The 107,294-nt window shown below is 36.0% G+C and overlaps 4 protein-coding genes across 8 annotated transcripts in view; 1 reads left to right on the top strand and 3 right to left on the bottom strand.

Annotated features, from left to right (window-relative positions):
* The window catches only part of LOC129257372 (lysophosphatidic acid phosphatase type 6-like), a 15,055-nt gene extending 2,255 nt beyond the window's left edge, over positions 1 to 12,800 (bottom strand). The window contains exons 1-8 of the mRNA XM_054895679.2: positions 12,405 to 12,800; positions 8,606 to 8,737; positions 7,656 to 7,786; positions 6,492 to 6,580; positions 5,427 to 5,653; positions 4,753 to 4,940; positions 2,713 to 2,881; positions 1 to 633 (exon numbers count right to left, since the gene is read on the bottom strand). The exon at positions 1 to 633 is cut by the window's left edge and continues 2,255 nt beyond it. Of these exons, the coding sequence (XP_054751654.2) occupies positions 514 to 633; positions 2,713 to 2,881; positions 4,753 to 4,940; positions 5,427 to 5,653; positions 6,492 to 6,580; positions 7,656 to 7,786; positions 8,606 to 8,737; positions 12,405 to 12,686 (1,338 nt within the window). The 5' untranslated portion in view covers positions 12,687 to 12,800 and the 3' untranslated portion in view covers positions 1 to 513. The remainder of the gene's footprint in view (positions 634 to 2,712; positions 2,882 to 4,752; positions 4,941 to 5,426; positions 5,654 to 6,491; positions 6,581 to 7,655; positions 7,787 to 8,605; positions 8,738 to 12,404) is intronic.
* A 536-nt stretch (positions 12,801 to 13,336) lies between these two features.
* LOC129257373 (vacuolar protein sorting-associated protein 72 homolog) lies at positions 13,337 to 22,006 on the top strand. Of its 3 annotated transcripts, none has more exons than XM_054895680.2 (7): positions 13,337 to 13,628; positions 15,071 to 15,215; positions 16,032 to 16,184; positions 16,727 to 16,853; positions 19,250 to 19,444; positions 19,948 to 20,107; positions 20,503 to 22,006. In XM_054895680.2, exons 2-7 carry the CDS (start codon positions 15,099 to 15,101, stop codon positions 20,816 to 20,818), a joined length of 1,068 nt encoding a protein of 355 aa, XP_054751655.2. In that variant the 5' UTR covers positions 13,337 to 13,628; positions 15,071 to 15,098; the 3' UTR covers positions 20,819 to 22,006. The 3 variants fall into 3 exon arrangements, with proteins under 3 accessions (XP_054751655.2, XP_063952977.1, XP_063952978.1); XM_064096907.1 differs by having other exon boundaries at positions 13,341 to 13,628; positions 15,079 to 15,215; XM_064096908.1 differs by lacking the exon at positions 13,337 to 13,628 and adding an exon at positions 13,813 to 13,917.
* Positions 22,007 to 24,452: 2,446 nt separating this feature from the next.
* LOC129257371 (ATP-binding cassette sub-family C member 9-like) lies at positions 24,453 to 60,562 on the bottom strand. Of its 3 annotated transcripts, none has more exons than XM_064096904.1 (32): positions 60,477 to 60,562; positions 51,760 to 52,439; positions 51,140 to 51,376; positions 49,785 to 49,976; positions 49,179 to 49,337; positions 48,113 to 48,268; positions 46,325 to 46,459; positions 45,485 to 45,647; positions 45,161 to 45,201; positions 43,943 to 44,212; positions 41,654 to 41,839; positions 40,401 to 40,479; positions 39,411 to 39,516; positions 38,549 to 38,647; positions 38,160 to 38,325; positions 37,391 to 37,528; positions 36,367 to 36,574; positions 35,016 to 35,242; positions 34,333 to 34,502; positions 33,667 to 33,736; positions 33,131 to 33,288; positions 32,406 to 32,498; positions 31,921 to 32,023; positions 31,500 to 31,619; positions 30,014 to 30,125; positions 29,358 to 29,488; positions 28,990 to 29,068; positions 28,491 to 28,599; positions 27,512 to 27,615; positions 27,070 to 27,203; positions 26,502 to 26,564; positions 24,453 to 25,835 (listed from the first exon to the last, which is right to left on the bottom strand). In XM_064096904.1, the coding sequence occupies exons 2-32, from the start codon at positions 52,387 to 52,389 to the stop codon at positions 25,698 to 25,700; spliced, it is 4,776 nt and encodes a 1,591-aa protein (XP_063952974.1). In that variant the 5' UTR covers positions 52,390 to 52,439; positions 60,477 to 60,562; the 3' UTR covers positions 24,453 to 25,697. The 3 variants fall into 3 exon arrangements, with proteins under 3 accessions (XP_063952974.1, XP_063952975.1, XP_063952976.1); XM_064096905.1 differs by having other exon boundaries at positions 60,462 to 60,552; XM_064096906.1 differs by lacking the exon at positions 60,477 to 60,562 and adding an exon at positions 53,891 to 54,095.
* Positions 60,563 to 61,500: 938 nt separating this feature from the next.
* LOC129255669 (dol-P-Man:Man(7)GlcNAc(2)-PP-Dol alpha-1,6-mannosyltransferase-like) lies at positions 61,501 to 91,799 on the bottom strand. Its single transcript, XM_064096909.1, has 11 exons — positions 91,604 to 91,799; positions 74,672 to 75,373; positions 72,561 to 72,698; positions 71,622 to 71,760; positions 70,539 to 70,712; positions 68,617 to 68,811; positions 67,818 to 67,921; positions 67,047 to 67,273; positions 66,323 to 66,492; positions 65,267 to 65,345; positions 61,501 to 64,794 (listed from the first exon to the last, which is right to left on the bottom strand). Exons 1-11 carry the CDS (start codon positions 91,715 to 91,717, stop codon positions 64,527 to 64,529), a joined length of 2,310 nt encoding a protein of 769 aa, XP_063952979.1. The 5' UTR covers positions 91,718 to 91,799; the 3' UTR covers positions 61,501 to 64,526.
* Between the last annotated feature and the right edge of the window lie 15,495 nt (positions 91,800 to 107,294).

Below are 107,294 nucleotides of genomic sequence, written 5' to 3' on the forward strand. Positions count from 1 at the left end.
TTTTTCTAAATTTTCAAGGGGGGTCCACGCTTTTAATACAAGAATTGCATTTAATTGACCCCCCTCAATTCCATTTAAACATGCTCTATTTTATACTGCTTTTCTTTAAAATGTCAGTCTGTTAATTTCTATCTGATTAATATTACTTTGTGTTGTTTGAATGGGAATGAAATAAAGAATTGAATTTTCAAACTTGATAGGTACAGAAAATATATCAAATTAGTCTGAATCAAACAATGTTTAATAGTGACATGGCTAATTATTTTCCATCTCCACTGGGAGCACTTTCAAGAGTAGTAGAGTTTTATTTTATCTTATTTATTTTTTATGATAAAACCTTGTTTTTAGTTGGACTTATCATGCGCATAGGGTCTAATGGCTTAAAAACAAAATTATCTACCAATTTTAAGAGGATTTAATTTCATTGCTTGCAGAAAGGTTCCTCTGCCTCATGGTGTTAACTGTCTAGTAAATAAAAACTCACCTCTTCATATTCCTAGTATAGAGTAATCATTAACTGGTTATTTTGCAGGCATCTACATAGTCTTGGGCAGTGTAGGATACAGGGGCAATCAGCTGCTTGAACTTCTCAAAGGGAAGAAGGGTCTCTTTACTTTGACATATCCTTTGCTCCTGCATGTAAAACATTATGGTAAGTGAAGCAAGATGTTTGAATCTACAGTATTGAATACACAATGGAATCTCTTGACTGGCTAATGGAAATCTATTAAGCAAAGAATGGACTTTGTTGTGAATACACAATAGAATCTGTTTGATAGAAAATGAAATTTAAAGATTACATGATGGGATCTATTGATGATATTTGAGGTTAGGTATAACTTTTAGGTTTACAATATACCATGCACAATTTTTGCGTGTGTTTTCTATTGAATCTATACCTACATGTACACAACAAAAGATAATGTAAATAATCACAAAAAAGGAAAACAACATAAAAAATATATCCAACAACATGAATGTGTATGATTCTTTAAGATTCTTTAAAGTGTTTGTGTTTCTAGCTGAACAAAGTCTGTTCTAATCTAAATCAAATTTCCCATGATGACCAGAAATTGAGTGAGTGCCACCAACTCATATAAAATTAACAGGTATTGATATATTATTCTTTTGAATTGTGACAAAAAATGTATATTTTTCACAAAGCATTCTGTTCAATCTATTCAAACTAAATATTCTCTCGAAAAATGTTACTTGTTCAGAGAGAATGCCCCCCCTCCCAAAGAATATGACATGAAACTCAGTTGTAATAGTCACAAGGTGGCGCTATTTCAAAACAAATTTTTTGCCTATTGGATTTCTTCATGCATGATGGGTGTTGAACAAATTTAGCAAAACTGAAATCATCCTTCTTATATGTAGTTTTACATTGCTTTATTAATATAAGATTAAAAAAACCACAGGTGTGCAGATATATCACATTATTTTTGCAAGTAAAAGTATTACAAAGGGGTTGAAGTTCTACACATGAAAAAGAAATCATTTTTATGGCTATTAAAACAATGGAAAGAGCATCAGGACAAATTAAACATATACATGTATCTTTGTGATTACTGATAGCAAAATGTGATTACATTGTACAACAGTTTGACAACAATAACAACTTCTAATGTTTGAACTCTAGTCTATCAATGGCAAAATCAAATCAGGAAGTTTACAGTGGATGCTACTTACGGTTATGATCATTTCATCTCACATGTCTTTGAACAATTGACAAAAAAGGTGAAATTGATGCTATGGGTCAAAATAACTCCCAATACACATTGGGGAGGGATTAATCCTCAAAAAGGTACATGTGGGACAAATTTATAACATGCCCATGGTGATAGTACTCATGCCTGAATTTTTTACACAATAATAATGTAGATCTTGAATCTCAACTTATTACACCAGGAAGGTTAATTCAATAGCTGTCAATGGTGGAACTAATAGTGACAGTGTGTGCACTTACATTCTGCAAGCAAAAATCAGACATTTGTATAGGAAAAAGAAAGGCTCAAATTTTGAACAGGAGGGCACTTGGTGATAAATGTTGGCTTCAAAGCTTCCCTTCTCACAGGGTGTTGTTAACTGATAAACTTTGACAAAATTAACTAAATTCATAATTATTTACTTATAAACAGTCATCACACGTATTATGTGAAATTGGGCATGAGCAGGGCATGAGGAAAAATAAAAGGGTTGTCATGTATACTCTCTCAACTGATCATTTGAGAAGAACATACTTCACCATTTAATAACAAATAGTCAAATTAATTGCTCACAGATGGCAAGTAATTTTGAGCAGTGGTGGTACCAATGTGTCTTAATATCTTAATAGAGGTGTGTGTGGGGGGAGGGGACAAGATGACATAAACATGACATTTTTCTCAACTGAGTTTTAAACAAAAGACATGTCTTTTTTATACCCTTTTTTCCTTATATTTTTTTTCACTACTTGAAAAATCAAATGCCTGCCCCTATCCCTTTTCCTGTAACATTGATCTCTGATTAGGAGGTGAATTGGACAAGTCAAAGTAAAGCAATGCGATATAACAAAGTGCAGCATTATTTGAATGCACTGACAAGTTGAGCTCTGCATGTCATAACAATAATATGGTCCTGAATGCGATTACTATGTGTAATGTTGACAGACGGCAATGGTGATGAAGGTGAGAAAACATCAAAAGTACACGAAAATTGGGAATTTCCTACCTTGTTTTTATAAAGGATTCTCACAAATGCATTCCCAGCCTTGTCTTCATACAGTTCAAATATGATTGAAGCAGTAAGAGGCGGCCATATATCATCAAATACTTCTAAAGCTAGTAGGACAGTCATCAGTGTTGTGTCATGGCAGGAATTCAGATGAAGCTTGTAAGGACTGAAAAATAATCATCAATTCAAGAATCAATTCAATCATCTTTTCACTCAATTTCAATGACAGAGATATATCCTCTTTACCTGTAGTTCTTGATATATACGAGCCAATATTTTCCCTATTTTAGACAACTTAAAGTATACTCATGTGGCATTTGTGATTTGGTTTTATGCCATGTAGTATTAATGTTATTCATGGTATAGTTTTGATTTTTTGGGGTGTAAAATGTAATTTCAATTCTATAGGCCTATATTTTTTAATCGAAATTCTTGATGCAAATTTAAATCTAAAGAAAAGTTTTGGTATATAAGAATATCACTTCATAAATATTTTTGGTAATCCTACATAACCTTTCGTGTTGCAGTAACAAAAGAGATTTGTTTAAATTGTATAAAGGTAGCAGGTAAATCATGCCATGTGCTTGAGGTTTATCTGTACTTTCCCTTTCCCTTTTAATATTGTTTGGTTTATCTCGATCATCAGGAAGTACTCTGTGAGTGCCAGGTAATTGTTCACTTCTTTCGTTTCCTGTCATTTTTCACAGAAGAATTTGTGAATGAACAAGTACTACATTGTATGTGTTATGTTGATCTTCAATTTGAAAGCTATCACCATATGTTCAATGTTTTTTTAATAATTACAATTATATAATATTGACTGGCATAGAATGAGATACAAACCTATATTGCCCGATGTGAATCCAATATTGCCCAAGCCGAAGGCGCGGGCAATATTGGATTCAGAGAGGGAAATATAGGTTTGTGTCTCATTCTATGCCAGTTAAAATTATTATTATTACCTATATAGTAAATTGATTAAAAAGATTTCCCCAAAATCTGTGTTGATAAATTTCCCTAAAATCTGACACATAAAATTTCCCCAAAATCTTTCCAAGGGTCTCTTTATCCAGTGTCTCGAAATCGCCCAGAAGAGATTTTTCAAGCAGATATTCACGGATTACAGCAATGACCTGTTTCGTAGACTTTTTGGTATTTTCAGCATCTTTGTTTGTCATTATATTTTCAAAATCGTCAGCACCATAACTAGCAAATCTCTTAGAAGTAGCCATTTTCTCACGTCACATACCGGTACACACTGCGCATACACATAGTTATTGGTCTATGTGCATGGCATGCATCGCACTATGCGCTGCGCTGTATACAGAGCCGCGCTACAACTGCGGTCTCTTCACAAACTGGTTCCAACCGGATTTCGCGAATATTGCCCGGTGTTAAATTTACACACAAAGTCAATGGGAAAACCCGGAAGAGAGAAAATACGGCACGATATTGACCGCTGCGAAATCAGAGAAAGCAAAATATGGATAATGATTGCCACGGAGAAACACTTCGTATAGGTAATAATAAATAATATTATGAAAAAATATAATGAATACTATAAATATGTAAGATTATTTTTGGGGTCTAATTCTCTTTAGAGTTCTAATTATTCATATCTTTAAAAGAAAACACAAGTGTCATTGAAACCTAACTTTTATCAAATAATTTCAATTTTCACATTTCAAATATGTAATTGATATTGTTTGGTCTCGGGGGGGGGGGGGGGGGGTTGTCAGAAAATTATTTTATGTTGACTACTGGATTTGTATACAAACAAATTGGAAGTAATATTGTATATCATTCAAATATGTATAACTTAAAAATTTACAACATAAACATAATGTATACTATTATAGAATAAATGTCCAATAAACAACTATCATATACTGCTAAATTTGGATTTTAATATAAGAATGTTTGGTTCATGAGATTGAACAGTTTTTGGAGGTGCTATTTTCAACATGATAGGTGGAGCAAGCTTGCAGTCTGTCGCTACTTGGTGACAAAGGTCACAAGGAGAATGTGGGTACTCACATCTCCTTCTTGTTGGCAGCGTCTATTGTTTCAGCAATGTAATGCATTGTGGGTCCAGCTGAGAATCTGATGAGATTCCTCTCAGATGGATTGCCGCCTTCAATCGCAAACTTCATAAAAATGGTGGCATTTTTCTCAATCACATCAACAACATTCATAACAAAGTCAGGCACTTCCTTGCAATGTTCCTATTAAAAAGCAAAGGAAAAGAGGGTAAGAAACTTTCTGTATACACAAGAAAAAGATTTTAGTAGGTAAATTTGCTGAAATTGAATCTCTTATAAAAGACAATAGACTTAAAAGACGAAAATGACATGCATTGCATAATCTGGTTTGAAAAACGGTTTAGTTTTTGATATACATGTATTTGTACACTTAACAAGTTTTACACACACTGAATACTAATCATTTTGAATTTCTTTGACTCAATTACATTCAATCTTATTCCTAAACCTTGTCAATATATCTATGTTTCATAGGGTGTTAAGCCTTCTTCATATCCTATTTCTCCCCTTTGTTTAATATTCACTTTATATGGGACAAATTCATAGAATCTACAGTACTACTGTACATCTACCTTGTTGTTTAGAAAACATTGACAAGTGTTTCACGTTTTTCTTCACCACGTAAGAACGGTTAGTGTAAAACATAACAAAATTATTGAAGCAACTTACTAATCTAGCAGTGACCTCATCTCTCAAATTGACGAAGTCTAATTTCTTTTTCTCCTCATCACTCAAATCAAGGATTGTGGCAACTTGATCGAATGTCTGACCCATTTCTGGAACCCAAAACATATCCGTGAAGACAGATTTGTGATGATGGGACAGCTGACCACAACGCTGTCTGTTTGGGTACAGGATCTCTTCCATGCCTTCATCCACATAAAACGTCACTGGTACTGTTAGAAAAGGATAAAAGTAACATCTTGCACTCCCTTCAGCATTATGTGCTGCATATAATGATTCAAGGCCTATGACTGATCAAACACGTATTTGATATTCTGAACTGACAAACGATGAGGTTCTGTACTCATTTATTGGGAATAATACTGCCATATCACATCAGTAGAATGCAAAGTTGCGATAGAAAATGGATGCTCACACCCCTTGTTCTTTTTTACATGTATCATATGTATCATCTTGTTACTCATTTGAAATAGGCTCTCTTTTCATTTGTTCTTGTATATTACTTGGTTTTAATTGTTTGTATCTTTGGTGGCAGCATTTCGTAAGACTTCAATGTTCTTCCAAGCTGTCTCCACATTCTATTTTATTGTATATATATTTTTACCTTGTAATTATTTTTAATTTTAAGAAAAATAAATTGAAATTGAATTGACAGATTTGTAGAAATGAGTTTTGAATGAGACACTGGTAGTGTGTGCATACTTGCATGTCTTTCTTATGACAATCATTAACTAGATTTAAGATATTTTACATCAAGTGACAATATGCTATATGTTAATTGCTGTTACACCAGTAAAAGTCATATACCTGTACAGTGCTAAACATGATATTATCTCTATTTCTTCTTGAATCAACTTTTGAAATATCACAATCTAATATTGACGGATTATTGATGAAATGAGAGGGATGCAAAAGACAGAATTATCTGTAACTTTAGTGTTTGCAAAGATTAAATCAAATTATCTTTCAATGTCTAATATCATCCTAATATAATAAACAAGCATTTCATGAATTAATGAAAAATTTTCATGAATTAATGATAAATCTTACACTCTTTGGCTGAAATAGTATCACCGTATAAACCACCAAGCAAACATCCAAGTGACTGCAATGTTCTATTAATATTGGTAGATCTGGTACTGTAGTCAAAATAAGAGAATTTTAAACCAAAGTTAAAACAATGTAAATGATACGATTCTCCTCACCACACATGGAAAAGAAATAAAAACAAGAAAAGGTATATTATTGTCCTAATTTTGTGAAAAATATAATAATAACTTACTGAGTTATTTACCTCAGATGACCTTTGAACTTAAATTTATGCTATTTAGTTCATACAAGTTTCTTTAAATATGATAAAAAATATTTAAAATATAATCATTTTTTAATATGAATATTCATCATAGTGCAATGAACTGAATGACCTCTGACCTTGAACTAATAACCGGTCATTCTAGTTGTGCGATTGGCCATACTTGATAACCATTACGTCTGTATTCTAGGACTTCCCTAAGATCTCGGCTGCTCATGATAATAAATTGGATGGTAGAAAATTATGTAATCTATGGGGTTGCATAGCTAAATTTCACTATTCATGCAGCATGAAAGTCAAATTTGGCTGTCAATCAATGATTGATACAACTGAACTGCTAATTTTTGTTTAGAGACTAATTGGGCAATTCTCATAAAGTGTGTTTAAATTTTGTGTATTTCATTGGTTTTATTTGATATTTTGTATTTATTTTATTTCATTTTTAACTCTTTGTTCTTATCTGTTTCTTCCATGGAAATTGTTCGATATACTATTCTGATTATAGACAACATGAAATTAATTGATTTCAATCAGTAATTTAAGTAAATATAGGCCTAATGATCGATTTTAGAATTTTGGCTAGAAACAGAATTTGCATTAGATAGTTATGTGAAATCATGCTTGCTGCGTTTCAGAGTCTGACATTAACTTACAAAATGTTGTTTGACATTGAAACTTCGAACACAGGCATCAGAAATCAGTTCCATATGTTGCATAAGACTTAAAATAAAAAAAAGTAATGACACATTTCAGTGCAAGCTTTTCATGTTACAGTTTTATCTTGCAAAAGGTTGAGGCGAACCACAATGCACCCCCTGGGTTACTACAATCTATACTTGATAAACAGGCACTTCATTATTATATTTGACCATCATGAAACTTTGGTTCTACTAAACACTTACTATACCAGTTGTGGATTGAATTCCTTGGGTAGGAATCCAAGTTTCTCCATGTAATGTCTTCTCAATTCCTTTCCAAGATCATTGGCTTGTTTCATACCTTTGGCTGTAAGTTGACCTTTAAAAGATCCACCCTGAGTATTACAGACACAAGGAAAATATGTTTACATGTAAACTTGTTTGTTTGCTGGTTTCAGTGAAATGCAGTGCAGTTTGTCCTATCATCAATATTGTTTGAAAAATAATGTAACACTGTAATCTAAACATATCATTTGGCAAATGCATAACAGTTGGCAAATAAAAAAATGACAAAACACAAATCTATGAAATGCTGTTTCCAGTTTAATATAAAGAAATTCAAAATTTCAAAAATCAACAAGAATTTTAATAAAAATACTATGAATAGTTCTGGTTTGCTGGAACTGAATTTTCCTATCTACATTAAAACTTTCATATACTGATTTCAAATCTGTAATCAACCAACCAGCGCTATGGAAATAAGATTACACAGTGGGATCATTTCTGCATGCTTGAATCTATTTGCCTGTAGTGCTATAAAAGTACATTAAAAAATATGGTTGCACATATGTACATGTACACAGAATTAAACAATTGTATTTAAGCCCCCCCCCCCAAAAAAAAAAAAAATCCTGCACAGTAATCTCATTTTTAGAGTCCAACCTGGTTGATTGAAATCCAATATCATGAAATTCTTATTAAATTTTGTTCTAATGAAGCTGGTTAACTGTGACACTTTGATTTAAATTTATTTATTCTATTGGTCTGCCTACATGTATGTGCAAAAGATTGCATCTCCTGCACACTGGTGACTGGCTTGAATAAAGCACAGGAAGCCTGTATTGCATTTGTATGTTATTTGAAACTTGAAATTTTGTTACCACATGATTTATGAAATTCATCCAAACATGTGAATATACTTGTAACAAACATACCTTTAGTGGAGCCTTTCTGTAGTACTGCTCAATTTTCCATTCAGGCTGTGGTCTTCCATCTAAAGCCCTAACTTTGTAATCAATGCATAGATCAGCTTCTCCTTGGAATAAAGTATCTTTATCCCAAACGCTCTGTAATAGTGACAAAAAAAGAAATGTTTGATTAATAATCTTGCATTCTTCAAGTTCATTTGAAATGACACAGCGTAATTCACTTCATTTTCCACTATTTCCAAATCAATCTGCGAAGGTTAAAAAAAATGATTTTAGTTCACGAACCTCTTGAAATATAACAAGTACACTGTTGACCAGTGAACAGATTAATTTTTGTACACATACTGTAAGCTCAATACAGTGATTGTCAGGTGTCTGATCAATGATTTAAGTAGTCCAATGTAGCATTTGTTTTCTTTCAACATCCTTTATGCAAGCCTACTTGTAAATAGTGCTGCTCTCTTGTTGTTGCATTTTATTTTGCATTTAAGAATTCATAACATTACTTCTCTGTTCATCAGAGATATTGTATTTCAAATCAAATTAAATTAGAAAAGGCATAACAAAATCACCTTTAAGTGTGTTCACTGTGCAATCTCATTTATGATAAAAAAACACTATATATATCTTGATGGTGAGTATGATGATGAGCAAAGTGATAGTGATGAGTTTACTTAGTGATGACAGCACTATGACTGGCCTAGATATATAAGACAAGAAAGGAATATGATTTCTGATGAACTATATTATAATACAATTATAATAAAACAAGTGGAACGCCTCTGGCAGTCTCGCCTGCATTACGCGATTTTAGCAGCAGTGCTAACTTTGAAAACTACTATAAAATAATCATTCACAAAAACATCATTCATATAATGACATAATACCGTTCATTGACCATAAATGACATTTGAACGGTGACTTAAGACTTGTCAACTACACCCATGTCCACATTTCATTCACTCTATCTATAAACTTTCAAAGTTATGATGGCAATTCAACAATTACCCCAATTGACCTTAACTGACCTTGGTTTTGTGACCTGAAACTCACAGGGGATGTTCAGTGATACTTGATTACTCTTATATTCCAAGTTTTATGAACTAGATCCATAAGCTTTCAGAGTTAGGATGGTAATTCAACAAATACCCCCAACACGGCCAAAGTTCATTGACCTTTGACCATGGTCATGTGACCTGAAACTCGTACAGGATGTTCAGTGATACTTGATTACTCTTATGTCCAAGTTTTATGAACTAGATCCGTAAACTTTCAGAGTTAGGATGGTAATTTAACAAATACCCCCAACACGGCCAAAGTTCATTGACCTTAAATGACCATTGACCTTGGTCATGTGACCTGAAACTCGCACAGGATATTCAGTGGTACTTGATTAACCTAATGTCCAAGTTGCATGAACTAGATCCATAAATTTTCAAAGTTATGATGGTAATTCAACAAATACCCCCAACTTGGCCAAAGTTCATTGACCCTAAATGACCTTTGACATTGGTCATGTGACCTGAAACTCAGACAGGATGTTCACTAATACTTGATTAACCTTATCTCCAAGTTGCATGAACTAGATCCGTAAACTTTCAGAGTTAGGATGGTAATTTAACAAATACCCCCAACACGGCCAAAGTTCATTGACCTTAAATGACCATTGACCATGGTCATGTGACCTGAAACTCGCACATGATATTCAGTGGTACTTGATTAACCTAATGTCCAAGTTGCATGAACTAGATCCATAAATTTTCAAAGTTATGATAGTAATTCAACAAATACCCCCAACTTGACCAAAGTTCATTGACCCTAAATTACCTTTGACCTTGGTCACGTGACCTGAAACTCGAGCAGGATGTTCACTGACACTTGATTAACCTTATGCCCAAGTTTCATGAACTAGGTCCATATACTTTTTAAGTTATGATGTCATTTCAAAAACTTAACCTTCGGTTAAGATTTTGAAAATAATTCTCCCAACATGGTCAAAGTTCATTGACCCTAAATGACCTTTGACCTTAATCATGTGACCTGAAACTCAGGCAGGATGTTTAGTAATACTTGATTAACCTTTTGTTCAAGTTTCATGAACTAGGTCCATATACTTTCTAAGTTATGATGTCATTTCAAAAACTTAACCTTAGGTTAAGATTTGATGTTGACGCCGCCGTCGGAAAAGCGGCGCCTATAGTCTCGCTCTGCTATGCAGGCGAGACAAAAATAAATTGGTTTGACCCCATCCATCAAAGTAGCAACCACATCTACCATAAACCTAATTGATATTTTTTTTTGCTGGTATACAAACAAAGATGACTTCTGCTCACTATAATCATGCATCTACTAGATATACTGTAATCAAAGTCACCAACACCTTTGCTACATATAGTTTTAGGGATGTCAGTATATGGGAATATATACTAGTATAGTAGTAATAAAGACTTGCTTTGCAAATTGATCAAAGAAAGAAATAATATTGAAAACAAGGCATTATTTTTTTCAAACCAAGGATTTATCAAGGTCAGAACCCAAGTTGTTTTGTCTGTGGATGTCTGGATGAAAAAAAAAAGAAACTACAGTAGAAGGCTACAATTAACAAATATATCAGGCTTTGAAAAAGTATAGTGGAATTTATCTGAGGTTGGTCTGGCAATTACTATTTTTCCCGAGGGGCGAAACCCCGAGAGAAATATATTAGTTTTGCCAGTCCAACCGAGGACTAATAATTCCCACTATGCTTTCAAATGAAATGCCTGATATATTTTGTTTTATATCCTACTTTTAATAATTTATAACCAAAATCTATGCGCTGAGCTTGCAAAGTCTGGTTACTTGCGTTGAATTACCTACTTTTCTCCGAGCCACCGCGCTCAGCGAAACGCAGATTAGTGCCTGCGCCAACGCATCAAGGGACTTGCCCGGCCCGGGAGAGAGAGCTCGCTGGCCGGTGCGCCCGAGAGTTTAGCTAAATATCCAGTTTTCTGAAATAATGACGTCAGAATATTGGTATAGCGAAAAATATATCGAGGTCTGACGTCACAAACATTATAGTTGAAATATATTTGGTCACATGATGCTATTTGAACCAATCACTATACAGGATTCAATCTATGTAGGATTTATCAAATTTGCTTATAATTCATATCCCTATTTTGAAAAATCATATGTGGCAGATCGCCTCTCATACAGTTGGATTGGACTCATGGGAGAATCTCTCCCAAATTAACCTAAGACGGCTGTAGAAATCACATAACATTGATAACAACATAAACGATGATCACATCATTTCACATGAGAGTTTCTTTCATAGATCTTCCTTTCATTCTTTCTTTCCTACTTTCTTCCATCGTCCTTTCTTCCCCACTCCCAGCTCATTCAGCCTTCATTTATTTCATTTTCTCTGTCCTTTCCTTTCTTTCTCCTTTCATCTCTTCCCATTAAAGAATCTTTTCTATCTTCCATTCTTTTTCTTTCTTCCTTCCTTTCATAATACTTCTTTCTTTCTTTGGTTTAAATTGTCTTTTCTCTCTTTTTTTCCTTCCTTCCTTTTGATTCTTTCTTTCTTGATTCCTTCTTTTCTTGCTATTATCTTTCTTCTTTTTTATTGTTCTTTTTCTGTGTTTATTTCTTACTTTTCCCCCTTCCTTCCTCTCCCCCCCCCCCCCCCCCCCCCCCCGCAACAAGAGCAAGTGCAAATTGTTGGCTGGTCACTTCACTTGCACTTGAATTCTGAAATGTGAAGAGTGAAAATAAAATGTAAGAAGCTGTGACTGTGAGATGGCCAATTTAAACACCCTACCTGCTCAGACTTTGGGATACATCCAGATCCTAGTGGCGTTCTAGCACCATGTCTAAACAAAATCTGCACAAACTTAAGCTCCAAATCATCACGTGTAACCAGCGGAATAGAGGCATCCTTGCAAGCCGAAGCTCTGGGGGTCTCTCCAGCTCCATTTCCGCTTGATGCTGAGACTGAGAAGGGCGAAAGAGACATCATAAATGGTATTACAGTCCCGACACTGCCCATCGTAGCTCCTAATATGGCAGCTCCGAGGTGTGGGGTTTTGTTGAAAAATGGCATTTCTTTATCTTTATTGATTATTAGTTTGTTTGAAGAAAAAATTTAACACAAATCCCAGGACCCAGTCAACTTGCACTTGCGTGATGAATGCACTAGTGTTATTTTTCGTAGTACGGGCCGGGGACGGATACGCATACGGATAAGGTACCGTATATACCGGTATACGGTAACCGGTACTTATCGGTATATAATGGGTGATTTCAAGTTTGGTGTTCGGTGTTGGTGTTGGTGTTGAGAGCATAAAAAGGCCGCTGAACCGAGCTCCAACACCGAGCTGGGTTCAGAGGAATGATACCGATTGCGTTATCGATAGCACATGACGTCACGCCTCTGCGCTGCGCTGCTAAATCATCTCAACTTCACGCGAGAAGTCTCGACGACGAAAATGAAATCTGAGAGAAATGCATTAAATGCTCATCGTTCAGAATACAAATGTTTTAATTAATTCAAGAATTCAAAAGAGTGAACATTATTCTTCATCAAAATATATACAGCTCAAATGATTTGTACTTAGCTAAACTGTAAAAGCTAATTTTACGGGGATGTTTCATCGTGTTCGCCGCCTGTTCAAGAGCTTGAGATTGCCAACACCAACACCAACACCGAACTTGAAATCATGATTTTCCCAATCCCTGGGGGTTGGTGTTGGTGAATGGGGAAATTGCACGTAGATCGTCAACACCAGCCGCAGTGCTGGGTTCAGCAGACGACATTCAACACCAGCATTCAACACGAACTGCCGGAAATAAGTCATATTTTCCGAGGTCAATCCCAACACCATCCTGATTTCAAGTACGGTGTTGTGGCTAGTGTTGGTGTTGTCACAACACCAACACCAGATTTCAACACCGTACTTGAAATCACCCAATGACGCAATTATCCTGCAGGAAAAAAATCTTTGCACAAGTCGGCGTTTAGTTTCTTCATTTTTTCACTCTTCTGGTAATATTTTCATAAGTTTTTAGTGAATCAAAATGCATATGACATTCTTTTACAATTATTCAAACTGAAGTATTACTTAGAGAGTGTGCGAAATAGAATTTATAGCACACCTAACGTTTGAAAGTTGCAGCCGGGCTAGGGACGTAGCAGGTCGTAGGCTAGGCCGCCGCGGTCCACGTACGCGGTTCGGCGGGAAGTTTCTCCCCAGCCTGGTCCGGCCATTCCGCGCCGCGCCTGTTTGTCGAGCCTCAGCGGTTCAAGTTTGGATGAATTTTTTGGTGTTGAGAAAGTGAGAAAAGCAACTGAACCAAGCTACATTGACATTCTAATCGTTGCCTTATCGTGAAATTCTGTTTTCGATCTTGTGTGTGTGTTGCCTGTTGGTATGATTATGAATACAGTGAAGTGAATAGGGTGACAGGCGCAGGCATAATTTGCAATTTGCGCACTTTTCAACTTCAAGAACTAACTTTAGATCAAGTCAATCTTGACGTTCATATGCCATAATAATCAATATAATGATTGTGGGCATTAACGGAAAGACAAGAAGACAAGATCTAACGTTAGCTTGCCTTTAGAAAAGAATAAGGCAGACAAGTCAAAGGTAAAATAATTGTATCAGATGGAGGTTGAAATGCCATGGGATTTGTTTTTATCCCAATTAACTATAGGGACATGTGCGTGTAAAAATGGCGTTTGCTTGAAAGTTGATGCTTGTCTAGACAACTGGCAGCCGTCTGTTTCGAAGAGTTTTTTTAAACATTTTATTTTTTTTATATATTTCTCCTCGTACACAGACGGCTCGCTATCGTGCAGCCACCATTAGGGGGTTAAAAATGCAAAATCCCCCTGACGGGGCTCATCGATTTTTGTCTTTATTTCATAAAAATATATAAAAAGAACTGTACCAAAATAAAGATTATCATTCCGTTTTGGCCTGAAATGCACCGAAACGGGGAAAAATAAACTTAAAAGGGGAAAAAACAGTGACTTCGGCTGTCGCGCAACTTCACTTCCCTGTTTTATCCGAACTTAATACATAAACAAATGGCCATTGAGTCCCCTGTACAGATCGAGCTAGAACTTCTGTCTCTGTATTCGGTGAGTGGAGCCAACGGAGTTCAGCGGAACAACCAACATAACAGAGACCAAAGCTTTTGGTCTAATGCTTGTCTACTGTCTAGAAGTTCAGATTTTCTTGGAACAATTTGTAAAATAAAACAGGTTCAAAGATGATAACCAGCAGGGATGGATCCAGGATTTTCCAAAAGGGGGCACATTTTCCTGAGGAAAATTTTGACAAGCATAAAAAAAGGTTTTTAACTATTAACAATTAAGGGTATTTCGTCCATGAAAAAAATTGACAAGCAAAAAAAAGGGTCTTCAGTTTCAACCAGCACTGGTACTTTTCTATTTTTTTCTTCTCATTTCTTATACCACAGTCCATTAGAGAATCACACTATTATAATCATGTCACTGGTCCAGACAAGAGAAAAGCGTGCCAATGCTGGCAGCAAGATGCACAGACTCCTTGCTGAAGAACAAGAGGATGAATTCTATAAAACAACATATGGAGGTTTCCAGGAGGTGAGGATTACTTTAAGTAAACAGTATAGATGACTAATTTGAGACTATTAAAGCTTGCATTTGCAGGCTGGTAACTATGGAAATGTATGCTTTAAGCATAATCAGTCTGCAAAATAATAACTTTGTATGAGTCTGCTCTCCATAAGACAAAAAGTTGTAAGAATTTAAAGTAACTACTGATAAAATTGTATTATTTGCTTATGTGGCATAAAGAGTTTGACTTACACAGAGTCACATATGTATAGGCCTATATGCCAGTTCATGTGAAAACTAGTTATTTATTGAATAAGATCATTCTATTGCAAAGAGTGTAGACCAAATACACATTTTTTTTATAATATCTAGGTTGTGTATTAATTTGTTCAGTGATATATGCTGATATCAGGCTGAAATGTAAATCCTACATATGGATTGGAATTAAAATTACTTTTATTTTTCCACCTAAAAGGGGGAAAATCACCTCATTCTGTTAAACTGATTCCTATATAAAATAATAATTAGAAAGTCAAAAAGGGGCCTAAGTTTTCGATCCTAGTAGAATCTTCGTCGGAGGCAAAATGACAAACATATAAAGTGGAACAACCATAATATAGACCACAAACAAGCTACAGCAACACTAGAAACCTAAAAAGTTATAATTAAAAGATTCAGAACAGGATCATTATCAACTCAAGTAACTTATACAAAAACTTTAGAGTCGCAAATTTCCCCATAGTTCAAATGCAGATAGACTACTGTTTTAAACCATCTTGAGGACCCATTTCTGAATAATACCCGATTGGTGTTGATAGATTCTGTTATATGTGATTACTCCAGGAATCTGGTGATGAGGAATATTCTAGTGAGGAGAGTGAAGCGGATTCATCATCTGATAGTGATATTGATGCCCCAGAGGATGATGAACCAATCAGTGATAGTGATGATGATGGACCAAAGAGAAAACGAAGAGTGATTACTAAATCCTACAAGGTTAGACCCTCTCTTATCCCTTGTCAAAGTTATAGTTTCACCACCTTTTCTTTGTAAAACCTTACTTTTTCATTTTTATTTTCAATCATTGTACTCTGTTACCTTATAATTTTTTCAAGGTATATATAGATAGTCAAAATTGCTCTTGCGATCATCTACTGAAGAATCACACGTTCGGTGTCCCTCATGTTATTTCCCCTATGTAAACATGTATGGATAATTAGATTTTAAAAATAACAAAGGTAAGGTACAGTTTATTTAATGTATTTTTACAACACTTCTGTGCATGTCATCACTTAAATAAGAGGGAGTTGATGTCATATACTTGCTTTTCTTTTTGTATTTTATTAAATGAAATTGCAATTCAGATTTACTTCACCAAGAATGTAAAAGTATGAGATTGCTGAAATAATGCTAGGAAATTGTCAGTAGTAGAAGTAGTCAGAAGTACTGTACAATCTGCTATTGCAAATCCCTCTCTAAATGATTTCTTGTTGCAACTTCTCGAGTTTGATTTTACTATAAATATCTTCCTATTCCAGGAGCCTGCCAAGAAGCCTGTCATGAAAAAATCTCCCACAAGTCACACCCCAAGGGAAAAGAAAGCGAAAATTACCACACCGAGCAGTAAGAAGAAGAAACATTACTCCAAGGAAGATTCCAGTTCAGGTATGTGCCATTTTCAGGATAGAACAAAGTCTTTAGTCCAAATGAGATCTCTGAAACCTTAAAGCTTGAGATTAAATGTTTTGTCAACCTTGATGGGACTGGCTGAATGAACTTCCTCAGTAAGGTTTTAAAGGTCAAGTCCACCCCAGAAAAATGTAGATTTGAATAAAAAAAGAAAAAATCAAACGAGCATAACACCAAAAATTTCATCGAAATCGGACATAAAATAAGAAAGTTGTGAAATTTTAAAGTTTCGCTTATTTTTCACAAAACAGTGATATGCACAACTCAGTGACATGCAAATGAGACAGTCGATGATGTCCCTCAGTCACTATTTCTTTTGTTTTTATTGTTTGAATTATACAATATTTCATTGTTTACAGATTTGGCAATAAGGACCAACTTGATTGAACCATATAGTATTAACCCTCAAGCTCCCGGGGTATTTTGATTCTTGTCATTCCCGGGGGGGGGGGGCCATTATGGCCCCCCCTTAAGATCTCGGCCGCCGATCGCGCGAGCGACACAAAAATTTGCACGCTGGTAGTGTGTGATGTAATCTACAAGGCTGTATGGTAAAATTTTCCAAAATATTGAGATTTTATTTTATATGAATTAATTATGCTAATTTATGCATAAATCATACTTTTTGCTCTAATTCACTAAATAAAGCTCCTAGAATGCTAATTTTTGGTAAAAATATTCTTTGTAGCATTCTTAACAATCGCAATAAAAAAAAACTTCGGTTTGGAAATCAATTTCTTATGTATTTTATTGTTTTATGAATTTCTTATGTATTTCTTTGTTTTTTTACTTTTGGTTTTTTATTGTTTTTTCTATGGAAATCGTTCCAGACTTAATTCTGATCATAAACAAGGCAAAATTAATTAAGTTTAATCAGTAAAAGTAGAAATAATGATACATTTATGAATTTTGGCTAAATACACTATTTGCATTGGATTTGTACATGAAATCACGTTTATGAGCAATTTTGGGTCTGACATGCACTTATATAATGTTGCGTAATGTCGTAACCGCGTACCCGGGCGTCACAAATTTGGTCTCAAAATTTGCGCGAGACTTGAAAGTAAAAAGTCAGTGAGCGGCGAGGTAAAAAAAATTCGCGAAGCAGATATATCGCGAAAATTGTCGAGGGGGGGGCCATTATGGCCCCCCCCGGGAGAATTAGGGTTAAACAATGCTAATTCCACATGTTCAGGGAGGAATTAATGTTGTTTCACTTGATAAGAAGAAAATTAGAATATTCCATATTTTATATAATAAAATACAAAAGAAATAGTGAGTGGATGACGTCATCAGTCTCCTCATTTGCATACCTACCAGGATGTGCATATAACTATTTTGTGAAATGAAGCAAAACTTTAAAATGTCATAACTTTCTTATTTTACATCCGATTTCGATGTAATTTTCAGTGTTGTGCTTGTTGGATTTTTCTCTTTTTATTAAAATATACTTTATGTTGGGGTGGACTTGTCCTTTAACTTTCAAATCTATGAATCCTTGAGCTGGGATGTTATGTTACTAAGCTGTAGATGTATGTTGCCTCTATGCCTTATGTAACTTCTTGAAACTCTATTTGGCTGACCAAAATGATTTTCGGCTAGCTGAAAATGAAGCGTCGTGGTGTAGCAGTTCTGACTCTTGCCTTGCAATCAGAGGGTCGTGTGTTTGAATCCCACCGCGGCCTAGCGCCCTTTGGCAAGGCCTCAATCCACAATTTGCCACTCTCCACCCAGGTGTTAAGTGGATATCTGGTAGGATGCGAAAACCTATGTCATATGCCTAGCAATTGAGTCTTTGAACTCTTGTTGGAATGCTCCCCAAGGAGTGGAGAAAGTGCATACATTGTGTGCGGGCATGATAGGATCCGATGATCGGGGTAATGATATTTACAATGTAAAGTGCTTAGAAACAAAGTGTAATAAGCGCTTTATAAATGTAACAATTATTATAGTCAGTGCATTGACCTTGATGGGAATGGGGTATCTGATACCAACCCAATCTGCGCATATAGCATGCATGGCATAAAGCCTTGATGGCATGGATGGACATATATTCAAGGATCTCCATTATATTACAAGATTTCATTTAGGGCATGAGTCGGGTGTTTAATATAATTATTCAATGTTGATATAAATTGTGAACATTTTTCCAGCATTATTTTTCTAATATGTTTGAAGAAGCACGTTTTAAGTAGTCAAACTTACATCCTATTTTTTAATATGAGTCCCAAATATGTAGGATGAAATCAGTGGGCTCAATTCTTTTCAAGAACAATTATGGGAGATTGTTTTAATGAAGCCAGGAAGTATTTTGTAGTGTTAATGAGAAGTCTTCATAGAATAAAATATTGTTGAAATTCTTGTCTTCTCAGTTCGCAAGTCAAGCCGACGGTCAACCATCCAACGGGTGAATGAGTTTGAGATTCGGATCAAAGAGCGTGAGACCAAAGCACAGATCATCAAACAACAGAAGACAAAGAAGAACGTTCCAGAGATGAGACGACTCACTCAAGAGGAGCTCCTTGCCGAGGCTAAGATCACAGAGAAGAAAAATCTTCACTCTTTATGTGAGTTCTTGATTATTTTTAGACCAACTCTCTTATCAGTAATTTTTGTGTTACAACTTACAATTGATTGAAAAATAAATTTTTGGAGAGGGGGGGGGGGCAGTTTGTGGATTAAAAACAAAGATAAAAAAAATAAATAAGTGCACATATGTGGATGTTTATAATAATAATACTAGTACATGTGACTTAGAAATTGCCAAATCCACTCTGTAGATTGCCCAAGCGACATAAAGAATTAGGAAATGAACAGAAAGCTTTGAAGAACGCATGGGTGTGAGTGTGACAAAATATTGTGGTCTTCATTCTGAAGATGACAAGAAAACACTTGTCAAAATGTCGAGTTTGGATGGTCCTTTTCCGGACCATCAGTTGCCCAAGAAATATACATGGTTTACTGTGAAACGCACTACACATCTTCTTTGCCATGGAAACCTTCAGAAGTTAATTTCTCTATAATATTTTATAATTTTGATTTTTTTCTATATGTTTTATCTCTTTTGTAGACCTTTTCCAACAGCTAGAAGAACAGAAGAAAAAGACGAAAGTGTTCAAGAAAGGATTCACAGGTCCATTTATTCGCTTTCATTCCACAACAATGCCGGTTGAACCAAAGATCCAGGAAATAGATGTTAATGTTGACAAGTTGGAGCAAACGCAAACAGGGTATGTAATTACACTTCTCTGCTACCTAACAAAAAAAACAAATTCTAATTCATTTCTTTATATCGTAAAATTTTGAAATTTGTAGCACAGATGTGCTCAAAAGTTAGTGAACCCCATCACAAAATGCGCTCCTTCATGCTGAGTATCAAATTTAGACAACACTTCAATGTTTGTTGAGCCCAGAGAAACAAAAACTTTATTGAATGTAATATTTTATCACCTGACTTTAAAATTAAATATCTAAAACACGGCAGAACTTGAACACTTTAAATATGTTCATTTTCTGGTGGGGTTCACTAACTTTTGAATGTTCTATAGAGAACAAAAATAGTTGTACAATGTAAATGCATTTTTTTTATTTTCAAGCATTCCTATTTCATTTTTAATTTTATCAGGTTGACACATCCAGCAACAAGGGGAAAGACAAAATCAGGGGAAAAGTGCTGTAGGAACTTCATAACATACAGTGAACCGCACCTGTTCAAGGAGAGTTTTCCTCGTGGTCGAAAGAGGGCTCCCCCTAAACAGCTGTGCCCTATCACAAGGTATCCTGCCAGATATGTAGATCCAGTTACAGGTATCGCCTTTGCCACCAAGCAGGCATTCAAGATTATACGAGAGACTTACGCTACCGAGATAGAGGCTGCCATGTCTGGAGAGGTCAAACCCAGGAAATCAAAAGGTTCGTCCAGTTTGAAAGAAGGATCATGAAAAGACATGAAGGTTTCGTAATCACAGAAACTGATGCGAGACTACATAAAATTATTGATAATATGCAACTTTTATATAGCGCTTATTCCAATGTTTCTAAGTGCTTACCCTGGCTACTCTATTCAGTTGGTCAAGCATTCAAGGAATTTCTTCCTACCTGGTACCAAGTGGCATATGTAGAACACAACACTTTGCCAAAGGACACGAGTGCTACGGTGGGTTTTGAACCCTTTTGAAACCTTGTGGTTCAAAGTTCAGAGATGTATCCACTCAGCCACAACACCTCTACCTGTATATTGAGGAATTTGTCATCATTCAGGCATTTTCATACTATCTGCCTTGGTTGGAATTTAAAGTGCCATGTTCTATTTGTATAGTCCATTTTGCACAGGTCAACCTTCCAGAAGTCAAATATATTGCAGAAATTGCAGTAGTTTTCAGACCAGATTATTCTAAATGGCTGTTATTTGCCCCGAAAGCCAATTTCTCAAAAGTCTAACAGATTTCTATGTTCCCAAGATATTTGATCTGTATGCAAGATCTGATGTGAGGCAAGCAGAAAGTGCCAATAGACTTCAGAGAAGTTACTTGATGCCAAGTTAGATTATCCAATATAGAGGCTTCAAAATCATCCCTACCCTCAACAAGAGGGGGCATGTTCATGAAGTGAGATGTCGGTGATTTTTACTGGAAAGTATTCCAAGCTACTGAAACCTTACATCTGATTAGCTGAGAGAAAAAAACTGACATGACACTTCATGAAATGTTATCCATGTGATAACATGATTTTGTTTCTTATTGTACCAAGTGTTGGCTGCTTCCTACATAGATTAGAGTGACAATAAATTAATGCATTAGTGCCAATGGGCATATGATATCCAACACGATGAATTGACTACACTGTTGACCATATTATGGGAACTTGACTTGACCGGTGCAGGTATAAGTTATACTTGGCATTCAACTAGGAATGAAGTGCAACTCTAATTCAAACTTGACTCTTTGTGAAACAGACCCCAAATTTTCACTTTAAACCTTTCTCCATCCCACAATGTGTTACAACTAAAAAATGTTGTACACAAATGATGAATACTTTCTCACATGAGAATTATGGTTTGTAATTTATTTATGACTTTTTTTTAATTTGAAATTGCATTATTTCCATTAAATGAATGTTTATAAAAATGAGATATGTTATGGATATCATACTTTTATGTGTTTGTGCATTATGATAATCTGATTTGATATCAAAGAAAGATGATAAATGTAAAATCACAAAATATTTCCCAATGCTTTGTTTAAAGGGAATACAATCTTGGTAGTTGAGAAAATATTAAACCACCGAATGGTACGAATTTGAAAGAAATCAAACAATGAATAAGAAATTTCAAATACTGAGATCATTTAGATAATGTTTCATAGCAACTTGTTGAGTAGATTGTGTCGAGAATATTACATAAAGCACAGTTCCATCTTACGGATGCAATTTTGTGTGATGTTGCATGAATGACAAACTTGTTGGAGTGTGTTTATATTCCCTCATGCACAGAGGCATTGTCACCTGTATTTGTATTGTTCCCTTCATTACAATCTTCAATGCTACCATCCTGGGTCTTGTTGCATAAAAGTTATTTCAATGTTAAATTTGCCATCCAATGGAGGTAACTATGGAAACCATGCTCAAGAGCCAATCAAAATTTAATTTATATTGGAAAATAGTATATATATTTAAAACCTACAATGTGTTGCCCAAATCGTCTAAGTTTTTTTTTTTTTTTTTTCACTACATATGTATAATTAATTTTGTTTGCAACGGATACAAATATTTATGTTTTATATATGGTATACAATTTGTTTTTGTTTGATGGAAGTGAAATAAATAAATGAAATGAAATGAAATGAAAATCAAGGATTCCAGGGAAGTTACCATTGGATGGTAAAATTATGAAATACCTTGAAACTCTTATGCAATGGGAGCACTGGAACAAATAAACTCAGTGAAATGATTTGGTAGGTAAAGTCAAACATTCTTACTTGTTCTTCACACACATACAAAGACAACACAATAGCAATTTTCTGACAAAGAATAGAATGTATTTTACTGCAAAATTGTACATATATTTTCAAGAATATGATTAACATCCAAACATACATTGTAATAACAATCATGGGAATGTTTATCTGCACTGCAGGAAAAACTATGAAAATAATGATGGTTATTTTATTATAAATTAAGAGTTAATTTGTTTTTACTAGATATTACTTAATTGCACAGTCTAAATAGAAAAGTTCAGTTAGCCATAGAACCATTGGGTGTTTCATAAAGCTACTAAGCTATCCTTGAATATATGAATGTGACTGGTGAACACTTCTTGTACCCAATGAGATACTGAAACTAAAAATTTCCCGGATGTTTTTTTTTACAGAGGCTGAATTGCCTATAACCTCAATGATTTCGACAAATAATTAATTTTGCATTCAGACGCTTGTAGACAACATTGTTTATTTACATCCACTGGATTTAAACTTTAGCTGAAAATAGAATCTGTGGATAATCTCATTTCGTACCAAAAAATCATGTTCCAGTCATGAATAAATTAGCATGCAACTTGTTAACATCGCCATGACAAAGACTTTCGGTTGGTGTTTCATAAAGATGTTTGTAAAATTACACATAAGTCCATGAATTCCTATTTCTGAAAAGAAAATACTGAATAGTTCCATTTTGTGGAAATTTCTTAGTAATTTCTACCTATTTTTTGGCTGTCAGGGTTGGCAGGTATGTGACTGGAACGCAATCTTAGGTTATAAGTCAGGTAATATACAAATATACCAGGCTTTGAGTAAGTATAGCGATGAATATACTTTCTATACTTAAGAAATAAGGGCCTGGCATATTTGTTTTATATCCTATTTCTTGTCATAGTTCATCCTTTTTTTAATCTGACCGTTGCGCCCAAAAGATTGCATGGTCTGTGTCAACGATATGTGAAGTCAATGATGGAATAGTGCACTGTTCTATCATAGTCAATTTTCTTCGGTGGGCATTTCATTTTCAACATAACTGCAAAATAGTGAGAATTTGTTTGGTCACATGATGCTATTTCAACCAACCAGCATCCAGGATTTAATTTATGTAGGATATAAATAGAATTATAATCATAATCATATTATGAAAAATAAATCTTTATGCATATTTACACAAATCATGAAATTACAAATATATCAAGGTATATTCCATTACATATTCCACAAGCAACAATGAAGTGATTTGAAATAATTTTATATGGCACAACTTGTACTCTTTCTGAAAGATAATTTGCATAAGTTCATCTAATTTAATAAATGTACTCTAATTTGCTCTACATGAGATATATATACACACAAATATACACAATGACATAGAAGCAGTTTTGTAAACTACATACAGTACACACATACATTTCATGTCAACTTTGCATGAGCCAAGTTTTCATAGACTGAAGCAATACTTTTGATCATGGACATATGACAGATGAAGTTTGTGATTCTTTAGTTCATCCATGATCTCTTTCACCCTGTGCTTACTTTCATTTTAATGAGTTCTTATTTCAACAAGTACAATTGCAGATGTAGAAATAATTTTTTTCTTATGGGTTTGTCTTTTGTAAGAATATTTCTCGAATGTAGACACTGTCTATGAAGAGAAAAGTTAACACTCAATTACCAAACTGCAATGTCCAATCTAGAGTCTCAAAACCATTGTTAGAAACACATTTTTTCCTAGATATTTTCAAGGAACCAACCAGAATAACTTACATATTTTGTTATCCAACGCACACCTTTGTTTTACTGGTCCCAGGTTGTTAATGCACTCTGCCTTGAGCTTTCATGGAAAGTGGATTACAACTTGTTGATACCTATCTTTTGTGAAAACACTAGGAAAATACAATATTGAAATAAAGCTACCTATCTTTGGGACACGCCAGTCCCGTCAGTGACACTACAAATATACAAAGCAATGTATGAAATCTATTGGTACAAAGTTTCATGAATTAAAATTGAAGCCCCCCCCAAAAAAAAAAAATAATATATATATATATGTATATATATATATTGATCATAAAACTTGATTCCACTCTGGGTGATGGAAAACATCTGTTACAAAGGAATAAATTCCTGTGAATGGAAAAAAGTAGAAACACTTGACATCATTTTCATTACATGAGATGTCATTAGTATTAGATCAATATAATAATTTAAAATTCCACAAATATGCCAAATGAATGCAGCATAAACATATAGATTTTTTTAACCTACTTTCAAATCTTGTTCACATAAATATGTACTAACTTTCATTTTAAATACAAGAATGATGCCTTTAACTCTGCAGTAGACCTACGTTGACACCTGTCTTATTGTTACGTTATTATACATCTATTTTATGTGTTCAGAACACATGGTATTACTTTATAACCGAAATGGAATATCACTAAATAAGTAACAACAAAGCCCCACAATCAATCAAATCATCAATTCAACATCAGATTCACATATTACACCTAACCTACATTCTAAAGATTGTTTAACAATCCATATAGAATGATTTAAAGCAACAAAGTCACAAGAATGGTTAATCATGATGACAAAGATCTACGTTATGGTATATTCTATACGAGAGCGTCGCAAAAAACTTTCGATTGTAAGTCATGTCTTTTCAATTACTCAAAATTAGCAATTGAATGCTGGTCTGCTTCTTACAACAGTAAGTATTCATTGAATTTTTAATGACACATTAATCACAATTATGTGATTGATATTTGCAATCAATTACAATAAAATTTTTTAGCAATACATTTTTTGCAACACCCCCTTTGAATGAAAGCTATATGTATTGGGATTATTTGCCACTTTGGACCAGGGAAGCAAAGATTCCGTTTTCCTTGGCTAGTAATGCCTCTGGCGTTCCATACTCTTCAATTACACCATCTGCTAGGACCAGGATCCTATCAGCATCCATAATGGTTGCAACTCGATGCTATAGGAATAAGTGAAAAGAGAAGGATACAATTTAGTGTGTGTACAAAAACATTTTCACCAAACAACCAAGGTTTTCATAGATGTTTAGTTTAACACATTGAAAACAACTTGATTTCAGTATAACCCATATTCTCTACAGACCCTATCCTAAAGGATCTTTGGGATAGGTTTCAATGGATAAAACAAGTGCAATTATCCTTTTTTTTTGTTAGCATAAATATAAACACACTTTAAATGCAAACATGAAAAGCTGAAAAATATGTGATTTGAAAGTAATTCTGAAGAACCTAGGTTGATCTTTTATGACGAAATCTGTCAAATGAAGTCCACTTCAAATCTTGGCTCTTGATCTCGAAGTAATGCAGCCAGTATCCCATTGGATACAGTGTTATGGCAAACATGTTTCCCCACTTTAATAAATTACTCTTTCGAGACATAAAAATGTAGCATCCAAGGTCTACTACTTGAAGAAATATGAACATGCATGTAATCCAACAAGCGCTTACTATTACCTCATGTAAATGTTTATAACAGATAACAAAATCTGGATACCATTACTTGAAATGGATTCTAATTTGTAAGAACAAAAAGAGCAGTGGTAGAGGTAACAGGAGAAACAAGGCAGAGAAGGGTAGAGTAGAAATAATCAACAAAGTTTACTTACTGCTATTGTAAGAACGGTTCTGTCTTGGAAAGCAGTTGCTACAACTTCCTGCAGAATGCGATCCTATTCAGAACAACAAAAAAAATGAAAAATTTGTTGCATTGCACAAATACATGGCAATAAAGATGTAGTTAGTCATCTGGTTAAAACAAAACAAAAATCCTTTGACTTCTATAATTTTACTTTCAATATTTCTATATTAAAAATAAAAGGCAATCCATTACATTTTTCCTCAATTGTAATCTACAATTAAGGTTGACAAGATTACCTAATAACCCTATTTTTCTGTAAAGTCTGAAGTATTTAGTGAAATAATACCAATGAAACTTGGGACATTAGACAGTTTAACTGACAAATGACATGTGAATGAACCATATCATTATATTCAAATACAACAGGCAACCAATATACAGTGTAGCATGGTTAACAATTATTATTACATTAATAATGTAGATCATGGTGAAGAGAGTAAGAGAGGTAAACATACCTACGCAACCACTGAAAACATTACAAGAGATAAATGGAATTTAAAATAACTTTGGAGAGGGTTGACAGAATGACTACTCACTGTTTCAAAGTCAATGGAAGCAGTAGCTTCATCCATCACTAGAATCTTTGTCTTACGAAGGAAAGCTCTCGCTAGGCAGAAAAGCTGTCTTTGACCGACGCTGAAGTTCTCACCTCCTTCGGAGATGTTAGAGTCTAATGAAAATATGATTAAAACACTGTTACATACTGATAGTCTATTCCCATTATCTAGATAAATTAAGAAGCTTTATTAAAATTTTCTTTCACTCATTTAAACTTGCCCTGCAAATGAAATATACAATTTGCTTATTATTCATTGGAGAAACAACATTTAAATGATTGAGCATAGATGCAAAGTTTTAATCATTGATATACTTGTTTTCTGTCCAAGTACTTAATCTATCTCATCATTACCCTCAGCTGTCATCAGCAAAATTCTCATGAACTTTATATTATTTTGACCCATAAGTGTTTTTACTTACCAAGCCCTAAGTTGAGTTCTGTCACAACACCTTTGAGTTGAGCAATCTCGAGAGATTGCCAGACCTCATCATCCGTTCTATCTCCCATTGGATCTAAGTTGAATCTGATTCAAATAAAAACATTACAAATGCAGTTTTGAATGTCAGGTAATTAATTCAGTAAGTTACTTGGAAGATTTTCAGTATTTCTCCACATAAAGACAAAGTCATGGATTTCATTAACAAGTGGATCGCCTCTGGCAGTCTCGCCTGCATTACGCGATTCAATATAGCAGCAGTGCTGACTTTGAAAATTACTATAAAGTAATTATTCACAAAAAACACTTTTAATATCATAATATAATACTACTGTAATTGACCCAAAATGACATTTGACCTTGATCATGTGATCTAAGACTTGTCAGTGATACTTGATTACTCCTTTGTCCACATTTAATAAACTATATCCATAAACTTTCAAAGTTATGATGGTAATTCAACAATTACCCCAAACTTGGCCAAAGTTCATTGACTCTAAATGACCTGACCTTGGTCATGTGCCTGAAATTCAGGCAAGAAATTCAGTAATACTTCATCACCCATATGTCAAAGTTTCATTAACTAGGTTCATATACTATACTTTCTAAGTTATAATGACATTTCAAAAACTTAACCTTGGGTTAAGATTTTGATGTTGATTCCCCCAACATGCTCTAAGTTCATTGACCCTAAATGACCTTTGCATGTGATCTGAAACTCAGGCAGGATGTTCGATAATACTTATTGACCTTATGTCCAAGTTTCATAAACTAGGTCCACATACTTTCCGGGATACATTCTAAGTCATGATGTCACCAAATAAAAGTGGACAGAGATCAGAGCAACAAGCATTTATTTTATTGCTGTGTGACAAAACCATGCATTCATTGTAAAACCCCTTTTCAATTTCTCTCGATGTGCATACACCATTGTTTCATACCTCATATGTATATGGTCTTACCTAATAGTACCAGTGAATAAAACTGGGTCTTGAGGAATGATGGCCAAACGAGTTCGAAGCTCTTTCAGTGGTATTCTAGTTATGTTGATTCCATCTATAACAATTTCACCTGGGACAAAAGAGCAAAAATCACAAATCTGAACTTTCTACTGAGAATTTCTCCTACAAAGTTTTAAAGATCCAATAAATGTATAGAGTAAATGTCTTTTATCTCTTGGAATTAAGAAGTATCAGCACTTTGCTTCAAAACAAAGTATCAATTAGCGAGGTAACAATAACAGGCCGTATGTCCACAAAAAATATAACTGGAAAAATGTGAAAATAAATAAATAAAGCTTGTCACAGAGGGAATGCTAACAGCAATGGTAACAACAAAACAATGGGAGGAAAAGACCTAATGGAAAACGCAGAAGAGCCTGAAATCAATATAAATATCATATATAATCTGTACATCACCGACAGTAGCTGTAACAAAATCAGTTAGTGAATGATCACTCACCATGAAACATATCAATTATACGGAAGAGGGTGAGGGTAAGAGATGACTTTCCACTGCCCGTTCTTCCACATATTCCAATCTGAAAGACAACATGTAATCGGACATTTAATATAAGTAATGCTAAAATAAATCTAATTATTAAGAAAAACATATAAATAAACTAATGGTAGCATCATTGTATTTTACAGGCATGCATGCAATAAATGAATCAGAAAACAGCAAAAATGATATAAATGGATAACAGTCTGATTTTAATCATCAGCTCTTGATAAACATTGGAACATTGATCAATTTCTTTATAACATATTTATTCTACAGAGAATTTTTCCTGGATAAAATGCTACTTTAATTTTAACGTAAGACCTTACCTTTTCACCTGCTTTGAAATGCACAGAGACCTTCTTTAGAACAGGGTCCAGCTCTCTAGCATAGCGAGCCGAGACATTATCAAACAAAATGTGTCCATCATCTGGCCAAGATGAAGCTGGTATTACAGAACCTATTGTAAAAAATAATCACAGAGCAATGATTACCAAAGAACTATCATATTTCGGAGGGGGAAAGGTGGATGGTTATCTTCTTCTAAACACTGCCCTAGTGATGCCTAGATTGCAATGGATTTTTAAATTGTTGATTAACAACTTTCATTGCTATTATCTTTGTATTTATACAGCAGTCAGGCCATTCTGTTAAAAAAAATCTGTGGATAAAAAAGGAGAAAAGATCTCCATTTGGAAATGAATTCATTTAAAAAACTGCGCCAGTTAAGAATGTTGGTATAAAATCCGTGTAGTGCAATATTCCTGTTGTCTATTAGCCCTTTGATTCTGAGATCAATCAAATAAAGAAGAGTTTCAATGCTGATTGTCAAAAGATGCCTGTAAAACTTTTCTCTCTGAGATTATAAATGATATTTTTTTTATCATTAGAAAATCCCCATAAACTCTTCATACATTTCTTTTTCATGTATCATAAATACATGCATATTGTAAAAATAAATGGAAAGTAACATTGTCATATTTACCATCATAATCCTCTATATCAATTTCTGAATAGAAATTAATTCTTTCTACTGCATTCATAGCCATTTCTAAATCTGCAGCACATCGGATTACCCAGTTCAACAATCCAGCAATCTGGCAAAAAAAAAAGATATGAATAAGATTAGTATAGTACACTTTCTCAATTCATTGCAAACTTGTACTGTGTCAGAGTGACCCATATCCAATTTTACATCAATAGAAAACTAAATTACCAAAGGGTACCAACATGAATAAAATTGAGAATTTACAGACAAGAGTATCTAAATTAAAGTACAAAATGTACAATTTTTTTTATTCTAATGCAATTTCACTGGAATTTCTTTATAATCTATATAACATACAATCATTTCTATCAAAATCTTTCATTAATAACTGAAATTAAAAACAATCATGAAATTCAGTCATGTATATCGTCGCTGAATCCACAAAGTGGCACAACGTCCCAAAATCATGTGAAAAGTCAATTTTTAGTTTCTTTCAGTTTTAGTATTCTCTAGTCATGGTCTATTATTTCACCGAAATTTAGAACCCAATTCTCTCTAATTAATGAGATAATTAAAGTGAAAAAGCGACACAAGCCTTAAAATCCTTTGTAAAAAAATCCACGAAGTGGCACACAGGTGCCGTCCGTTTCTACGCACAAAACGACACTTGTGTTTGAATCACTGCTACGTCAAGATTTGATGTTCATTCAATACATTTTTAACATGGAATGCAGCAGTAGATACCTGGCTCTTGGTATGTGCATTCTTCATTCTGTTAAACTTCACAATCATATAGCAATGGGCAGTTGAAAATGTGAAAATCTTTATTCACGTTTATCTCGAATAGTGATTACGCGCATCAACTATACGCGCATCAACTATCGCGTGTGCCACTTCGTGGATTCAGCGACGTCAAAGAATCCACGAAGTGGCACAACGTCCCAAAATCACGTGAAAAGTAAATTTTGAGTATCTTTCTGTTTTATTATTCAATTTCAAGTATCTTTCAGCTTTAGTATGCCTTGGCTATGGTCTATCATTTCACCAAAATTTTAGAACCACATTCTCTGTAATTAATGAGATAATTGATGTGAAAAAAACGACACTAGCCTCAAAATCCGTTGTAAAATAATCCACGAAATGGCACGCACGTGCGCGCCGTTTCTACGCACGCTGAAGTAATATTTTCCACAAAACGACATTTGTCATGCTTGTGTTTGAATCACTGCTATGTCAAGATTTGATGTTCATTCGATAAAATTTTTACATAGGAAGCAGGAGTAAACACCTGGCTAGTGGTATGTGCATTCTTTATTCTGTTAAACTTCACAATCCTAGAGCAACTGGCAATTGAAAATGTAAAAATCTTTCATCGCGTTTATCTCGAAAAGTGATTTCGCGCATCAACGGTCGCGTGTGCCACTTCGTGGAATCAGCGACGATATGTAGGATCAATTGTAAAGCTGATGCCAAAACTACTTACAGACATGGCATAGGTAATGGCCAATCCCACAAGACTAGGTCCAAATGTTTCTGGGGAGATTGCAGAAGCTGCAAGACTGGACATCCCGGCTAGAAACACAACCATAGCTCCAATTGTGTCCTTAAAAGAAAGGGAAAGAAAAATATTTATTCAATGATTCTACAATCATAACACGGTATAGGCAGTCAATCTTAAACATCACAAGGAAAATGAACTTAATAAAAACCTAAACAGAGGGAATACTACACATACAGACATTTATTTTCAGTGATCCAAAACTTTACTGCAGATTTCTTCTTCTTCTTCAAATAAGTATCTAAGAACATGTAATATACATACGGCCATACTTTCAACTGAGTAGACCTATAAACAATGAATTTGTTTAGCAATGAAGGTACATGATAAAAGAAAGATAACTTACCAGTCTCACACCTAGCCATCTGTTTCCAGTCTGAAGATATATGAATGCTGTATTATTAGTCTCAATCTTTCTCAGAATATTTCTCTGGAATCGGTTATTCAGGCTGCATGACAAAAAATAAATAACAATATAAATATAAATGGTTAATAACATTTTGACATTTGGATCTCAAAATAATGATTTGGATTTACTCTCTCAGGAGGTAGTTTTTCCTAAACAATTACCAGTATTCATTTGAGTTTACATAAATACCTTCCCTCTCATCTCTTAAACATGAATAATTCTTCTGAAAGACAAACAATTTTTTAACAAATAGAAACTTCAGTGGCAAATTAACATAATTCACATTACAATTTACAAACTTCAAGCACCAAAAAATAATGTGTCCTGCCACTATGCTTAAACTGTATCTCACTTCCTAAATTTCTAATTTTGCTGAAAGAGAAGGTCTAAGCACAAAAAATGTTTAATATCTTTAATTTTACCTATAAGCCCTGATTGTAGGTAAACCTCCAAGAGTTTCTGAGAAGTAAGCAAAGATTGGTGAACGACTAATGCTTTCAAGTCTCTGCAACTCTCTGTCATACAAAACATGATAAAATAGATAAATTAATCATAAACATATATTTACAACTTTAGTTTAAAAAAAAAAGAATTATGGAAAGTAATCAAGTTTTTTTCACAAACACAAACATTTAACTTAAATAATGACTTGATTTTCAACTAGGTTTCTGAAGTATAATAGTTTGTATGAGTTCCTCCCAAAACCCCCAAAGGACCCCCCCCCCCGGCAAAGGTGATTCAAGTTATTTATTAGAAAACATTATTGCCCAACAGAGCAAAATACTTTGAGGAATCATATAATGTACAACTGACTGATGAATAATATTCTGATTAGCTCTCTCTGAACAAGCAGTATCCCTTGAGAAGCCCATGTTTGAAAATGCAAAAATAAGAATAAATAGAGCTTTGGGCAATGGAAAAACACTAACCGGGTAAATCACATCATATTTTCCATCGATCTCTATCATCATCACCATCATCAACATCATCATCATCATCATCAACATCATCATCATCATCATCATCATTTCATCATCATCACAGTCATTACCATCGTCATCAACATCATCATCATCATCACCGGCATCACCATCATTGTCAACATCATCTTCATCATCACCATCATCATCATCATCATTTTCTTTACCTTGATGTTTTGATGAAAAGTTTCATGAGGAGCACATAGAAGATGGCTACCGGTAAGATTGCCACAACAAAGTACCAGGATATGATAGTGTTTACTATGACTCCTGCAATAGCTGCAAGAGTGAACTTGATTGCCTGGACCAACAGTTGACCCATCCTCTGCAATGAAATAATTCTACAATTTGCAAGAAATTCTTCAAACTTGTCAATGAAATTAAATCTTTCATTTTACTTCATTGGCAATATGTATATGAATTAATGTAGTAATTACTATTGAAATAAGGACAAGTCATATATATATACCTCATATCATGAGAAATATGTTTGCCTGCTAGTTGAACATAAAATAATTCTACTAACACTCATGCCAATCATGTGGAGGGAAGAATATTATAATGATCATAAATATACTTCTCACTTATCTTATATACCTTATATCATATACCTCACTTATCTTATATACCTTATATCATATAAGGTATATATGGAGGGAAGAATATGATAATGATCATAAATACTTCTCACTAATCTATTTACCTGATCCATGACTTGTATATCTGATGCAAACCGATTTAACACTCTTCCGATCGGAGTTGTATCAAAGAATCTAGAATCAATGAACAAGAATATAAAATACTCATGAGCCAAAGTCAGGCAATGCGCCACTCTGTATGAATGCAACATCATACAGGTATTTATTTACTTTAAAAGGAATTTGTGCATTTTTTTACCTTACATTTTACTTGATTCAATAGCATACATGGATAATCTTAGTTAAATATGAAATACAGAACACACTTTGGATATTAAAAAATACTAGCTAAATATAAAACATTGCACATCAGTTATGACAATTTTATAATACATACATGTCAGCAATTGTTTTAAATATATTTTTAATTGCAATTCATTCAATGCTTGCATCAGCAATGCAGAGAGCTGAGGACAGTTCTTATCACTATTTTGGAAAAAGTGGTTTTGATTAACTCAATTGCAAGCATATGGCAATATGATGCATCCGGTACATGTATGTTGTGCTTTCATTTGTTGTAATTGTTATCTCTAAAAAATGTATTTTGCTTTATTATCCCTTGCCTCTTTATAATATTTTAAAATATTGTTTTATCATGTTAAATGTATGATTTTATTTTGGATGCAAATAAAAGGCCGTATCAGCCAATCAATCAATGGTTGGTATCTTACCTAAGTGGAGCGTGGATGACTTGTTGAAGCATGACATTGTGAACAATGCGGGCAGTGTAGAGAGCATTGATGAGGAGTATAGTCGACCAGATCAAACTAATCACAATATTAGCCACACTCAGTCCAGCATAACCTCCAAGATATTTATCAAGAATTGCCTGAGACTGACTCTGCAAAAGAAAACATAGATGACGTACAAAGATATTATACACTGATTATTTTACCCCTTCATTTTATCACTTAATGAAAAAGGGACCATTTTGGGATAAACTGGAAGAGCCTGGGTGGTAGAGAATTAAAAACTCAGCAAAATCCAAATCAACCCATAAAATTATCAAAATTGCATACAAATGGGATACCTATTATCTTTAAAGTGGTTCCAGAATCTGCAACAAATCTTACAAAACATTCATGTTCTATCAATGAAGACTAAAATCTTATATTGAGACCTTTTATAGATTAGCAAGTAAAATTATCATTATCAGATCAACTTGCTATTAAATTTGTGCATTTATCTACATATTGTGCAGGGAGCAACTAATTCTAGCCCTGAAATAATAACAATGATATCAAGCATTCCCTAGAATAAATTCTCAAAGATTGAAAAGTGAAAAGACCATAAAAATTAATAAATTTCCAACTTGTATCCATTCTCCTCCAAGCCATACAATAATTAAGCCTACCTTTGTATCATTCCCTGTGATATTAGCTCCTGCATCCGACCATGCAGACAACCAGAAGTTTGTAGCCGCCTGAGCAGCATTCTGAGCTAGAGCCAAGATGAAGATGACGATGAAGGCAAATGGACCAAATGCTTGTATGTAGTACCAGTAATACTTCATGGATACAGAACCCAACATACGTTCTTCCTTCTCAATGATCTTGCCTGAATCCTTATCTTTACCTGCCTCTGAAAAATGAGAATTTAGACAAGTAAAAAAGCATCAACAAGCAACAAATGTTGGTAACAAGGCAAACGCCAAGCGTTGTCTCGCCTGCATATTGCAGTCATGAAGAGACTGCATGTCAAAACTACATGTATGCTATATGACTTAGATGGACCTCTGTTACGAGTTTGGCGATCCCACCTCGAAGCTATAGAAAGTTATTTTGTGTACAACACAGCAGTGCCAGTCATGGAAAGTTCATTGACCTTTGACCTTATTCAAATTCAACTCACATTCGAACTTGACCTGCACCTTCAAGAGATGGACCTCTTGTTTGAATTTGGCAATCCTACCCCGAAGATATAGAAAGTTATTGTGTGTACAGCACAGCACAGTGCCAGTCATGGAAAGTTCATTGACCTTTGACCTTATTCAAATTCGGCTCACATTTGAACTTGGCCTGCACCTTCAAGTGATGGACCTCTGTTATGAATTTGGCGATCTCACCTCGAAGCTATAGAAAGTTATTGTGTGTACAACACAGCACAGTGCCAGTCATGGAAAGTTCATTGACCTTTGACCTTATTCAAATTCGACTCATATTCAAACTTGACCTGTGCCTTCAGGAGATGGACCTCTGGTATGAATTTGGTGATCCCACCTCGAAGATATAGAAAGTTATTATGTGTACAACACAGCACAGTGCCAGTCATGGAAAGTTCATTGACCTTTGACCTTATTCCAATTTGACTCATATTCGAACTTGACCTGTGCCTTCAGGAGATGGACCTCTGGTATGAATTTGGTGATCCCACCTCGAAGCTATAGAAAGTTATTGGGTGTACAACACAATTGTTGACGACGCCGACGCCGGAAATAGTGATACCTATGAACTGATATTGAATTAAATCAAGAAGAGGTGTTAGATGAAAACAGAAAATGAATTTGATGATGACCTTTTGAGACAAGTTGTATTCGGGAGCTTGAAATGAAGCTATAAAGGAATCTTTGACATCTCATGAGAGCTCCTTAAAAACTTCGAGGCAAATCACCATTAGCCCACGCATATCATTTACACTTTGCCTAGTAGTTGAATACATCTGACAGGGTGAAAGAATTCATATAAAAAAACTATCACAAGTCTTACGTTTCATTTTGACTTCTTCTGTCTGAGAAACCGATCTGATGAGTTTCTTGCGCTCCTCTGCAGTCTTGGTTTCATCTTCTGACTCTGGTTCGGATTCTGTGATCTCTTTGATTGTAACATTCCATAGTGACATAAGATTGGCATCCTTGGCTCCAATCTCTTTCATTGTTCCTTGATGCCCTATCAAGCCATCTTTCATGTAGATCACCTGGACAGGTATGATAGATCACATTAGTAATGTACCCAAAATACATTGTTTAAAGGTGCAGTGATGTTGCTACAAAACAGCCATTATATCTAGCCCTGTTTTTACAGAAAAATAAGCATTATGTTCCAGACAATTTTAGTTCGAAATTACTAATTGCTCAGTAATTAGCAAAATAGGCATGGGGATTACATGCAGTCAGCAAACAAATGTTTACAAAGGATATAATCAATATAGTCAGGGGTGTGAGTGGTCACAAATAAAAAGATCTGAAAAAAGCTGAAGAGTGTTGAAAGTCTGAAAAAGAAAGAGCTCCCATACTGTTTGTACAGAGGAAGGCCAAAAATAAGCTGAAATTAAGCTGAAAAAAAAAAAAAAAAAAATCTGAAATCAGATAAATATCTGAACTCTCACACCCCTGTATAGTGCTAATGTGTATTTATTTGTATTGCCGTTTTTCAACATATGAGGCTTGTTTTATTTTGGTTATGGCAAACAAACTTCTTTTCTTTGCTTTACTGTGACAATTCTAGTTAGAGTTTATAAAAGAGAAATGAATAGAGTGATAAAGAAGGTCTTTAGAAGTGAAAAATAGTCAATTTGACAGTTGCATCATGTTGCTTAGTATGTTAGTGACTATTTTCCTGTCAACATTTAAGCATTGAAAGGTTACTTATGAAACAATATTTATCACAATACTTTCTTTTTTTTGGTAAGACTTTTAAGGCTCTGGATCAAGATTTTTTACACCAAAACACAAAGTATTGTTATTTTCTCTAGATATATTGCACGAGTTATACGATATGATAAATTAATTACCTGGTCAGCATGCTCTAGATACTGTATCTGATGTGTAACTAGGATTACAGTTCTTTGATTCTCAATCAGGAACTCCATGATACCCTTATAGAACATATCACTGCCAACATGAACATCCAGAGCTGATAATGGATCATCCTTTGAGAAAGATAAATCATTCCATATCATAAATCAAATTGCATCATTCTTTCCCATCCAATCTTATAGCAACAAATACAAACACATTTCAATTGTGAAAGTAATTGTAAACCTCACTCAATAGACAACATGGATAGATCTTATCAATGTCATGTGATGTATTTTGACCAATGAGAATAAAGAAATGCAGCTCTTTCATAATTACAAAATAATGGTTGTTCTATACAACCTGAATTCTAGTCAGAGTATATTTGCCATACTTAATAATATAAATATGCGTTTCTGCACATTCAATGACAAAAATTCTACAAAGCTAAGAAGTAAAAAGCCAGGAACTTCTTGCATTTTATTTTGTTTTGAGGAAAACATTTTTATAGGAAAACTTCTCCTGTGCAATGCATAGTGTGCATCATATTTGCAAAGGACTACAACACTGCAGTTTACGAACAACAATGATTTTATATCAATAGAACTACAAGAGCAAGTTTAAAGGATTGACTGACAGGGAAGGGAATGATGTACATATTGAAAAGGTTACATCATTTTCATGAGATTTCTTTGGTTTATGTCTTCTTAAAATCAATTGTAGGTTCCTTGTGAATCAACCCCTCCCCTTCCACCAATCACTTACTAGAATCACCACATTGTTGTAGCTGTACATAGCCCTGGCTACACTAACTCTCTGCTTCTGACCTCCACTTAGGTTGATACCCTTCTCACCAATCTCAGTCTCATCTCCAGCAGGTAAAATATCAATGTCCGGCTGCAGACAGCAGGCCTTGATCACTTTCTCATATCTATCAATGGAAATTATATAAAGTCAAGTCAAATGATTGTAATAAAGCAATAACAAACAACACACTAGTAGCTTGCTACAATGTCAAACGAAATAGTAATATTGATATCACATGTACTTATAATGAAGGCTTTGATTTTTCAATGAAAAATAAAATGTTACAATAAAACTAGCTGCTGTATTACATGCTAGCACAGAATTAAACAAATGTTTGAAGCACTTACCTATCTGCTGAGAACTGATTTCCAAAGACTATATTTTCCTTGAGGCTAGCATTAATCAACCAAGCTTTTTGAGCTGCATAGGCAATGGTGCTTTGCTCTCTATTGAAAAAGAATGGAAATGTAATTCAATGTTGATAAACACTTTGAGCTAATAAAACATGATTGCAAGTATACCCATTTGCCTACAAATTTCAACAACTAAATAAAAGTAGTGTTTATGGAACATTAACATAAGTATTTTTTTTCATTCTTTTTATTCTTTTAAAATTATATCTGCAATACCTACCAACAATATAACTTGCAATTCTGATCTGTTAGAAACCCAAAGGAGCATTAAAAGAATAATTCAATCTATGAAATCATTCATAGATCTTTTATATAATTACAAATGTTCAATCAATTGTAATTGTAAATTTGCAATTGGAATGGCAGTTACTTCAAAATAAGATACAATACTTAAACTTGGCAATGAAATGTAGCTTTATTTTCAAACCATCCAGTATCAAACACTAAAGGATTATTTGATTTCTTTGAGTCACATTTGATTGCAAAGTTTACAGCAAGAGGCTCCTGTTATTTTGACTTTGACAATTAGGCCAAATCTTGCAAAGAAATGTGATTGATGCTATCAATCTCAACTATGGAAATCCAGAGACATAACAATCCTAAATGCAATGTTTCATCTAGATATTCTGAATGGTCATGAAAGTGTTAGTTTTTTTACTTTTATTTTATTTTATTTATCTATTTTTTTGGGGGGGAGGGGGAGGGGCTAATGGTATGCCCATAAATGAAGAATTATGTCATCTATTGTTTCCATAGTCATAGTTATGATTGATTGGATAGGGAATGTAACCGTTACCTATTCCACCTGACCTCTCCCTGTAATGTTGTCATCTCACCAAGAACTGCAGACAACAATGATGATTTACCAGACCCCACCTGACCTACGATCATTGTCAGCTGACCTGTCATTTGATTTGAATGAAAATAATAAGAAAAAAATCTTACTATCATATATGGTAATTTTTGAAAATATATTCTAGCAAGGATGATATGAGGGAGATATCCATCACTTTGTGCTCTAAGTATTTGAATACATAAGACATGTATCTTTTGATACAAAGAAGAAGAATGACCTTAAACATCTCTTTTGCAATTTCAGACTTAAAGTTGTATATATTATTGATTATTTTGGAAAGAAACAAAAGGCACAGCTAATCATCTTCTGTCCCATTGTGATATCACATTTCAAGCAAATTGCCAAGACATTTGCGCAGACAGTGGCATACCTAAGTCACGGCATTGGGGGGGGCACCAGCAAAAATGTTGAGTCAGTTAGTAAGCACGTTTTGCGCGCTCAGTTGCCAGGTATACTGACCTAATAGAGACATTTTAAGGACAGTGCCATTAAAAGTAGGGATATTATCTCACTCATCAAATAATGCGAGCGTGAACCGAAAATTTTTGATAGTCAGACCTAGAAAGGGACATCATAAGCAAATTTTTGTTATCATGATATGTACCTGTCTCGCTAATTAAACAATACGAGCGCGAAGCGCAAGCTGAAATTTTTGTATATATTGACCCCAAACAGGGACATTTTAAGGACTACATTTTGGGAATCAAGTGTATACATATCTCACCATAGTCATCTAATGCGAGTGCCAAGCGCTTGCTGATTTTGTTAGAATTATATCTAAATACATGAAGCACTTTTTGTAGAAATTGTAATCATGATTATCATACGCATCTCACTAATCAAATATTGCGAGCGCAATGCGCGTCATAGAAGTGGCATCATTAGTCTAAAGCTGGTAACTGATGATGAAGTGAAAGAAGATGTGCCTACCTGCATGAAGCTCAAGCTGTATGCCAGACAGTATAGGGGCTGTTGAAGTATTGTCCCAAGTAAAATTTCCATCAGTAACCTGTGAGTACAGAAATTAGTATTCTGGCATGTCATTCAAATACTGGTTTAACCCTAAATATACTGGGGTTAAATCGACAGCTAAGAAGACTGGGGGGGGGGGGAGCTGATTCAACTCCCCCCATGATCTCGGCCATCAATCATGACAAAAATTGGCATGCGCAATACCAATGGCATAATCTTTAAAAAAATAGATGAAATTCTGTGAAAAATCTCATTGCTAATTAATTATGCTAATTTATACATAAAATCAAAAGTTTGCTCTAATTAACTAATAATGCCCCTAAAATGCTAAGTTTTGGTTCAAGGACTCTTCAAAGGAATCTGAACAAATATAATAAAAAAATATTCAACATCACATTTGTTTTCTTATGTTTTTATCGTTTTCTGAATTTTGTATGTATTTGAATGTTTTTTATTCATTGTTTTTTATTGCTCTTTCACTGGAAATCGTCAGGGACTTTATTTCAACCATAAACAAGAAGAAATTAATTGATTTTAATCAGTAAAAGGAAAAATGATGATATATTTACAAATTTTGGCTAAAAACACGATTTGACAATTGGATTTGTACATCAATTCACATTTTAAGCAATTTTGGGTCTGCATGTACTTTCAAAATTCTACATAATTTCAGTACCACATACGGGGGGGGGGGGGAGGGGGAGGATTTTGGTCTCAAAAGTTGCGCAAGACTTGAAAGTAAAAAGTCAGCAAGCAACACGGTCAACAAATATTGCACGGCGGATTTATATTTATCACAAAAAATGTCGGAGGGGGGGGGGGCTGAATCAGACCCCCCAGTCTTAATAGGGTTGACATATTTTGATCATACTAAACCAAGCTAATTGTTGTGATATGAATTTTCGAAGGGAAATGTATGCACATTCATAGCTCATTAAAAAGCAGCTAAGTGAGATCAGTTTGCCCCGGAAAATCTTTTCATGAAGTTCCAACTTTGGAGCTCTGTAATCATTAATTAATACAGTAAAATGAGTTTTGGGTTGATATTTACTGCCTAATCTCATTGATATATATATGAAGTAGCATGCATCCTCTGGATATGATCTCCTCAATGCAGTGTGCACTGCATATCACAAACCAATGTTAATTTAAATGTGATTTTTAGGTCATACTTAAATCTTTGTGAACCATCCCAGAAGTAATTAACGTACCTTAAGAATGACATCACCAGAGAGAACATCTTCATGTGGGGAGTTTATAGGTGAGCGGTGAACTGGATTGTCATATGATGATGATGCAAGATCATCATCACTCTCTCTCAGGAGGCGGTATGTATCCTCTTTACCAGATGATCTACTTGCCTCTTTCCGTGGGTTGACCACTCTGCTGTTAGGAACCTTGAGGATTAAGGGGTATTTTTGTTTGTTTAACAAACAATTATAATATGATATAGAAAGAGACATATTTATTAACTCATTGAGTGCTTCGTGCACGCTACGTATCCTACTATAACATGCCACACTCGTGCTCGCACGCATACTATTGATTGCTTTGTGCTTGCATTGTTTCCTACCCTCGCCTGCTTCGTGCATGACTGCGCACATTCGGAATTACAATCATTGTTACGCCGTTTTGCATTGTATTGCGCATCGCATGCACGCCATAATTAGCACTATTGTGTGCAGTGCGAACTCTGCTTTCTGACAGATCAACTTACTCACGCGGTTTACATTCAACTTTTTCGAGTATTTCTACATTTTTTACAAGATATGGCTCCGCCTCCGAGAGGGAAGAGACCTAGGTTTTTTTATCCTGATGAGGTTTGTGAGATGGTTATTATACTTGATACAACTCATATTTTAGCGGTAAAGATAATAACCAATCCATATAATGAGGACACCATTATAAGGGGTATGAAATTTCCTACAACTTAACTACACAATATTTTGTGGAAAAACTAATCGTTAGAGAGTAACAAGCAATTGTAATCATGACTATTGAAAGGAGTGAATACGACTCGCGATCCCAAAATCAATGTGGCACAGGGGGGTTTTGTGGCTGGCACAGGGGATTAGCATCGGATTAGCACTGTGGCGTTGGGTTAGTAGTGTGTATGGCATGTTAAGAGTTAACAAGTTGAGCGCCTCTGGCAGTCTCGCCTGCATTACGCGATTCGATATAGCAGTGCTGACTTTGAAAACAGATATTAAATAATTATTTACAAAAGAAAACTCTCATATGATAATAAAATACTATGTCCATTGACCAAAAATGACATTTGACCATGATCATGTGACCTAAGAAATGTGCAAAACAATCATTCTTACTTGATTGCCCTTATGTCTATGTTTCATGAACTACATGTGTAGATCCATAACCTTTCTAAGTTATGATGCCAATTCAACAAATACCCCAAACATGGCCAAAATTTATTGACCTTAAATGACCTTTGATCTTGGTAATGTGACCTGAAACTCAGGCAGGATCTTCAGTGATACACTATTACCCTTATGTCTAAGTTTCATAAACTAGGTCTATGTACTAAGTTATGACTTTTCAAAAACTTAACCTTGGTTAAAATTTCAATGTTGACGCCGCCATCGGAAAAGCGGTGCCTATAGTCTCGCTCTTCTATGCAGGCGAGACAAAAATACAGGAAATTGAAAAAAAGATTTTTCTTTAATAAAAAAGCTATGATATAAGGTATCAATAAAATACATTTCATTACTTTACCTTTCTATGTGTTTTTTTCCCCTTTGATTTATTGAAAGGTGGCTATTCCCTTTTTAAAGGACAAGTCCACCCCCAAAAAGTTGATTTGAATAAAAAGAGAAAAATCCAACAAGCATACACTAAAAATTTCACCAAAATCGGATGTAAAATAAGAAAGTTATGACATTTTAAAGTTTTGCTTAATTTCACAAAACAGTTATATGCACATCCTGGTTGGTATGCAAATGAGGAGACTGATGACATCATCCACTCACTATTTCTTTTGTATTTTCTTATGTGAGATATGAAATATTCTTATTTTCTCCTCATTGCCAAGTGAAACATCAATTAATTCCTCCCTGAACATGTGGAATTACTACTGTTTAATAATATATGGTTCAGTCAAGTTGGTCCTTATTGTCAAATCTGTAAAAATAGAATATTGTATAATGCTAACATAAAAAACAAATTTGCATGTCACTAAGTTGTGCATATCACTGTTTTGTGAAAAATAAGCGAGACTTTCAAATGTCATAACTTTCTTATTTTAAATCTGATTTTGATGAAATTTTTCAGCTTTATGCAACTTTTATTTTTCTCTATTTCTTCAAATCAACATTTTTCTGGGATGGACTTGATCTTTAAATGAAAATATGAAACTTTCATACAATATCTTGTAGTTATGCATCTGACTATTGTTTAACTTAACTCATGCATGTGATATTGATGGAAAACTTTAAACAACTAAACAACTATTCTTCAAAGGATGATGGGGAATATATCTTCACCTCTGTACTGTTTGTTGGAAAGTCGGGCGTTCCATTCGTCTGGTAAGAATCCCCATCCTCTTTCCTACGTCCATCATCCTTATCCTCCACCTCGGGAGCGGTGAAGAAAACAGACAAGCGACGAGTGCTGACCACGGCATTGACGTGGAAGGTAAATATCATGGGTAAAAGGAAGAGAGGTAGACTCATCTGATTGAAGACAGAGAGGGCAGCAAACGTGATGTCAGGGGTCAGAGGCAGGCCTGTTAACACCGTGTATAAGCTGTAGGACTGTAAGAGGTATTAAAGCAGGAAAATTATGTCCCAAATAAAAATATTCATCTTGATACTGTGGCATACGAGTCCACTCTGGTATATCTACTGTTTCTACTACAATCTTTTTTTGTTGGATCCCACAGAAGAAAACTTATTTCCATGGGCATGATTGAACTGGGTGTCCATCAGAATTTCATTATCCTTGGTCTTCCTTTTTCATTAGTTTGTATGTTTGTTTGGATGTTTACTTTTCTCTTGCTATTTAAGTTACTCTGTGAATATAAGAGAATACACTGATGCAACAAGAGTGTCGCTAAGGTGAGCACATAATATGCCTGTCTGTAACACGGAAAATGGAGTTATTGGTCAAGCAAGAAAAGTGAAAGATGGCGACTTCACCTTTTACCTTCTGACCTCAAAATCAATAGTATTCCTGGGATCTATGCTAGTATCATACACACCAAATTATATGAGCCTAGGTTAGGTTAAACTAAAGTTATCATGTTAACAAGGACTTCAGAATGGTAAAATAAAAACATGTCACTGTGATCTTGACCTCTGACCTTTGACCTCAGAATCAAGAGGCTTCCTGGGACCCATGCTAGTATCATACACACCAAATTATATGAGCCTAGGTAAAGATAAACTGAAGTTATTGCGTTTACAATGACCGCAGAAGGGCAAGATGAAAACATGTTACTGTGACCTTGACCTTTGACCTCAAAATCAGTAGGATTCCTGGGATCCATGCTAGTATCATACACACAAAATTATATGAGCTTAGGTTAAGTTAAACTGAAGTTATCGTGTTTACAAGGAAAAGTTAACGGACGGACAGACAGATGGACACCAAGCGTGATACCATAATACGTCCCGTAGGACGGGCATATAAAAAATATGATATACACATTACTACCACCACAGTAACAGCACAACAAAGAAAGCAAATTTGAAAATACTTACTGTCAGCATCACCAACAATGGAGCAGAATTTGAAACACCATCTATGAAGAAAAGCAAAAGAAATAAATATCGACAACCAAATTAAGACTTCCGTAAGTCAAATAAATCCCTCAGCTAATCCTGTGGTCTTTATAGATTAGTATTAGGCACTGTTCCTGCATGCATCTTTATTTACATGTGAAACATTATCATATCTCCTTATTTTCATTAGTTTGTTGTACAACATGAATACAAGTAAATCTATTTTTTACTGAAAAGCACTTCAATGGTAAAAATGAATGAAAAATAGGTTTTTGAATACTGCTATTGCAATGTCAAACTTACTTAGAATGACTTTCCAGATATTTTGAGTAACAAGCTGCCAGATCTCATCAGCACGAGCTCCTCCAATGGATGAGAGAAAAATGTCTTCCCATGCATATAACTTAATAAGCTTGATTCCTTGCAGCATTTCATTGGTCTGCTTCAGACGACTGTCAGCACATGTCTATAATATTTTGAAAAGATTAGCGTGATTCCATAACGGCTGTTGGTACAAGTCAATAAGATTATGTGGGACCATCATTAAATGATTCATTGCTTTTTTTAAAGCTCATGTAGCACAGTTGAAAAAAAAAAAGTGGTCAGACGTACAACAATCTAAAAAAAATCATTTTATGTAAATGCTCCGTGGTAAATATCATTGATTTAAGTCCTTTCATACTGACAAAAAAAAAATTAAATAAAAAATTAATATGTAGATAAAGTATAATGTATTGGGCTTATATAGATGTTTTTAATACAACATCTTTGAATACTTCATAAATTAAGGAAGACCAAAAAGAGAGATAAAACATGATTGTGCCTTGTACGTAATACAATAATCTTTTAAAGAATATCAAGGGTTCTATTTCATATTGCTGTGACAAAAATCAAATTAATGTAGCAACTATCATAGTATAATACTACCATGCATCTTAATCAAACAAAACAATTTCAGTAACTTTAAACAAGTGTCATAGTGTTTTCCTTTTATGAAATCAAGAATGACCCTGCTACAAAGCTTATCAATTGATTATAGAGCTGATTTTCTAAATGAACATCTTGACTAATATGGAAAATCGATTCTACAGATCGACTTTACAATCAATTGATAAGCTTTGTGATATAGATCCCAGGTCTCACCATGGCCCCTTTCTGATACTGGGCAGTTTTCTTAGCAATCAATGTCTGGAGAGGTATTGAAAAGAGAAAGATACTTGATCCAATCAGGGAGGCAACGCCAAGCTGGAAATAGAGAATGACGAGATACCCAATCACCTGTGAAAAGGAAACAAAATATAGACAGAATAAGACACTTTTCACCATATAAATATGCTGTTGAGAGCCTACCAAATATTTATTGTGATAGCTTAACCCTAACTTACTTGGGCTACCCCCCCCCCCCCCTCCTCGACATTTTTCGTGATTTTTTATATCATGCCACTCGCTGGCTTTTTACTTTTAAATCTCACACAATTTTGACACCAAATTTGTGACACCCAGGCATACAACATTATGTAAGTGCATGTCAGACTAAAATTGCTCAAAAACTTATATATCATGTACAAAGTCAATACAAAATCTGTTTATCTGAAGTCCATGAATGAGTGATTATTCTCACTTTTATTGACAACAGTCATTTAATTTGATGCTGTTAATGACTGAAATAATATTCCCAATTAATTTTTGTCGAAAAAAACAATGAAAATAAAAAAATTGAAAAACAAAGAAATACGTAAAAATTAGAAAAAAAACAATGAAATACATAAGAAATGGATTTTGGTACCAGAATTTTTTCCTTTACAATTGTTGAATGCCATTAAGAATATTTTCACCACAAATTAGCTTCCTAGGAGTTTATTTAGTGAATATAGCAAAAAGTGTGATTTCATGAATAAAAATATGAATTGTTTGCGATTTACTTTTGTACTGGCATAAATTATGTCATTTTCTACCTTCTTGCAAATTTTTGTCACGATCGCGCGATCCGCAATCTTGTGGGGGCCTAAGGCCCCCCCCCCCACTAGGACTTAAAGTTGCAAAATAGCCCAAGTAAGTTAGGGTTAAAAAGCTTTATAATCATTTACACAATAGAGAGGATTGGACTAACAAAATAATGATAAAAGCAAGACGGAAATTCAATATACTTGACTTTGCATGCAAATTCCTTTGTTCAGCAGTACCAGCAAAATATATGCTTCAAAACATAATACAAATCTTGAAAAATAGGCTGGTGGATTTTCCACACATTACACCTATCAAATATGAATAATAACATAACTATTATCCTGTTATATTACCTGTGTTTAGCTGCTACAATATTCCACAAGGTATTATCTACTACAAATTGCTAACTTCTATCCCACATTTTATCTTTTCATTTTGAAATTCCTTAAAAGCAACAACAATGAATCAAGGCACTATTTAACAAGTACTATTTGGAGTATATTTCAAAAGTCTTGCTTCTCATACATCCAGTGGTTATTTTTAAAGGCACAAAATATGTCATAAATATAGTCATAAAGCTACAGGGGTAGAAAATATAGAACTACATGTAGGTATGTCCTTGAAAAATAAAAATCAGAACAGACAAGATGTAGTATTTTCTGGTTTATTGAAAAATTTGAACACTTTGGATGCAAGAATACAATTTCATTACTTGATCAATATCTGGGTGAGAAACCAAGGGCTAAATTTAAATTCTAATTAAGAATACATTTTTAAAAGACCAAGAATGTAGTTTTGTCTGAGATTGGCAGCAAGAAATGTGTACAAATTTGCTTACTAGCAATGTAGTTCCTTCATTAATAACATGCTACCTGAAAACTTTACTTTGTCAGCAGGAAAGAAACATCAACAACTTTGAATAACGTCTGCATGAGCATCTCTTTATTCCCACGTTATATTCATTTACAACTTGCGATTACTTACCAAGTAGGGTATAGACCAGATGTAATGTATCCATTGGAAAGAGTTGAGTATATTAGTTGCATCCACTGACATGTGATTGGTGATCTGTCCCATGGTCATTGATCCACCAGTCATTGAGTAGCTTGATAGTCGTAGGGCCTTGCTGTATACAGCAGCCTGTCAACATAAAAAACATTTTGAAATTGTGGATGGACAATGATGGACAACAGATAAAAGGATGACAAATGATAAATGATGGACGACGGACCCCATGGTATGGGTAAGCTCATCTTATCATTCATGCCAGATGAGCTAAAGATCTTCAAAAAGGGTTTAAATCAATTCATTGCCATCAAAGGTTGTGAAAGGCCATGGCTTTGGATGCTCTCTTTGACTGACCTCAATGCCACGCTCATTGGCATTGGAGATTTGTTGTACCAAATATTTTTCTTCCAATATGATCCTTTTAGAAAAATGACTTTGCCTAAAAAAAAAATTGTAATTCAAGGCCTGTTAAAATATACAATTAAAAAGATTTGGTAGACAAGGGCCTTGCTATACACTGACAGCTGCAGTGAACTAGGTATACAAGCTCAGGCTGTAGGCAAATTGGGCAGTCGGCTGTCTTAGATTTAAGCAAAATACTAAGCCAATAATGCAATTGAATACCAAAGATGGAAAAGTATTTTACTTTATAAGCAAATTGAATATCGGCCCAAACAATTCAATTATTAAATGCATAATGGATGCCAAGTATTGCCATTCATTCATATCAACTGACTGTATTGTAGGTTCTCAGAGGATACATTCCTCAATTGATATCACTTAATAATAAGGCCTATTTGGAAAAAGTATGCAAGTAACATATTACCCAAAATTAATTTTGAATGTTTTGCATTCAATGAATTTTCTTCCCTAAATAATTAACAGCTCATACTACATGTAGTTATGTTAATTGGCTAATCAACAATCATGCTTTAAACACACTGGTATATATTTCAATGAAAAATATTAATTGCTCTTTTAGATGAAATTATACTTTGGACAATTGGTTCCTTTCATCAAAGTAGGGTAGTAGTTGACATACCTGGAGTGCAGCTTTGGAATGAGCAGATTCCATGATCACATTATGGTAATGGTGCTGGTTACAAAGACGTTGAAATATAGACTGTATAAACAGGACTACAACCAGAACAAAGCCATTGGTGAAGAAGTCATACCAGTCAATGTACTTGTCAGTTTGTGGCTAAAAGGAAAAGCATCATATTAGAACTCTCAAACATTGTGAAGGATTTCTATAAACATTGATCTGCATGCAATTGATTGCTCTTGTATTCATTAATAGTTGGAATGACTCCTGGAGAGAGCATTTTGTCAACATCTGTCTTCTAACACATCAGATCTGACAATTTTCCTTGATTTTGATAGGCACAAGTGTCTGACTGTAACAACAGTATCTGTTGGATAAAACAGACTTTGTCAGATAAAATCTGACAAGTCATTTCAAGAAACGCTCCGAAGATGTTAGTTACAGCAAGAGAAAGGAAGAGGAATCTATGAATAGCTTGATGAATCATCTACAAATATATCAAAATTTATTTTGACTTTACCACTCAAACAATTAGGTGAACTACTCCTCAAGGTAACTTTACCATATTTGTAAAACATAAACAGCAAACTGAGGATTTCTTACTTCTTTGTCCCCAGCATCAGGGAAAGAATTTGCAGTGGCATAGGCAATAGCTCCAGATATCAGGTAAGGTGAGAGAAACGAAGAGGTATCACCAAAGAACTTGATGATTCCTCCACGAATCAGACCAGGGTAGAATGCCTTCAGGTACACCCAATACAAGTTCATATCCTTACCCGTTGCTTTAGCTTTGGCCTGAATGAAAGAGTAAAACAGAATTGCTCAACTACAATTTAAAAAGTTCAGAACTTATATATTTCGCTGCCTTTTTTCCACCTGTAGACAAAGTACATTCTTCTAACTCCCATTCCAATATTTATCATCCTTTTTCAATATATATGTAATGTATATTGTTATGTGGAGAAAAGGGACATGTAAATGACATAATCAAATATTGTGTACTATGAATAAGAGAACCATCGGCCATGCTCAGCATCATCAAAAATAATGAAAGAAAATTTATACACATTAAAATGAAAGAAGAAAAAAAGGATGGAAGCAAAAGAAGAACAGTATCCAAAAGAGAAATCTCCTGAAATTTTAGAATAGCCAAGAATTACATTTTGATCTCTAGAGTGATCGTGTTTAGCTGAATAATATATAGTGGAACATATAACTATCACTTTCAGTCACCTCCACACTTAGGTAGACCTTCTAAAGTAACACGTCTCTAGTGGTAGTGAAGTACATACAGAACATTGCACTTGAATAAAAAAAATCAGTGTACACTATAAGCATGATAATGTGATTAACATGTAGGTCAAATTGCAGAGGTCAATGTTCCTTAGAACTTCCAGGGTGAATTCAAGGTCATGTTTTATCCAGAAGACAGGTCTATGGTCAAGGCACAATCCAACTGAACTAAATACGACCCCAAATCGGACTTCAGTCTACGATCTAGGTATCCACATAATGTAGCCTATGTTCTGCTGAAGTGAACTTTACTTTCATAAGTTGTGATTTTTCTTCTTTTTTTCATCTTTACTTTGGGTATCAAGTATTTTGAATTTGGTGTTTCGATTACTTTATTTTACTATCACGATACTTGTTCTGTACAGCTAGACAATGATACTTTGCTCTATATCACATCTCCACCCTAATCCCCACTATACCATAAAAAAATTGCAACCCAACCCGACACATACTGCTAAAGATCGTCCAACCAACCAGACATTTGTTATTAAATTTTACTAATTTATAGATTTAGGGTTAGGTTTAGGAATCAATATAAGGTTAAACCTTAGTACTAGCTAAAATGCACTACTGGTAATTGTAGTTTACATGATACTATGGTGGTCCTGACCTTGCTGGTGATTGGGGGATAGTGCCACCGGTAACTGAGGATAGAATCTACTCACCTGTTCTTCGGCAAGTACTTTGGCAAACCTTCCACCGTTATAATGGACAGTGTGTGTCTTGTTGAGATTTCCTAAATCCTTGATCTCTAGGATGCTATCATAACCCATCTTAAAGAGAGAATTGAGCCACCAGAAGAAGACAGATGATGGAAGGTTACAGTATCCCTCATAGTAATTCATCTTTGGATCCTTGAGATCAGCTGGGAAACCTTCCTCTATAGTACACCACTTCAGTATCTGTTCAGCACACAAGATAATCTTGTTTTATTTTAAGGTTAACCACTGAAGTCAAACTGGTCTTTAAGGAGACCCAATTCTGCAACATTATGCTTTCATTACTGTTCTTTAATATGAATGCTGATCACCCAGCTATAAAGCAGAGGGTCTCACTTTTCATGTCTTCTTAATGACATGGCAAGAGATTGAACCCATGATGTTCTGTTAGTGAGGTGAGTGCCCTACCACTGGACCACCTCCATCAATCAACCCTCAACCTGTCAAGAGGTGACCAATATGACAAGAGAGATTCAAATTTATAATGTCTATTTTAAAACATTCATTAATATACATTTCAAGAGAGATTTATCACCATTAAATCAGTTGAAAAGATGGAAATCTACCTTAATTCTGATGGCATGCAGTTCAGTAAGACATATCAAAGCAACAAGGGCTATGGATGCAATATTAAGGTCCCACCGTAGTGTACCGAATGTGATCTCATCAGGATAGTAGTAGAAGAAGGTCTCAAATCTGATACATTCAGCGGCAAGAAGCAAGAACCAGTAGACGACTTGAGGAACTATCATGGAAGGAACATCCCAGTACTCCATATGATGGTAGTAGACCGCTGCCAGGATGGACATGACAAGAGCGGCAGTTGGGGCCACGTATAACCGTGGTGAGGTCTCTTGATCACTCAGGGTCTGAATATCCGTAAGGACGCCTTCTCCTACCTTGCAAATGCATAATGTCATGTAAGCCACGTAGATGAACCAGCGGAAAACGTGGCCGGGGTACCTGGTGACATAGGGGTGCTTGGTGGTTGTTCTGGCATTGCAGCATCGGACAAAGATTAGGACCAAAGAGAAGAGGAGTATGAACACACCGTGTAAGCATGTCACTAGGAGGTCTGTGAAACAGGCATTGTAGATGGTGTGGGTTAGGTCCCAAGAGAAAGGGTACAGGCTATCCGTAGAAGATGCGTTCTCACCACAAAACCAATCAAATTTCTCAATCTCTGTTTCCTCCATAGTGAGTCCTCTTCCTACATATAAGGATGTCAGTTACACTTCAAAAAGTCCTGCAAAGTATAAAAAACATAACAAAATACAAGCTCTACTGTTTTCAGAATTATATTATATAATCTACATGCAATATTAGTAATATGCTCAGAAACTGGGTTAAAATATGATGATGCAGATAATCTCACACTAATCAAACCCTTAAATATTCTATCATTTCAATGCAGGCAAAAGGTGGTTGCAAATATGTTATAATCAACACTAATACACATCAGATCATTTAAGATTAGTCACATCCAAATGGGAGATTAAATTGTCCCGTGTGAGAGAGTGAGACAGCATAGAGTAATAGATAGGAAATAGATGGCATGGAGCAGAGTGAGAAGACTTTCACACTGCTGAATTCAAACCTTATCATATTACTGAACATTACAGATAAAAATATTTCATCAATTTAATAGAGTACTCGTTTCATTATTTTTTCCCCTGAAAGTAAAAATACTTTGAAAATCTATTCAATTTACTTATCAATGCATTGTATTCATTTATTAAATAAAGTAATTAATTTCATTCATTAATAGATTCATTCATTCATTCATTCATTCATTCAATCAATCAATCATTCATTAGTGCACTTATATATTGAATCACTTAGCTATAGATCTACTCATTACTTTTAATCTTAATATGTTTTCTTTTTTTCCATTTATTTTTCTTTTCAATTCTATGAAATTATTGATTTGTACTCCATTTAATCCAATTCAATTTGAGCTGATTGATTTGAACTATTACCCTTCATTTCATTTAATAAATTTCTTATCCACTCATTTACTCATTGGTTTATTGGCTACTTCTATTTACTAATTGCCTTTCCATGAATTTTATTATTAGGGTGGGATATATTATATAATTTAACTAAATATCCCTCGACTTGAGTAAGATTAAGTTCTATTTTAATGTAACCTATACAAGTGACCCATGCAATACGATGCATACATGTACACACAATACAATGTCGAGACTAATATATACTAAAAGTCCATATAATTTTTGAACGGGGAATACTATCTCCTCCATGTAGGCAGTTGAATTCTTATGTTGCTATTTTCTGGTGCATACATGTATACGCTCATCAATGTACATGTGTAATAGGTAAGCCACAGCCAAAGTAATGAGTCAGCAAAATACCAGGTAAACAAAGTGATGTGCACAAAGGATGAGAGGAGAGGCCTATACCATAGAGCTATTGCATAACTCTCTTTCTGGTTCTTACCCTCACCTCTCTCATTCATTGCTGGTCAATCCAAATGGCTGGAATTTACATGTAGCAGCACACACATTATTTATCATTTATAAGTAATTTTCTTGACAGTCTGTCTATGGCAACATATTATGGTCTTACTTGGTAAACTTGAAGCATAGTCTGGTCAAGATAGCCAACTCAGTCATTTGTAATGAAAGTTACACATGTCTATGTCATATAGTAGCATAAAAGTAACAATAGACTGACCTTTCTTCCTGAAGTGAAAATAATACACAACCAAAAGAATGATATTAAGGTGAGACAGATTGAGTACACATTTGCACCAACACATGTATCGAAGTCCTGTACAATCAAACATTGGTATCTCCCATCCCCCGAGAGTTCAAGTTCTAGCAATTACATACTGTGCACTTTGACCGGGAATTGTACAGCAAGGACTTTATTTGTGTATGTACACTTACAAACACTGAGCAGTATATTAAAATTTCACAACAATACCTATCAATGAAGCCAAGGGTCCAAAGTCTAGATCTATATAAAATTGTTGAATACAACCTGCCAAATATTCATTACCTCGTACATACATGCATAAATAAGAAACTACTTATAAAAGTAGAGATAGAAGGGAATTTCTTGAATTCCTTTTTCCCTAGGAATTGACAGGTTTAGGGGGTGTTCAAACTTAAATGTTGATTTAAAAAAAAGACAATTACAAAACAGGGATATAATTAGAAACAATGCTTATGTTCAATGTCCCCATTCCCGGTCGTAGAAGTGAATGTCTTTCAGATCACGATTTGGTAGAAAATCTAAACGCCGAAAAGGTACATTTGGAAATGTAATCAGCTTAGATTTTACAACCTAGCTTTAACATCAGGAATATGCAACAAAATGTGACACTGAACACGATTGAGTTTTGAAACGCTTCTTATATTTGCCCTAACAGTGGAAGCCTACACAAGCATGTTCCAGAATTGACTTTTCTTATGATGGGTCAAACTGCGCAGTATGCTGTGCTAACAAGAGCGGGACATTTAAAGACGGTTGACGTACAGTACAATTGTATAATCAGATTTATATTTTCAACTCAGTACGGTGCACTCCTGATCGTGTTTGTGTTCTATCATTTGCATTTTCAATCATGATTCATGTTGCGGTTTAAATTTGAAAATCAACATTGAACACACCCTGTTTGAGCCATCACAGGCCTTGCTTTTAAAAAAGTATACAGTCTGAGAATTATGACATTCTTCAGTTATGCAATGTGCATCTGATGAGCAGATGTTTTTAAGCTATGCACACTGACATTACAGTAATAATTCTCTGGTCTGTGGTCTGATATCTTAAAAATTGAGGTGATTGGCAACAAAAAAGTCTGCTGTGCAAACCCTTGACTCAAGTTAAGGGGTTGGAATATGTGTCATATGTGCTAGTCTTGAGTGAAGACCCACTTGTTGAGCAAAGTCTCAATCAGGGCCTGTGCCTGCAGACTACTCTGATTGAGTGTACAGTAGAGTTTGTCACAAAAAAAAAAAAAAAAAAAAACTTGGGACCACTTTCACATTCACTTTATACTTGAAAATTTCAACTTATTTGCTTAGAATTTGCACTGAATTAATAGGCGGCTACTGAATTCATGAAATTTATCACAATTGACCTATAGATACTATGGTGTCCATGGTGTAAAATAGGTATCCCTTATTTTCAATAATAGCATCTCTTTAATACATAATGTTCTACTTTTATCTAAAATAACTGTACATAAATTGATATCAATACAACATTGGATCATTCTTATAAAATCAATTCTTAAATTTCTAATGCTTGAACAACACTGCAAATTTTGTAGGTTTTGTTTGTCCAATATCACACAGAAAAGGAGTCCCCTACCATGTTTTACTATTTAGTGGCGTATTCTGAATATTCCAAAAGGTATTACCAATGCTTTTCACAAAGTCTGTGGTCAGCAATATATCCCACGATATTTGATGTCAATACATACAGTGTCTACATGTATATCCACCCAGACTGACACACAAGCCATACTTCTCCAAACACATCTGTTTCAAGTCACAATATTTGGTCTTTTTTTTTCCAATTTTAATACAAATCATGTTCAAAGTCAGTAGGCTACTGCATCCATCCAATCCACCAACCCCAACCATTCTCATTCAAACATGTCTTACCATTACTTCCTGCAATATAAAACATTCAAAAGTTTGAAATTTAAAGACATGAGAGAATATAAACTAAAATCCAGAAAATTTCATCAAAATTGGATGAGGAATCACAGTTTTCCATTATTTATCTGGGTGAAACAGTTCTTTGCAATTGTAATCAGATAACAAGTAACAAAGTTATTGAATTTTAAAGTTTAACAATATTTTGTGAAAACAGTCGTCATGAATATCCATTAGGTGGGCTGATGATGTCACATCCCCACTTGTTCTTTTGTATTTTATTATATGAAATTAGGTTTATTTTTTCCTCCAAGAACTAGAAAAATCGGTTTGACAACTGATTTAGTGCATTAGATATTTATTGCTACAACTTATTTCATTATTAAAAGGGAAACATTATTCACACAAGTATGAAATAATGAAAAAATTAGATTTTATGAAATAAAATTAGAAAACGGAAAGTAGAGATGTGACATCATCAGCCCACCTAATGAATATTCATGACGACTGTTTTCACAAAATATTGCTAAACTTTAAATTTCAATAACTTTATTATTTGTTATCCGATTTTGATGAAATTTTTGGCATTTTGCTCAGTGAATTCTACTCTTTGTATTAAGATATAAATATTTTCAGCCCGGACCATCCCTTTAATATAATGAATACATTTTTAACACACATGAATGAAAATATCTAATCTGCCATCCAAAACCAACAATAACTTGCAAGGGAGTGTTCTCTGTAAATAGCTAACAATAGGCCTATTCATTTAGCCAATTCAAAAAGTAAAATTTTGAAAATAAGCTTCTTCTTTATACTGTTCAGTTTGAAGTTTTAAAGAAAAAGAAATGATGAAATAAAGGTGTCTTTAACACCATTTTCCCCAGAGCTTCTTGGATATTTCAGTTACTGAGATTGCACATTGCTGTGCACTTCTCATTCTTGAGTATAGAAAACTTCTACCTTGTTTTTCCTTTCTCACTTTCTCAACTTTCACAAAATATATCTTAGGATATGCTTTTTTTTTAAGCTCAATAAAATCTCAAAATTCATTGGTTTGGGGTGGCAAGGTATCATATGGAATAATTTTGATTTCATGAGATTGAAAAATAAATAAATGGTTATAAAAATTACTGCTAAACTTTAAATCTCAATAATTTCTTAATCTTGAAATTTTCAGCATTTTGAACATTGCAGTGCAAAATAAACGGTTTGTTGCAATCCAAATTTCAAAGAAATTGCAATAACATTTGATATGAACATTCCAACCAATAAAATCTTAGCAATCACAATTCAGAATTGAGATAGGACTACTGAAATCGAAATTTAGTCAAGTTCAAGCCTCCCTGTAATTCTGTTGAAATAAACGCAAAATCAATTCCAAATTGTCAGGTCGTCATCACCTGCGATTTGCCGATTTTGGACTGTACTCTGCTTCGAACAAAGAGCTTGCCGCAAAGAGAAAATGATTTTATTATTTCTTATAACATTATGCTGATCTTCTAATAATAAGATTTTGCTTCTTGAAAATGTCACATTTAATGCAAAATGTGATTTGTTAAAAAAATCGTATCGCATAGCCATGTAGTGTGTATAGTGTACCTGGGCTAAAATACTTTAAGCCTGGAGTAAACCTTGAACTCTGGGCCAGGCATTGCAAACATACATGTAAAATATTGTCAGATAATTATTGGGGCAGATAAAATACTTCCACCCTTTGCTCAACATATTGCAGCCATCAAGTCGATTTTGTCAAGTACAGTAATTGTATTTGTAGACTATTTTGCCAAAAGTAAATTTTGTCAGTGTCAATTTGCACTCTTAGAAATTTAAGGAACAATCTATAACGGAAATTTTCCGAAATTTTTGCAGATTTTTACAAGAAAGTCGTGGTTCATATTAAGTTCGTTTTTTATGTGCGCAGAACGGAAGCAGTCTGCCAGTCAACTGGGCCACCAATCATCCAAAGTATGGCAGTGAGTCCAAACTTCCCGCGTGTCCATACTTCGCGGACGGTCAGTATCTAAAAAAATAGCCAATATCCTTAAAATCTGACATCATCAACGTGAAAAGCGACCTAAAATTATCCTTTGGTGTAAGTTTCTTTCGGATGAGTTCAGTCTTCATGAAAGTATTGACAAAAGATCGGCAAATTTGTCACCGTTAGCGCCAGTTTTGAAGAAATCTGATATTCTCAACAAGCATCACGATATCACCATTTTGCAAGCAGAAATCATCAAAAATGTGAGTTAAATGTGGTACTAACCGATTCTATAGCATTTTGCCGTTAATCTGATATAAATATTTCACTTTTGAGCTTGAGATTTTGTTAACATCTCCACAAAAACTTTGGTCCGCGAAGTTAGGTCACACTTTTTCAGAACAGTTTTCCAGCACAGCGCGCATTCGCCAATCGGAATAGAAGGAGGAAGCACAACCCCTCCTCACAGAAAAAAATATGCATATGTATTTCTTTAAAAAAATAATAACCGAACATTACAATATTTTACATGCGCATTGACAACCTATTTTTGTTTCTCTTCTAAATAACGAGAGCCCCCGAGCAATGGCGGCACCATGAATTTAAAACTGATGGGTGGCAAAGGAAAAGGGATAGAGGGGGAATAAAATTTATTTTGCATGTTTCACAAAATGGAGTGTGAAGCGCGAGCTTAGTGACTAGGGCGCTGGATCCAACTTGTGGTTCCCTGCTGGAGTCCAGGGGCAGAGCACACATACATACGCGTTTTTAATACAGTATGTAAAGCAGGATTTCGCCAAAAGGGGGTGGGGCGCAGAATGTTTTCATTCATGTTTCCCCGATCGGCCGCTAAAAGCCATTTTTTGCTGTTGGTTTATAGAGGGAGCAGTCTCAACTAAAGACTGAAGTTTTAAGTACACTTAATCAGCTTTATTCTTACAAACAAGATAGGATTTCTCACATTGCCTAAATAGATGAAAGCGCGAAGCGCGAGCTCAACTTTTTGAATATTCGATGCATTAATTTAGACCAAAGCAATGAACATTCTGAGCAGTTTTAGGCAGTATAAGATATGCTAGCGACCCCCCCCCCCTGCATCCGCACCTGCCCCACCAAACACGCTCTTAAAAAATGTTCAGATGACAGAGCTTGCACAAATTAATCAGTGAAAAAAATATTTTATGTCTTATATTTAACCGGAGTCCTGAAGCGAATACAGCTGCGACATTATGCGTCAAGACTTGCGACGTTATGCGTTAAGTAGAAAAGCTACTAGTATGGCAGTGTATCCTATTACCGGACACCTTTATTTCAGTGCTTTAAAAATGACAACTAGAGGAAATACAATCAAGAAATATTTGCACTTGCTATTCCAAATATTATGAAAATTATGAATATGATAAAATTATTTTATATTTACCAACCGTTTTCTTTGCATCACAATTGTCACATACCCCCCCCCACGAAAAACAGTTATTTTCGCGTGTGACAAATTACATCATGATTCCGGACGCGCGCCGGACAGGTAAAGATATTCTTCATTACAATGATGTAAGAAAGAATTTGTGTGAATTTTTCTTCATATATCATATCATGCATAAATTCTAAACTTATGTTTGTTTTTTTTCACATCAAATCTGAGCAGATGTTGGTAATAAATTCGTGTTTGATAAATTTTATTTTGACTTCTTAGCTGCATGTTCCATGGCACTTTCCAATACTATGCTCGTTCGTATCGTAACGCTCATCAGGTTTGATGCGCTGTCGATCGACGGCTCTATCTAGTCACGGTAAACCTCGCGCACGGTATACCTCGAGTCTAGCCGTCGACGGTTAACCACAATACACCACACTTCATCATTCGATAGAAGGAGCGGACGAGACTGAAATTCGGCAAAATCAGGCCCATTTTTCCATCAGAAAATATATCAATTGTTCATGCAAAACTACGTTATATGATATTTTAATCATTTTCTGTCATTTTAGAGATCAATAAGGTAAAAGTTGGATTTTTTCGCCTTGTTTTAGCAATCTTGTACATGTATTGCTCTGTGAAATTAAATTGCGGAAGTCTTACGGTACGAAATTGTTTTCGTACGCAGTACTATGCGCGTCCGGAATCATGATAATATCCGGTAATACAATACGTAACTATACATTATGCATTGACTGCGACATTATGCTTTGGATGCTCTTGAGTCTTGGCATAATGTCGCTATCTGCGACATTAATCATTATGCGTTGCTGTGACATTATCGATTGTATTTGTAACAAGCCATGGCTTAGCTTAGACTCTAAGCTAAGCCATGGCTTGTTACAATTAGTAGTAGTATTTAGTAGTAAGTAGTAGTAATAGTAGTAGTATAATAGTAGTAGTAGTAGTACTAGTAGTAGAAAAAAAATAGCAGTGCCGGCTGCTTCAGCCTTTCAGGCATCTCCTAGCCCAAATTCTGGCGGCATGACGGCCTATCTTGCCTTGGCAGTGTTTTAATTTTTATCAAGGGCTTTTATTACTTGCATAATAAATAAGGAATATGGATCATGAAATCTAGAAAATATATTTTCCACTAATTCATAATTAACGTTGTAGTTGTTTAAAGGGGATTATGAATAGATCAAATATCATAAAATGTGAAAAAACCTATTTTATACTCACACACTCCCGGCTTACCTTGTTCATTGAATGAGTGGTCTCAGCGCTGGATTGGTTGAATTACCAAAATTGCGTAAGAGATGACAGCGCTAATAAGATCTTGCCGCCGAGCCTAGATCGACTATCGCCAGTACATGCAGTGATGCATGAAGTGGCAGCGCTCAGGCATGGGCACTGCAAACAGTTCCGAGGGGTTGGGCCATGGTATTTTGATTGAGTTGGGGGGGGGGGGGGGGGTGCAAATTTAGACAACTGATTTTTTCCTTCTCATTTTAATTACAGGAGAAATGTAGAGTTAGAAACCTATTCCCCTCTTTCGTATGCTCTTCTTCCTTATCTTTTTCTTTATTTTAAAAATAATGGCAAGCTGCATGGGATTGAGGGGGGGGGGGGGGTCTCCTCTGTCCCCCTTGAAGCGCTGCCCCCAAAGAAAGCCCTTTTTTCCATACCAGAACCGTGTACTCTAATTCATTCACACACTGACCCCAGGCGGCCATGATGATGGTTAAGGACCAGGTTGGAGCCACAAAGCCCACAAAACAAATTTAGGTAGACATATAATGCCCATGCACGTACTTGCTTTTTTAAGTACCATTGGGCAATTCACGCGTCTACATTTAAAAGGGTATCAAAATTGCTAAAATCAGCTAATAGGGTATACTTCTCATCCATATTTGAGGAATGAGATCAGAGGATGATTACTTGTTTTTTGGACTATTTTTTAGAGACCATGTACAAGAATGCCATGGTGTGCACCGGGTGGACACCTTGTAATGATATTCCCCCTCCCTCGTACCATACCAAGGCCCCAAGTACTCTACAGACTGTCACATGTTCCTTGATTAATTATAATATTTGCCCCTTCTTCCAGAAAAATAGAGTTTGGTAAATGTATCCAATTCACTTATTTTGTTCTTCATATCAGCAGCTCTAAATGTAATACCTTGCCCCCTCTCCTTCTCTTAACCCCTCAGCTTGTTCCACAAACATTTAATCTTGAAATTATTGCACATGAAATAAAGCAGAATACATGTACATGTAATAATTTGTTCAAATAATTTAATACTTAATTTTTCATTTATCACATTGTACATTCACAAGATATGATATTTACCAGATCATTACTGTAAATCATTCAAGTGATTCGTGACCCCCAAATAAGATAGGACATATTATCATCTTAATTGATTGTTGCAATGGCAATGCTTTATATGTCGGTAAACTTCCTTGATGGAAAAAGAAATTGGAAAAAAAAAACTTCCTTGATGAGGATGTCAACTTAAAAATGATTAACGGGCACAATATCTTCTTGCTCTCTGATATCCATATCCATCGCCACTGAAATGCACTTAAATATAATAAATTTCATTGAATTTTGTTACATATTTCATTGATGTTCAACAAGCGGGAGGACTTATCATTATTTGCATAATTGACCAACACCTGAACATAATATTATGCACAAACATATAATCTCCGTGCAAACTCTGGTGAAAATATCATGGAATTAATTTTAACTGCGGAACGTTTCCAAAGAACACAATCTCTGACATGATCAGTCGTTCCCCACACAAAAGCACAACTCTAACTTACAGAAGAAAGAAAAAGAAGATACAAGACATGATAAAAATGAATGTTTTTAACAGAAATATGGCACAATATAAATGCTGTGGATCATCATAAAAATTTAAGTCAGAGATTGACATGGCAAGCAATAAGAAGTAAATAATATCAAAATATCCTCATGAAAGTACCCTTTCAATCCAAATTTTATAAGAAAATACAAGGGTAAAGAAAAAGGAATGTCAAACTATATTCTAACATAAAATAAGACATCACCAAAATAAACTTGATCTTCTGGAAATTTGTCACATTCACTGCTGAAGGTGGTAAGAGGTATAGCGCCACCTCTTGTCTGAGTTTGTACATGGTCAAATAAATGAGACACGATGTTACATTTGCCTTCATTAGAAATGTCATCTGTTTGAGATCGTTTGCGAGTAGCTGTAAGAACCCGAATGTTTTATCAGCCATGATATGATCCAAAGGTTAACAAATAACAATTGAACATGTTTGCACAGTACATAACACTTACGGTACATAGGCTGAGCCGCATGTCTCTCTAAGCTTGATGAGAGAACAAAACAGTAAATGTGTAAGAGAAGAAAAATTCACTGGATTCAAAGGTGTAATATATAAGTTTGCAATTTGTGTAATGTATGTGCAATATTGTATTATCTATAATTATTTCCATGTACTAATTAAATTTAGCAAATACTGCAAACTGAAAAAAATATAGTTCCTGCATCTGTTCTTTTACCACAGGATGCTCATCACTAGTAAATGATTGTTGTTATGGTTCTAGACCATGGTAATTTAATCATTTTTTAAAATAAATGTTGAGCTCATTCTAATAATAAGTGATATCAACCACAGCAACAAACTTTGATTTCAGTTCATCTATGATTAAAAGCAAGCATTCATCATTAGACATTGGGTAATTTACATGACAAATCAAGCAAAGTCAATATCCACTCTTTGAATTTGGGCCTGTGTTTTGGGGTTAAATCATGATATCTTTGATCTGAAATAATGGCAACGAAAAGCATCTGTGTAAATAATTTTGCTATCCTAGAAAATATACAAGATTTGACATACTCAAATAAGAAAAAGAAAAAAAGAATACCGGCAAGAGATTCTTAGTCGAAATAGTAAACATTAAAAAAATCACATTCTTACTTGCAATCAACCTAATTCAAACTTCACAATCCAAATATACTTTTTTATATTAGTTTCAACTGTGAACCTTTCGATGTCCTAAATACATGTATTTTTTTATCACGATATAGAGTATGGAAGTATGACTTCATACAAAATTTCAAAACAAGATTTTACATTTCATCGGTTTTCATACATTTATAAGCAGGCCAATATCACATTGACTTCAATGGGCCTCATTAGGTATTCACATCACATGGTTATATCTCAGACCCTTTTTAGCCCAAATACTATTAAATTCTGGCTGTAAATGTTTTTAATTATGCCCATCTGAGATACAAAACAAATAACAATGAAGTGCAAAACTAGATTGTGACATGCTTATTGTACCGGCAGTTTATATTTGGTGAATTGACTCACAGCCTACCATAGTGACCCAAATGGCACCATATATAACACACAAATCCAACAGGCAAGTTAATACTTAATTCCAATAAATGAAATAGGTTGGAATCATTAAAACACATGATCACAGATTAAATACCTCAACAACAAAAAAGGGGGAAAAAAGGTTATTGCACCATATCAATGACTACATTATCCAGGGAAATAATAGTCATTACATAATCAAATGCATCATGATTAATCTAAAGTTAGGAACAATTATCTTAAGTATTGGAAAACTAGTACTGTACTTTTATTGTACCATTCAAAGTGTCTATATGTTACGAAATTATCAAATTTCTTGTGAAAATTAATAATGATTATCTTGTAAACATGACAATTCATTTTTATTGTAAGGTCACTATCAAATCTTAAGACCAAAGTACATCTAACTTCATAAACAATTTACTGTATGAACAATAAATGAGTAAAAAAAAAAGAGTAAGACTACAGTAGCAGGTGAGTCCATGAGCATGCAATAAAGGAATGCAGAGCAATTTTTTTTTCACTACCAGAAATATACCCTCTTACCAAAATAAAGTGACCTGTTCATTCACAAATGTTATTCACACGAAAACTTCCAAATGGAATAACACCATCTAAATACCTCAGAATCACTCAGCAATTTTCAATCAGTAAAATGAGAGTGGAGTATTAGAAGAGTGAATCCACCAGGAAACATATCCAATTGGTCATATTTGCCATGGAGCATGAAATAGTTCCGTCCATTTGTTTAATGTAAGGTGAAATTTTCAGAAGCACCATGTTGCAATTTGACAACACGCAGCTGGCTCTAGTGAGCATACAGTATGTATATCCACTATACATCCACTCTGAGAAAAATGCAATAGCACCACACATTGTAAAGGCCTAATCATCATTAAATGTATCTATGCTGGCCACTCCTCAATCTTCACCATCATTTGGATACCACCCTCTCCTCTCTAAGACAAAGATCTGAGGTTCTAGGATCAGTTTTGGTAGTGTCGTCACCAGCTCTTTCATGCTCCTAGGTCTTTGAATGCCGGCGTATCCCTTGGCAAATGTCAGGACTCGGTGGGTTTGTTTATACCAAGCCAGCTCCTGACTGTCTTCAGATGAAGCTCCTATACAAAGGTGAGAGTACTGCATCATTTCTGGGCCACCAGGGAGCAAGTCTTCAGTCTTGTCATACCTGATTCATGCAAAGATAGAGAACCGACTTGTCATAACAAGGAATGTCAACTGGGTGTACACATTGTATTAAAAAATTAAAGCAAAAAAAGGGGAAGCTAAAAAAGAGTGAATCAAACTGATTAGAACTTAACTTCCCATCTACAAATACTTCTTTCCATAGAAATGTACCCGGTAAAACAAAAATCATATGATCTACTTATAATTTGTTAAAAATACTGCTGGAGTACTGTTAAAAAAATAAAATGAAAGAACAGAGGAACTCAAAAGAAAAATTCAAGCTAATATTTAACTAATTACTTTCAGAGCTATTGTGCAAGCAGTTATATCATAACATTAATCAATCTACTTATAATTTGAATCACAAATTAGTTTCAATGTACAATAATTTTTAAACTAACAAGCACATGGTATATATAAAAAAGAAAAGTAATTATAACAGTCAGGATCATTTCCTTCACTTTAATATTTACCTCCATTTTGAGTTGACCTCAGTGAATCTTGAAACACCTGTTTGTGCTGTCATTACATCAATGTGAATGTGAACATTGTCTGTAAAGGAAAAACAGGAAACAACTCAAATACTACTTTAATTGACAAATGCATATTAATATTATATTTCAAATAAACAAAAATTATATTTTAGTCATGCAAATAATTATCTATATATTGCATGATAGGACACACAGATTTAAAAGATATGATTATTGACCATTTTATCAAACATGTACCCTTTGAAAACCTCAAAAGCTATTTCATATTATGCAAATAGCCTGTTTGCAGTACATAAAATTAAATGGTATGAAAATATATGTGTTAAAGTCAGCCTATCTTGTTTTCTTTTAGGAAAGTTGATTATAATTTGACTTTTCTTCTAAAATTCTCAACTGCCTTGGCACAGATGTTTCAAACTTAAAGCCAGATCCCAATATTTAGTCTACAGCCGGGCCTGTCCATAATGGACAGACAGACAGACACTTATCTTCAGGGATGCGAGTTACTACAAATAAAGAGCTATAAAAATGAAAAGCATTGAACAAAATAAAAAACTGAAATTGAAAGAGCTCCCATACTTGTATAGATGAAAGATAAAATAAGCTGAAATTGAGCTGAAAATCAAAAGCAAAAATAACTAAATTCAGCTACAATCTGAACTCTCATCCCTATATCTTGTGAATTTAGTTTTTGCATTTACCTAAAAGAACACAAAAGAACACAAATAAAGTGCAATTATCAGCATATATTTTTTTTTTCAAGTTTGGTGTTCTAATTGTAAATTTTACCTAAACAATTGACATTTCATATATCTTTCAAACAAAAGTTTATATTACATTTTAAATTCTATCCTTACATTAATTCAAACTTCAAAAGGGAATAATCATAAGTTCTGCCAGAAATATACAAAGCAAATCTGTCAAAGTGTTAAGGATCAAAATAAAGATGTAACTATATGAGTCTGTATACTAAAACTTTATGTTTTGTTTCTCTTAAAATGAAAGATGAAGAAAAAAATGCAAATATATTCTTACCAGCATTAGGAGGAACAAGTTGATGTATTTGATGCATGACATCACCACCAGGGTAATTATAATGTGATACTCCTAACATTAAGGCTGTTGCTATAATGTTAACTGCAAAGTGACCCAATACTCCTAATGCAAGTATCTTCATGAAAGCCGACTTCTGGACATTACGAAATCTGGGAGAATGACAGAAATATATATATATGAGAGTGAAGAAAAATAATTGCAATACCTAAAATAAATAGTCATGTTCATAAGATTACGGTGTAATTTCAGATTTGTTTTTTAACAAATAAGTTTTGTGGAGGAGGGCGATAAATGAAATAGTATTCTATAACTCAAGAATTTATTGTCACCTTCCTTCTTAAGCAATAACTCAAGTTTGTATAGTCAAAAAACTTGTTTGTTTATTCACCATCATACATGGAGTTTTTGTTTTTATCAAATTCCTTCTTTCAGGATAAGTCAGACAGGAAGTGGGAGGGGAATAATTTGTACAGACCAGGGCTAGTTTCCCTTCTTTACGTCATAACAATATACTGCAAGAATTTATACAGAACTCAAATACCAATTATATGGTGCTCTGTTACAATTCGCAAAGGGCTATTTTTGACAACTGGGTGTGAATCATATTTTGCTCACATAAACATTGTACTTTTTTGTTTTCTCTACAGCAAACACCTTAATGCTCCTTAACCTGCAAGGATGGGGAGGATGATACAACACTCACATGTTTGCAATGGTGGCGGCAGCACCAACATTAAGCATTGGTATCACGTAGATGATGAAGCGAAGCTCCTTGTGAGGAAGAAAAGAATAGAGGAAGACAAAGCCCAATGGGGGTAGTAGAAACCATGGTATCCTCCGGTCCACGACACAGCCAAGAGGTACAAGGATCACACTACTCCATAACCCCCTTGGGATTGCTGAGTAGAAGTACCATAGGAATGGCATTGTCTGACGGTTATGTTGAAGAAAATGTTTGATCAACCTCTCGTCAGATTGCATGAATTAGAACAATGCCCCCCTCTAATATCCTTGAAGAATATGCTGTATGATTGGTTTATACACTTGCAATTATGGTATCTACAGTATACAAATAGTTGCATGGCCAATTTAGAAAGCCCCTTAAGTGCTTTCAGATACACTGGAGTACCATAGTCATCGGATTCTAAACTTGGCAGTCTCATTTACAATATGTGTATTATCTTCGCTTTGGGGTGGTGGTATCCAAGCAATGAGTCAAGTCACCAAATAAGTACAGAGTACCCATTTAATAACTAATTGCAATTAGTGGATTAATGAGGCAAATCACGCATTATTCAAATTAAAATGTACATCTGACTTTCTATCAACATTACTGCTCTCTTGGAAAAAGACTGATATTGAATCTGAAACCTCAGCAAACAGAAAAATAGGATCAAAGTGATTGTTTTAACTACACAGTTGATGTAAACCAAGAAGCAAACACTAGCACACAAGTATTATATTAAAAGGATACGCCCCAGTTACTGCTCTTATTGAGAATGGTGTTGTACCAGAATACTACGCCTTCAGGCCACAGCCATCGTTGCCAGAATAAAGAGTCCAACAATATCGTCGCACCTGGAACATAGACACATCGTGAAAAATATATATCTTTAGATCTTTAGACGTATATGTATGCACATTGATTTCTCAATGACTATCTAACTGAAAGTGAAAGGCTTTGGTCTAAATATCATAAATTAGTCAAACCTCTCTCTTTGAAATCAAACTTTGCAGTAAGCTATGAAGGGAAAGAAGAAAAAATTGAAAAATCAGTGTACACATGTAATTATTGGCTGATTAACAATAAAGTTTCTCAGTCTCTTCTCCTATTTATTCACTGATAACTACATCATTTAAATTTACAATGAATGATATAATGGAAGAAATGATTTTACAGATAAAATTCCAGATTTAAAACTGTATTTAACAACTCTAGTATCTAAGTGATATCAAAGCCCCTTTTAACCAAAGCAAATGACCATGCAGTTATGTTTAAAATTAGCAGGTACTGTACATCAAAAAAGATCTACCCATTGATCTTGTGCCTGACAAGATTAAATAACATTGTGTAACCAGCAAATTTGTATTTTATTTTTTTGACAAACATGTATGCTATCTATTGCATAGAATGTATTTCAATAAAATGTTTTTTCTCTCCTAAACATCTATACTACTTTTGATTATTGTATATGCTACTTTTATTTTTTAGCAAACAAAGAATGTAAAATAAGATTTATAATATGGGAAGGGCTCAGTTGCATCCAACTCACCAAGGCTAAGAATGCCTCCCAAAGCTCCCCAGAAGATGACCTGAGGTATCGCTAGTCTCTTGGACATGAGTTCCATCAGAAGCATCAATCCCATCAGCATACACAGCTCAGAGCGGAAGACAATAATGACAAAGGCTGAGTAGAGAATGAAGGCTACATGATCCTGTCGCATCCAGCCACTGATGGCACGCAGAGCTGGGGGAAAAATGAGACTTTGTTCATGATCGAGTTCATGCCAAGTTAAACTTGTCAAGGTATTGTAGGTTCTTAAGTTAAATAGCTGCTCAGGTTAAGTCTTATGAAGTCTGATTAGTTACGAGTGACCCTTTTATCCATCTATGAAACCTATGGTACCCTATGTTGAGAAACTTTACCCATTTTCGTATGTATCCCAAATAGTTTATTTTCTCAGAAAAATTGGAGATAGACACTTTAAAAGTTGGACCATTTTTTTTTTCAGTCCATCACACCCCTTCTACCATTTACAAGAGGGAAAAAATGACACAGGGCATGGGCCAATTTTGCTCCCAAAATGCAACAAAGAGCCTTGGAAATTCCAATAGAGTCCAATAATAATTGTAACACAATTTATGGGATTGGAACAACTCGACACTTTTAATTCATTACAAAAGTGACACAGCATAACTTTGAAACCGCATGTTGTGGATTTGATCTCAAAAGATATGCAAGTGAGATGTCATATGAGATCACTCTTGCAATGCAAAATTGTCATGTAGAAAGCCGGGGTGAGGGGGGGGGCAGTATTTTCCCCTCCACTCTCTCTCTCTCTAAACAGGATATGACACTCTCAGCTCAGTCACAGACAGACATAAACAATGTCAATGAGATTAATCACTCAATTTACAATGGCAGGTATACCACTAACAAGATCCTACAACAGAGCGACATTTGAAGGGTCTATGACTGCAAGCTAGACATTCCTAACATACCTAGCATCTTACCAAGTCAATGCAAGTCAAGCTTCAACTGTGAAGCCCAATACCCTGTCAGTATAGGTCAACAATACATTTAAGAACATCATGATCATTACATGTTCCTTCAGATGTTGTGTGACCAAGTTCAGGAATAAAACCATCAGCAACATTTTGTGTACAAAGTGAATGAGAAATGAGACATTTAAGAACGGAATCATGCTCTTAAAACATTACTGTGAAAAAATATTTATCCAAAGTTGTACTGATTAATATACTGCAAAATCCATACAAATCCATTCATCATAAACTGTATATAGGCCTAGTGGATATGGCAACTCATGACATGACATATAATATCATTATTATATCACGAGTTTGTCAGCACAACTTTCGACAATTTATTCTAATTTATGCATACATGCATGATAAAAATCTATCAGGACAAGAGAGGTATTTGTTTCACCATATCATGTTTGAACAAGGTCAGAGAACTGAGAAAAGTGGAAGATTGATGGCATTATATTATCATCTCTATTTCCTTTGATCCCCCCCCCCCCCTTTCCTCTGCATTTCTACTTTTAATGTGCAATATTTTGTGTAAGAGATTATATACTTGATTTATGTCATTGGAGTGGCATGTGTGGGGGCACATGCCTCCGGGCAACAGTGCTGAATTTCACTTTTGCGTCCCGTGATTCACTTGCCGCTCCAATATTCCTTTGCATGTTTATAAAATTGTAATTTTTTTCTGATGTATTATATTTGCTCTTTTATATTGGTCAAATAAATGATAATAATAAGTTTGAAAACTGTCATCTTTACATTTATAAAGCGGAGTATGGGCCTCATCAATTTTTAAATTTCTGGTGGAGTGAGAGTCAGGGTCATAAAAATGACACACATGGCCCATTGTAGATCTAACGCAAACAGTAGATAGCTTGGAACAAAAACAAACAAAAATACAGGATAATGAAAAACACAACTCACCTACAGCAAGTGCGAATATGTTTGGAAGTGGGCGAGAGGCATAAAACAAGAAATGACTCTGTGACAGAGTGAGTAGAACAAGATATCTTGAGACATCCCGGCCAAAGATGTCAGCAACACTTGAACGGAATGAGTTGAATGATGATATGACCATGAAAGCAAGCATGGCACGAACTGGAGAAAAAAAAAAGATCAATAGAAGGTTAGAATTCACCTGAGTGGTGTTTTCTTTCTATTTGCCCTATACACAATGATATTTTCATGAAACATTTTACACTGCTACATGTACCACATGCAACTATTAGTAGGATGGGTCCGATGTATGGACTCTTAAAAAGATAAAATCATCATTGTTTATAATGGTTTTGCCAACATACACACATAAAAAATTAGAAATAATAGTGAAAGTTTAAACATTCTAATATTGTAGAGGTGTTGTGGCTCAGTGGGTAAGTCTCTGGAGTTAGAACCACAAGGTCCGGGGTTCAATCCCACCACAGCACTCGCGTCCTTTGGCAATGTGTTATCTACATTTGCCACTCTCCACCCAGGTGTAGTAAATGGATACCCGGTAGGAAGGGATTCCTTGAATGCTCGAGCATCCAATCAGGATAGCTAAAGCCGGGTTAATAGTATGCAGCGCTTAGCTGATGAAAATTCTGGACATGACGAGCTAAATTTAAAGCCCAATACAGAGTTGATACTAGTACTTAGAGCAAAATGAGTATTGATTGAAAACTGACTATAGAGTCTGATTATGTCTTGGAAAATAATATTTATAAACACAAAATAAAGAAGAACTCTCCAAGTAGGATCCATCTGATATCCCACTCATGTCTTCTCGAGAATTTCTTTATTTAATTTTGCCTTTCTGTCGCTACTCACTAGCTAAAAAAAAAAGAAACCGTGTTCAATCAGTTTTAGGTCTTTAATACTGTTTCACATAAAATACTATGATTTTAATGTTTCAATATCATTATAGACTACGCTAGAAATTAAGTGATCCCCCTGCAAAAGTCATTACCACCACTTCAATTCTTATTTCGTTAATAATAATGGATGAAATCTAAATTCAATACTTACCAACATATTGAGCACTCCATTTTGTAGCACCCAAATGCAGGAGACTGCATAATACAACCAAAGGTGAAGATATGAAGCTGATGAGGAGAGGTCCGAGAAATGTCCTTGGAACCACCCCAGGAAATTCTAAGTGGTCATACTGAAATCAAAATAGAGAGGTAAAACCGATTCCAATGTTATAATATCATCAACAGGGAATGATTTTTGCTTGCCAAATTTGATTTAATATTTTGGGGGGTCAAAAGAGAAAAGCCGTCACCACCTATGTTTTGTACAGTCCTATACAAAAAACTGCAGGACATAAGACTTTTTTTTGTGCTTAGCAGTCTTTAAAAATATACTGCAAATTGCAATGGGATACCAGGAAAAATATTCCCTGATCGATCTTGATTTACTTGTGAAAAGAAGGTACAGCTTCCATAAAATTTTCTTATTATTCTCCAGCTCAGTGAAAATATGAATGTCTCTGAGGAGACCTGAATTACTTTTTCAACCACTCGTTGAAAGACAACTACAGTCAAGTTAACTTCACCAGTCACTTTAGAAGGAGAACACTACAAGTCAAGATTGGTTTCACTTGAATAGTTACCTCATCAAAACATGTATTACAGGAACCTGTTTATAAAGACCACCTGCTCACAAAGACCACTGTTTGTCTCTCTTGGTTGGCCTAGGTTTCATCGATACTTGTTTACTCATAAGATAGAGTTAATAATTATGACAAATTTCCTTGATTTTGATTGGTTGATAAAGCACAGTTCCTATGGTAACTGTGTCAGAAACAACATACTTTGTTAGATAACTATTTGACAACTCCTTTTTATGAAATGCTTCCCTGATTTATACTTGCATTGTAACAGCACAAGGAATCTTAATATGTCATAATCAACTGCAACAGAACAGAGCAGAAAGAGAGCGAGAAATGGTTTGGACACTTACTGCACTAATGTTGTGGCGATAGAATAAGATATCATGTGTTGCCTGCAAGTTGAAGCTCTCTTCCACCTTGGTATATGGACAGGCTAAGAGGTGAACCAATGGAGCAACATACAGGAGGATGGATAGACCAAGATCAACCTGTTGGAGAAAGTAGATGTAACTTAAGTAGTGCTGTTATCAGTAAGAAAATTCTCTGTCAATATATCACTAAAAATATCTTACCGACTTTGATAACTATTGACAAAAGAACATAATCAATACACATTTTTTATGCATTGATTATATGTTAGCGATGTCACAATACTCGCGTTGTTCAAAATTTGTATCTGCCACTGTACCAAGAACGACACTACACACATAAGTTCTGCACTCCACCATCGTGCATACACAACCGGAGACCCAAGTTCAACTGTAATAGTCAACTGATCATCCCTACTAATTAGCTAAACTATTCACGACTGGTCAAGCTCAACAATCAATCTACTTCGTCCGAGCTGCCCTCGATCGGCCTCTCGGTACTTCAACGCCAGCCAATTTCGTCGAAGGGAAAGGGGGGGGGGGGATTCATATTCTTCCATGCACAATACAATACAATAAAATCTACATTCTCATTTCAACCGACTTCTCCGACATAAAAACAGTCTACAACACTTTATAGACTCATCATAAAATAACATCTGAACGTTAATCTTACAAGACTTATGCAACTACGACAAGGTACAAAACAAAGACTACATAAACTACGAGGTACCCTTGCATATTTGTCCCTAAGTTACCCCAATTTCCCTAATGTTACAATGCTTCATACTTCTGCATTTATCAATTGAGAAAGAGGGAAAACAATAACAAAACTCTACTTAAATTCTGTTGTGTACCACATACAAAATAAAATCAGCAATCAAGTAATATCCTAAGACAAACATTGAGACAGACATAAAAAAAATATTCATCTCATCGTACAGGCATCAAGCCTAAAATTTCTATAAAGAACTTCGAAATTCCAGTTCCGACAAATTTAATTAAAATTCCTTTTTATAGAAAAAGGGGGGGGGGGGTATTATGTAACCTTAAGAAGTTTAAAAGAAATATTCCACTCACGATTCTTGCTAAGATCAAACGCTTGGACTAAAGAACGAACTCAACTGACTTGGGGTTCCCTCTGAACAAATACTCTCTAAGATGCAAAGTGAAGAAATTTTCACCCCCTGCCCCTTTTATACCCCTAGCTATCGGGCCCCTATCGCCTGACAAAAACTTGACTTGCCCGCTTACGTGATTGGCCAAAAGTTTGTGACGTCATCACCCGCGAAACACGAAATACAGACTGTACCATTTCCAGTAGGGAATAATCACTTCTAGAAGTTCTAGTGACTAAAATAGGATCATTAAAGACATCATTTTATCATAAAAGGGAAAAATAGAGCATCAAGCTCCTCACTTAAAAGACATTTACAAGGTAAGTGACAATTTATTGAGAAAACTCGCTCCGTGCACGCCATTAACCTAACCTTGTCCCACGTACTAAATCCTATGTATTGCTGTGGTTCTAAAAATAGCACAATCCGCCTCCGTTACTATGCTCATTGACTGCTGTAGTAAACACACTCAGCTGATTTTACTACGTTCATTCAAGATTCAAAACAAACAACAGCTGTGAGTGGTGGCGTTGTATTAAAGTGAAATTTTGAGAAGATTTTGGATAATTAATTTTGGCTGGAAGTAAGCATAGATCTAAATAGAAAATATTAAAAGAAAATTTTGAAAAATTTTGGGGGTATTTCTTCACACTGCCCTCCTCTTACTAAATCGCTGTCCCAGCGATTCAAGTTAAAACACTTTTCCAAAATATACAAATTTTAACAGATTCAATCGAATTATTTCCTTGAAATATTCAGATCTAAGAATGGAATACAAAGTATCAATACAATTAAAATTATTTATCCTTCAACAAATCATCTTATAGTATACTGTAATTCACATGTATATACTGTACAAGGTAATAAGATGATCACATCATTAAACTACTTCTGTTCATTAAAATAATATGTGGTCTTTTTTTCCTCATGCACTCTCTTCTCCCCGTATGCCGTTACGTAAGTGGTTGTGTATACCTCCACTTTGTTGACTTGGACGTAACCTAACCTTGGCTTCTTCACCTTCAAGCTTATGTCTACGTCCTCCTCAGTGGTTACAGTTAGTTCCCTTTTCCGTGACATGGAGTCCTCTTCCTCCTCCTCAGGTTCTTCATCCCCAGAGTCCCCTGACTCTTCCCCCGAGCTCTCTTCATCAGGATGGAGGTCAAGTGCGTCTCTATTGTCTTTTTCTGTTTCCCCTGACTGAGTTCTGTCTTCCTCCTCAGGTTCTTCCTCAAGCTTTTCCTTCCTATCGTCTGTTTTCTCTTGCTTCTTCTCCTTCCTGTCCTCTACTTTCTCTTTCTTCTCCTCCCTGTCTTTCTCCTCTACCTTCTCTTTCTTCTTTTCCTTCCTGTCCTCCTCTCCTTCACGCTTTCTTTCCTTCCTGTCCGTGCTCTCCCTTTCTGTCTTCCTTTCTTCTTCCCACCTGTCCCTTCTTCTCCTCTCTCCTCGCTTCCTCAGATGTCCCATTGTCGCCGCAGTGTAGTTGATATATTTCGCCTCCTGTTTTCTACTATTATGCATCCTCCCAAAATGCCTGGTCATCTCGGATCTCCCCTCTGTCTCATATGAGCAGTATGTGCATCGGAGCGTCATAGTGGCCTCATGTTCCCGCATATGCTGTTCGTACTTGTACCCCTTTATACTCTTTTTGCAAATGTGGCAGTACAAATAAGTCATCTGCAGTTAAGAAAAGAAAACACAGACAATTGTAATAATAGGTGCAGGTTAACCGTTAGTCCTTACGAGCTTAATCTTTATATCTATCTGTCATCACCCTTTTCCTAGCAGGGTTTCTCCATCCTGGGTTAGACATCAACCAATTTTTCAATTTCGGACCAGTGTAGGCTTTCAAGCGGTCAATGTGAATCACTTTAGGCTTACACATTGCTGATTGCTGTATGCGGTACACAACATCTTACAATCTATCAATAACCATATATGGGCCATTCCATTTATACATCAACTTAGGGCATACCCCCCGTCTGCGCTGTACTCCATGCAGCCAAACCCAGTCACCCTTAGCAAATCTTCTTAGGACAGTATTACGATCATAAGATTTAGCCTGCTTTTCAGCAGCTAACTCAAGTTTCTCTCTAGCCATTTCATGTGCATCTCTGATTCTATCTCGAAGTTGCTCGGAATAATCCTGTTTCTCTCTTTCTTCCTCCACAGCTGATGGCTGGTTGAAGATAACATCTACTGGCAAAGTTACTTCTCTGCCTAGCATCATCATCGCTGGAGACTCGCCTGTGGATTCTTGGACTGCTGATCTATAAGCCAACATCGCATATGAAATCTGCTCATCCCAGTCTCTCTGGTGGCGGTCAGGATCTGGAATTGAAGATACCATGGCAACTAGCGTTCTATTGAATCTTTCTATATATCCATCACTCCTAGGATGAAGCGGACATGTCCTAGTTTTCTTTATGCCCATCATCTTACAAACTTCTGTCATAATATTAGACTCAAAATTCCTCCCTTGGTCTGTGTGTAATTCTTTTGGGATGCCGTATCGACAGATGAATTCTTCCACTACAATCCTTGCCACTGTCTAAGCTTCTTGATCCGGAATCGGGTACGACTATCCATTTGGTGAAATAATCACCAATTACCAAGACGTACCGATTTCCTCTGTCAGTTTAACTGGTAAGGGGCCTAAAATATCGCTACCCTCTCCAAGGTGGCTCCTACTCTGTATTGTTGTAATGGGGCTCTTGATTTCTTGGGTGGATTTTTCAGCTTAGAGCAGACTACACACTTGCGCACAAATGACCTGACATCAGCTGCTTATCCCACCCAGTAATATCTTTGTTGTACTTTGTGCAATAGCTTATTTACTCCCAGGTGACTTGCTGTCTTGGAGCTGTGCAATTCCTGGAGCACCATTTGACGAAGTGAATGTGGTAAAACTATTTTCCAGTTGACCTCTTTCCCATCACTAGATTCTCATCTCCTCATGAGGATATCATCCCGAATGGTCAATAAGTCCCAATTGACCCAGTACGACTTTGTAGCTGATGACAAACTGGACACATCTTTCCACTCAGGCTTCTGTCTTGCTTCTTGTTTCCACCGTACGATATGTTTCAGATCAACGTCTTGAAGTTGTGCTCTCTTAATCTCAGCGTTGCTTATGCCGGGTGAAAGGCTGATTGCCTTAACTTTCTACATCCATGACTATAGTTTGACTAATTCAGCTACCCATCAGTTTCTATAGTAATCAAAATGATAACACAATATGTACATGTATAATTAACTCCTTAGAAAAAATACTTACCGGGTATTTACAATATATCTCTACTTGCAGATATCTTCCAATCTACCACACTGGGAACAGGGACGCCGAGACAATCCATCTGCATTCATGTGTACCTGTCCAGCACGATGAACTATGGTAAGTCTATATTGGCTGATGACCTCTAACCATCTTGCTAATTGACCTTCTGGATTTTTGAAATCCATTAACCATCTAAGAGCTCCATGATCAGTGCGTACTGTTACTTTCTGTCCATACAAATAATGTCTGAAATGCTTCAGAAATGTGACAACAGCAAGTAACTCCCGTCTGGTCACACAGTAGTTTTGCTCTGCCCGGTTTAGAGTCCTGCTTGCATATGCTACCACTAATTCCTTGTCATCTTTCTCTTGTGATAGTACAGCTCCCATTCCATACTTGCTTGCATCAGTGTCTAACAGGAACTCTGCATCTAACCTGGGGTAAGTTAGTATGGGTGCTGTAGTAAGTCTTTCCTTCAGTGTGTTAAATGCAGATTCACACTCCTCCGTCCAGACGAATGGGTGATCTTTCTGAGTGAGAGCAGTCATTGGCTTGGCAACATCAGCAAATTTCTTAATGAACCTCCTATAGTGTGAGGCAAGGCCCAAGAAGCTCCTTACATCAGTTGGGTTGGTAGGTGTAGGCCAGCTTGAGACGACTTCAATCTTAGCGGGATCTGTACTAACTCCGTGTTCAGACACCACATGACCTAGGTATAGCACCTCCTTCTGAAATAGGTGACAATTCTTTGGTTTGAGTTTTAGATTTGCTTCTCGCAGCCGTTGAAGGGTAATCTTCAGTCTGTTAATCATCTCCGGTACTGATGGACCATACACTATGACGTCATCGAGATGGATCAAAAGTATTTTCCATTGCAATCCTGTTAAGATATTTTCCATTAATCTCTCGAAGGTGGATGGTGCATTGCAAAGTCCAAATGGTATGACTTCAAATTCATACAGCCCACCTGGTATCACGAATGCTGATTTCGCCTTGGCGTCATCGTCTAGGGGAACTTGCCAGTATTCAGATGCTAGATCCAGCATGCAAAAATATTTTGCACCATCAAGTGAATCCAATGATTCAGCAATACTGGGCAGTGGAAATGAGTCTTTTGCTGTGTACTTGTTTAGAAGTCTATTATCGACGCAGAATCGCTTGGTTCCATCTTTCTTATCCACTAATACTATTGGAGAAGACCAGGCACTACTCAAGGGTTTAATAATACCCCGTGCAAGCATGTCTTGAATTTGTTTCTCAACTTCCTCTCTTTGTCCCATGGGATGGCGTCTCGGTCTCTGCCGGATTGGTCCAGTGCTTGTGGTGTGGATGCTATGTTTGACCCTGTCGGTACGTCCAATATCATGATCACCCTTAGAGAATACATCACTAAATTCTGACAACAAATTAGCGACATCAGGGTAGTACTCCCCATCAATGCTCAGTTTGGTTCTATTGTAGATATCTATCAAATGGTCTGGTACTTCAGTAGTAGATTGAGTGACAGCTGCTGTTTGAAGTGGAAGTTCAAGTCTTCCTCCTGTGCTGTCCTTACATGGAATGGTTTCACCATCGATGCTGATATGATTTTGTTCACAGTCGATGTTCACCCTCCTACTACTCAGAAAATCCAATCCCAGGATGACATCATGTTTGATATCTGCTATAACAGCCTCCATCCTATGAGATAGTGTCCCAATCGTGATTATGATCCATGCTTTTCCAAATACTTCAATGGGTGTCCCGTCAGCTTGCAACAATTTTACATTCACATCATCTAGCCTATTGAATTCCTTCATTTTGCGATATGCCTTGTTAGATAGTATAGTAACTGTTGACCCAGTGTCGATTAATAGCTGCAGTGTTTCATTCTTAACAACTCCTGTCACCAACATACTCTGATCAGTCTCGGTAATGGTGCAAATAACTGTATGCTGATTCTTGTGCGAGCTTAAACTCGTGGACCCTGTCTGAAATTCGGCCTGGCCGTGGCCCCTCGGAAAGACCGGCTGTCGTTTCCCTGTCTTGCATTGGTCTGTGGGCACTCCCTTGCAAAATGTCCCACTTGATTGCAGTTGAAACACGCTTTATTGTTCCTGTTTGATTGGTGATTGATAGCCATATCCTCAATCAATGTACTTAGCCGTTTCATGTTCATCTTCAACTCCTCAATTTCCTTTCTTGTTTTCTCGTCCATAGGTACTGGTTGAACAGAATCCACTGCACGGACGTGACGGGGAAGTCTATTTCGATCTCTTGATTTCTCGGCCCTAAGGAATGACTCTGTTGCAAGACCAGCTTGGATGGCGTCATCAAGCGTCTGTGGATGGGCCCTGAAAATTCCAGCCCTAATCTCCGGGTCGTCAATCGCATCGGAGAAATGTCCCCTTGCCAGTCGCTGTCGAGCTTCACTGCTTAGCTCTGGGTAGGCCCAACGTTCTCGCTACCACGCGTCACGGTTGGCGGGCGCCGACAACCCTGAAAATTTTCAGGGCAAATCCGCCAACCGTGAACTTCCCCGACAACCGTGGCCGACAACTGTAAAACAGGCCTAGATCCACACAAAAAACTGAATAATATATTTAAAATAAAAACAATCTGCTTTTCAGATCCTAAAATAAACTTGTCGATTATTTCTTCCCGGGATTTCTTTGCTTCGCTACTATGCTGTATACGATACGACCTCGACTCGAGGCCCAATTTAACTCTCTCTCTCTTATCTGGGAAGTGCGAAGATGTTTACCTCGCATTTGCGTATCGCATTGCTCTCATTATTTACGTCTTTAAAATGGTAGTAAAATACGCTCAAAAATAAAGTGAGAAGAGAGGGGTACCGTGGGTTACTGGGTTGGGCAATGTAATTTAGATGTTACGAATTTCAGTTGATATTGTCATTTATTTTGTCAAAAGTAAAGTGTGTCAAAAAATAATATAAAAATTCGATCGAAATTTAGTTTCATCTCGTCCCAGGCCCCAGCCTTATTATAGCTACATCTACATGAATTCATTGAATGCATTTCTGATGACACTGCCGTAGAACGAATTGAGAAAATTATTAAAAGATCCGTTAATAATGACAAAGCCACAGCCACAGGAATGGATTGATATAATGTCCAACTCATTTACTTACAGCAAAATGATTATTCACATTTATATTCCAATTTTACTCCATAATTTCCAAAGTCTTGATCTCTACATCGATCTTTTGAAAGTGTTGATTAATTTCGCGACGGTGTGTCTACCAAGTTCTGTGTCACTGCACTAGCGCTCGCCATGGCCACATACATAATACAAATCGCACATGGCATCAAAATCTATCCGAGTCTTCCAAAATTAGATGGGATCCAAAACCGATTTGAATGTTGTTTTTTTTCTTCAGATATTCATTGAATCTGTTATAATTTTCATAGGTAATAATCTTTATTAATTTTATTCACGCTTTTTATCATATTACGACTCATTTTTTAATGTGAGTTATACGTACAGTGTATTTTCATTTGTATTGTTCTTTATTACTCTTTGCCTGCCAATTAGTCATTACAGTGAATGCTTCATGAATTTGTTGTACAATTGCTTAACAACTCCCGGTAACAACTACGATTTAAAATAAAATATTATTTGAAATTAATTTGTGTAAAGGAGAAAGAGAATAATGGGAGGTGGTCGTGGGCAATGTAAATGAAAATGATGGGATGTTTGTGACTTTGTTGGGGAGGGGATTGGCGAAAAGAAGTCAATGTTCGGAGCGAATTAAATTAATATTCTTTTATGGATGTGTCTACTGTGATTGTGGCTGCATAATCTTTATGGCGAGTGGAAAATCAACCCTTGGACTTGGTCGGGAGGGGTACGTGATTCAATAGATTTCAATAAAAGTACAAGTGGAATTGACAATTCATTCACAGATATTCATTTCAGGGCCGCGGAAACAGGGGGGGGGGCTGGGTGGGCTTCAGCTCCCCCACTTTTTTTTTCCAAAACCGTGTACAAAAACAGGACCACCTGATTGCGTTTTTTGCATGGTGGTCAGCCCCCCCCCCCCTTTCAAGACCTTTCCGCGGCCCCTGCATTTCAAGTACGAATTATTGAAGTTGATATGTGTGAACGTTTTAGAGGATATGTATTTCGTTTGCCCACGCCCACATGAGTCGCTATTATAATTTGAATATCGCTGGATGAATTTTTCAATTTCACTTATGTCGTTATATATGTTTTATATCGGAATTGTGTTTTATATATAGAGTTATCTTTACAACGTCGTTAGCCTAATTACTGCGAGTGGATTATATTTATGAAATGAATTGGAATGTGAACGAGACGCCCCAAAGCCGATGGCACGTGATCTAATTAGTATTCACTTTCTGGGTTGAGCCAATCATTGTGCTTGAAAACGGGTTTCCCCGAATTCCCGCCCTTGGAATGACTGTGTACCATGTGCGTGACCTGTTAACCTGAATGCGAATCAGCTGGTTTCGTGACCTCAAATATTCTTCATGTTGTTTACGCTGGATGGGGGCTATAAAAAAATCTTTCTGACTCTTTTTTTTTTTCAATTTTAATAATCTGTTCGTGAATTTCTGTAACTTGAAAACTGATGCAATTTATTGAATCACGTACCTCGATCTTCCCACTCATGGTGCAAGAAAATATTTTAAAAATTTAAAATCGCCAAAATATACATGTAAAGAAAGATTATTCAGCCGTCATCATCAGTAGTAGTGTCTATAAATATGCATTCGCTTCGAATATTGACTTCTTCACCAATCCCACACACACGTACGATCTCAACATCCCCTTGTCATTGTCCACGCCACGACCCCTCCCCTTTCGCGCTCCCCCTTCGACCATCCTAGCTACAACCCCCCCCCCTCTTCCTCTCTTTCACACACGCTGTATTTGTAGGCCTACATAGTGCATTATTTAAAAATACAAATCTGCTTTCCTGTCAATTAAGCTTTACTTTCTAAACATTTTAAATCGCAATTAATTATAATAAGAACAAAATCGTAATATTAAAGTATGATGAATGACTAAAAATATTTCTCCCGCTCGTGATGGACACATTCATTATTTTATAGGCGAGTATAGAACAATACAAATGAACATATAGCAATAATTGACAGTGAGTATAAATCTACTTTCCTGTCAATTAAGCTTTACTTTTAAAACATTTTAAATCGCAATTAATTATAATAAGAACAAAATCGTAATATTAAAGTATGATGAATGACTAAAAATATTTCTCCCGCTCATGATGGACACATTCATTATTTTATAGGCGAGTATAGAACAATACAAATGAACATAGCAATAATTGACAGTGATAAACGAATCTTGATTGGATATTATTAGTATAAACATCATCAGCAGAAGTCTTAATTATGAGAGTCATAGTTTCAGTGAGTATCTGAAAACAAAACAAACATGCAAATTATATCGTCTCATGAATACCGATGCCCATTATTTGGAAGCCTCGGAAGTTTTCTTCCGAGGCTTCCAAACAAAGTCGGAACAATCTTTGGATTGAGTAAGGGCGCGGCGCGCATGCGGTCCGTAGATGTAGTCGGTCATTGACACGCATTCTCAAAATGAATCGCACTTTCTAAGGACGTAGCGATCTAGACATTGGAAAGAATGGAGTACATTATCGATGTCATTGATGTGAATAAATCTATAAACTGTAAGTATAAAATGAGATTGAATTTAAATCTTTTCTTTTGACCTTTTTCATCAGTACTTGCCTTTCTGCTTCAATCGATCGCAATTCGCGCAACCGTTACGGCTGTGTGGCCGGAGAAGCATTAAATAGACATAAAATGTGGTGCATTTAGCAGCAATCTAAGCTCGTCGATATTGATATTTTCGATAGCTACCGCGCTCTGCGAGGGAGGGGGGACACCCCCCTCCCGCGACCCTCCCCCCGTGCGTGCTTCGCACGCACACCAAGGCCGCTGCGCGGCTTGCGTATCATCGCTTCGCGCTGCCAAGCGTCAGAATGAACCTGGCGAGAACGTTGGTTGGGTAGGCCAAACACGTCAGGTCTCTAATTGCCTGCCCAAGTTCCTGAAGCGTCTCATCCTTGTGTCTCCGTCGCACGCGTAACTCCAGGTGGAAATTTTCTGCTTGTTCTCCAGGACCAAATCTACTCTCCAGCTGTGATACAAGTTCTCGGTATGAGATGCGCCTTCCAGCAGGGAAATTATTCAGGATCTTCAATGCAGAACCTTGAAGCCTTGTTGCCAGAAATTGCCCAGCTTCATAGTCGGACCATCTATTCAAGTTCATGCAAACCTCGAAATGACGCTTGTAATCACCCCATGGCGTCTTTCCACCAAATTTCTCCGGCAAGACATCTTTACGGAATCCTGATTCACTCTGCTTCACTTCAGTGGTTTGTGTGCTCTGAACGTAAAGAGGGTTATCTCTGAATCCTTGTGGCGTGTAAACGTTCCAGAATTCTGCTGAACATCTCCTGATTCTCAGTACTGCGATTTCTGGATCGTCACTGACCACCGTCCAGTGTGACCTATCACCACCACCAGTAATGTTTTCTTGCTCACCTTCCATCCTAAGCTTGCAATTTTTGTTCAGTTTCTTTTGAATTCAGAAAAATTGCCAGGAAGCTTTTGTTACACATTTGTGTTTGTTTGTTTAGTTCTTGAATTAATAATAATCTTTTTTTTTTTTAACAAGGGTACCTCTTACAAATTGCTTGATTACTCTTTCGAGTTTAATTGTTATCAACGTTACTACTTAAAATACATTTTGTTATGAATTAACTAAGTTATTTCCTACTATGAAAGATGCCACTCTTACTCTAAGATTTTTTTTTTTTTGAACTTATGCCTGGTTTATGAAGCACATATCCACTTGAACTGATTTACAAGCCAAACTTGACTTCAGACACTCAACTCTACTAACTCCAGACAAACAGACTTACTGTTTTCCAAGTAGCAGCTCTAACCTTGTCAATTCAGACCCATAACATCAGCTTCAAAATTCCACTTCCTTTACTCCATACCAAGCAAATTCATTCTTATAAACAACTTCCTCAGATAAATTCTAATTTCAAAACAAACTCTGACAAATAATCAATTTTACTTCAAGTACACAATCCTTCTTTAGCTTAATTACTACAAATAATGTTTGATAACAGATAGAGCTTAATCCCACCGCTGCTACACCAGAAAATGTAACGTGAGACCCTCCTATCTAAAGGTAAAATGCTGCCACCACATACTTTTCTAGGGGTATGAGCCCTTGGGTGTTCCGGGGAAATCCAGACAACCTATACAGAAATCTAACATGACGTAACAATAGCTGGGACTCATACTGGGTAGACAAGGGGGGGGGGGAAGACTGGGAAGGGCATGACTCATGCTCGATCTCCTCAATCAGTCGCACGTGCATGACACTACACACATAAGTTCTGCACTCCACCATCGTGCATACACGACCGGAGACCCAAGTTCAGCTGACTGACCAAACATTCGACTCCTCCACTCTCGTTCCCAAGACCAGCATCACAACAATCAAGAATTTATCTGGTAAGTCAACTGTAATAGTCAACTGATCATCCCTACTAATTAGCTAAACTATTCACGACTGGTCAAGCTCAACAATCAATCTACTTCGTTAGAGCTGCCCTCGATCGGCCTCTCGGTACTTCAACGCCAGCCAATTTCGTCGAAGGGAAAGGGGGGGGGGGAATTCATATTCTTCCATGCACAATACAATACAATAAAATCTACATTCTCATTTCAACCGACTTCTCCGATATAAAAACAGTCTACAACACTTTTATAGACTCATCATAAAATAACATCTGAACGTTAATCTTACAAGACTTATGCAACTACGACAAGGTACAAAACAAAGACTACATAAACTACGAGGTACCCTTGCATTTTTGTCCCTACGTTACCCCAATTTCCCTAATGTTACAATGCTTCATACTTCTGCATTTATCAATTGAGAAAGAGGGAAAACAAAAACAAAACTCTACTTAAATTCTGTTGTGTACCACATACAAAATAAAATCAGCAATCAAGTAATATCCTAAGACAAACATTGAGACAGACATAAAAAAAATATTCATCTCATCGTTCAGGCATCAAGCCTAAAATTTCTATAAAGAACTTCGAAATTCCAGTTCTGACAAATTTAATCAAAATTCCTTTTTATAGAAAAAGGGGGGGGGGGTATTATGTAACCTTAAGAAGTTTAAAAGAAATATTCCACTCACGATTCTTGCTAAGATCAAACGCTTGGACTAAAGAACGAACTCAACTGTCTTGGGGTTCCCTCTGAACAAATACTCTCTAAGATGCAAAGTGAAGAAATTTTCACCCCCTGCCCCTTTTATACCCCTAGCTATCGGGCCCCTATCGCCTGACAAAAACTTGACTTGCCCGCTTACGTGATTGGCCAAAAGTTTGTGACGTCATCACCCGCAAAACACGAAATACAGACTGTACCATTTCCGGTAGGGAATAATCACTTCTAGAAGTTCTAGTGACTAAAATAGGATCATTAAAGACATCATTTTATCATAAAAGGGAAACATAGAGCATCAAGCTCCTCACTTAAAAGACATTTACAAGGTAAGTGACAATTTATTGAGAAAACTTGCTCCGTGCATCGCCGTGCACGCCATTAACCTAACCTTGTCCCACGTACTAAATCCTATGTATTGCTGTGGTTCTAAAAATAGCACAATCCGCCTCCGTTACTATGCTCATTGACTGCTGTAGTAAACACACTCAGCGATTTTACTACGTTCATTCAAGATTCAAAACAAACAACAGCTGTGAGTGGTGGCGTTGTATTAAAGTGAAATTTTGAGAAGATTTTGGATAATCAATTTTGGCTGGAAGTAAGCACAGATCTAAATAGAAAATATTAAAAGAAAATTTTGAAAAATTTTGGGGGTATTTCTTCACAATATTTAGCATAAATACATCCTCACCTGTCACACTATTAGCCTAATTTTTAGGGTTGGATGAAGTTTTATCGATAATTTTGGGGCTTTTTGGACATCGTCTTGAGCAGTCAACGACTTTCGCCTATTCGCCATTTTGATATCGTGCTGTACATCTTTGAACGTAGAAGGCAGCAACACATGGTCATGTGCTGCCTTCTACGTTAGTTGGTACTTGTTTTTGGTCGCTAAAATTGCGCTTGTAAATGTTTTTGATACGATCAAGTGCAGTCACAAGGTTTTGATTGTCTTGATTACAGCGAAGTGAGATTGTGTATTGTGGCTAGTAAGTATTAAAATGCACAGAACAGCAACAGAAATTACTCCAAAATCTCAACAAAATATGAATACTTACTACAGTAAGTTTTCATATTTTGTTGAGATTTGGGAGTAATTTCTGATGCTGTTCTGTGCATTTTGAGGAAATATATGTTTTCCAGGATATTCCATTTTGAAAGCCACTTTCAAAAGTATTCATATTTTGTTGAGATTTCTGAGTAATTTCTGTTGCTGTTCTGTGCATTTTGAGGAAAAATATGTTTTCCAGGATATTCTGTTTTGAAAGCCACTTTCAAAAGGCCATTTCCGTGAATTCTGTCCGTTTTCTGTAATCGAGGAAAATCATTTTCATGTTCCTACATAATAGTGGGTATTATCAACAATGAGAGAAAGGTTATCAATATATCGCAATGTGGCAAAATTAGTGCTGTTATCGATAACAGCACTAAACCTAAGTAAGTATGCATCAATAAAATCCAGTAGACGATATCATTGGTTTACACAAAAATGCTTATTTTCACACTGTGCCAAGGAAGAATGCATTAAAATGAACACACCGAGCTATACACTTATCATAATTTCTTTCTAGTACGAAAAACTGAAGTTAGTGACCAAAATATGGGGGTGGGGGTACACGTATTCCTCAAATTTCAGGTGGAGGAGAGAGTTCCCCCTAAAGAAATGATAAATAAAAGAAATAAGAACGAAGACTGAGAAAAAATAACTTAAGCAAGAAAGAAGAGAAAAGGCAGGGGAAAAGGAAAGCTGTTAAATGATGCTCTGGATATACTCATACAAGAAATATTAAAACATTTATCTAGATGAAACAAAATTGCCAATTTGTCTTGATATAGGCTATCAATTGTCACTATTAAACACCATTGAAGTTTTTATTCATTTTTATTTCATATTGATCACTTAGAGTGGTCTTTATAATATAAAGTTATGTTAAAGTTGTATTATGTAATTATGCCATAATGTGTTGATGTGTATTTTGTGTCATAAAGTTGTATTTAGGAATTGTATTCTGGGTATGGGGCAGATCAAAGTAAGGCCCCATCTTCTTTAGACAATGTCCTTGCTTTCCCGTCTTTTTAGGGGGTACCCCAAATGCTCAATGTGCTGACACCTAATAGGGATGATTATATATATATGTATTGTGGCAATTTCCTGCCTTTTTAGGGACCCCCTTATCCCCAATGTAAAGGTATTGTAAAGGTGTGAGTGTCTGTATGATTCCCTTTGTCTTGGGCTGTGTGGAGCCAACTAGCAAGAGCTACCATAGGAAGAAGGATCAGATCACTTTCTGGAAAGGAGAGAGACTGCTTGTCTCCAGCTTCTCTGACTCTCCAAGGTCATGTTTCTCCTTTAGAAGATTTGTTTATTTCATGTAAGTTTATAATTATATTTGTACTCTTTTTGAACTAATAATTTATAAGTATATTTAATGGATGTGATATACATGTACATGTAGAATATCTGAAAGAAGAGGACCGTTTTATGTTTTATGTAAACCTCTCTCTCTCTCTCTGAATATATACTGATACTTGATATTTGAGTTATTGTCTTTGATTACATTTAATACATGCATCACCCTTTTTTTATAGAGATATACTATACATGAAAAACTGATATTGATGTGATATTTTAATTTGAAGCATGTTTCTGTTAAACAGTCAATTAAAAGAATGACTGCTGTAATATTGATATCAAATTGTTATCATACTGTGTTATACAACTTTCACATAGTCAATATTGTAAAGTAGGAATTGTTATATTAATTGTTGTTACCTTCAAGGCCAGTTGGTGACATTTTAATCCGTCTTTTGAATGATTGGAAGAGGAGCTGTAGGAGTACGACACTTGCACTGGCCTACATTATGTAGTGGTATCTGTCCGGAGTATTGGCCGGTGGGTTTAGTTTTGCTCTGTTGTATGTGTACAGGTATGACTTGATATATAAATTGAAATAAGAATAATTGAGAATATACAATATAAAAGCATATTCTATTCAATTTGATTATGTACGTCCACAGGCAATTTAAAACAATTTTATTTGTATTTTATGAAATTACAAATTGACGAATTGCTACTGAAATCTGATGTCATAATTGGTAATTTGTTTCAATTTGGCAAATGTTTACTTCATAACTATTTTCTTTGTTTATTCATTATGTTCCTTGAAATGTATTTGAGTTTTGTCAGACGTGTAACAATCAGATATGATTATTTACGTCTGGGACCGACCTTTAACGTCACCATCCGAAAGACGTGACCATTTCATTGTAATCATGAATTGTATATTACATTCTGCCCAAGATTTGCTCATTGCTATTTGTATTTATATGTTCAAACTTTGTTCTTATTGCACAGAGGCTGTTTTCCTGGTAATAAAAGAGAACTAAGAAACTAATGTCCATCGCTGTCATTATTGGCTGAATCTCTTCAATAGGACAATGTCAATTGTCACTATTAAACACCATTGAAATTTTTATTCATTTTTATTTCATATTGATCACTTAGAGTGGTCCATATAGTATAAAGTTATGTTAAGTATCACACTTGATCTAGTTAGATCAAGTCGTGATACTTGGGGCGAGGGATGGGGAGGAAAATAGTCATGTTTTCTTTTTGTCCATGCCATGGTATGCTGCCAAGAACGTACCTCGTTCCTGGATGAGTGCCTGCAACCAAGTTTCTGTAGGGGTCATGTATTATTTTAAAACCTTGAACAAGTTAAATTCAGAGTATATAAATGATAGAAAGACTCGTCCCTGTAAAAGTTGTTAGCACCAATACTAACCTCGCACAACGCATGTCGCTTGAAAATGGATTTGGACGTTTTCCTTCATCCCACGAATGTGGGGGAACAAAAACGCCCCAACACTTTCTATAATTACTAGCTGCGTTACTAATAAAATTAATATAACTTAAAGGACAAGTCCACCCCAACAAAAAGTTGATTTGAATAAAAGGAGAAAAATCCGATAAGCATAACACTGAAAATTTCATCAAAATCGGATGTAAAATAAGAAAGTTATGACATTTTAAAGTTTTGCTTAATTTCACAAAACAGTTATATGCACATCCTAGTGGGTATGCAAATGAGGAGACTGATGACGTCATCCACTCACTATTTCTTTTATATTTTATTATATGAAATAGAGAATATTGTGGTTTTCTCCTCATTGTCAAGTGAAACGACGATTATTCCTTCCTGAACATGTGGAATGAGCATCGTTTTTATACTATATGATTCAGTCAAGTTGGTCCTTATTGTCAAATCTATAAAAAAATGAAATATTTTATAATTCAAACAATAAAAAACAAAAAGAAATAGTGAGTGAGGGACATCATCGACTGTCTCATTTGAGTTGTGCATATCACTGTTTTGTGAAAAATAAGCAAAACTTAAAAATATCATAACTTTCTTATTTTACATCCGATTTTGATGAATTTTTCAGTGATTTGTTAGTTTGATTTTTCTCTATTTATTCAAATCAACATTTTTCTGGGGTGGACTTGACCTTTAATGATGAAAATATATTGAAATTGTCTTTAAAACTAATTTCTTTTAACGCTTACCTCCAAATCTCAGCCAAAAACCTCAGAAGATCCTTTCATACTGCAGTGGAACTCATGCAAACAACAATCAAAATGTGAATTTTTCTGATATAGCAGTCTCAATTCAAGTCGTCAGCACATAATAGGAAATTGTACAAAAAAATCAATGGGTTGCATCTCATGTAAAAACTTATTAGGGGGCCTAGGTGAAGTATGCAATCTTTTGACAGCGAAAAAAAACAATGAGGAAAAAAATGCTGAGCACCTAGAACACAACCAGCAATAAAACAAAGCTTCCAATGTCATGAATGTAAACAAGCAATGTATAAATAATATCGCGCACCCTCTCACAGCTGACCGTTGTGGCGTGCGCCTGTAATCCAAGCTATGTGGGGAAGTTACAAATTGATGCAGAGGTTCGAGCCCTGGTCACGTCTTTCGGATGGTGACGTTATTAAAGGTCCGTCCCAGACGTAAATAATCATATCTGATTGATACACGTCTGACAAAACTCATATCACACATCACAGCTCTCTAGGCTCTACATATCACAAAACATCGGGATGTGTGATTCAACCTTCTTTGACTTCTTTGCGGACTTTGGCATCAACAATTAAACACTGCACTGAATTCTGAATCAGGAGGAAAAGGCTTCATAATCGTTCGGTAAGTCATGATGATGATAATATAGCAAAAATGATTTCACTAGGAGTAGGAATGTAAAATCTAATTCTAATGTCTAAATAATAAAAAAATTCTAGGGAAGTTTCGCGGGTGTTGTGCCTTGCACTTTCCTGTGCACGACGCCCGAGTCACTCTAGGCGACACCCCAATACTTACCCGTGCTAATAAACTGGGACTCCACTCACGCGCATTTGGGCCGCCCTAGCTTAGAACTAAGCTTTGTTTTACTAAAAAATAAATCTTGTAATGATTCAATAAATGTTACTTAATAAATTAGTACTGTTAAATCGGTACTCACCGGTTCTTTTCTTGAATTTTCTGGCAATTTCCCACGCTTCTGGCTTCAATTCTGCGGCTGTTCCTGTCGCGGTAGACAGCTACATATGCAACTTTATTTATAAATAGAGCGCCCCTTACGATAGTTGTTAAGAACGCGGCCAAATTGTTAGGTTTTTTGCACTGTGTCCAAGGCGTTTTTATTTTGTTTGATTTTTTATTTTTAATAAATATTTTGTTAAATAGCGATTTTTACGTCAAATATTAAATTCATATCACAAAATATTTTTAATTGTAGAAATATATATAATATCATGCAATTATTCATTCTATATATATTTTATAATAAAATTTATAATTGTTGCGGTCTTTAAAAAAGGATAGTCGATTGATCAGGTGATGACCACACGTATCACGTGATTTGAAAATCAGCTTCATACCGCTTTGATCGCACTCGACGGTGACCGGACTGACTGCCAAAAAAAGATCGAAAAATGACTCAAATGTAAGTTTCCCTTTATTTTATTAAATTCAAATTAGGAATAGGAATATATTTAATGGGCAATCTTTTAATAAATGATAAACAAACGAGGACAAAACTCATATTTTGGGAGTAATATCATACTTGGGTGCAGGAAACAGTACGTTTAGAAGTTCTAACCTGTTTTTAACGCATTGTCGCCTATGAGGTCCATACATGTTAATGTTTGGACCTCATTGGTACTAGGAGTGGCCCGAGTTGGAACCTTGAGGCTTGACTCTTGCGTGATCATGACGTAACGTTAATCTACACCACAAAAAGTTATACGCGCGGGACTGAAGTTAGTGAGGGTGAAAATTTACTTACAAAATAAGCAGCCTGTTCTTTCATCCTTTGTTCTCGCTCCCGAGATTCTGTCACTCTGGCTGGTTCTACAATTTCTCCACTTGCCTCTCTTATTCGTACTCGTTTCTTACTCATTTTGATACAGAATATTCAACTCGGGCAGTGTAGAGCTGAGCCTGAGATGTATGTCACATCCACACATCAGATCATCGTAGGTATACCGTACCGTACCACTATAAGTATAACTACGGTACTTCGCTTGATCGATGGTTCTCAAGAGGGGCACGGGGCGGTGGTACGGAGGCGGGGGGACGGGCAGGAGCCGGGTGTGCCCCGACCGACCTGTCATTGTTCTATTTTAAAGGTCAAGTCCACCCCAGAAAATGATGATTTGAATGAATAGATAAAAATCCAACGAGAAAAAGGCTCAAAATTTCATCAAAATCGGATGTAAAGAAAGTTATGACATTTTAAAGTTTCGCTTATTTTTCACAAAACAGTTATATGCACATCTCAGTGACATGCAAATGAGACAGTCGATGATGTCCATCACTCACTATTTCTTTTGTTTTTTATTGTTTGAATTATACAATATTTCATTTTTTACAGATTTGACAATAAGGACCAACTTGACTGAACCATATATTATTAAAACAATGCTAATTCGACATGTTCAGGGAGGAATTAATATATGTTTCACTTGCATGACAATGAGGAGAAAATTAGAATATTTCATATTTCATATAATGAAATACAAAAGAAATAGTGAGTGGATGATGTCATCAGTCACCTCATTTGCATACCGACCAGGATGTACATATAACTGTTTTGTGAAATTAAGCAAAACTTTAAAATGTCATAACTTTCTTATTTTACATCCGATTTTGTTGAAATTTTCAGTGTTATGCTTGTTGGATTTTTCTTTATTTATTCAAATCAACTAATGGTTGGGATGGACTTGTCCTTTAACTAGGATGATCTTTAAAAAAGAAATAAATAATATATAGGCAAGGCTATTTTTTCTAAACTTTGTGTTTTTGTTATGGTTTTTTTTTTGGGGGGGGGCAAGAGGGGAGATATGTTTTATTACAGTTTGGAGATGCATGCTATGATCAGTCGGTAGAGCGGTCAATCTCGCAATCCTCAGCCCCTGGCGAGAGTTTCATCAACATTCCTACAACTCCAAGCAAGTTGCAAGATCTGACGACTTTCCTTTATTTGCTGCAGGTCCTATACAGCTGCATGGCATGCAGCCGTCTGTTTCGAGGAGTTTTTTTTTTTTTACATTTTTATTTTTGTTTTAATTTCTCTGAAATGGTGAGTGGAGCCAACGGAGTTCAGCGGAACAACCATTAACAGCTAGAGACCGAAGCTTTTGGTCTAGTCCTATACTAGGCTTTGTATGACTGTCGGATAAAATGGGACTTGTCCGATGTCCAGTCAGCAGTGGTGGGACTACGGGGGGCATGGCCGGGCACATGCCCCCTATCGGCTGCCCCCCGCCGAAAAAAAAACGAGGGAAAAGGAGAAAAAGAAGGGGGAAATGGAGAGACGTAGTAAAGGAAGAAGAAAAGAGTGTACATGTATATTGTATTATGTTATATTATATTACATAAATATTTTTTTCATAACTTTATGAAACATAATTTGCTGAAGGCCTATGTGTTCATCATTCATGGTGCTTCCTTATGTCTGTTTAATGAAATATATAATCCTGTTGTACTAAAACATCCCGTTTTCAATTTCAAGTCAATATACACCAAATGTATTTCCTCGCACTTCGAGATATTATTGCTTTATGTAGTGACATGCTTCTTTTTCATGACCACTTAAGTGATTGCCCCCTTTTAAAGTCTGAATATAAAATATTCCCAGTTAGTGCTTACGTTCGCATTAGTGGATTGGTGAGATATATGTCTGCTCTTCACGAATTCCTAAAAACAATCCTTAAAATTTTCCCTTTTCTGGTCTGAATACTGTATCAAACATTTTCAGCTCGCGCTTCGCGCTCGCATCATTTTAATTAGTGAAATACGTATGGTCTAGTGAATTCTTACTATAATGCCCCTCTTCAGGTCTGAATTTCAAATTTTTTCAGTATTTGATTAGTGAGATACGTATCATGTTCATGATTACAATGAGTACAAAAAGTGCTTCATGTGTTAATTAGGTGTAATTCTACCAAAATTAGCAAACGCTTGACGCATGCATTAGATGAATGGTGAGATATGTATAATATACTCTTCATCAATTCCTAAAAACTAGTCCTTAAAATGTCCCTTTTTAGGGTCAATATTATACAAAAATTTCAGCTCGCGCTTCGCGCTCGCATTGTTTGTTTAGTGAGACAGGAACGCATCATGGTTACAAAAATTTGCTTATAATGTCCCTTGTTTTAGGTCTGAATGTAAAAAATTTTCAGCTCGCGCTTGCATTATTTAATCAGTGAGATACATATCTGTTTAATGGCAAAGTCCTTAAATTATCTCTAGTAGGTCAGTATACCTTGCAATCTAATGTTGCTGATGCCCCCCATGCCGTGATCCATGGTACGCCACTGCCAGTCAGACAAATCCTTTCATGAAACATTACCCGGATTTATTCTTTATGTGAAAGAAATTGTGTGAGTCAACTCGAATATGGAAAAGTCACATTTGGGCCATTCCATCTTGTTTGGTCAAATTTTGTGACATTCCAAATGAAAAACGTGTCTGTACAGTAATACCAATCATAATAAACTCAGAAAAAAGGTGTCCCCTATGACTTTAATCAAACATCTTGTGAGACCAAAATGTTTATTGCCAATAATAAATGTGATGCCCATGGTTGGTACTTTAAACTTGATTGCAGCATGCCGTTTTCCAAACAAGATTACTAAAAAAAAAGGATATCTTCCTCACATTGACAGTTCAAAACTTAGAGAATCATCTGATTTGATCTTCAATATAAGAAATGAAAGGGTAACTACGTTACATCAACACCTTGTAATTTGTGTCCCCAGTCTGATGGAATGACCCATTTGTAATTTCTAGAACCATAGACACTGAATAAAACTATAAGAATCAAATATCTTGAGAAGAGCGATTTGATTGTTCATGTTATCCCAGATCAATAATGTGTGATGGATTGCGATGGAGTGTAACAGACCCCAATAATAATAATAATATAATATCTAGGCATAGCTGAGAATGATGTCATTAGTCATAACACAATGAAGGAGAAGGCAACATCAGAATACAAAAGAAGACTCAGGCTGATCCTCAAATCCGAACTGAATGCCAAAAATAAGATTGAAGCGATCAACACTCTATAGCCATTCCTGTGCTTAGATACAGTTTTGGTATTGTTAACTGGAGACTAGCTGATATAATGTGGCCTAGATGTTATGACCAGAAGCAATTAACGATGCACATAATACATCACCCAAAGGCCGCAATCGAAAGGTTGTACCTTCCCCGTGATCTTGGAGGAAGAGGTCTACAACAAATTGAGATGGTCTGGAATATGGAAGCAACGAACCTCGCCAACTACCTATCCAATCCACCTGATATACTGACGAGTATATCCCTCGATTATGATAAATGTCAAGCAATATACTCCATTAACAAGCAAGCATCTATCTTATTGGCACAACATCGACTGACACTACCCTACGGTGAAAAAAAGAAGGCAAGACTTAAATGCTCCTTTCACAAGAAACTTCAAGAGCAACTTAAATCCAAGCGACTTCATGGCCACCATGAAAAACAGACGCATCGGGAGTTCGTGGACCAGCAAGACACCCATCAATGGCTTAAGTCGGCGGGACTAAGAGGTGAAACTGAATGGTTCATCTATGCTATTCAGGACCAGGTGGTGAGGACCCGTGCCTACGAAAAATCTATCCTCAGAACAGACACAGACGACACTTGCAGGATGTGTGGAAAAGAGACCGAAACAATCATGCATTTGGTATCAGCATGTTCGACTCTTAATTGCTGGAACTGAGTACATTAAGACATGACAATTATATTGCCAAACTTATCCATTGGCAACTATTGAAGGATCGCGGTAAAATGACTTGTGATCACGCTTGGGAACATCAGCCACAAACGATCACCACGATCAATAACAGCACCATATATTGGAACTGTGGCATACTAACGGATAGAACCATCAACTGCAACAAGCCGGACATCATCGTCAGAGACAACAACGTAGTAAATATCGTTGAGGTCTCTGTTCCCCATGATATCAACATTGCTGTAAAGGAAAGAGACAAACGATTAATAAGAAAGACTCTCGGACATTTAGTCGATTTGACATTTTCCGAACCTAGAAATGTTCTTTCCAATGAAGTTTTTTTCTTGATTCATGTTCCTATGGGGTCCTAGAACAAATTCAGCTTGGTTGCCCAAAGTTGCCGTTTGGGCAATTTTGCTAATTTGCATAAATCCAAAATGGCCGCCACATGCATGTGCCGTCTTAAAAACCTAAGTTTTGAACCACTTGCCCCAAAATGACGAAGAATAACTCCTTTTAGGGGTTTAGGGTTGTGTAGAATCCATTTCTGTTATTATTTTTGTAATATAAGGTCATCTTCATGTCAAATCCAAGATGGCCGCCATCAGATGCCAGGCTTGAAAAAATAAATTTGAACCCTTTGCCCCAGAATTATGAGTAATACCTTTGTTTCGGGGTTTTGGGGTGTGTAGAATCTATTTCTGCTATCTATTTTGCAATATAATGTCATCTTCAGGTCAAATCCAAGATGGCCGCCAGATGACGCCATCTTGAAATATTAACTTTTGAACCCTTTGCCACAGAATCATGAATAATAACTCTGTTCGTTAGTCATTTGGTATGTTGATTCAATTTATGCTGTGATTTTGCATAAAGGAAAATTTTCAGATCAAATCCAAGATGGCCGCCAAACGCCATCTTGAAATAATACATTCCGAGGCTTTTACGTGTAAGAGCTAATGTAAAGGGATATCAGTAAGAATACTCATTTGTTTTGTTAATTCCCAAGTCTTAGGTCAAGGTGGAGTCACACCTGAGATGTCAGATTTCGGCATTAACTGCTCACCTTAGAATGAACCCTCTTTAGGTTTGGGCTATGATCCATTTCGCGTATATTTTTAGTTGTTTAATGTCCATCCATACTTTTGTACTGAAGAGGCTTTTAGAGTCTTATTTGAATTTGAAAGTGTTTTCTCCATATTTTTCCGAAATCAATGAGTCAGATGATTGGTAGGCATCACTTCGTCTTAAAAGACGATGGTGTAGTGCTAGGTCTTACATTTTCGAGAGTGGCTGTAAGTGGCAGTCTCTAGAGCAAATGTGTGCAGATGAAGGAGAATGACGCTGAGACAGGTTTAGATGGAGATGTTGTCCTAGCCTTCCTCCTCGGTCTTTGGTCTGCCAATTTAGCATTCCGATTATTTCCTGACGTCTTGACCCCTGTACTTAGTAGCTCTTCATAGAATGGTGACTATCATCTACATCTTCATAAGTGTTAGTGTCTATGCCGGCAAGTTTTATGTCACGTTTTCAGGTGTAGCTGGGATGAGACCAATCACACAGCTCACCTTACCTGGGCGAATCGCTTCTGGGATTCGCCAATGTTTCATGCGGCGAACATGCCCCAACCACTTGAGGCGCCTTTGACTAGAGAGCGAGAATAAACTGAGGATGCCAGCACGTACGCTGAAGGCCTCTGTATTTTTCTACTTTGTCCTGCCATTCAATGTGCATGATACGTCCGAGGCAGCTGACATGAAAGGTGTTTAGCCGCTTTTCTTGGTCGGCGTACGTTTTCCGGGACTTACTTCCGTACAGGAGCTTTGCCATGACTGTGGCGGATTTTCCTATTCTGGTGCTTATCTCATTGTCCAGGGAACAGAAGCTAGAGACAGATAGTCGATCCAAGGTAGGTGAAGAGTCCTCCACAACCAGACGAGTGCATGCTGTTGATAGATATATCTGGAGGACAGTCAGTGTCTTGAGTCGATCAGGATTTCTGTCTCACAGGCTGATGGGTGATCCAAACTCCTTACATGCACAGGACAGGCGGCTGTATGACTATTTCTTGTACTCCCGTTTCTTGAGAGGCAAGGGCGACATCATTTCCGTACAACATCTTACGAATGAGAACCATCCTGACCATTGTTTTGGCACGTATAGTCGGTCTCTGGTACGGATATAGAAGCCTTCTGTGCATTCGCCAAATGCATACTGGTGAAGCATTGAGAAGAAGATCCCAAAGAGTGTCAGGGCCAGGCGCAGCCTTGCTTCACGCCACTGCTCACAGGAACTGAGTGAAGTTACCATACGTTCCAGCGTTGTAGCAAACTGTTGTCATGGAATGATACGACCATGGAACAGTCTTGGGGGAGGCTAAATAGTGCACTCCTGTTGAGCAAGTCAATGGCTCTTGTCAGGACGAAAAGTCCGATGATTATAAAGGAAGGTAATAAGTTAACTAATTTTCTGAAAAATAACTTTTTAATTCAAATAACACTTCGAAGTCCTTTCACTAGAAAAGTATAGTTGGACGTAAAAAAAATGATATGGACTCCCGAAATAGATCATAGCCCGAACCTTGAATTGTTTCAATCTAAAGTGAGCGGTTAATTACGAAATCTATCAACCTTCTGACTAGCCTCTTGTCGAGGCCCTGGCGGCTGCTTCCCGAGCGAAGCGAGGGATTCCCTAATTCGCGAAGCGAATTAGGCCTGGCGCGAGCCAGGGCCTCTTGACATCTGAACTGAATTATATATTCATGAGGAATGTCTTCCTAATGAATATACATGAGTCATGATATTACTGGTCACCGAGTAAACCAATGAAATGTCAGAGCTGTTTCGTTTTGGGTTCGGAATACTATATAGTATAGTAGTCCATTATTCTGCAGGGGATTCATTTAATTGCGGGACACTAAAGGGGATATAACCTGCAAAATGCTATACAAGTAGTGGTACTACTACTACTACTACTACTACTGGCCGTAACAGACCCATCACCGGCTTTCACCGCCCCGAAACTTCCCGGGAGATACTGCTCAGCCGCTGGTCAGACTCGAGTCAACTCCCAGCAACTCCACCCCATGCAGCTTCCCTCACTGCACTGCACAGCGGAGATCGATAATCGACGCCCCGGTTCGACCGGTGGAATCGCATGAAAGATAACATTTTTTCCATATCCTGTGGGTAGATTTACAAAATCATCTCGTCCTTTCAGTGCAGAGTTAATTTTATCGACTTGCAAATCCTTAATATTCAGCATTTTAGAGGCATATATATTCAATGCTCTTTGATATTTCGTCGTCATTCTTCGCCAAGAATCAACGGGTCGCCATTCAAGATGAGCTCATGAATATTCAATATGACGTCATAGCAGCCCGCGCTCTCATTGGATGATTTTCACCGACCAGTTTTTGGTCGGTGAATTGGTAAAAACAATAAAAAACAAAAGAAAGTCGGTGAAATTCGGGTCAGATGTCCAGAGGCCCTGTCTCGCGGCGCTCTGCTTCGCTCTCTCCCTTGCTTTGCCATGTTCGCTCGGAAAGCAGCCGACAGGGCCTCGACGCGGCGCTCTGCTTCGATCGCTCTCTCCCTTGCTTTGCCATGTTCGCTCGGAAAGCAGCCGACAGGGCCTCGACAAGAGGCTACCTTCTGACCATCTTAGACATGACTTAACTTCGAACTAAAGATTGAGTGATTAAAAGAAATGAACCATTTTTACTGAAATCCTCTTAAATGAGCTCTTACACATAATAGCAACCTCTTCAGGAAAGCGTGTACGCTTTTAGGGAGAGTACTTCTTTACGGTTCAATAGTTTCGGGAAGTATTTTTTTAATATTGCGTTTAGCGGCCATCTTGAACATGTTAACTCTCGTAGGAACTCGGCAGGACAGCATTTTGCTGATGATCTGAAAATATGATCTGAAAATGATCCAATATTGCAAAATTATTAACAAGAATGGAAGCAACATACCAAATAACTCACGAAAAGAGGTATTATTCATGATTCTGGGACAAAGGAATCATAAGTTAATTTTTCAAAATGGCATCATCTGGCGGCCATCTTGGATTTGACCTGAAGATGACATTATATTGCAAAATAGATAGCAGAAAGAGATTCTACACATCCCAAAACCCATAAACAGAGGTATTACTCGTCATTCTGGGGCAAGGGGATCAAAATTCAATTTTTCAAGATGGCATCTGGCGGCCATCTTGGATTTGACCTGAAGATGGCCTTATATTGCAAAAATGATGATAGAAATCGATTCTACACACCCCTAAACCCCTAAAAAGAGTCATTTATCATAATTTTGGGGCAAGGGGTTCAAAAGTTAGGTTTTCAAGATGGCATCTGGCGGCCATTTTGGATTTATGCAAATTAGCAAAATTGCCCAAACGGCAACTTTGGGCAACCAATCTGAATTTGTTCTAGGACCCCATAGGAACACGAATCAAGAAAAAAACTTCATAGGAAAGAACATTTCTAGGTTGGTGTGTTGAGCCTATGGGACTGTCAAATCGACTAATTAGTAGTGTAAAGTTCCTAGTTGCACTTGAAATAAGCCTGTTCACGGTTGAACTGCGCACGAGCAGAAAAAGGTCATTGGAGACAACTATGAAGGTGGCTTTCAAATTCACTGACATAGGCATTTGTGATTTGATGATTATTCGTGTATTCCTTTCAAAATATTTATCACATCCAAGCTGAAGAGTAATAAATAGAGCCTTCATAATCACTGGTATTTGACAGCAGCCTAAACAATAGTCAAATGTGCCAAAGGCAGACAATAAAACAGATTTACAAACTTTATCCCTGACGTACTATTCTACTCACCTGGTCTATACAATGCCTTTTGTTCTTAGAATTTGAATACTCTACCGGTAAAGCTTACGCAACATCTACATTTGAAAATGATAGTGCTTATCCTAATGAAAAATCACAAAGGTCATTTGAGAAAAGTTGATCATGAGCTAACCGTGAACTGGCTTATTACTTGGTGCTTTTTGTTAGAGCAAAGTTATTCAAGAAAAAATACGGACTTGATCCTGTTAGAGGAATAATAATAATAATAACAACAACGCGCCTCGGAATAGAAAATTTCTAGATAGATGGCGCTATATAAATGCCTATTATTATTATTATTATTATTATTATTATTATTATAATATATTACCTTATTCAATTCGAAGACTTAATCTAAATATTCACTTTGACAAAAAAGAAATAAATATTAAATAATCGATAAAGTTCACTTCCAAAGCATTATTCATTATTTTACCCCATACTGCTGAATAATGTTTTATATAATAATGATAATACTAATAATAATATGCAACATTCATATAGCGCTTAATACAAATGTTGCTAATAGTCTAGATGATCGATGCAAAAAATAGCAAGAATTGTTCAGATTATGGTAAAAGAATGAAATTTGGCTGACAGGTAGAGTGAATAGTGCTGAACATTTTTAGCATTGGGTGCCAACCTGATCTCTCCTCTTATAGCAACAGTTGCTAGGTAACATATTTACCTTAGCAACCACCATTTTGGGGGTGTTATCTACATTTTAAAAACTATATTTTCACTTCTAAGCGCCCCTTTTACAATCACATATTAAGAAACGTTCTGACCATGTATAGCAACAGTTGCTAAGCAACACATTTCCATAGCAACTATAGATAATATTACTTAGTACAACATCTGGACATGTTTGAATAATAGTGGTTAGAAAATAGTATTTAAAAAAAGTTCAGAGGCAGTCTAAATAATTATAATAATGCCTGTATATCAATCGTATCTGGGTAACAAAAATAATTTCGATGTACATAATTTTATAATTTTTCTTCCTACTTTTACTCATACATGAAACAGCTAACACACAGAGAAAAATCATCACTGGGTCATTGAATGTGCTTACTATTTAATAATTAAATAGGATCTCTCCTGTTATGAAACTTAGACAGGGTATTGTAGTGGGTGTAGCATGGAACACTCGGAAAGACACCGAACTTTGAGGGAAAAGGGAAGCTGAAATTTTATTAGCATTAACTAATCGCTCCCAATTAAATGACAAAGCTTCATTTGGAAGTAATGGCGAGTAATGCACACACACACTACTTGTCAGTAAAATTTTGATGTAATTGACTGACTTGAATAGCATGTACGGTAGACATTAAACAGCCTCAACCATCATTTCGTGCATGTGCAATGTATAGCATGTGCAGTAGACCTGAAACAGCCTCAAGCATCATTGTCTGTATGTTCACTGTATAACATGGACAGTACTTAGACCTGAAACAGCCTCAAGCATCATTGACTGTGCGTGCATTACTTGTGAATATGTAACGAAGCATGTTCATTTGGTGATTATACAACAAAATTCTCTTGAGAGAAATGGTTATCTCTGTAATTGACACTAATAACTAATGCCGCATCATAAAAATCATAAAGATGAGGCGGTAGAATACAATATATTATACATGATGTTGTACCAGGTCATCAAAGAGTATGGTTGGAAAATAGAAAGCAATGTAAAGGCATGGACCTGGCCACGGAGGATTATCTATTGTAACTGGGGGTGCTGTAACAATGCTCAGCACCCCCAGTAACAATAGACTAATCCTCCGTGGATAGGTCCCTGTGTAAAGGTGTTAGTATAGCTTCAAACCTGCTTGATATGACTTTTTTTTAAATATTCTTTCCCATTGTAATAATTTAAGCATCTTTCTCTATAAAACAAATGATTCTAATCCCAAGTTTACTGAAGATTTATAGAAGCAATTGCTTCTTTTTTATTTGATTATAATGCTGGGAGGTTGAGTCATTTACATAATTGACAGATATTTTGCAATAGTTTCTAGATAATGCAGTAAAAGTTATGTACATAATGTACAACTGTACAGTTTCCAGTACTTTGCGGGACTTTGGGTACAATTTCAGCGAATGAATAGAACGTACATGTGTCGCACATGCCTTCTCAGAGTTGGGCATATATTCTTTAAAACTTTTAGGTTAAGACTGTCTGGATTAATTATAAGTAGGGGAAAGCAACACCATGCACTGTGAAGCATGCATTATTTTCGATGCAGAGTATTAGAGGCAACAGAGGAATACATGCAGAAAGTTACAGTCATCAATCAGAGTGCCAGAGACATTTTTTCCCATAATGATATCATTATAAGTTGAGAGTGCCATCAGCAAAATCATTTCGATTTGAGTTTGACATGCAAAGAAGTATTTGAGGTATATGGAAGGAAGAAGCATATCAGAATTTAATGCTACTGTTCTGTGGCCGAGAATGGATCACGTCCAGCCAACCTGCACAAGTGCGTCATATGTAGGTGACAAAGTCAGCTACACATAGTACATCCTGCAAGATCTTTCAAGTCATGATCGATCTTGAAGCTGCGGGATCCAGGCCAACATGCCTGGAAACAGAACTGGTTGGTCAACTCTTAGGAGATCTTTTACGTGATGATAAATCCTGGAGCTGAAGGATTGATCCAGGTCAAAACACCTGGGAAAAACCGGACAGGTCAAAATCAACTCTAGCAGCATTTTTCACGTCCTGATAGATCACAGAGCTACAGGTTTGATCCAAATCAAAACACCTGGAGACGGAACTGACCCCGGGAACTGACAAGTTAAAATCAACTCCTGCACATGGCATTAGGTCCGGGAACGGTATGGAGAGCTAATAATGATCTTCATTGCAGGCTACGGAAGGGAGGGGATAAACCAAGGCAGTGTGTGTTGGCTTTCAAGAGAACAACTACTTTAAGCAAGAAATAAAGTGGTATCCAAGCACTCATTAGAAAATTACCTTCTGGCGAGATTTCAGTGTTTGAAATAATTTCAAATTTAGTTGACTCAATCAATTCTTGGTGGTCATTTTTCATCTCTCCAAGATCAGAGATATTTAGGTTGTAAGCATCCATGTCCTCCTGGTGAGCTTGTGTAACTGTTCTTTTACAAGCGTGACCTCTTGTTAAATGTTGATTTTGTGGAATTCTTTCCAAGGGCATTTGTAGTTATTATACAGGGTCTTAAAGGAGATTCATACACTCTAGGGCCCCTCTGGGGAAATACATAGCCACACATTTCCAGAATGTCAACGGTTTCTATACTTTTAATTCTCGATGATACAAATTTCATCAATTCTACCTCCATTTTCAATAACTCGAATAAGTAAACATGAGGTTTATTATCATTCAATGATAAATGTGTAACTATAACTAACAAGTACCCTTTGCTATGACAGAACCAAATATTTTGAATCAATAGTCGATCTTTTACATATATGTTTAGGTTAAACCATATTAATTATGGTTTCCAAATGGAGAAATATTGGTGTTAAGCTGAGTTTTTTAACATGCAACAAGTATCATTTTACCAGCCATAATTATGGCATGGACCTATCCACAGAGGATTATCTATTGTTACTGGGGGTACTGTGACAATTAATGCTCAGCACTCCCAGTAACAATATACTAATCCTCCGTGGATAGGTCCCTGTAATATGGAACCCATAGACATCGTCTTTGGGAATATGAACCTTATCATGTGGTAGTTTAATTTGTGCAAGATTTTGTGTTTTTGAGCATCTATTATGAAGTACACACACACCATAAGCATGATAAGAACTTTAACAATTGGTTGCTCCAGAAAACATGTTACTTATATGCATGGCATAATTGTTCCTGTGTTATTGTGATAAATGTATTAATGCTTCAGTAGGACAGATATGGTTCATAGAAATTATGATCGAGAAAAAATACCCTATATATGGTTACTGCGGTAAAAAATTGCTATGGTGCTTATTGGGTCTACCTATGGAAATACTCATCACATGAGGAATCTATGGGCCAGATTTAACTTTTGAGCTATTATGAGTAAATCATATCGATCATATTGATCTGAACTATATGATAAACAATTTGTTGCTATGGAAAATGATCCCTTAGCAACCGTTGCTATGAATAAATGAATTAAAACTGTTGTGATACAAAGGAACATGCTTTAGATTAAAATTTATGTGACATATATCGATCATGAACATTTTACTAAAGCCCAATAAAGCTCAGTTACTAAGGCAAATATGTTACCTAGCAACCGTTGCTATATTTGACAAACTCATGTTGGCACCCCACCCCCTGCTAAAAATGTTTAGAATAACTTACTCTACCTTTGTGCCAATTTTCATGCTTTTACCATTTTCTGAACATTTGTTTCACCAATCACCTAGTAGACTATAAGCGCTGTATACTATTATCCCGGCTTTAGCACGGCTACCCTGATTGGGCGCCCGAGCATTCAAGGAATTCCTTCCTACCATGGACCTATTAGGTCCATGTTCCTACCAACGTAAGTACCCTTTTACTACACCTGGGTGAAGAGTGGAAAATGTAGATAAACGCTTGCCAAAGGACGCGAGTGCTGCGGTGGGATCCGAACCCCGAACCTTGTGGTGCAAAGCCCTGAGACTTAAAAATCCACTGAGCTACAACACCTCTACGACTATACAACACGGGGGGGGGGGCAGTCAAATATATTGCTGTATAGGCTACACATGCGTGATCAAACTAGCCAAACGTTTAGGGTGTCTTTTTTACCCCAAGCCTTTTCCCCGGGGCTTTTTCCTCCTCGTTTCTGAAAAGTGTTCGGGTTCTTCCCGATTGTGATATTTTAACCCTATACTGCACTAGGGCTTACAATACCCATTTAATGTAGTTTTGTCTTTTTAAGTTTATTGGCAAGTAGACAAAACTTGTTTAGGGGTCATATTCTGGCGACAACTTGTTTAGGGGCCGAAATGTGTAATTAAAGCCCGCGAAAAACTTGTTTAGGGGATTATTATGCACACAGAGAAAAACTCGTTTAGGGGGTGTTTGGAAATAATTTGGTCACGCATGTGTACAGCATTACATTTGACTGCCCCCCGGGTATATAACAGTGCAAACTGTAAAAGAAAAAAATACTAACCATAAATTAATTCTTTCATTCAATTTGGCTAAGATTTTTTGAATGATCTACTTCATTTCATAAAAAATCGTTTTCTCTTGCATCATTTAAAAAGTCCTTTGAGGAAATAATTTATAATTCTACCCACAATCGGGTACATTACACACACACACAGTTGTGATTTCCCTAACACGTCTGACATTTCTACATCCAATCCTGGCAGAAAGAATGAAACAGTTTCAAGGAGCCCAGTCAATTTGGATGTGTTGCTTGAACTCTGCATTTAGATAAATACACATAACATACATGCTATATTACAATAATTGCTGTCAATGGTGAATTGTTGATTTATAGAAATTATGAACATGATGAATACGCAGGATGTGTATCTCGCTAAAACGAATAATGGAAACTTTAATCACGATAAGCATATTTGACTTAAACACTTGATTTTTAAGCCCCGTGTGAACAAATAATTTACTCATCTCTGTCAACAGTTACTGCGAGCGCGTAGCGCGAGCGAAATTTTGAATTTTATATATAATGGCCTGAAAGATTTATGTTAGTGACAAAATTGTTTGGAGCTAACAGTGAATGGGTGAGACAAATTTTAAAATTTTAAGATAGAAAAATTCTGTTTTGGAGCACTTGCAGCTTTAGAAGGATGATTATGGCAACATTTACAGAATATTTTTTTTTATATATTTAAAAATTTCGGGGCGCCAACTCACTGGGGGCAAATGCCCCCGTACTTTCCCCCTTGGTGCCGCCACTGGCCCGGGGTGGAGCCTCGGAACCTCATGATATTTTTAAATATTTTTTTTGATATTGCAGATGACAATTTTTTAATAAAATCACGGTCACATACACAACATAACTTCAACGCAATTGCGGATAATAAATGAAATATTTTGAGGCAGCACAGCATAGCAAATGCAGTGATAACATTTGTAAAAAGTCGCCAGCGTGCGAGCGAAGCGTCACAGACAAATTTGGCCTTTTAAAATGATTTTGAAACGGAATTCTGATTATGTGATATAAGCTTTGGAAATTTAGCCAAAATAAGTATTAAGAGGCTTTTACGGTGAATCTAGCCAGCGTAAAGCTTTACTTATAGGTTAGGACATATCAATATATAGGGGGATATAATTATCCCTTTGCTAAGGATTTTTTTGGTCCTGATTACGACCATTATTGCATAAAATTTAGCAAGCTTATACTTGACGCCATACACCTTTCTTCCCGTTCTTTATTTTTTTCAATCCCCGGCAGCCTGGTCGTGTTATGAGGTCCTTTTCTTTTTTTCTTGTCACTTTTCTTCATATTCTGATTTTTCAATTAGCTTTTGGCTCTACCTTCATTTCCCGTTTCTTTTTGCCTTTCTCCCATTTTCCCGCCACTCTTGCCCGTGCCATTGATTCATATCTTTTGATTTGATATCCCTCTCTTGCTAATCTTGCTAATGTTTCAGTAATTCAGGATATTTTGTACTTTCTCACAGTCATTTTTTTTCTTTCCTTCCTTTTCCCGCTTTCATTTTCCTAATTTATGTTCTTTCTTTCCCCCTTTCTTTTCACTTTTCCCTTTCTTTCTTTTCCCATTTCTATTTTTTCCCTTTTTTTTATTTCCCCGGTGAAATCCGCCAGCTTGCCCCCCCCTCCCTGCCCCCCGCCTGTTTCGCCACTGCTATGAAGGTAAGGTTTTAATGAAGAGCCCCTACTGCATGAGGTCGATTTATTTCTT

This window comes from Lytechinus pictus, chromosome 3, assembly GCF_037042905.1.
Source record: "Lytechinus pictus isolate F3 Inbred chromosome 3, Lp3.0, whole genome shotgun sequence".
Taxonomy (NCBI): Eukaryota; Metazoa; Echinodermata; class Echinoidea; order Temnopleuroida; family Toxopneustidae; genus Lytechinus; species Lytechinus pictus.

Excerpts from the sequence above, each read along its gene's own strand:
- LOC129255669 (XM_064096909.1), bottom strand. The coding sequence starts at position 91,717 with ATGAGTAAGAAACGAGTACGAATAAGAGAGGCAAGTGGAGAAATTGTA. Across the intron at positions 67,922-68,616 it reads GGGAGGCATTCTTAGCCTTG|GTGCGACGATATTGTTGGAC; the intron begins GTGAGTTGGATG and ends TCTATGTTCCAG. Across the intron at positions 64,795-65,266 it reads GAGGTCAACTCAAAATGGAG|GTATGACAAGACTGAAGACT; the intron begins GTAAATATTAAA and ends TGCATGAATCAG.
- LOC129257373 (XM_064096908.1), top strand. The coding sequence starts at position 13,895 with ATGAATTTTTTGGTGTTGAGAAA. Across the intron at positions 15,216-16,031 it reads CATATGGAGGTTTCCAGGAG|GAATCTGGTGATGAGGAATA; the intron begins GTGAGGATTACT and ends TGATTACTCCAG. Across the intron at positions 16,185-16,726 it reads TGATTACTAAATCCTACAAG|GAGCCTGCCAAGAAGCCTGT; the intron begins GTTAGACCCTCT and ends TTCCTATTCCAG.
- LOC129257371 (XM_064096904.1), bottom strand. The coding sequence starts at position 52,389 with ATGGAGGAAACAGAGATTGAGAAATTTGATTGGTTTTGTGGTGAGAAC. Across the intron at positions 41,840-43,942 it reads TTCCAACAAACAGTACAGAG|GTTCCTAACAGCAGAGTGGT; the intron begins GTGAAGATATAT and ends TTAATCCTCAAG. Across the intron at positions 25,836-26,501 it reads GAACCGTTCTTACAATAGCA|CATCGAGTTGCAACCATTAT; the intron begins GTAAGTAAACTT and ends TTATTCCTATAG.